Consider the following 144,179-nt stretch of genomic DNA (forward strand, 5'->3'; position numbering starts at 1 on the left):
TATTTGAGAAGGACTAAGGACTCATTCTTGATATATGGAGGTCAGGAAGAGTTGGTTGTAATTGGATACACCGATGCTAGCTTCCAGACAGATAAGGATGACTTTAGATCGCAATCTGGTTATGTGTTTTGCTTAAACGGTGGCGCTGTGAGCTGGAAAAGTTCAAAGCAAGATACAGTTGCTGATTCTACAACCGAGGCCGAGTATATTGCTGCCTCAAGTGCAGCAAAGGAAGCTGTTTGGATCAAAAAGTTCATTAGTGAACTTGGCATAGTTCCTAGCATTGTGGATCTCATTGGTCTCTATTGTGATAATAATGGTGTTATCGCACAAGCTAAGGAGCCTAGATCTCACCAACGATACAAACACATACTTAGGCGTTATCACCTCATTCGAGAGATAATAGATAGAGGAGATGTGAAAATATGCAGAGTACCTACACTTCACAATATTGTTGACCCACTGACAAAGCCTCTTGCGCAGCAGAAACATGATGGCCATACTAGATCTATGGGAATTAGGGGAATGCCTGATTGGCTCTAGTGCTAGTGGGAGATTGTTGGTGTAAGCCCTAGAGGCCAATACTTTTTGTACTTGTATCGAATTATTTATTAATAATAAAAGGCTTTTTCTTTATTATGTTTGTTTAATAAAGTCCCTAGAATAGCTAGTCTGTTTAATGTATCAAGTATGACTTAATCATGAGATCACATTAAACATAAGGACATTATTCTTAAAGTATCCGTAGTCGAGCTTTATTGTGAAGTGGGATAACATTAAAGCATAAAGACTATTATGTTTATAGACTGATGATTACATCTCATGGATCATGGATAAGGAGTTATCAAGTCTTAAACATAGGTATGAATATTAAGAGTAATATTTATACTGGATTGACCCGCTATGAGAATACTATATAGAATGTTATGCAAAGTGCCATAAGTTATTCTCATGGTGATAATGGTGTATACCACCCTTCGACCTGAAACCACTATGGACCCTAGATATAGAGTCGAGTGCCTTATTGCTGATCAAACGTTATCCGTAATTGGATGACCGTAAAGACAGTTGATGGGTACTCCACGAAGCATGCTAAGGGACATGAGTGACCTAGATGGAATTTGCCCATCCTGTGTAACAGGATAAATGTCTATGGGCCCAATATTGAACTAGACAAGGATGACACGGTCTATGCCTTGTGTTCAATATAGACATATGGGCAAAAGGGTAATTGTGCACATTAGTATTATCACAGAAGGATTTGTCAGATCACATGACATTTTCGTGTCTTGGGTAGCAGTGATGTGTTGCTAGATACCGCTCACTATTTATTATGTTAAATACGTGATTTAATATAATTGCCAATGCCGCGAAAACCTACAGGGTCACACACAAAGGACGGATTGATGAGAGATAGAGTAACTAAGGAACACGGTAAGGTACGGTGCACTTAAGTGAATTGTAGAACATCGTAAGGTACGGTGTACTTAAGTAGAATAAGAAATATTGTAAGGTACCACGCGCTTAAGTGAATTTGGTATATTATAAGATATGGGCCACATACACTTAAGTGGGCTTTTTAGCTTGAAGCCCACACAAGTGGTTATATAAATAGAACCCTTGTGTAGAAGCATTTAGCAGTTGGAATTTCGTTTCTCTCTCTCTCTCTCTCTCTCTCTCTCTCTCTCTCTCTCTCTCTCACTCAAAGCCTTCATTCGTAGCAACTAGCACTGATATTGAAGGAATCCGTTCGTGTGGACTGAGTAGAGGCGTTGTCATCGTTCAACGTTCGTGATCACCCCGTAGATCTGCATCAAAGGTTACAATCGCCACAAGAGGTAATGATTCTATCACTGATCATGCCCATTCGTAAGGATCACTAAAGGAGAAATTTTAAATTCCGTTGCGTTTTGGATCGCCTTTCTCCTTCATTAATATGGGGTGACACTCGTTTGATGCGTCATAAAAATGGTGCATGGTGCGTCCAAAGATGTATCTTCGAAAACTAAAGAGCATTTTCGGTTTTCCATAGGGTATTATTTCATCCCATAGGGTGGGATAAGAAATTCCCTAGTTGAATAAGATTGGTTTTCATTGGGCATGATATATTGACACACTAAATCAATCAAATAAGTGTATTTTGACAAACTTCTCTATTGTTTTTCTGCTTAACTTTTTAATTATACATTTATTAACTTGTAAAAAAAACTCAAAAACGTATATGATACTCCTTAGATGAGCTAATGAACTCATAACTAATGTACATTTTTTAGGGACGTTATAGTTTGAAGCACAAACAAAGTCATAATTAAAAGTTATTAACTGGCAACTCTCATATAATCGGGTAATGAGAGGGTCTAGAAACCATCACATTGGACATTAAACAATCACATAAAATAAGTTGGACACCACATCTTAATCCAAAATTTTAGGAAAATGCTCTTTTCATCCTTATGGGTGCGCCCCACACCTTTGAAAATCTGAAATTTCCCTTAACTCGTCCAGAGACGCACCTAAAATCACACAAATATTTGTCTTTTTGATATCCATCCAATTTTGAACAAAAATATGGTCTGAAGATGCATCTCCGTATGTTATTTGTGTGTATTCGGAGATGCATCTCCAAAATACCCTATGTACTCAATTATGGTGTTTTTATTCACTAAATTTAATATTTTTTGAGGCCAACATATTTTAGGTCATTTAAGGCCAATTTTAGGTCATGAATTTGAAGGAAAACACATACATTAATTGATTCAAGCATACTACACAATTCTAAAAAAAGTCATATAGTTATCAAAATATACCAGCCATATATAAGTTTTTCCAGAAATACTAAATAGTATAACCAAACAAAAACCTACTAGGTATGTCTAACCCCTCATTGCATTCTCATTCGTCTATACTGCAAGAAATTTTGTTCCTCTACAATCATGCCTTCTACGAGGGCCTATTGAGGTCTGCCTTCCTTAAAAAATCCCACCTCTATGCTCGATCTTCCCATTTCCACAATATGCTGAAAGATTGCCAACATGTCCTCAGTGTGGTCATCCCTAACCTCAAGTACCTCATGATTAGTTGACTTGGGTGGTATTCGAGGAGCGTCTGGTGTCATGATAGAGGGTGACACCCTATAGAACCATGTCATGTAGTCGTCTGCATAAGTCTAGTGTACAAGTGTTGGCACCCTACGATACTCCTCTAGTACCAAGTGAATCTCGAAATCATCAAGTATCACATCAAGATCTCTTCGGAGGATGTTGGGTGGAGCGGACTTTGAGGAGGGTCTCAGAATAATCTGCAAATAGCCAAACTAGTGCATCACTCGCTTGGGCAGATAAGGGTACACCAGAGCTGACCCACACATCAACCATTAGGAGTATAAGGAAATGACCACTACTACAAACAACGTGTCTCATGTCGGATGCGAAATGTCTTTTACCTTGGTTACACAGACGAGGTAACAAATAACGTCATGAAAAGTAACCACTTAGCACCTCGGTTATAAAAAACCGAGGGGTAAATATATTTGCACATGGGTTCGAACCCTAACATATGTACTTTTATTATTTACAAACAACGCCTCATAGCTCTCGGTTTATCCACAAAACCGAGAGGTAAGATATATTGTTTTTTTTTTAAATTAAAGTTCATTACATTATTTACATAGAATATTAATAAAATAATTTGTTTACAAACTAAAATGTTTACCCAAAATATTACATTGTTTACATAGGATATTAAAATAAAAATTATTTAGTCCATGAAGATCATATGTTTGATCTTCGAATCCTTGATATTTGAGCAAGACCAAATATTGGGTGCGACTATATTCTCAATGGCTTTAACTCGCATGGGTTTGTTTCTGATACAAAACAAAAAAGAGGTTGGTAAAAAAATGTTAGATAAATAAATGATTTCTGCTCAAATAATTTTTAAGAACACAATTCCAAATAGTTTTCTGCTCTTGCAATCCATCTTAACAATCTTTTCATGGTAAATAATCTTGAAAACCTTAAAGAGATGGATGTAGATAGTTTCAAACGCTTCATGATGCTTCACTTGCTTCTTCATATTCATAAATATGCTTTTATAATGGAAGTTTTTTTATATTTCACGCGGATCACTAATGATAGTGTCTTAAGCGTTAATGGTCATGAAATGAACGACAAATATTTGATCAACATAATCACTAATAGTTTTTTATGTATAGGTAAAATAATTTAACCATCGTTTTAATAGAAAACCAAGATAAATAACTTTTTTTTTTCATTTTATTGATTACAAAGAATATTAACAAAATTTGATTATTTGATAGTAAAATATGATTATTTTGTCTTTTGGTTATTAGGGCAACCAATGAGATAAATCATTTAGTTTACAAATAAAAAAATATAATAAAAAATAAAGGTTCCTGGATTGTTTGTAATATGTGGTTTTCCCCTCGGTTATATGAAAAAACCGAGGTAATATTTGGTTTTTATATTTAAAAAAAATAAAACATCGCGCCTTGGAATCATATCACTAGAATAATAATGATCATCCCTATTCAAAACGTAACGTATATTTTGGATTTTCAAGGAGCCTTTTGAGCTTCTCTGATTGTTTCACTTCCTTATTTCCAATTTATTTATACACTATTCAGGTCTCATTTCATTTCCATCTCTTTGTGTCTTCAAATCTAGCTTAAAAGTCTTTTCTATTTATTCAAAAAATGTCTACAAAAACCTTCAACAAAGATGAAAATATTTTGTTCGTTATCAATGAAAAGTTTATTGGTTTCGAAGAGTCGAAAGACAAATATTTTGATCTAATAAAAACTATTTCCAAAGAAAAGTTGAAAGGTTACGTTGACATGCTTCATGGATCCATCCATACTAATCTCGTAACTAAGTTCTGGTTAAATGCCTCCATCAAGCAATCTGATCAGACAATACAATCAAATATATATGGCTTTCCTATCACCATTACTCCATCACTTATTGCTCATACAATAGAGTATGAAGAGAAAGGTAGTTGTGTTGAACATTATAGATTCAACAATGTTTTAGGAATCCACCTTATTTTAATTTATGCCAACTACAATAGGCTCACCAGTCCCGCTAATATCATCCCAATTGCAAAAGTTTGACATCAACTTCTAGTGTCAAATCTCTGTCTAAGAGAGAAACAACTAGAAGTTCTTACTTCATATGCCAATCATCTTTTGTACTTCCTTATCCATAACGTGAAAAGTAATCTTCCTCTTACTATTTTTAACTTCTTAATAAAAATGGTTCTGACCTCTCGCGAGGAAATGAATTTCCTCACACCATATGAAAGAGTTATTTCTGAACTTTTATCTTAGTTAGGGATAGTTAAAAGGGTAACAAGAGCAAAATTAACTGTTGAAGTTAAGTGGAGTCAGAAGTTTGAATATGTGGAATAGGTATCTGTTGTCCTGTTTTTTTCTAATATGTAATTGATTATCAATGAAATTTTTTCTTTCCTTTTCAATTATATTATTGCCTAATATTTTTTATGATAACAAAGATTTTGAGTTTTACTAATTAACTTAGAAAAAAAATTTAACAAAGAAAAAATGGAATCTGGAAAGGCCCCAAGTGAGAAATACTAATTAAACCATTGAAAAAACACAAAAATGAAGTAATTAGGATTCAAAGCAACCTCCATAATATTTATATTCCCTCGGTTTTAAAAAAATATCGAGGTAATAGATTATATTAAAAATAAAATAGCGCTCCCTTATAGATATATTCCCTTGGTTTTATGAAAAATTGAGGTAATAAATTGTTAGATTGGCGCTTCCAGGAGCTATACTCTCGGTTTTTAGCATGTTCAAGGTGAAAGTTTCGTCATAAAAAATCTTTTTTGTAGTAGTAGACGTCCAGCTGACGCATCTCGCGGTGTCCCTGTACGGGCAAAAGGCAATGTCATCTGCTAGAACACCATAAATATACATCTGAAATGGATCAATCACATTATTTCCTTGTACGGTGCAAAGGCGGAAATACGTGGCCAATCCTCAGTGTAGGTAGGCAAAACTTTCCACCCGGTGATGCGAGGAAAATGGAAATGATCCACCCCTGAAATATGGCTAAGATAAAATATTAATAAGTGTAACAAAATAATAATGAAAATATTAGTAATATTAAATTACCATAAGCAACATGCAGCTTTCTGTCATCTGATTTGTCTTCCAAAGACAATCCTCGCCTAGCTTCAAGTACAGGTAGACCAAACAGGCAACCCCCAATTGTACTCATGAATTATTGTCAAGTCGATGAAGTACTTAAGATAGACCACATTGACATAGGTTGCACTTTTTTCCACAAAAATGGACATGCCAACTAGAAAGAAGAGCTAACACCTAAATTCACACTGCCAGTGGTACTAAACTTGCATATTATCACCATCGTCATACTCATCCCACTGCATGTGGTCTTTATAAAGTTGTTCCAAGAGTTTAAACCTAGCATGAGCATCTATGGTGTTAGCTACCTCATTTGAGGCCTCAGTTGGGTCAACTCTCAAATGGGTTACCATTATCTCGATGACTTCCTCTCTACCGAGCCTTTCGTGGCCTAGTAATTTTCCCCTGATTGGAAGATGCAGGAGGCATGATATGTCATCCAAGGTGATGGCCATCTTGCCTATATGAAGGTGGAAAGATGATGTATGTGAATGCCACCTCTCTGCAAATGATGTCTGCATGCCATGGTTTATGGTCATGTACGAAACAACACATAAACCGACAAGACCAGAATAACAGATAACATCCCCAAACCAATCAGCGACTGAATTTTCCAAATCTAATATCTTCCTATTGTGGTTTACCAATTTTAAACATGGAGACTCCTATAAAAATCACCATTAGTCACGATTTAATTAGTTTAAAACACATGTAATGCAAAAGTAAATAAATATATCTCTCCTTCTTAGACATGCCTAACAACATGGTCTTCCTAGAGATGAAGTAAGGAAGCGTCAAATGAGCCTCTTGGATAATTCTCTAAAGGGGCATTGGCAGTGGGTTCCTCCTGGACTTTAGGGGCTTCAAGTGCTGCTTCATCATATGGGGACCCGTGGCCCCATAAAGTAGAGACCTGAGACAGACGACTACGAGAAGTAGAACTAGGTGGTTGTGAACCTCGGTGTTATGAACCATCAAATGAGTTATCATCAACTCGTGGCCTCGTGGTCCTGGCTGCCTCCCTCTCACGTCGTACATACGCGGTTTGGGACACATGACCGATCCTAATTCTGCCAGGGTTTTTTTAGACAATTACATTACAAATTCGTCCAAAATTCAGCCAAACACAAATTCGGAGATACATCTCCAAAAATAGTTCAGACGAAACTCAGAGATGCATCTCTTGATAAAGTCGTTATTTTCTCTACAATAGAAAAACACAACTTTTGCCCTAACCCTCCAAACAAATGTTAATGCATATACATTTAGACTACCTATTTTGATTCCACTACTTCTAATATAGCTAAAATAACTTATATTATCTAAAACATAATCCAAAACAGAAATAAAGAATTTTGAAAGTTTTACCAAATCAAATGGACGAGAAAGAGAAGCTTGAATGGATGAGAAAAAGCTCTAATGGTAGAAGTTTGAATGAATGAGAAGCTTCAATGGATGTGAGAGCTCAATTGATTTTTTTTGCAGTATTTTTTAGAAAATAAGGAGAAAGAGGGAAAGGGAAAGGTCAAGTGCGACAATATGAAATAAAAGTGTCCGGAGATACATCTCCAAACCACGCACTGAATTTTGAATTAATGGTGTTTATGGAGATGTATCTACGAACTCACCTTTTACGCATACAAAGATGCATCTTCGAATTAAATTTTGACAAAAATAGGGTGCCTCATCAATTTGTGTTGAGGATCTAAAAAAAGGTGCGTTCGGAGATGCATCTCTGGACGCTAGAGGTAATTGTGACTTTTCATGGTGGTGGGGGAGCACCCCTAAAGGTGGAAAAATAACTCCCAAAATGTTAATGCATATTTCTATGAGTCCTCTCATTTATAAAGTGTTTAACATCCACTTTTTCTACCAATGTGAGAGTCATACTCATACTTGATATACAACCAATACTCGTAAACAGACAACCAACAAATCCAATTTCAAACTACAATATTAATCACATAAAAATTAAAGAACATATACCGAATTTTTAACATGCAAAACTTCTCTCAAAATGAAAGAATAAAAATCAATGAACTTAGTCTAATGAAACCTTCTACTACCTAAAATAATAGGTATACAAAAGTATTCCTAATAGCATTATAGAATAAGAACCTTCATCATTGGTGAAAAACTAAACAACAAACAACACTTAAATAAAATGGGTATATCAAAACAACATTAAATTATGGTAAAATTACTCAAAAAATACATAAAAATGAAAATTTACTACACTCACCTAAGATTTGAGCTCCATTTTTCTTCCTTCTCAAAGCTTATATTTGAGACTTTATTTTTCTTTTTGCCACTGATTTGTGTCTTTTCTTTTGTTAATTTGTTGTTGATACATGTGTTTTGATCTATAATGAAACATCGAGTTCTTACTAAAATAAATCGTATCCCGACTATCATAGAATAATATAAATTTCTCTTGTTAACACACAGATAAAACATTCCAATCTTAATTTACAACATGTTACCTTTGCAAAAGTCATAATATATCTAGAAGTAGATTTTTTAAAATCAATATTACCGACCATATATGTATACGTGTGCATCCATCTAAGAAAGGTTTACAACTTCTAAAACATATGCAAACTCTAAAAGTACTTCTAAAATATTTGAGAATATGTTTGCCAATAATCTTTACCATGAACACCACCATGAACAGATGTAACACTCCACATCATTCATTTTTTGATTAATTAAAAATATTTGTAAATCTCGGTTGTAGTATCTCCTAAGTTAAGATTTTGTTTTCTAGTAAGATAGATAATTTGGTTTAAATATAACCAAGCATTAGAATGAATTATTTGGATTATTTTGAGATGGTAGAAATAATATTAAGACATAAACACATCAATAATTATACCATTGACTAAGTCTTGTATAAGATATTGTGATATGAGTGAAATATATATTTTTAACAAGATGAAAGGCTTAAGAGTCCTTTCCTCTTATCCTACTTCTAGTAAGGTCAAAACAGCCCCAACTTCTCATAAGTAAATAAAATCACATGATGAAGCTAGGGAGAAGGAGAAAAAGGTCTTTAGAGTTGCATGCTAGATATCATTATTCGTCTCCATTTTACCACTATCAAAGAGCTAGAAGTTAAGAAAAAAAATCAGCATCATCGTAAGAATCAACTTCTTAAACTTTTGAGGTGGGTTTTTAGATTCGCATATTATACCTAATGGTTGTAGCATAAGTAGGGTGTTCAAAATTATATGTCGGTGATTAGAAGTCTTCTCCATCGCCGAGTCATTTTTTTCATTCTGTGGTACCAAGGCCAATGCCAAAGGTGTCTGAGTGACTTTAAGTGCCATATCAGAAAGAAAATTGTTTGAATCTCATTCAATCACTACAAAAATTGAAAGGACAAGTTCGTGAGGGTTAAGGGGAGAGATAGTGCCTCTATGGTTACCACCATGGCAGATGGTGCCCTTTGCTTCCCTTTATCGTGGACAGAAGATCCAAGGATAATCATTGTCTTTAACTTTGAGTACCCCACCCCTTTTGAGAGGGAGGTGACTCAAGTTTTGGGTGAATTTAAATTCACGAGTTCTCACACCAAGATAATCTTAGATAGAGGAGAAGATACTGAGATAGACAAATATATGGGGAAGTTTATTGTCATAGAGTCCTTTATTTTGAGATTGTTCACTCGTAAGACACTTATGTTTTTTTTCCTTATACTCTTTTTGAGAGAAAATGTTTTCCATTCAATCTTTCTTTCTTCTCATGTTTTCCCAACAACAATGAATAATGTAAAGGAAAGAACTGTATACATAACAAAGTCAGAAAATATATTGATTTTTGGGACAAATAGTGATATACAATCTATTTTGTCGTTATATGTCCAGATCCAGATGATGACTTGTTGAACGTCGACCGTTAAGATATTTGTGTAATCACTACAACAATTAACTCTTTTTATGATGAAGCTTTCACCAAGAACAATATAAAATCGAGGGTGTATGTAACGGGTGATGCCTTGTTTTTTTTAAAAATCATTCTGTTACCTCGATTTTTTGAAAAGCCGACATAAATATATGCTCAAGGTTTGAGATTAGATTCACAGCTCCTGCATTTTTATGTTTTATATGGAACCAAAAAGACGCCTTTAATTTTTATAGATTTTACGTCGGATATGTTACCTCGGTTTTCATAAAAACTGAGATAAATACTCTCTAATTTTTTATTCTTTTTGGAACCAAAAAGGCGCATTTATTTTTAAAGATTTTACGTCGGATATGTTACCCCATTTTTCAGTATAACTGCGATAAATATTCTTTATAATTTTTATTTTCTCAGTGTCTACCTCATTCACTTCTCGAGTCCTAGCGAAAGAACACTTCTTCTCCAGCCAACGAAAGAACACTTATTCTCCAAGGAGCCCTAGCGAACTAAAAAACTCTCTCACCGTTATTCTTATGTATGTTATTATTGTTTTTGTTGTTGTTGTTGTTGTTCTTGTTGCTGCTTTATTTGTTGTTGTTGTTGTTGAGAAGCTTTATTTTTGTTGGTTGTGTACCATGTTGTTCTGCACAATCAATGACTTTCCTGTATACAATAATTTATCTGGATACAACTTTAAGGGACGTAAATCGCATCCTATATGTAAAGTTGATACATGTCACCACCAATTATAAAATTGAAAAAAGACAGTTTATCTTGGGCATCCGAAATTTCTAAGACCTAATCATCCATATCGTAGATTGCAGAAGACTTTTAATGTAGAACAGAAGTTTGATATCGCTCGAAAGCCCTTAAATAGGAAGGAAGTTTATAAAAAACAACAACATATTAAAGTTGTCTTTGGAAAGAAACAAAAAAAGTCCGTGGAGAAAAGTATTTGGAGAAAGAGGTTGGTATTCTTTGATCTTTCATACTGGTCTAGTCTTGATGTAAGACATTGTCTTAATGTGATGCATGTGGAGAAAAATGTATGTGACAGTCTGATTGAAACACTTCTCAACATTAAAGGCAAGACAAAAGATACTAAAGAATCCCGCGAAGATATGGTTGTGATGGGTATACGGAAGGAGTTAGCCCCAAAAGAAGTAGGAAATATAATCTATTTGCCCCTAGCATGTCACACTCTTTCTAAAAAAGAAAAAAAAAATTTGCGATTGTTTGCAGGGTATCAAAGTTCCCAAATGGTACTCATCATATGTGAAGAAACTTGTGTCAGAGAATGATCACAAATTAGTTGGCTTGAAATCTCATAATTGTCATGTCTTGATGCAACAACTTCTACCAGTGACTATCCGTGGTATTTTACCAAGAAATGTAAGGGTAACTATAACCAGACTGTGCTTATTCTTCAATGTTATATGTAGTAAAGTTATTGATCCTAGAAATTTAGATGACTTGGAACACGAAGCTGCAATTATCTTGTGCCAATTAGAGATATATTTTCCTCCACCGCTCCTTGATATTATGGTTCACATAGTTGTTCATCTAGTAAGGGAGATTGGAATTTAGGGTTTAGTTTATTTACGGTGGATGTATCCGGTAGAGCGTTACATGAAGATTTTTAAAGGGTATTAAAAGAATCATCATTGTACAGAAGCTTCAATCGTGGAAATGTACATCACAGAAGAAGCTATTGAGTTTTGTACAAACTATTTGTCAGAAGCTTCCATTATAAGAATTTTTGAGTCTCGTCATGATGGATTTTATGATGGTAGATGTATTCAAGGTTTAAATGTTAAGACATTTTCCCGAGAAATAGTTATTCAAGCACATTTGCATATATTGAATAACCTTAGTGAAGTTCAACCTTACTTGACTTCTCAGTCTTTTAAAGGAAAAATTCCCCCAGATGAATGAAAAATGGTTGTTGACAGAGCATAACAAAACTTTCATAAATTGGTTTAATGAAAATATTTCTAAAGAGAGTAGTGCATTAGATATTTGGAAATGGTTGCCACTTATGCCTAAGTTTAATGTAATTACTTGGAGTGCATACGACATTTCTAAATATTCATTCTATACAAAATCAAAGGACGATTGTAGCACCATGCAAAATAGTGGGGTTATGGTTAAAGCTGAATCTATGTACTTTTCTAGTTCCAAAGATAACAATCATGTACTAGCATCTTGTAGCGGGAAATTCATGATCATCAAGCTATTGACAAGCTAGAGATCAATTAACAAGAGTCGCCACCGCGCTTTTATTGTTTCCAAGGGAAAAGGGAAAAAGTACAAACAAAACCCAAATAGTAAGAAGTTTTCAAATAAAAACTAATAAAAGTCATAGATCACAGGTAAGGGGGTTGGTTACACAGAGGGAAGGTGTTAGCACCCAAAGTGTCCTAGGTACTCCTAGGAAGCCCTTTTCGTGTGCATATGTATTTTGTACAAAATGATGTTTACAAACAAATAGAATGGGGGGATGAGAAAAGAATTCATTAATTATATTTTTGTGTTTGGCAAGACCTTCAGTCTTGTGCCTACGTACCAACATAAAAATGAGGGATCAAAACCTCGTATTCGTGCTACAAATTTCAAAATGAGTGCATTGATTTTAACAAAATTTAAGTTTGAAAGGCATAAAGGCATAATATGATTTGAATGGGTTAGTTCTTTTTGCCTTTTTGAAAGTTTAGGTCAAGTATAATTAAGTTCATTTACAAGTTTGATTTAAGAAAAGAAGTTTAAAAAGGCAATGGCATAAGGCCAAAGTTTCTATCTTTCTTGCAAAAGTGGTCAAAGTTTAAAACAAAAGTAGCTCACACAAAGAAGATTTAAAAAAATGGAGGGAGAGATTTTGAAATTAATGAAATGGGGAGAAGATGAAGAGACTATCCTATACACAAAATTTAAAAGTTCAGAGTTGAAAAGATCTGACCAAATTGGTAGCAATCCAATAGACAAGTATGTCAATAGAAACCCAGAATCCCCTTGTACTTTTAGAATCAAACAACATACAAATGCACAATTATATTATCTTGAAGAGCAAGGCATCAAATAAAGATGGCCTCATCCAAGCTTATCCACTTCATGATATTCTTCAAAATAGCCCATGCAACAGATGAATTCCACAAGTCACAGGTTCAAAATAACAGCTTCACAATGATCATGTTGCAGATGAATCTAGAGAGATCTTCAAAGATGTATCAGATGAATTTCAAATTGCAAGCACTTGGTTCTTCAACAAGTTGGCATTGGCCAAGTCCTTTAGCTTAGGGAGGATGCCTAGATTCTAAGTCCATTTGTCCAAGATCAAACCAACAGTCCACTCAAAAGTTTTTTTTAGGGTTCTTGTTTTTATTATGTACATTAATGGTCAAAGACCACACAAGCAAACAAAATATCACCAATCAAAATATATCACACAATATGGTCCAAATGGACAAAGTGAAAATTACATTAACATAAACAATAAGAATGACATGTACAATGGAAAATGATATAAAGTGCTAAAAGTAAATTGCATTAAAGTAAAAGCTTGAAATTAAAAGTTAGTAGTTAGTAGGTTAGATGTTAGTTTTGTTTTGCTTTTCATTTCAAGACATTCTTTGGAGAACACTCAACCCACTCACCACAAGCATGGATCCTTGAACCAAAATATCTTCCAAAGGAAGGAAAGAAGGCCAAGTTTCCACACAATACCATGAAAGATGGGAGACTTACAATCTCACTAACTAGAATGCTTATGCCTTTTGTGTCACAAATTTAGCGCTATGTTAAGCAATCGTAATTGGACTTATGTAGAAGTCACAACTATTTGAGGCCGGACAATAGACTTTTGGTGTTAATGCATGTTGGAGACATAGTATTATGACCTACGCTCATGAAACATACCACACACAAAAAATATGCAAAATGGACTTTGAGATGTCAAATGCCAAATAAACATCCATACTCATGTCATTTTTTCAATCAACTAGCATTAGGACTTTGAGATGTCAAATGCCAAATAAAAATGAATGGATGAAGAAGGGGAATTAGATGAAGAGGGAAGGGGATGAATGAGATCACAAATTGGTCAAAGGAGGACTTTTACCAAATTAATATCATTCATTCATTTTGGGAGATGGAATGTATATTCCATCAATCCCCTAAATCCAATGATATTAACTTGACAAAGTCAAATCAACCTTGACCAAGGCCCAACAACAAACAAGCAAACTCAATTAAGTCAATACAAATGGTCAACAAAATTTAAATGACATTTATTCAATTAAAAATAATAAAATAGTGCTTTAAAATCAAATATGTATTGTCCAATTCCTAAAATCTCATCAAAACACCAAAGAAATGGCCATGAGATTTATCGTAGGTCAAACAAGGTCAAAGCACCTTGGAGAAAAAATTTCATAATTTTTGGACACTTAAAAATATTTTTAAACAATTAAAAACAAATGAAAAATCAATTAATTCATGAAAAATATTAATAATGATCCAAAAAATAATTTTAATTTAGAATATGAAAGAGAAGAATATTTGAATTTTTTTGGTGAAAGTCCCATATTTTTTGGATCAATATTAAATTTAATATGAATTATTGAAGAAAATGCAATTAAATAAAAATTCAGAAATTCTAAATTACGTGGACCATCAGATCTCCCTCATTAATTGAGGTGGCAGATCTGATGATCCAAAACGCGTGTTCCACATGTAACTTAGTCAACAACGCTACACAATTGGTATTTAAAACAAACACCTAGGATTAAAACGTGATACATGGACCCTATGGTTCAAAGCCTTGCCAACTCATCGCCGGAGCCAGAACTCAGGTCATCTTTTTCGGCGGACCTCACCGGACTGGTCAAGATGAACCATCACCAAAAAGAAAAACAAGGACACGATCTTGAAGAAAAAATGGCACTGAGCTCGAATCTGACCTTCATTCATTCCAATTCCAAATATATTGAGAGATATGTGGAATTGAAATTTTAGGTACACGAACTGAGTTGCTTCGATTTGACCTCAAAGCAACTTAATCTTCTTGCCTACATTGGTAGGACTTCACACAACCAAAGAATCAATAGAATTGAGCAAGAATTTAAGAGAATTGAAGAGTTTAAAATTTATGCAAATTACCTTCAATGGAGGTCTGAACACGATGGATCTTGATCTAGCTTGTGCTTGGACTCACTTCAATTGCTTGCAAGAAGAGAATGGAAAGGTTTAGAAGCAATGGATTCCTGGATAATTGAATTCCAAAATAGTGGAGATTCAAGCTCAAATTTAAACGAATTTATCAGATTTATCCTTTTAGAGTGAAGGGTTTTCAATGGGGAATCAAAGTTGGTGCAAATGTGTTCTCAATTCTGAGCAATTGAAGCTCTATTTATAGCTGAATTGGGTGATATTTGCAAACTCACTTTCACTTTCCAAAATTGGAAAATGATGATGCAATGCTGCATGGGTGCGCATATGCCCATAAAATGATAGCTGAAGGTCCAAATTTGAAGATCAGATGCTTTGAAGTTAGCTTAGATTTTAAGGCACATGTACATTGATGCTTGAAGATTGATCCATGCCAAATGATATCAATCTGTTTAAGCCACACGCAGCCTATGCATTTCTCATCCAAAATGAATGAATTTGAGCTCTTTGGAAAGGTGAGATCAAGAGGAACAACTTTGATGTTCAACACCTTTTCATTTGGAACTTGGAACTTGGAGAAATTTGAGGTGGAAGTTTGGAAAAATTTGACATATCAAAATTTTTCTAAGTGTCAAGCCATATGTCTCAATATTCCACCTTGCTTAACTTTTTATATGAGATTCAAATGAGAAAAGTGTCTTCATAAAAGTTGTAGAAATCTTAAAGACAATCAAAATTATCACCAATTTCATTTCATTTGGATTTGAAATGATAGTGTTATGCATTTTTGAAGTTTGGAAAAATCACTTGATCAATGGTATAGGTCAAAAGTGACCTATAATGTAACCTCATATCACATGCTCAAAAGTGTTGAATTAGCTCCCACTCCAAACATAAAAGTTGAAGTAGACACATTGAATTTGATTGTGAAACTTGGAAATCTTTCATCTCATAAAAATTGAGCAAGTTATGGCCTTGGGAAGTTGACTTTCAAATTAGGGTTTAAACAAAATGACCTATAATGTTTCAACATAGAAAATGATTTTCCAAGCAAAACTAGCTCTAGGTATCAACATGAAAGTTGTTTTTAATGTAATTTAGAGTAAGGTTTATCTTGGAATAATTTTCATATGGTGAAAATTGTAGGAGATAGGGTCTAGGGAGACCCAGCTTTGATCAGATGAATTCATCTGGCCAACCACCATCAACCAACTTGCTAATTTCTAATCCTCTTGACTTTCTTGGCTCATGGTTGATTATATATGCATAAGATGAAGAAATTTAAAGTGTCCCTTGAGAAATTGGATCAATTGGTGAGATAGCTTGTTGGAGAAGTTACTCAAGATACCCAGTCAAACTAGGGTTTCCAAGGCAAATCACCCTCAAACTCTTGAAGCAAAATTGATCAATATAACATGTAGATATCAATAGGACTCATATATGATGTTTATAACCATTCTTTAATCAATTCTTGGTTGTGCTCTTTGTTCATGAGGGTCTCAAACCCTAAATGTGATCTTGATGAATCAATGAGATCATGCCCTACCTACAAAAGAGTTAGGCAAGTGCAAAGACATATTTTTGGTATTTGGGTTAGTAAAATGTTAATATACAAGTATGATATAATCACAAAGTGCTTGGTGATCCCTTCCCAAAACAAACCCAATGAAGGAGGGGTAAGGAGGATGCCAAGGTATGATCCCAATGCTAATGCTTATGATGAAATTGCATGAGGGATCTTAGGGTCAAAATTGGGGTCTTACAGCTGCCCCTATTTAAGGACATTCTGACTGAGGAGGTGAAAGGTTAAAATCTTCGGCTCGACTCAGTAGAGTGGGCTTAAATAACAACATAGAGAAACAAATTTTGGTCCCTAAGCGACCTCATGATGCATATGATATGAATGCAAAAGTTAATGCTTTGTGGGGAAATAGAGCCACAAAGGAAAAGAAATCAGAGAGACTGAAAGTCCGCAGGAGTATAATACATGCCATAAGGAAAACTCACTGGGAGACAGAGACTCTAAGGGGATAAAAGGAGTTATGCGTAGGCCAGACTATGAATCAAAACTACTGGGGGACTAGAGGGATTCCATGCAAACATGGAAAGACTCAATCGGGGAGATAACAACATTTGCAGGGGATACGAATAAGTCAGGATAAAACTAAAGTACTCGACTCATGCTGGAGAAAAAAACGATTTCACTAAGGAAATGCACACTCAACTCAACTGGGGAAGACAAACTTCAACACAAGAGGAGCGGAAATCTATTATCTACTATCTATTACTGGGTAAGGAGATAATAAAGATCTGACAGAGAGAACATCCGTCATCGATTAGGATGAATATATCAAGGATGACTCGCTGGGAACCGCCAGGAGGAAGTATTCATTACCGGTTACTGGGTAAGAATAACCTTGTTAGGGAAAACTGCAGAAAAGAATAGGATTTACAACTACCAGTTACTGGGCAGAAGACCAAGGGTGAGAGTATCCGTCATCGGTTAGGATGAACATATCAAGGATAAACTCGACAGGGAAGAAAATCCGTAATCGGTTAGGATGAACATATCAAGGATAGACTTGCCTGGAAATGTTAAGGAGGATACCCGTCATCAACTAGGATGAACATATCAAGGATATACCAACTGAACAAAAAAGATGAATTACTTCTATCAAAAACTGGATAGAAAACCGTCGGAGAGAAAATCCGTCACCGATTAGGATGAACATATCAAGGATTAACTCTGCGAGGGGACAAAATAGGATTTACAACTACCGGTTACTGGGTAGAAGACCAATCAAAGAGAAAATCCGTCACCGGTTAAAGTGAACATATCAAGGATAAACTTTGAAAAGGGGAGCGAAAATAGGGATTACATCTATCAGTTACTGGATAGAATACCATCGAAGAGAAAATCCGTCACTGGTCAAAGTGAACATATCAAGGATAAACTCTTGCGGGGGAAAGAAAGATACCCGCCACCGGCTAGGATGAACATATCAAGGATATACTTTCAGGGGACTCCACTGAGGAGAGCAAATTGTACTTTTACCTGGTATTAGGCAAGAAGTAACAAACTGCAAACTAAGAAGAATATTACCAATTACTGGGTAATAGACTCTTAGGGGACCAAAAGATCTATCTAGGTAAGAGCTAGAAAGAAAACGGTCAATCAAGACTCAACCCAATGAGGACATAACTCAAGGGGAGTAATTCCATCCAAAAAACTTACTGGAGAGGAAACTAAAAAAACAATCATCCACGAGGAGACAAACTCAGTGGGGAAACGGAGAAAGGTTAAAGTCTTTTTGCTTAAGGGGATGACACTCTACAATTGAAGGAGGACAGACACCAGATTTGATATGGGGATAAAGCACCACCATAACAGAGAATGAGAATCTCAAACAAATCAAATATGAAGATGTGGGATATGCAAATTATGAAATTATATCAATATATGTATATGTATATATGATGATTATGCTGACAAAACGATCACAAAGGATACAGAGGTGTCACAAAGAAATTGGACCACCGGTACAATCCTTGATCGATCCACACAAAAAAATGGAGACAAAAGCCAGAGAACAGAGAGATCAACATCTCAAGGGCTCAACCCTAGCTGAGGACGAAATCATCCAATCTGTGGGGAATTTTAAGTCAACACCATAAAAATGAGAGACAACCCTACAAAGAAAATAATCAACAAATACTGCTCAGAAACCAAGAGGAAACTCTGACTGGGAGCAAAGATAGATGGCGATTGGTGGAGACACCAAAGTGATCTACTGGGGAAGATCAAACATCCTGATGACGATCCACCTGCTAAGTAAACACGAAATCCGCTGAGGAAGGCCGAAATTCTGTTGGAGACAAGGACACACCGTAGGGTATCTGAATCAACCAACTCAGCTGGGGATAAAGATAGAATTTCTGTCGGGGATCGAACACTTCGCCGCGGAACCGAATCAACACTGATGTCTAGGGACACCCGAAGAGTTAAAGGCTTGAGGAACCACAGATGCTTCGCACTTAAGGACTTGCTATCCATTGAAATGCTGTTGATATTACTGTTACTTGCTTTGGAAAAAATTATTGCTTTTATATTTTAAAGGAAACTTGATTTTGATTTTAAAAATTTAATTTCAAAATGATCATAATAAAATTTAAAACTATTAGCTGAAGTAAATAAGAGTAGAAACAATTTGAATAAAAGCTCAACTTATATAATAGAATGGTAGTCTGTAAATGACAAGACTCCATAGATTTTACAAAGTTGAAAATGGTAATTTACATGGAAAAGTGTTACATTGAATACAAATGATCCTTAATCCCTCTACCAAATCTTGATATCCACTGTGCTCTTGACCGCTGCTGGAGATGAACTAGTGTCAACCCTTGTGCTCAATCAGGTCTTCAAAATCACTGAAGATCAGCAGAATGCAGTTACTTGCCATAATCCCTAATTTTTGCATAAGTTGCCCCAAGGCGGGGTACTTAACTTACCGGGAAATTCTTTCTGCTTTATGTCTCTAATTTTTGCCTGGATTGCCCTTTCGGGTTTTCAATCCACCGAGACACTCATTTTTGCCTAAGCCGCCCTTTCAGGTTTTCAGCTTAGCGAGTTGTTCTTTTCTTTTTTTAGGCGAAGTATTTCTTGATTGCATCTGCGTTCGCAGGACGAGTGAACTCTTCACCATTCATAGTTGTAAGAATCAATGCACCGCCTGAAAAGCTCTCTTAACAACATATGGGCCTTCATAATTGGGAGTCCATTTTCCTCTAGAATCTGGTTTGAACTTTAAAATATTCTTGAGCACAAGGTCACCTTCTCTGAACACTTGAGGTTTGACTTTCTTATCAAAAGCTTTCTTCATCCTTTGCTGATATAACTGACCATGACACATGGCAGTCAATCTCTTTTCTTCAATTAAATTCAACTGATCAAACCTAGTCTGACACCATTCATCTTCAGTCAACTTGGCTTCAATGATCACACACAATGAAGGAATCTCAACCTCTACGGAGAGCACTGCTTCCATACCATATACGAGAGAGAAAAGGGTTGCCCCTGTTGAAGTGCGGACGGATGTTCGATACCCATGTAAAGCAAATAGGAGTATCTCATGCCAATCCTTGTACATGACAACCATCTTCTGAATGATCTTCTTGATGTTCTTATTCGCAGCTTCAACAACCCCATTCATCTTGGGTATGTAGGGAGAAGATTTATGATGTGCAATCTTGAAGTCTTTGCAAAGAGCTTCCACCATATTGTTATTCAAGTTCGATCCATTGTCAGTAATGATCTTACTTGGCACACCATAATGGCATATAATCTGATTCTTGATAAACCTCACAACAACTTGCTTGGTTACATTTGCATACGATGCCGCTTCAACCTATTTTGTGAAGTAGTCAATTGCCACCAGAACGAAACGATGTATGTTCGAAGCTTTGGGCTCAATCATCCCAATCATATCAATTCCCCACATGGAGAAGGGCCATGGGGAGGAGATAACATTCAAAAGTGTCGGAGGAACATGAATCTTATCAGCATAAATTTGATACTTGTGGCACTTCTTCACAAATTTGCAACAGTCAGATTCCATTGTCAGCCAATAGTAACCTGCTCGCAACATCTTCTTCGCCATTGCATGTCCATTGGAATGAGTACCAAAGGGACCTTCATGCACTTCAGTCATCAACATGTCTGCTTCGTGTCTATCCACGCATCTGAGCAAAACCATGTCGAAGTTTATCTTGTACAATATATCACCATTCAAGTAGAAATTATCGGCTAATCTTCTCAAAGTGTTCTTGTCTTTCAAAGATGCCCCAGGTGGGTAAATCTGACTTTGGAGGAAACATTTAATGTCGTAATACCACGGCTTCTCGTCTTTGATCTCTTCAACAGCAAACAGATGAGCTGGCTTATCAAGACGCACACAGATAAATTGGGAACTTCATTCCAATATTTCACTACGATCATTGATGCCAACGTTGCAAGAGCATCTGCCATCCGGTTCTCATCTCGAGGGATATGATGAAACTCAATCTTTGTAAAAAAAGTTGAAATCCTCCTCGCAATATCTCTATATGGTATCAAACCGGGTTGATTTGTCTCCCATTATCCTTTGATTTGATTCACAACCAAAGCCGAATCACCGAAGACATCCAAATACTTGATTATGAGATTCATGGCCTCTTCAAGCCCCATAATGCAAGCTTCATATTCTGCCATGTTGTTTGTACATTTGAAAGTCAATCAAGCTGTAAATGATAGATGTGTGCCTTGAGGAGTGATAATCACTGCCCCAATGCCATTTCTATATTGATTAACAGCTCCATCAAATACCATGCCCCAATGGGAACCAGGCCTTGGCTCTTCTCCAAGCAATGGTTCATCACAATCCTTCATTTTCAAGTACAAAATCTTTTCATCAGGAAAATCATACTGCACTGACTGGTAATCTTCAATTGGTTGGTGAGCCAAATGGTCAGCCAAGATACTACCTTTGATCGCTTTCTGAGATCGGTATTCGATATCATACTCTGATAACAACATCTGCCAACGGGCAATCCTCCCAGTTAAAGCAGGCTTCTCAAATATATACTTGATTGGATCTATTTTGGATATCAACCAAGTGGTATGATTCAACATATACTGGCGCAGACGCTTAGCAGCCTAAGCCAATGCGCAACAAGTCTTCTTAAGCATTGAATGTCGAGTCTCACAATTGGTGAACTTCTTACTGAGGTAGTAAATTGAAAATTCTTTCCTTCTAGTCTCATCTTGCTGACCTAGAACACAACCCATACTATCTTCTAGCATAGCCAAATACATGATCAACGGTCTTCCTTCAAAAGGTGGAGACAAAATCGGAGGCTCAAGCAGGTATTCCTTGATACTATTAAATGCTTTCTGGAAATCTTCGGTCCAATCACAAGACTTATCTTTCCGAAGAAGCTTGAATATAGGCTCATATGTGGTAGTCATGTTGGAAATAAATCTGGAAATATAATTCAATCGGCCGAGAAAACCTCTGACTTGCTTCTCAATTTTGGGTGCAAACATCTCTTGTATTGCTTTGACCTTGGCAGGATCAACTTCAATACCCTTCTCGCTGACAATAAAGCCCAACAACTTACCATAACGAACACCAAAAGTACACTTATTGGGATTCAAGCGGAGTTTATACTTCCTCAAATGCTGGAATAGCTTCAATAAATGCTCAACATATTCCTCTTCATCAATTGATTTAGCAATCATGTCATCAAAATAAACTTCAATCTCTTTATGCATCATATCATGAAAAATAGTAGTCATTGCTCTCTGGTAAATGCACCAGCATTCGTTAGACCGAAGGGCATCACTCTATAACAGAATGTTCCCCATGGTGTAATGAATGTGGTCTTCTCCATATCTTCGGGTGCCATTTTAATCTGATTATATCTGGAAAATTTATCCATAAACAAAAAGACTTTGGATTTAGCAGTATTGTCTACCAACATATCAATGTGCGGGCAGAGGGAAATCATCTTTCAGACTGGCTTTATTCAAATCTCTATAGTCAACACACATGCGAACTTTTCCATCTTTCTTTGGCACTGGCACAATATTGGCCACCAGTTACGGATACTCAGCAGTCACGAGGAAACCTACATCAATTTGCTTTTGAACTTCCTCTTTGATCTTCACAGCCATATCAGGATGCGTTCTTCTCAACTTCTGCTTGACTGGCGGGCATTCTGGCTTCAACGATAATCTATGCTACACAATCTCAGAATCTAACCCAGGCATGTCTTGATAGGACCAAGAAAACACATTTGAATACTCTTGAAGAAGATCAATTAACCCCTTCTTAGCATCTGGACACAATCGAGATCCAATCTTGACTTCCTTCACATCATCTTCGGAACCCAAGTTGACTAGCTCAATCTGCTCTTCAAACGGCTGAATAATCTTTTCGTCTTGCTCAAGAAGACGAAACAATTCATAACTCACTTCTACATCACTTTCCTCCTCGACCTCAAACACAGGGAATTCAAAATTTGGAGAAGGAGAAGGATCATTGTATTCAATGGGGTTAGGAACCAACCTGCATAATGATTTGATATTTTGATTTTAGAGAAGTGAATTTGTGACAAATATTATGCAGATGGAAAATCATATTGTTTATTTATGTTTTTTGTGATTACCATTTTCAGAATAAAGCAAAAAGTAAAAACAAACATCAACGATGTGGATGAATAGAATTAATTTTATTAATGATCAATTTAAAATTCCCAAACAATGTTCACTTCTCCCTTAGGCATATGAGAAGGATTTTAAAATATAAAAGCAATTACTTAGATCGATGCAAAATAATAGGAATATCAACAACAGTCCAATTGTTGCATGTTTTTCCATGCGTAACAAAGTTGGTGCAGTCTTCCTCTTTGCTATCCTCTAGCACAATAACTAAGTGTTGTTCATTGCCATGAATGAACCCTCCACTACGGAAGCTAAGTTGCATATCTTCAGATCTAACAACTGACGAGCCTCTCTGGAACCCCAAACTGGTTCTGCCTTTGTTATCGGAGACCTCTACCACGCGCCCCCACTGATCAACAGGACCTTCTTCAACAATCTTCTAAGCATCTTTCAGTGAGGACATAGGTGCCCCAACTCTCTTCTCAGCAGCAATAGATAAGGCTTGGAACGGAGTTCCAACCTCATCCTCAACTTCTACATACGAGAAAGATGATAGATGGCTAACCAACAACGCCTTCTCTCCTCCCACAATCACTAGCTTTCCAGTCTTGACAAATTTGAGCTTCTGGTGTAGAGTGGAGGTAACATCCCCTGCCTCATGAACCCATGGCCTTCCCAATAAACAGCTATAGGCCGGGTGGATATCCATTACTTGAAAAGTAATATGAAAATCACTCGGACCTATCTTAACTAGAAGGTCTACTTCACCAATAACCGTTTTGCGCGAGCCATTGAAGGCTTTGACAATCACCCCACTCTATCTCATGGGAGCTCCTTGATAGGATAGCTTTGAAAAAGTTGACTTCGTAAGCACATTGAGTGATGAACCGGTGTCAACAAGCACATTTGACAAAGCATCTTCCTTAGAGTTCATTGAAATATGCAAAGCCAGATTATGATTTCTTCCCTCCTTAGGGAGTTCTTCGTTGCAAAAGCTCAAATTATTGCATGAAGTGATGTTAGCCACAATGCGATCAAATTGATCCAAATTAACATCCTGCTCTACGTACGTTTGTTCAAGAACTCTCTGCAGTGCTTCTCTTTGCACTTCTGAATTCAAAAGCAGAGACAACACAGAAATCTTCGAGGGAGTCTGGAGCAGTTGCTCAACCACATTAAATTCACTCCTTTTAATCAATCGGAGTACCTCATCATCATCATTGGATTTCAAGTTGCTGGATTCACTAGACTTATCCTTTGAGCAACCAACCGGATCTACATTAGGTATCTCCATCTTCTTACCAACCATTATTTCTTCTTTATTTTCCGGGAACACCGGTCCAAATACTCGACCACTGCGGGTCACCTTCGTAACATCAGCAATGCTCACTACTAAACTGGCCGTAGGTAACAAGACCTCTTGACCATTCTCTATCATTGTAGCATTATACTGGTACGGTACAACCTTATCAGATGAATACGGGATTGGGCCCGCTAACCGTATTACCAACGGCGAAACTGATCTTTGACTGACGTTCTTATTGTTGCTGCTACCATACTGGATTATCAACCGCTCTTGTTACTTGAAAAGGGCACTATGACATTGACATCGTCATCTACATGACGAGATTGAACAATTTGGATCATGCCTTCATCCATCAGACGTTGAATGTCCATTTTCACCACAACACACCCTCTTGGGTTTACGCTACAAGCAACACAACCATCATGGTCATGTTCACAGTCACTCACCAAACAGATATCTTTGTGCATCTGCACCAAAGATCTTCGGATAAACCGGACATCAAAAACCTTGAATCCACCGTGACAACCGTCCACCATATTCACTGAAGAGTTCCCATGAGCGGGAAAAGGGTTAGCTTTAACATTAAGCGCGCGGTCCTCAAAGGACACCATACCACTCTTAATGAGCTTGTGCACCTCATATTTCAACGGATAACAGTTTTCCATATCATGCCCAGGTGCACCCTGATGAAAAGCACAACGAAGCTCAGGTTTATACCACCAAGGAAGTGGTTCTGGGATCTGCGGTGGGTTCCTTAGTTGAATTAGGTTCTTGAGAACCAAGGATGGATATAATTTTGCGTATGACATAGGAATCGGGTCAAAAGATACCTTTTTCCTCTCAAAGTTCTGCTGATGCTGGTTGTTGATATTGTTGTTGTTGTAGGTGTTTGTTCTTTGTTGCGGTTGTTGTTGTTGATGTTGATGTTGTTGTTGTTGTTGAATTGGTGTTGTTTGTTGATTAGAAAATACTGGAATAACGGAAGATACTTGATGATGATGATGTTGACGGGGGGGTGGATTTCTTCTGATTTGAGGCCTCCTCTGCCTCCCATTGGAAATTGCATTTGCTTCACTGTCTTTCTTCTTGCTAAAGCCACTACCATACCTCTTGCTTGTTGACGCCTCATCTTTTGACAAACGTCCTTCACGGACCCCCTCTTCAAGTCTCATCCCCATATTTACCATTTCGGTAAAATCACTGGGGGCATTGGAGATCATGCGTTCATAATAAAGTGAACTCAAGATTTTCAGAAAGATCTTTGTCATCTCTTTCTCCTCCAAAGGAGGAGTAATCTGGGCAGCCAACTCCCTCTATCTCTGTGCATATTCTTTGAATGTCTCCTTATCTTTTTGAGACATAGACCTCAATTAGTCTCTATCTGGCGCCATGTCCACATTATACTTGTATTGCTTCACAAAAGCCTCTCCCAAGTCATTGAAAGTGCGGATGCTTGCACTATCCAACCCCATATACCAACGGAGTGCAGCACCTGTCAGACTATCCTGGAAGTAGTGAATGAGCAATTGGTCATTATCTGTCTGAGTTGACATCTTGCAGGTATACATTACAAGATGACTGAGCGGACAAGAATTCCCCTTATACTTCTAAAAGTCATGCACTTTGAATTTCACTAGGATTTTAACATTGGGTACCAAGCATAATTCAGCAGCACTCTTCCCAAACAGATCTTTACTTCTCAACGTCTTCAGTTCCTTGCGCAACTCAAGAAGTTGGTCTTTCATTTCATCCATCTTCTCGTAAACATCCGGACCCTCAGATGGCTTGAATGATAGATGGTGTCCTCTACGCGAGGTAAGATGTGCACAACGGGAGGTGGCACAGACATGACCGGGCTAGACGCCGACATGGAAGCAAAAGTAGGCGCAAAGCCTTCTGGAACAAAGTTGGGTGGAATTCCCCACGGGAATCCGGCAGGCAAGTTCGGTGCAAAGTGGGCGGTGGCAGTAGGCACAATAGAGGTAACCACTTATGTAGTAACAATCCTCGCGGGAGGAGTTGCAGGTGTTGGAGAAGCTTGGCTTTGAGCAGCAAGAACTGATTCCATCATGGCAGTCAGTCGGGCGATCTCGTCCTTCAGCTCTCGGTTCTCTTGCTCTAGATGTTCCATGATTTTCTGATGATTGGCCCTGGTGTTATACCGGTGAGTCAGATTGGCTAAAGCACAGAAGAACACCAATCAGACACTTGGCAAAAACCTGCTTATGCAAATGATGCATGAAATGCAATGCTTGATTATTTTTATTTTCAAGGAACTTACTATATCATTTGCAAATATATGGTAATTGCAATAGTTTGATATGACCAAAAATCTCTTTTTATTTATATAAACTGGAAGGATTACACTGAGTATAATTTCAGAAACCAAAATAAAAAGATACAAGAAAAAAGGAGACTAGTCATCCTAAGGATCCCTAATAACAATGTCAGAAGATCCGACTGAAGGCGCGTACTTCCTTCGAATGCGAAGGATCTCGGTCTCAAAAGAAGCCTTCATCTGAGTCTTCTCGAGGACAAGCTGGTCAACAATCTTCTTCCAAGCAACGGAAGGTTAAGGCATGCTAGAAGATGAAACCTCTGGCTCTCTCTGTCTCTTCGTTACTCGGTCTTCAAGTAGCTCAATCAGTGCATCTTTGTCCTTAGACTCCAACTGCAACTCTTCATGCTTCTTGCTTAAAGCATGGAAACACTCTTCCCACATATCCTTCTATTGCTTCATCTTGATGAGCGCGTCTTCCAACTCCTCTACATCTTGGTTAGGGAGAGTTAATGGCTCAACCACAACCATAGACATATGTCTTTCACAAGGATAAGGCATCTTCAACTCCATAGCTCTCTTCTTCACCCAAAGAGTGTAAGCTTCCAAAGCTACACAATTGCATGGACCAAGCTCGAATCTTCCTTTCCTATGCACATTATGCCAAGCATGCACAATCTTCTGCTTCAAATGTTGGGGATCTTTACCCTCTTGATAGAAAAAACCTTCTAATAAAGTGTTATTAGGTTTGCCTCTCAAGGGGAACCCAAGTTGACGGTGGGCCAAAGCAGGGTTGTAGTTAATTCCTATGTACCAATGAGAGGTACATTAGAGAATTCACCACAACTATCAATAATCTCCAAGCTGCTTAAAGATGGGTCATACCAAACTATATCATCATTAGTGAGAGACATAAGTCTCAGAGACCACCATAGACATTGTTTGTTCTCCACAGAAGCAAGCGTCTGAGGCAAGTGCAAAATAAACCACTTGTACAGAAGAGGAATGCAACAGACAATCGTTCCACCACCTTTAGAATTCCTTAGATGCAAAGAGAAATACATATCACCCAACAAAGTAGGCACTGGATTCCCAATTAAGAAAAGTCTAATGGCGTTAACATCAACAAAACCGTCAATGTTAGGGAACAAAGCTAATCCATAGATGAGCAACACAAAGATAGCTTCAAAAGCATCTGTCGCAACCTGAAAAAGGAGATGCGAAAAAACAACCGGCGAGAAAAGAAATGACAGAAGAGTCGCCACCGTGCGTTATTTATCCCAAAGGAGGGAAAGGAAACGCTCGAAGTAAACCTGGAAAAAGGAAAGGAAAAGACAAGGTCTCGCAACCAAATCTTGGGTTCGGGAGTCGATTATGCGAAGAGAAGGTATTAGCACCCCTACACATTCGTAGTACTCTACGGGATCCACTCTTGTTGTTCTTGTCTAAAGGGTGTGGGTTTATCTAATGTACTATTTACTAAAAGAGGGGTCAAAAGAAAATGACTCGCACGGATGTCGCATCCACTGCATACGTATCTCATATGAATATGAGAATCAGAGTCTTCGTAGCTCGGATGACCTATGGGTTAAAGAGGAGTGTGCTCGCTAAGACATCGCGTCTTATGCCTACGTATCTCATCTGGAATGAGAATCAGAGCAAGCCGTAGTTCGGCTACCTACGGGTTAAGGGTGAACGGCGTTACTGCGCAATCTACCGGATGCTCGACCGTTGGAGACTTACTCGCGGGAAAAATAAGGGGTCAAGAGATCTACCACACGGATAAAGATCCGAAGTAATAACAGCTAAAGAAATAAGAAACCCAGGGATCTCTCGAGCTAGCACCATCAAAGAAAGCAAATCAGTACAGGTAATCAGAATAAATCTCCAAATGGTACCCCACAAATAAAGTGGAATACCCCAGCAAGCTATCCTTTCAGAGTCATGTGAGCCCTCATAAAAAACTCAACAAACAGGTTAGAGTGACAAGATGGGGTGCAATCAAGAGTTGCCCCAAATCAAAATGTAACCACATGAATCATGCCATTAAAATTCACAAAAAGAGCTCACAAAAAGCAACCAAGGGTAGGAGGCCTAAACCTCTTGTCAAACACATGCATCAAAAGGGTATCAAAAATTTCAGGTTGAAAGTATAAAGTAGTGGAAATAGGGCAAACCTGATTGGAGAGATCGAATGAAATTGAATTTCCCGGTTGGGTTTGCAAAGCAATCTGAGGGTTTATATGAAATGGAATTGGCTCTTTGCAGACGAGTTCCTTTCAGTCTCAGGAGGTTGCTCTGAACTCTGTTAGCTCTTCTCTCACTATCTTTTTCCCAGGGTTTTTTGGGAGATGGAAGTCTAGAATTTATAACCTGATTTTTGTGACTTTGTGGGCTCAAAAGAGAGAGGTCCAAGTCCAAGATTTTTCTGTTATATTTTATTTTCGTTTTTTTTTTTTTTTCAAAACGCGTGGGCTTCGCCTAGCGAGCATGACAGTCAAGAAATTCCTCTGAGCGTAGGTGATTCTGGTGGCTTTTCTTGGGACTCGCTAGGCGACCCATTCTGCTCGCCTAGCGAGCATGACAGCTCATGAACAAACTTTTTCTCCTTCAAGATTAACGTTTTGACTGATGAATAGACCCCATTTGAACATGTTGGAAGTATCTCAAGCCATTCCCTTGTGTTGACTGATCACCCAGATAGGACCCACAAAGTGTCTTGGATGATATTCAAGTTTCTTGGATCTAATTCCGATTGACATGATGAAATGCAATATGAAATGTTAAATGACCTAAAAATGAATGCATGAATGAGGGGGGCAAATTTTGAGGTATTACAGCATCCATACTACAAGATTGAGAAAAAGTAGTAGCTTCCTTGATGAGGAAAACATATGGCAACCCAAATAACCCTCCTTTTTCACCCAATGAGCCTCTATCTCAGACTTCTTCAAGTCAAGAGCTTCAACAATAATACTAGATCGGGGAATCTCCTCCAATCCATTAAAAGGTACTCTACTAGAAACAGGTATCCCCAAAAGGTGAGAATACTCCTCCAAGGTAGGCACAAGCTGAAAATCTAGGAAAGTGAAACAATGGTAGAGAGGATCATAGAACTGCACAAATACACTCAAAATTCCTTCAACTACATCAGCAGACAAGATGGACAGAAGTTTCCCATGACGTTGTTTGAAGTCCAAGGGATCTAATGCAAAAGATGCTAGCTTCCTTAACTCTTTCAAATTGGGACATCTGAAACTGTACTTCTTAGTGATCCTTCGTCCACAATCCATGGTCTGAAAAATATTTGCAAATGATACCTTAGTTCCTTGGAATTTTCGTGTGATGAATGTTATGATGTGCATGAATGCATGAATGCAACAATCACAAATAAGGGATCACACACAAGGCAAACAAAGGTCAAGGGATGAATCAAGTCATTGTCAAGATCAATCATCCATTTTGGTGGATTATGGTTTACACCTTATCAACACCCAAGTTCCATTGATATTGACAAGACTTGATTGGATCAATCAAGAATCAAGGGTTTGTTGCAAGTCACGAGCATGGAGTCTAGGTAAGAACCATCCCAAAGGAGTGAACTAAGGATAAAACCTGTAGATCATGTTCTAAAAAGTTCCCAGAGTCTTAATTCCATCTATCGGATATTACGGGTTGAGATGACTGACTCATCGACCCATAATATTCTCAAGAGAAACTCGTCTGAGTGTAGTATCGTGTAACAACTGTTATCAAATCTACACCTGAACAGTTTCCGCACTACGTCCTAAATAGGCCAAGATGGGTTAAAATGTTCTAAGGTCCTCAGCTTCTCGGACCCAATTAGAGATAGTAATGCCTAACCACAAATACTTGTGTGACATTTCCAAATCCAAAGGATTCTCCATTGAGCAGATGGATCTCAAGCCAACTTGTTAAGGACTACTCCACACAAGTCGAACATGACTATACCATCCTCCTATCTTAATTGCACTCAAGTTCGGGTTAGAACTTATCTCACCACTCAGAGATCACCAAGCATAACAAGCAGATTATATCACACATACATATATACAAACATCACATATATACAAATATATTCACACAAAAAGTAGGTTAAACCCACTGGAGACTACTCCCCAGCAGAGTCGCCACTTAATTTCTGTAGCGGAAAATTCATGATCATCAAGCTATTGACAAGCTAGAGATCAATTAACAAGAGTCGCCACCACGCTTTTATTGTTTCCAAGGGAAAAGGGAAAAAGTACGAACAAAACCCAAATAGTGAGAAGTTTTTAAATAAAAACTAATAAAAGTCAGAGATCACAAGTAAGGGGGTTGGTTACACAGAGGGAAGGTGTTAGCACCCAAAGTGTCTTAGGTACTCCTACGGAGCCCTTTTTGTGTGCATATGTATTTTGTACAAAATGATGTTTACAAACAAATAGAATGGGGGGATGAGAAAAGAATTCATTAATTATATTTTTATGTTTGGAAAGACCTTCGGTCTTGTGCCTACATACCAACATAAAAATGAGGGATCAAAACCTCGTAGTTCGTGCTACAAATTTCAAAATGAGTGCATTGATTTTAACAAAATTTAAGTTTGAAAGGCATAAAGGCCTAAAATGATTTGAATGGGTTAGTTCTTTTTGGCTTTTTGAAAGTTTAAGTCAAGTATAATTAAGTTCATTTACAAGTTTGATTTAAGAAAAGAAGTTTAAAAAGGCAATGGCATAAGGCCAAAGTTTCTATCTTTCTTGCAAAAGTGGTCAAAGTTTAAAACAAAAGTAGCTCACACAAAGAAGATTTAAAAAAAATGGAGGGAGAGATTTTGAAATTAATGAAATGGGGAGAATATGAAGAGACTACCCTATGCACAAAATTTAAAAGTTTAGAGTTGAAAAGATCTGACCAAATGGGTAGCAATCCAATAGACAAGTATGTCAATAGAAACCCAAAATCCCCTTGGACTTTTAGAATCAAACAACATACAAATGCACAATTATATTATCTTGAAGAGCAAGGCATCAAATAAAGATGACCTCATCCAAGCTATCCACTTCATGATCTTCTTCAAAATAGCCCATGCAACAGATGAATTCCACAAGTCACAGGTTCAAAATAACAACTTCACAATGATCATGTTGCAGATGAATCTAGAGAGATCTTCAAAGATGTATCAGATGAATTTCAAATTGCAAGCACTTGGTTCTTCAACAAGTTGGCATTGGCCAAGTCCTTTAGCTTAGGGAGGTTGCCTAGATTCTAAGTCCATTTGTCCAATATCAAACCAACAGTCCACTCAAAAGTTTCTTTTAGGGTTCTTGTTTTTATTATGTACATTAATAGTCAAAGACCACACAAGCAAACAAAATATCAGCAATCAAAATATATCATACAATATGGTCCAAATGGACAAAGTGAAAATTACATTAACATAAACAATTAGAATGATATGTACAATGGCAAATGATATAAAGTGCTAAAAGTAAATTGCATTAAAGTAAAAGCTTGAAATTAAAAGTTAGTATTTAGTAGGTTAGAGGTTAGTTTTGTTTTGCTTTTCATTTCAAGACATTCTTTGGAGAACACTCAACCCACTCATCATAAGCATGGATCCTTGAACCAAAACATCTTCCAAAGAAAGGAAAGAAGGCCAAGTTTCCACACAATACCATGAAAGAGGGGAGACTTACAATCTCACTAACTAGAATGCTTATGCCTTTTGTGTCACAAATTTAGCGCTATGTTAAGCAATCGTAATTAGACTTATGTAGAAGTCACAACTATTTGAGGCCGGGCAATAGACTTTTGGTGTTAATGCATGTTGGAGACATAGTATTATGAACTATGCTCATGAAACATGTTAGTTCTATGTGTTGGCATCAATTCTGGTAAAACCTAGAGTTATCACAAGTTGTCACAAGTGTTATCTTGACATGAGATATCAGTTTCCTGCAGGGTGTTTAAATATGGTTATGCAGGATTTAGCTGAGATGTCAGACCCGATGTCAAGACATGTGTATACAGAATATTCAGTCTGAATGTTATGTATTTTGTGATTGCGCTTTTCATGCTAATTTGTGTGTGATTGATGAGGAGATTGAACGTGCCATTCAAGCAGTAATTAAAACCAGATTGATTTATTTTCCAATAAGATATGATCATGTGTTAAGAAGATACGAATGGAAAATAGTTTTAGGGTTTTATGATGTCCAAGCCCATTCAAAAGCTTCTATTTAAAGGGCATGGAAAACCTGGTTTTAACACACAAGAAAAAATGAACGAAATAGTGAGAGAGAATAAGGGTTTTAGTCTTGTGTGAGCTTGTTTATTGTGAGCCATTCATTCATCCTGTTGTTAATTGAATTGGACTGACTTTTGTGTTGTAATTTGTCCACTCTAAGCTTTAAAGCATGAGTGTGTGTTTACTTGGTTGAAGCTTTTAAGCAAGATCAAGTATGTGTTCTTGAAGAGTGTCTTCTTTCTTTGTAATATTTGTTTTTACATCACTGCTGTGATTGAGGGGGAGTGAGTAGGATCTCTTATCTAAGAGTTCTTAGATAGAAGTCACACGGGTAGAGATTAGGTGAAAAGACTGTAACTTGAAGTTGTTTACTGAGAGTCTTTGAACTAATTCTGTTTAGTGGATTTCCTTCCTGGCTTGGTAGCCCCAAGACGTAGGTGAGTTTGCACCGAACTGGGTTAACAATTGCTTGTGTCACTTATACTATTGTTCTTTATCTTTTATCTTGTTTATATTATTCAGATATTAGTGTCGTGACATTACCTTCGACATCTCATATCTGATACCAGAATTTCAATTGGTAGCAGAGCAGGCATCCTGCTCTGGTTTTGGGTGAGATCTTGGGACGTTACTTTCTGGTCTATGGATAGAGACGGAGGATTTGTTTGCAGACCACCAATTCTGGATGGATCTAACTATGACTACTGGAAACCTGGAAGGCTGTTCTAACAGGCTGGGAACATCCCGTTATTACTAAGGAAGGAGAAGTTACAATTGATAAGAAGGAAGAGGAACAATGGACCAAGGAGGAGGATGAACTAGCCCTTGGAAACTCTAAAGCATTGAATGCTATATTCAATGGGGTTGATAAGAACATCTCCAGACTGGTGAACAACTGTGAGGTGGCTAAAGATGCTTGGAATATTCTCAAAACCACTCATGAAGGTACCTCTAGAATAAAGATGTCTAGATTACAACATCAGTAGGTCCAATGATGCTGGAAGAAGAACAAAATCTGATGAAAAGTACAAACAAGGAAAAGGAGTTTAGTGCCATGAATATGATGGGTATGGACACATTAGAGCTGAATGTGGGACCTACCTTAAGAAACAGAAGAAGAGTCTTGCTGCTACTTAGTCTGATGAAAGTGAAACAGAAGGAGAGTTTGCCAATCTTGTGACTGCCTTGACTGGAAGATGGGGTTCTGATGAATACTCAAGTGATGATGAAGTAACCTTTGATGAGTTAGCCACTACCTACAGAAAGTTGTGTTACAGAAGTGAAGAAGTGTGTCAACAAGTGGAAAATCAGAAGAAATTGATAACACAACTAGAGGATAAGAATACAGAACACTTGGAAACCATCTCTAAGTTGAAGATTGAAGTCGTGTTCTTGAACTCCAAACTGGATGAGATGACAAAGTATGTCAAAATGCTAAACAGTGGATCTGACACCTTAGACAAAATCCTCCAGACTGGAAAAATGGCAGGAGACAAGTCTGACCTTGGGTTCAATGAATCCACTCCTGAGTGTAGTCACACTGGTAGCAAACCAAAGATGTCACATCATGTGTCACAACATCATAAGGAAACAACATAAAGGAAAACACCAAAGATGGAGATGTCATTACTGTGGAAAATTTGGCCACATAAGACCATTCTTCTTTAAGTTGTATGGCTATCCTAGTCCTTCTCATCATCAACCTAGACTTAAACACCACATCCCTGTCAACAGAAAACAGTGGGTTCCTAGGACTGGTGCTACTAACTTGATAGCTCACACTTCCATCAGAGTTTCAGTCAAAGAAGACTGGTATTTTGACAGTGGATGCTCCAGACACATGACTGGAAGCAAAAACCTGCTAATTGACCTTCATCCTCATGCCACTAGCTATGTAACCTTTGGTGATGGAGCAAAGGGTGAAATCAAGTGGATTGTAAAGCTAAACCGCTCTGGAGTCCCTAACCTTGATAATGTGCTACTTGTTAAAGGACTGACTGCAAACCTAATTAGCATCAGTCAACTGTGTGACCAAGGTCTAAATGTAAACTTCATAAAAACTGAATGTCTGATTACTAATAAAAAAAATGAAGTGATCATGAAAGGAGTCAGGTCTAAGGACAACTGCTATATGTGGAGTTCTCAAGAAACTGGTTATTCATCAATGTGCACTCTAGCCAAAGGAGAAGAAGTGAAACTATGGCATCAAAAACTGGGCCATCTGCATCTTAAAGGAATGAAGAGGATTATATCTATTGAAGTTATCAGAGGAATCCCAAAATTAGAGATTGATGAAGGAAGAGTTTGTGGGGAGTGTCAGATTGGAAAGCAGACAAAGATGTCACATCAGAAGATCAAACATGACACCACATCCAGAGTGCTGGAACTTCTCCATATGGACTTGATGGGACCTATGCATGTGGAAAGTCTTGTTGGGAAAAAGTATGCTTATGTGGTGGTGAATGACTTCTCCAGATACACCTGGGTAAATTTTATAAGGGAAAAATCTGATGTATTTGAGGTATTCAAAGATCTTTGCTTAAGACTTCAAAGAGAAAAAGAAAGTCAGGTTATCAGAATCATAAGTGATCATGGGAAAGAATTTGAGAATAGTAAATTTGCTGGATTCTTCTCATCTGAAGGAATTAGTCATGAGTTCTCATCTCCCATTACCCCTCAGCAAAATGGTGTGGTAGAAAGGAAAAATAGAACTCTCCAAGAATCTTCCAGAGCTATGATTCATGCTAAGAAGTTTCCCTACCACTTCTTGGCTGAAGCTATGAACACAACCTGCTATGTTCACAACAGAGTAACCTTGAAGAAAGGGACTCCAACTACTTTATATAAAGTCTGGAAAGGAAGAAGACCTACTGTCAAATACTTCTATGTGTTTGGTAGTAAATGTTATATCCTGACTGATTATGAACAAAGAAGGAAGATGGATCCCAAGAGTGATGAAGGAATATTTATGGGTTACTCAACAAACAACAGAGCATTTAGGGTCTTTAATTCCAGAACAAAAGTAATGATGGAATATATCAATGTTGTTGTTGATGATCAACAGACTGATGTCACAGACGATGTTGAGACATCTCTAAATGATGCCTCAACTAATCTCCTAGACAAAAGTAATGAGAGTGAACCCACTCAAGCTGAACCTGAAGCTGATAAACTTAATAAGGGACCCTTCATCAGAATTTAGAAGGATCATCCGAAAGATTTCATTATAGGAGACCCAGATAAAGGGGTAACCACTAGATCAAGGGAAGTGATCTCACACGGCTGTTTTGTGTCCAAGATTAAGCCCAAAAATGTCAAAGAAGCCTTAATTGATGAATTCTGGATCAATGCCTTGCAGGAAGAGTTAAGCCAATTAAAGAGAAATGAAGTATGGGAATTGGTTCCAAGACCTGAAGGAGTAAGTGCTATTGGAACAAAGTGGGTTTACAAGAATAAATCTGATGAACAAGGGGTAGTTACTAAAAATAAAGCAAGATTGGTAGCACAAGGATACAATCAAGTTGAAGGAGTTGACTTTGATGAAACATTTTCCCCTGTAGCTCGCCTGGAGTCCATTAGACTACTTCTCAGAGTAACATGTATTCTGAAGTTTAAACTGTTCCAAATGGATGTAAAAAGTGCCTTCTTGAATGATTACTTAAATGAGGAAGTGTATGTTGAACAACCTAAAGGGTTTACATACCCAAATCTTCCAAAGCATGTGTATAAGCTGAGGAAAGCCCTCTATGGTTTGAAACAAGCTCCTAGGGCTTGGTATGATAGACTCACAGTGTTTCTCATTAACAATGGATACAGGAAGGGAGGCATTGATAAGACTTTATTTGTCAAAAATGAAGGAGGAAAACTCATGGTGGCTCAGATATATGTGGATGATATTGTGTTTGGCGGGATGTCAAATAAGATGGTGGAACATTTTGTTAAACAAATGCAGTCTGAATTTGAAATGAGCCTTATTGGAGAACTAACCTATTTTCTTGCGCTACAAGTCAAGCAGATGGAAGATTCTATCTTTTTATCTCAAAGCAAATATGCCAAAAATATTGTCAAGAAGTTCGGCATGGAGAATGCAAGTCAAAAAAGGACACCTGCTCCTACTCATCTGAAAGTCTCTAAAGATGAAAATGGTGTTAGTATAGATCAAAGTCTCTACAGAAGCATGATAGGGAGTCTGCTATATCTCACAACAAGCAGACCTGACATTGCCTTTGTTGTAGGTGTATGTGCTAGATATCAAGATGAACCAAAAGTGAGTCACATAAACCAAGTGAAAATGATCCTGAAATATGTCAATGGCACTAGTGACTATATGATGCTGTACACTCATGGATTTGGATATGTGCTGACTGGATACTGTGATGCTGATTGGGCTGGAAGTGCTGATGATAGGAAAAGCACATCAGGAGGATGCTTCTTCTTGGGGAACAAATTAATATCATGGTTTAGTAAGAAACAAAATTGTGTGTCTCTGTCCACTGTTGAAGCTGAATACATAGCAGCTGGAAGTGGTTGTCCTCAACTGGTATGGATGAAACAGATGCTAACTGAATACAATGTCACGCAAGATGTCATGACATTATACTGTGACAACCTGAGTGCTATAAATATTTCTAAGAATCCTATTCAGCACAGCAGGACAAAACATATTGATATCCGTCATCATTTTATTAGAGAACTAGTGGAAGATAAAATTATAGCCCTAAAGCATGTTGCTACTGAGATGCAGTTAGCTGATATTTTTATAAAGGCCTTGGATGTAAATCAATTTGAATTCCTAAGAGGGAAATTAGGGATTTGTATTTATGAGAATTTGTAGCAATTAATTTGGAGTGGAAAAGGTAATCGAAAAATTGCCTGCTTACTAAAAATAAAGCGCCCCATTTATGGTAAATCATCACCTAGTATTGGAAATTCCATCTATTATCTTTTCACACGCAACCTCTACTCAAACATTTCCAACTCCCTGCGTCTTTCTCAAACTCCTCTGCTAGGGCAACTGAAACCTTTCCACAAAAACAACAAGATGTCACAACATCAAACACCATCTGGTTCAAAAACTCCTAAGCCTACTCACAAGGATAGAACACCTTCAATGGACTTTCTTGATGAAGATATTTTAGACGTGATTCCCCTGTCTGTTATTCCAGGCGAAGCTCCTGACTCAAATCATCCCATGGATGCATCTGCCACTGCATGCCCTACTCAAGGTAACAACTCTAGTATCCCTTCTCGCTCTACTCATGCCACTAGTTTTAAGGATGACATGCATCACACTGATCGTGTCATAAGAAACCTAGTCACTAGAATCCTCAATGAAGGACATTCTGTAAAGGGAGTTTCTACTCCTCTATCAAGAAGGGACCCCTCTCCTGAGGTTGAACCTTATAATGAGAAGGATGATGATTCCTCTAGGTATGAAAAGGATATGGCTGTTGAAGGTTTGTGCTCTTTAGGGCAAACTGTGTCTGGTAAGAAATCTGTGGCATCTACTACTGCCAATGCTTCACAATCTAAGAAGCATGATTCTGCAAACAAGGTGATTGACCTAGAGGATGATAGCTCGGATGATCAAGATGATAGCTTGCTTCATCACTTAAATCCTAGTGTGGCTAAGAGGATGAAGACTAGAAAAGATAGGTCTGTGACTGAAATGATGTCAGCCAAAACTGCTAAGAAGACTATTGGTGTAGGTCCCTCAAAATCTTGGAGCAAAGTTGATGTGAAGAAGAGGAAAGTGAGAGAAGTTTCTGAGTCTGATGAAGATGTTGAATAAGATGTCCTTGACATCTCCCCTATCAAGAGGACAACCGTTAGGAAGTCCCCTGTGAAAGTTGTTGTTGTACACTTGGACAATATCTCTTTCCATCTTGAAGATGGAGCAGCAAAATGGAAGTTTGTGATTCAAAGAAGGGTGGCTATGGAGAGAGAGTTAGGAAAGGATGCTATTGAGGTCAAAGAGGTCATGGACCTAATTAAAAATGCTGGGTTAATGAAGACTGTGACTGGGTTATCCCAGTGCTATGAAGGATTGGTTAAAGAATTCGTTGTCAACATTCCTACAGACATTGCTGATAAAAACAACAAGGAATTTTGTAAAGTGTTTGTAAGAGGGAAGTGTATCACATTTTCTCCCACTGTGATTAACAAGTTTCTAGGAAGAGGTACAGAAGGTGCATGTGAACTTGAAGCCACAGACAATGAGGTCTGTAGGGAAATTACAGCAAGACAGATGAAGGAGTGGCCTAGTAAAAAGCATCTCCCTGCTGGGAAGCTGACTGTGAAGTATGCCATATTGAATAAGATAGGGTCTGCAAATTGGTTACCTACCAACCACATTTCCATAATTTCAAATGCCCTTGGAAGATTCATCTTTTCTGTTGGAACCAAGCTGAAATTTGATTATGGTAGATTTATGTTTGAACAAATTGTCAAGCATGCTTCTACTAATGCAGTAAAGCTGCATATAGCTTTTCCCTCAATGATTTGTGGGATTATCCTGAGTCAGCACCCTGGAATTCTGAGTACAAATGACCTTCATAGTAGAAGAAAACCTCCTCTATCAGTTCACTATAAATTGTTTGAAGGCAGTCATGTCGAAGACATTGTCATGACATCTGTTGTGAAAAAGCCAGCCTCAAAAGGTGGTCTTATTGCTGAGCTGAAGGAAACTTGTAAAGAATTGGATACACGGATAAAGGTAGCAACTGCCGGGAAAGAAGCTTTGGAGGCTCTGATTGCAAGCTTGGAGCAAGCTGAAAGAGAGAATATTGGACATGCCAAGGAAGCAGAAGCCCAAACCTCTAGTGAGAGGTCTGAAACTAAAGATGAAACAAGTGGCAGTTCTGGTTCTGATGCTGATGAAGATACAAGCTCAAGCTCCTCTGACTAGCTTTTTGTTGAAGTTGTCCCCCACTCTTCTGATGGTGTGCTGTGATGGTTGTTCTTTTTTTTGGCAGTTATGTTCTGCTGATTTAATATGTATTTTTCTGGTTTGATGGATTTTATCTCAGCTTGTATAAAGCTGTGTATGTTCTTGGATCTGTAACACTTAACACTTTGCTTTGACATTCTGTTTGTTTGACTAAATAGACATTTATTTTGTCTCTTTGGTCTCTTTTGGCTAAAAAGGGGGAGAAGTAGCTAAAGTAGCTATGCTATACTATATGCTAGATGATGTTACAGATGATGTTGAAGATGATGTTACAGATGATGTTGGATACAGATGATGTTACAGATGTATGTTGGAGATAATCTGTTTATTATAGGTGATGTTGAAGGTGATGTTAGATGGGAAGTGTTGTCTATGTTGAGTAGACTAGTGTAGCTGGAGGGGGAGATGGTGTGTTCTGAGCACAAGCGCATGTGTGATTAATATGTGTTTACTAGTTGCTATTTGTGCTAGTAATGTATGTTTGTTTACTTCTGCTGCTGAACTGATACTGTGATTATTTTCTTGTGAAACGTATGATCTGATGTATGTTTTAGCCAAAATTTTCCAAAGGGGAGTTTGTTAGTTCTATGTGTTGGCATCAATTTCGGTAAAACCTAGAGTTATCACAAGTTGTCACAAGTGTTGTCTTGACATGAGATATCAGTTTCCTGCAGGGTGTTTAAATATGGTTGTGCAGGATTTAGCTGAGATGTCAGACCTGATGTCAAGACATGTGTATACAGAACATTCAGTCTGAATGTTATGTATTTTGTGATTGCGCTTTTCATGCTAATTTATGTGTGATCGATGTGGAGATTGAACACGCCATTCAAGCAGTAATTAAAACCAAATTGATTTATTTTCCAATAAGATATGATCAGCTGTTAAGAAGATACGAATAGAAAATAGTTTTAGGGTTTTATGATGTCCAAGCCCATTCAAAAACTTCTATTTAAAGGGCATGGAAAACCTGGTTTTAACACACAAGAAAAAATGAACGAAATAGTGAGAGAGAATAAGGGTTTTAGTCTTGTGTGAGCTTGTGTATTGTGAGTCATTCATTCATTCTGTTGATGATTGAATTGGACTGACTTTTGTGTTGTAATTTGTCCACTCTAAGCTTTGAAGCATGAGTGTGTGTTTACTTGGTTGAAGCTTTTAAGCAAGATCAAGTGTGTGTTCTTGAAGAGTGTCTTCTGTCTTTGTAATATTTGTTTTTACATCACTGCTGTGATTGAGGGGGAGTGAGTAGGATCTCTTATCTAAGAAGTCTTAGATAGAAGTCACACGGGTAGAGATTAGATGAAAAGACAGTAACTTGAAGTTGTTTACTGAGAGTCTTTGAACTAATTCTGTTTAGTGGATTTCCTTCCTGGCTTGGTAGCCTCCAGACGTAGGTGAGTTTGCACCGAACTGGGTTAACAATTGCTTGTGTCACTTGTGCTATTGTTCTTTATCTTTTATCCTGTTTATATTGTTCAGATATTAGTGTCATGACATTACCTTCGACATCTCATATTTGATACCAGAATTTCAAAACATACCACACACAAAAAATATACAAAAAGGTGTGGCCTAATCTCATCCATACTCATGTCAATTTTTCAATTAACTAGCATTAGGACTTTGAGATGTCATAGGGTAAATGGAAATGAATGGATGAAGAAGGGGAATTAGATGAAGAGGAAAGGGGATGAATGAGATCACAAATTCGTCAAAGGAGGACTTTTACCAAATTAATATCATTCGTTCATTTTGGGAGATGGAATGTACATTCCATCAATCCCCTAAATCCAATGATATTAACTTGACAAAGTCAAATCAACCTTGACCAAGGCCCAACAACAAACAAGCAAACTCAATTAAGTCAATACAAATGGTTAACAGAATTTAAATGACATATATTCAATTAAAAATAATAAAATAGTGCTTTAAAATCAAATATGCTTTGTCCAATTCCTAAAATCTCATCAAAACATCAAAGAAATGGCCAAGAGATTTATCATAGGTCAAACAAGGTCAAAGGACCTTGGAGAAAAAATTTCATAATTTTTGGACACTTAAAAATATTTTTAAACAGTTAAAAACAAATGCAAAATCAATTAATTCATGAAAAATATTAATAATGATCCAAAAAAGAATTTTAATTCAGAATATGAAAGAGAAAAATATTTGAATTTTTTTGGTGAAAGTCCCATATTTTTTGGATCAATATTAAATTTAATATGAATTATTGAAGAAAATGCAATTAAAACAAAAATTCAGAAATTCTAAATTACGTGGACCATCAGATCTCCCTCATTAATTAAGGTGGCAGATCTGATGATCCAAAACGCGCGTTCCACATGTACCTTAGTCAACATCGCTACACAATTGGTATTTAAAACAAACGCTCAGGATTAAAACGTGATACATGGATCCTATGGTTCACAGCCTTGCCAAGTCATCGCCAGAGCCAGAACTCCGGTCATCTTCTTCGGTGGACCTCACCAGACTGGTCAAGATGAACCATCACCAGAAAGAAAAACAAGGATATGATCTTGAAGAAAAAATGGCACTGAGCTCGAGTCTGACCTCCATTCAGTCAAATTCCAAATATATTGAGAGATATGTGGAATTGAAATTTAAGGAACACGAAATGAGTTGCTTCGATTTGACCTCAAAGCAACTCAATCTTCTTGCCTACATTGGTAGGACTTCAGACAACCAAAGAATCAATAGAATTAAGCAAGAAATTAAGAGAATTGAACAGTTTAAAATTTCTGCAAATTACCTTCAATGGACGTCTGAACACGATGGATCTTGATCTGGCTTGTGCTTGGACTCACTTCAATTACTTGCAGGAAGAGAATGGAAAGGTTTAGAAGCAATGGATTCCTGGAGAATTGAATTCCAAAATAGTGGAGATTCAAGCTCAAATTCAAACAAATTTATCAGGTTTATCCTTTAAGAGTGAAAGGTTTTCAATGGGGAATCAAAGTTGTCGCAATTGTGTTCTCAATTCTAAGCAATTGAAGCTCTATTTATAGCTGAATTGGGTGATATTTGCACACTCACTTTCACTTTCCAAAATTGGCAAATGATGATGCAATGTTGCATGAGCGTGCATAGGCCCATGAAATGATAACTGAAGGTCCCAATTTGAAGATCAGATGCTTTGAAGTTAGCTTAGATTCCAAGGCACATGTACATTGATGCTCGAAGATTGACCCATGCCAAATGATATCAGCCTATTTAAGCCACATGTAGCCTATGCATTTCTCATCCAAAATGAATGAATTTGAGCTCTTTGGAAAGGTGAGATCAAGAGGAACAACTTTGATGTTCAACACTTTTTCATATGGAACTTGGAACTTGGATAAATTTGAGGTGGAAGTTTGGAAAAAATTGACATATCAAAATTTTTCTAAGTGTTAAGCCATATGTCTCAATATTCCACCTTGCTTAACTTTTTATATGAGCTTAAAATGAGAAAAGTGTCTTCATAAAAGTTGTATCTCTCTCAAAGACCTTCAAAATTGTCACCAATTTCATGTCATTTGGATTTGAAATGATAGAGTTATGCATTTTTGAAGTTTGGAAAAATCACTTGATCAATGGTATAGGTCAAAAGTGACCTATAATGTAACCTCATATCACATGCTCAAAAAAGTTGAATTAGCTCCCACTCCAAACATCAAAGTTGAATTAGACACATTGAATTTGATTGTGAAACTTGGAAATATTTCATCTCATAAAAATTGAGCAAGTTATGGCCTTGAGAAATTGACTTTCAAATTAGGGTTTAAACAAAATGACCTATAATGTTTCAACATAGAAAATGATTCTCCAAGCAAAACTAGCTCTAGGTCTCAACATGAAAGTTGTTTGGAATGTCATTTAGAGTAAGTTTTATCTTGGAATCATTTTCATATGGTGAAAATTGTAGGAGATAGGGTCTAGGGAGACCCAACTTTGATCAGATGAATTCATCTGGCCAACCACCATCAACCAACTTGCTAATTTCCAATCCTCTTGAATTTCTTGGCTCATGGTAGATCATATATGCATAAGATGATGAAATTTGAAGTGTAACTTGAGAAATTTGATCAATTGGTGAGATAGCTTGTTGGAGAAGTTACTCAAGATACCCAGTCAAACTAGGGTTTCCAAGGCAAATCACCCTTAAACTCTTGAAGAAGTCTTGATCAATATAACATGTAGAGATCAATAGGACTCATATATGATGTTTATAACCATTCTTGAATCAATTCTTGGTTGTGCTCTTTGTTCATGAGGGTCTCAAACCCTAGATGTGATATTGATAAATCAATGAGATCATGCCCTACCTACAAAAGAGTTAGGCAAATGCAATGACATATTTTTGGTATTTGGGTTAGTAAAATGTTAATATAAAAGTATGATATAATCACAAAGTGCGTGGTGATCCCTTCCCAAAACAAACCCAATGAAGGAGGGGTAAGGAGGATGCCAAGGTATGATCCCAATGCTAATGCTTATGATGAAATTGCATGAGGGATCTTAGGGTCAAAATTGGGGTCTTACACATCTAAGGCGTATTTTGGGGTCATTGATGATATTTTGGAGATTGACTATGTTTCTTTTAAAGTTCCTTTATTTAAGTGCAAGTGGATTTACAATAACACTGGTGTAAAAACCGATGAATTGGGATTCACACGGGTTGATATTTGTAAGGAAAATTATAAGAACAAACATTTTATCATGGCAAGCCAAGTAAAACAAATTTTGTATGTCACTAATACTTCTAACACTAGATGGTCAATTGTTCTTCAAGGTAAACATCTTCCCGATAGTACTGATGAAAATCAAGATTTTAGCAATGAGACACCTTCTTTAGAAACACATGTACGTCAAACATATGAAGAAAATGATTAATATGATGTGAATGCTATTCTTCGTGATCATGAAGAGGGAATATGGGAAAACTAGTAAGTAAATGTTTTATATCCCTTTGAAATTTATAATTAATCAGTTTGCTCCTTTTTAATTATTGTACTATATATTTAAAGTTGTTGTTGATTGATCTAATTAGTTTCAAATGTTGTTCAAACTATAGGTGTTTAAGAACCAGTGACAAATCCTATTGGACAACCTACAAAACTTTCCATTTTGATTATTGCTTTTGTTTCATAATCCTTTGTTTTAGTTTTGAAAATGGTTTTGTAATACATGTTCCAAATAATATGGTCCTATATTCCTGTAATTGGTTATAAAAATATTATTTTATATTCAGGAATATGGTTATGTAATACAGGTGCAAACGACAATACAAAAAACAACTTTATTCCTCACTGTTTACATAAAATCGAGGTAATAACATTGGACGCGCTATCCAGTTCTGAATATAATAAAAATGCTGATGCTGAGGATTGAACACACGACCTTTTAATTTCTAACCTCAGTTTTAGAATCACTGAGGTGACAAGTGATTGCTTTTCATGCCGCCGTTCATTACCTCACATGTGTAGCCGAGATTAAATGCATTTTGCGACCGATTTTAGATGTTTTATTTGTAGTAGTGAATCTAAAAATTTATTGAGGTCCTTCATAATAATATTACCTTGATTATGACCATGCAAGTCAACGAGCTAGACAATATCAACTTTGTTTGTGTCTCAACATCAATATCCTTCACAATGTACTTTCAAACAACGTGTACTTGTAGAATCTTGATGGTTGATACAATTTGGCTTGATTAGGGAATAAATTTAAGCGACCTCGCAGTAGATGTCAATGTTCATGAGAAATCACTTGAGCAGGTAATGATATCTTTGTGTTATCAATCATATTGTTGTGATATCCTATTTTGCATCTAGCTCTACTTATTTTCTAGATGAGGGGGTTCTACCTGCAAAAGATATCCCAAACTCAATGTCTAAGTTAAATAATGTGCTAGAAGTAGTAGGTGAGTAAACCGATTATGTGGTGAAAATATTGTGATCATACATGGGGAAATACCCTTTATTATTGTGGTTGTAAAGTGATATGTTGTTGGTTGAAGTTAGAATTCATATCAAATAACTTTGTTTTAAAATGAAAACTAACTCTAAGATAAGTTGGAACTCGGATAAGATTTAGATATGTTATATGTTGATTATCTAGATTGTTTATGTGATACTCCTTTCGTTTTAAAATAACTGTTGTTTTAATAAATAAAATTTGTTTTAAAATAACTGTCATTTTTATTTTTCAATGTAAAAATGATTGTTACTTTTTCAATTATACTATTTAATTATTACTCTTTATACTATTTCAAACATATTAATAGGGTTAATTTAATAAAAATATAACATCTTATAATAATATCATTGCATTTCTTAATCTGTGTGCAAAAGCTTTAAACGACAATAATTTTAAAACTGAGGCAGTAGGAGATAATTGTATGGGGATGGAGTCAAGGGTAGAAATTCTCATTGTGCCATTCTTTTGACAAGGTGACAATCTTGTATGCCTCTGTTGAATAATCCATGAGATAACATGATTTTCCCTTTTAAACATATACCATTACTGAGAAAGATGAGAAAGATGAAAGTATAGTTAGTTCATAGAAATATATTTTGTTGGAGTTTTTCTTAGTTGGTAAAGATATATTTTGTTGGAGTTTGTTTCCTCAAATTATGAAATATTAAGTGGATTTGAGAAGACTTATGGTATAATCAAGTGAAAAAAAGTTTACTTAAATAGATATTGTAATTTGTGTTAGGTTCGCTACAAGAAAAAAGTCTTTCGTGACAATTTATTTTGAGTTTTGCGATGGTTTAAACCCGACGTTAACTTTGGGTTGCGAGAGTTTATCAATTGTTACAAAACCTTGTGTCACTGGCTTGTTTTGTGACGATTTGAAAAACTATCACCTTAACCGCCACAACATGTTGCAATGATTGTGAAGCAGCGACGTTTGAAACTATCATTAATTTTATTTGACATTTTGTTTTTAGGTTCTAGAGCAATGGTTGTTAACCGTCTCAAATGTGAAATTGTGATTGTTGAGACCGTCATTACTTTTTTTTTTTGGTATAAATATTTTATTTATGTTTTATAATGGTATAATGGCTTAAACTGATGTTAACTTTTAAATTTTAAACTGATGTCAATAAAAAGTTGGTCTTTTATTTTTCATTTCTTGTTATTCAATATTTTTTAAACTATCATCAATACTTTCATAAAATTATTATCATTCAAAATGTTATCTATTTAAAAAAAAAAATTCTTACGTTAAACTTATATAAAATTATTACTACATACTTAAAATGCAAAACTATATAATTATTCATGATAAAGTATATTTCATATTCATCTAATTCACACATTAAACTTAACTTTTAACCTAGATTCAGTAGCAAGTCTTTATTGCATTCCCTATTTTATTTCTTGAAAACCATAAATAGGTTTGTGGAATTCATTGATCTGGACTTGACTTTTCATTCTTGTTAATAAACCATCAGCTTCATCAAGCTTGTTAACACCAGGATTCTGTGTGATAGCTAGTGCTAGCACATGATCTAAACAAGAGGAATAAACAATATATACAAAAATCTAATGTTGATTTAAACTTGACTCTTCGGTTAGGGGAAATGGTTCCTACAATAGCAACAATAAGTTGAGATTGGATATTTTCTTGATTGATAATGTCATCAGTGTATTGGCTTTAGGGACACTCATTATATTACATGAGCAATAATAAGTTGAGATTGAATATTTTCTTGATTAATTACCATGTTTTATGCTTTAGGGTCTAACGAGCATCCAAGATAAAGAGGATAAAAAACAAGTAAAATTAGGTGAAAAGACAAAAGAAGGTTTTTCCTATAGTAGAATCAGGGGGCTGCTATGGTCACCCATAGCAGCAGAAGGCCTTAGGGTTCCCCCTTTGTTCCATCCTAGTACTAAAAACAGGGACCTACTACGGCGATCTACTACGGGCCGTAGCAGGAGGGCGAGGCAAATCCCTTTTGTTTCCTTATTTAGATTGATTCTCCTATGACTCTTAGGTATTATTTGATTTGATGTAAAGCTTGTGAGTGCATTCTTCCGTTTAGATATGTTTTGAATGATGTAAAAACTAGGAAATAACATTTATGTACATTGGACGGTATCATTCAAATCTAGTTGTGCATTTTAACGTTCTTGCATTAGGAAGCATGTCAACATTGTTGGAAGTGGCCTGGAAAATATTTATGCATCAAAATATTGTGTTGAACATGAGAAACTTAGTTTTAAGTGAAAAATCCCCATTATAGGTCGACACATACGACTACGGGTCGACCTATAAATGACTTTTTTAAACTTCAGGTCGACACATAGATGGTACAAGTCGACACGTACGCTGCAGTATTAAAGTCTACAACTTCTGTTTCATGTGCCAAGTCTTCAGGTCGACCTATAGGTAACACATAACCTTACAGGTTGACACGTGCTTCCATTATTTTCAAGACAGCCTGTCTGGCGCTGCCTTGAAGTGGTATATGGGTCTTGATTGTGGCTTTGTGCACACTTTCAATGACCTCGGTGAGGCTTTCGTAAGGCAGTACAAGTACAACATGGATATGGCTCCGGACAGAGATCAACTGAGGGCGATGTCCCAAAAAGATAAGGAAACCTTCAAGGAGTATGCCCAGAGATGGAGGGAATTGGCAGCTCAGATAGTGCCACCATTGGAGGAGAAGGAGATGACAAAGATCTTTTTGAAGACTTTGAGCTCTTTCTATTATGAGCGAATGATTGTTAGTGCTCCCTCGGACTTTACCGAAATGGTAAATATGGGGATGAGGCTAGAAGAGGGAGTCCGTGAAGGACGTCTGTCCCGTGATGATAATTCTTCGGCAAAGAAATATGGAGGATTTGCCAGAAAGAAGGAAGGGGAGACTAATGATATTTCTTCTCATAGTAAAAGAAGGCCCTCTGTGAGGAGGAAGGAAGTTCGACCAGTCGTCACTAACACCAGGTGGCTCAGATAACACCTGTTTTCAAAGAAGCTCAACAACCACAACAACAATCTCGTCAACAACAACAAGCTTACTAGCCTCGTAGCAACAATAACAACAACAACACCAACAATTATGAGAGGAAGAGGGTGACTTTTGACCCGATTCCTATGACCTACGCTAAACTGTACCCTTCCTTGATTGATATTGAAGTTGATAACTCCACGTGATCCTCCTGCTGTGCCAGCCAATCCTCAATGGTGGTACAAGCCTGAACTTCATTGTGTATATCATTCTGGCGCGCCCGAACATGATGTGGAGAACTGCTTTCTGTTGAAGACGAAGGTGCAAGACCTTGTGAGGAGTGGGATACTATCCTTTGAGGATACAAGCCCTAATGTTAAGAAGAACCCATTACCCGAGCATGGGAAGGCGGCTGTCAACATGGTCCAGGGTTGTCCTGACAAGTATAAGGTCCTTTATGTGAATGATATAAGGCAGTCCCTGGTGGAAATTCATAGGCGGTTGTGTGAGTACAGTCATTATAAGCACGATCACGATAGGTGCCATCTGTGCACTGTCAATGAAAGAGGATGCCGCGAGATAAGAAGGGACATCCAAGAGATGCTAGACCAAGGGATGATTGAGATACTTCAAAATCGTGATTAGGATGAAGTTGATGTTATTACCCCTGTGTTCAATATTCTTGATCATGTCGTCATCAAGTATGATGGCAGCAAAAGGAAGGTGGTGCCAACTCTTGTGATAAAGCCAGCGGGCCCTGTCCCGTATGTGTCAGATAAAGCGGTCCCGTACCGTTACAATGTTGTTATGCTGGAAGATGGGAAGGAGGTGTCGTTGCCCTCAACCTTTGTTGTAAGCGTATCCGATGTTAGTGGAGTGACCTGTAGTGGTCGTGTTTTCTCGGCTCTGCCGAAATCCCACGAAAATGTCGTGAAGAGGGATGTTGTTAGTTCTGCCGGTCCCGTGGGGACTTCTTCTTCAAATCATTCCATTCCTGCTATGAAGGGTGTTGACCCTGTTGTTGTTAAAATTGATAAAGCTCCTATCCCAGTTGGCCAGTCTGGCATATTGAGAGAGGATGGTGATGAGATGTTGAGGCTCATCAAGAGGAGCGAGTACAACGTTGTGGAGAAGTTGCTTCAAATTCCATCAAAGATATGTGTCATATCTTTGTTGATGAATTCAAAGCCACACCGCGAAGCGTTGCAAAGGGTGCTGGACGTGGCATACGTGGACCACAATGTCACAATTGAACAGTTTGATAGCATTGTTGCGAATATAACTTCCTGCAACAATTTGAGCTTCTACGATGATGATCTTCCCGAGGAGGGAAAAGACCACAATTTGGCCTTACATATCTATATGAACTACAAAGACGATGCCTTGTCCAATGTGTTGGTGGACACAGGGTCATCACTTAATGTATTGCCAAAGTCCACTCTCGCCAAACTTTCATATCAGGGGCCTCCCATGAGGCAGAGTGGAGTGGTAGTAAAAGCTTTTGATGGATCGCGCAAGACCGTGATCGGTGAATTAGACCTCCCGATCAAAATTGGACCTAGTGATTTCCAGATCACTTTCCATGTTATGGACATACATCCGTCGGACAACTGTTTACTTGGTAGACCATGGATTCACGAGGCAGGTGCCGTGACATCCACCCTACACCAAAAGTTGAAGTTCGTCAAGAACAAGAAGTTGGTGGTGATAGGAGGAAAGAGGGCTCTCTTGGTCAACCATTTACCTTCCTTTTCCTACATCGATGCTGAGGATGAGGTTGGAACTCCATTCCAAGCCTTATCTATTGACGAGCCTTCTAGGAAAGGACTTTCTTCATTTGTCTCCTACAATGATACGAAGTTAGCCATCGAGCGTGATGCAACTAATGGTTTGGGGAAAAGGATAAAGATGGAAGATAATAAATCCCGAGATGGTATAGGGTATTCTTCCGGTGTTTCTAATGATCTTGGGCTATTTCAGAGTGGAGGTTTCATCCACACAAATGGAGATTACGAAGTTGCTGCCATCATTGAAGAAGACGAAGAGGAAGACTTCGGCAACTTTGTCATACCTGGCGGGATCTGCAATAATTGGGTCGCTGTTGATGTTCCAACAATTATCCATAAGTCAACGTAATATGTTCGTTCCTGTTTAAAAATCCTTCTCCCATGCCAAAGGGAGAAGTGAAGACATTGTTGGCATAGTTTGTTAATACAATGATATTCATTCAATAATCGCATGTTAAATGGTTATTTTCCAAATTATTTTTCATTTTTTGGTTTTCGCATGAAATTGGTGATCACCATAAAACCCTAAAAAAAGAGAATAACATCAATTTTTCATCTGCATAAAGATTTGCCTTGTTTAAATTCTGAAATCTCTTTTATACCCAAAAATCATTATGCAGGTTGATCAAACCCATTGAACATAATGATTCAACACCATCTCCCAACTTTGAATTCCCTGTATTTGAGGCAGAAGAAGATGATGTTGAAGAGATTCCTGAGGAGATTACCCGTCTGCTTGAGTACGAGGAGAAGATCATTCAGCCACATCTTGAGAATCTGGAAACAGTCAACTTGGGGTCTGAGGACTGCATTCGTGAAGTGAAGATTGGGGCACTCCTTGAAGAGTCTGTTAAGAAGGGGTTGATTGAGTTGCTACGAGAATATGTCGACGTCTTTGCCTGGTCGTATGAAGACATGCCTGGTCTAGATACTGATATCGTGCAACATTTCTTGTCGTTGAAGCGTGAGTGTGTGCCTGTGAAGCAAAAGATCAGAAGAACTCATCCTGATATGGCAATGAAGATTAAAGAAGAAGTTCAGAAGCAAATTGATGCGGGGTTTCTGGTGACTTCTACATATCCTCAATGGGTGGCCAATATTGTGCCTGTACCCAAAAAAGACGGAAAAGTCCGAATGTGCGTGGATTAACGTGACTTAAATAAAGCTGGCCCAAAAGATGATTTTCCTCTACCACACATTGATATGTTGGTAGACAATACGGATAAATTCAATGTCTTTTTATTTATGGACGGATTTTTCGGTTATAATCAAATTAAAATGGCACCCGAAGATATGGAGAAGACAACATTCATCATACCTTGGGGAACATTCTGTTATCGAGTGATGCCCTTCGGTTTGAAGAACGCCGGAGCCACGTGTCAATGTGCTGTGACTACCTTGTTTCATGACATGATGCACAAAGAGATCGAGGTGTATGTCGATGATATGATTGCAAAGTCGAAAACAGAAGTTGAACATGTAGAACACTTGTTGAAGCTTTTCCAGCGTTTGAGGAAGTACAAACTCCGCTTGAATCCGAACAAGTGTACATTTGGAGTCCGTTCTGGCAAGTTATTGGGCTTTATTATCAGCGAGAGAGGTATTGAGGTTGATCCTGCCAAGTTCAAAGCAATACAAGAGATGCCTGCGCCCAAAACTGAGAAGCAAGTCTGAGGTTTTCTTGGCCGCTTGAATTACATTTCAAGATTTATATCCCACACGACTGCCACATGTGCGCCTATATTCAAGCTCCTCCGAAAAGATCAACGTCATGATTGGACCGAGGATTGCCAAAAGGCCTTTGACAGTATCAAAGAGTATCTGTCTGAGCCTTCGATTCTGTCTCCGCCTGTTTAAGGGAGACCATTGATTATGTACTTGACTGTGCTTGATGATTCCATGGGTTGTGTCCTTGGTCAGCAAGATGAATCAGGAAAGAAAGAATATGCAATATACTACTTGAGTAAGAAGTTCACCGACTGTGAGTCTCGGTACTCAACACTTGAGAAGACATGTTGTGCTTTGGCTTGGGCTGCTAAGCGTTTATGCCAGTATATGTTGAATCATACAACTTGGTTGATATCCAAAATGGATCCGATCAAGTATATCTTTGAGAAGCCTACTTTAACTAGGAGAATTGCACGTTGGCAGATGCTGTTATCTGGGTATGATGTTGAGTATCGAGCTCAAAAAGCTATCAAAGGTAGTATCTTGGTTGACCATTTGGCACATCAACCAATTGAAGATTATTAGTCTGTGCAATACGACTTCCCTGATGAGGAGATTCTGTATTTGAAAATGAAAGATCATGATGAGCCTACGCTCGATGAATGGCTGTTGAAAAGTATATTTTCGGCAAATATTTTAATATCGTATCCACAGAGATTGGTTGTTATTACCCCCGTTCTATAATCCAAATTGTTATAAGTTTAGAATGTAACCAAGTTGTTTTGTTTGAAAAGTTATATTTTGAATAAAATGTCGCTAAAACAATAAAATGGTTTTAATCAAATGTAAAAGGCTTGGCAAGATTGGAGTTCACTATTCAAATTGCTTATGATTCCTTATGACAACTATATAGATTTAAGATTATCGATGATGTTCAAGTATCCTCTCAATATCATTTATGTCTAAATGATATTGTGATAATCACTATATTAATCTTTAGACGATTTCTCCACCTAACTATCAATATAGCAATCTTTAATGGTTGATACAAAAGAAGAGTATTGAATAAATCTATTTCTACAACTTATTCACTACTTGAAAATATATTTTATATCAAGACTTAAATAATCTCTTTCAACAACTACTCAAATCTAATATTCAACTTAGGGCAAAAATATCATTCAATACATCAACAATCTTTTATCATATATAAGAGTCAAATGAAATACATAAACAAATAGGAATAGCTACTACCTCCAATCTTGACAAAATGGGGTTTAGCTCCTCATCATTATTTTGGAAAGTAAAAGGCAATGATAAGAACTCTCTTTTTCTCTTACAAAATATCAAACTATGAATGAATGAATGAACATTTTCCATTCTGTTTTCTTAAAGGGTTGATCTTTCCTAAAATGCTCATTTTCATCTAAAACTGAAAAGCACCCTAAAACAGATACAAAACTGTCATACACAGCTGGCATTGAAAACAGAACACTTGGCCAAAACAGCTTGCTGGATTCGCAAGGTTCGCGGTGCAAAGGGAGATCACGGCGCAAACTGAAGCTACTTCAGCTTCCTTGCCTTGCAAGCTTCATGCAATGATTCTTCCAAGTGTTAATCTTTAAAAATAGGCCTCCAAATTGAATTCAACACTTCTTCCAAATTATGATTATGCATTCCGAAGCTCTCATGTCCAAAAATTCTACAAAACTAACAAATACGTGAAATAACTACTCAAAACAACATCAATTAAACCTAATTGCATTTATACAAAATAGTGAGAATAAAAGTGTGTAATTACATAAAAAATTGGTAAAAGGGACCAATAAAATTATATAAAAAGTAGTACTAATTGGTCCCTAACAATGGCCAGAGCTGGTTCCCGATGGGGTATGGTGTTCGATGATGCTGTCAATCAGTATGGAAATGGCATTGGGGCAGTGATTATTACTCCTCAAGGCACATATTTTCCTTTTACAGCAAGGTTAACTTTCAAATGCACGAATAATATGGCGGGGTATGAGGCCTGTATTCTGGGTTTGGAAGAATGTGTTGATCTTAGGATCAAACATCTTGATGTTTATGGTGATTCGGCCCTTGTTGTTAATCAGATTAAGGGTGAATGGGAGACGAATCATCCTGGCCTCATCCCATATAGAGATTATGCGAGGAGGATTTCAACTTTCTTTACTAAAGTTGACTTCCATCATATTCCTCGAGATGAGAATCAAATGTCGGATGCTCTCGCTACACTTGCTTCAATGATTGTTGTTACTTATTGGAATGAAGTCCCAAAAATTACCGTGATGCGCTTGGATAAACCAACTCACGTGTTTGCAATTGAGGAGGTGAAAGATGGTAAGCCATGGTATTATGATATCAAGTTCTTTCTCCAAAGTCAGAGTTACCCTCCTGGCGCATCTGTTAAAGATAAGAAGACTTTGAGGAGATTATCTGGCAGTTTCTACCTTAATGGTGACGTGCTTTACAAGAAAAATGTCGACATGGTTCTGCTCAGATGCGTGGATAGACACGAAGCAGACCTGTTGATGACTGAAGTCCATGAGGGTTCATTTGGTACTCATTCCAATGGACATGCCATGGCAAAAAAGATGTTGAGAGCAGGCTACTATTGGCTGACAATGGAGTCTGACTGCTGCAAATACGTAAAGAAATGCCACAAGTTTCAGATTTATGCAGACAAGATTCATGTTCCCCCGACATTTCTGAATGTTATTTCCTCACCACGGCCTTTCTCCATGTGGGGAATTGACATGATTGGCATGATTGAGCCTAAAGCGTCAAACGGTCACCATTTTATTCTCGCAGCCATTGATTACTTCACTAAGTGGGTGTAAGTGGCATCGTATGCAAATGTGACCAGGCAGGTAGTTGTGAGGTTTATCAAGAACCAACTCATATGTCGATATGGTGTGCCAGACAAGATCATAACTGATAATGGATCTAACTTGAACAATAAGATGATGAAAGAACTGTGCAGCGAGTTCAAGACTGCACATCATAATTATTCTCCCTATAGACCCAAGATGAATGGGGTTGTTGAAGCTGCTAACAAGAACATCAAGAAGATTATTCAGAAGATGGTCGTTACGTACAAAGATTGGCATGAGATGCTGCGATTTGCTTTGCATGGCTATCGTACATCCGTCCGCACTTCAACAGGGGCAACCCCTTTCTCTCTTGTATATGGCATGGAGGTTGTGCTCCCCGTAGAGGTCGAGATCCCATCAATGAGAGTCTTGATGGAAGCCAAGTTGACTGAGGCTGAATGGATTTATAGTTGTTATGACCAACTGAATTTGATTGAAGAGAAGAGATTAACTGCCATGTGCCATGGTCAATTATATCAACAAAGGATGAAGAAAGCCTTTGATAAGAAGGTCAAGCCTCGTGTGTTCCGATAAGGTGACCTCGTGCTCAAGAAAGTCTTGTCTTTCGCGCCCGATTCCAGGGGCAAGTGGACTCCAAACTATGAAGGTCCATACGTTGTTAAGAGAGCCTTTTCAGGCGGCGCTTTGTTGCTCACAACTATGGATGGGGAGGATTTCACTCATCCTGTGAATTCAGATGCAGTCAAGAAATACTTCGCCTAAAAAAATAAAAACAGAATAGCTCGCTAAGTTGAAAACCTGAAAGGGCGGCTTAGGCAAAAATGAGCGTCTCGGTGGATTGAAAACCCGAAAGGGAGATCCAGGCAAAAGTTAGAGACATAAAAATGAATATGTATCACGCTAGATTGAGTACCTCACCCTGGGGAAATTTAGGCAAAATTAGGGATTTGGGAAGTAACTGCATCCTGACAAGACTTTGTTCTACAACTGTCATCTGTCAAAGATTCTCGCTCAGTCATCATCAACTGAAGTTTCGAATATAGTGAATTCAGAGTTGGTGGAGAAACGGTCATTATGTTCAATGTAGCCCTTTTCCATGTATATCACCAATTTCAAATTTGTAAAGATCCATGGAGTCTCTCCATTTGCGGACTACCATTCTCTTAAATAAATTTAAGCCTTCATCCAATTCTTTGCACTCTTATTTGTTTCTGTTTAACAAATGTTTGCATGTTTTAATTGATGGATATCAATGTTTTAAACAAATAAAGTTTTCATGAATAAACTGTTTTAAACAAAGTGAACATTCACAATGACGGAAAGGATAAGTGGAATGTCCTTAGTGCTTTCCCAAGGATAGTATGATTACTAAAGGGTAAGACATTTGTTCATACTCTGGCGTTCTTGCTTCTGGCATCCTCTTCATCAGCTTTCAAGTTGTCTCCTCAACCGAACGCAGAAAGAATAATACATCATCAGCTTCCCAGAGAGTCTGGTATGGGAAGTTCCCCTTTGATGGCAGTGGGTTGATCTGTCTTGTGGATTGCTTTCCCCTAGAAGGGTTTTTGGGTGTTCATCCAGTACATTCCCGGTAGTTTGTTTGTGTATACATACTTGTTTCTCCTGCGAAATTTTAGAAATCCATGATCAGTATATGATTGATCTGTGAATGATCCCTTCTTTTCCATTTTTGCCTCGATATTTTAGAGATGTGTATCCCTCTATATCAGGCACTAGCATTTGTGTTTTATCATTTGTATGGTTGTCATCCCTTGTGCGGACCGACCTAAAATCCCTTATAGATTGATAAAAGTTGATATGCTTTAAGTTAAGAATAATCCTTGTCTCACTATCCTGACTATCTACTCACGAGGAAGGTTTTCTTTCCCCAGCATGAGTAAGAATATCCAGCGGAGTAAGCATGTGTTCCCTACAGAGCTATCTTTCCAGATATTTGTCTCCTCAGCAGGAAGCTGCCTAGTGCAATTGATGAAGGGCTTATTTCCCTTTTCATTTATTTCCTTGAGAGCATTTACAACTTGTCCCCAGTAGGGTTGCCAGATCAGAGTTTGATGTTTGTATCTCCTCCGAGCCTGAAGATTTCTTCTAGCATTAAGAGTTGGTAGTGAAGATGTTTATTTCCTTCCCCAGTGGAACAAGATATTATTATTCCCATTTGCAGAGTTTACTCTCCGATAGATAGAAGGGAGTGTTTTGATTGATGTACATCTGATTGGTGGTTGTTCCCCACGAAGTTTCACACCATTCCTTGATAAGCTTCCTCAGTAGAGTTCTTCTCCGGTGGATCTTATTGTTTTTGAATCACCTGTCCCCAAGAGAGTTGATGGAAACTCCCCGATAGATCTTCTATAGGATTGTTTTCTCCTGGAAGACTTCTCCTGTGCAGAGTGTCATCTCCTGCAGTTGGAAGCTTTGACTTTGCCTATCCCCAACTATGGTTAAAGTCTTCCCTTGTTTACTCTTATTCCAGAGATAATCCCCATCAGAGTTGAGTTCTCTGTTCGATCATCTTCTTTCGCTGCTCCTGAATACACCTTCTTTGTAACCTCAGAGAATGTAGCTTTGGGATAGGGTTTGATATCCCCGATGATTTATTTTCATCCTTCTCGGGTTATTCCCAAGCTGAGATCTCCAGTAGGCTTCGCCCTTCTTGTCGAGACGTTTGCTGAGTGTCTATTCGTGATTCTTGGACTTGTTTGTGTTAGATATGTCTGTTTGTCAGCATTAATTATACACAAGCCATGCATATACATGCATAATCATAGCATTCAGATATTCATGATGCATTCTTTGCCATATATCTTTGCTTGTTATCTCCTGCTATTGGTGAAATGTTCTTCCCCAAGTAGATGTTTGTGTCTGATCTCTCCATATAGAGTCAGCCCCGTAGGCAGAAAGTGTCTATCTTTCCTTCTTTCTTCCCCACTGAGTTATGTCCTCGTGGATGAATATTGTTTCAGTTTCCTCCCCAGTTGTGTATCGGGATGGAATTACTCCCCTGAGTTATATCCTCATCGGGTTGAGTCTTGTTTGATTGTGCCTTTCTAGTTTGTTCCTAGATTGATTCCTTTCTTGTTATCCCCTGCAGTTCCCTGTGGTTCAGTTGTTCAATTACTCAGTAACTAGTAAATGTTCATCTGTTCCCCAGCGGATTTCTGTGGCCTTCTACCCAGTAACTGGTAGTTGTAATTCCTATTTCTGTGGTTTTCTACCCAGTAACCGATGGATGTAATCCCCTCTTTGTTGGTTATCTTTACCCAGTAATCGGTATCGATATTCCTTCGCTTTTGAGTATACCACCCAGTAGTCGGTGATATATCCCTTGGATAATTGCTTTTGTCAGGCAATTTATCCCTAGCGATTCATTTTTCATTTACCCTTGTTTGGGGATGATTGTTTCTCCTTCTGATTGGCCATCATTTTATACCCAGTAACCGGTATCCCTATGTCTTTTCTTTTCGGTCGATTTATCCTTTATTAACCCAGTAACCGATTGCGGATAATTTTCCATGCGAGTATGTTATCTATGTTTTTACCCATATAACGGTAGTAAATAATATATCTCATGCGGTCTTCAGTCGAAGTCTCTTTCTTCCCCAGTCGAGTAAGATTCGTATTTCCTTATGGAATCGAATGTCCATCCTGTAAGTCGAGTTTGCTTTTTCAGCCCTCCTTTCGGATGATGAGTGTCTTGGATATGTTCCCAATTCACGCCTGGTCGGTCACCTATTATATACCCAGTAACCGGTATCGCTGGTGTTCCTTTCTTCTGCTCCCTATTATGACTTTTTGTCCTCTGTGGAGTCAGATTTTCCTGAGTTGAGATGTGCCTTTTGGGTCCTCCTCAGATGTTTCAGATGATTGATATCTTTCACCCTTATACCGGTCTTAGATATTCTTTCCCCCTGAGTGTGTTGTTCTCTCACCTAGTAACCGATGTTTTGATAACATGTCTTTCTTTGAGTTTATTACCCACTAACCGATAATATCTCGCTGTTTCTTCCTCAGCTGAGTCCTTTGTGGACATCCCCGTCTGGGTCCGGATTATTTTTTCCGATGTATCCTTTGTGGATAGCTTTGTTGTATTGGCATATTCCCCAATACATGCATCTTTGCGTTAACTCGAGTCTTTCCATCGATTTATTTTCATGGAATCCATTCGTGTCTCACAACAAGTTTTCAAGTCGTGACCTGCTCACGCATTTTTACCTTAAATCCCCCAGAGTCTCTGTCTCCCTATTGAGTGTGTTACTCTTAATGATCTTCTGTTTCTCCCGATTTCTTTTGCTTTGTGGCAATTATTCACCATGAAGATTTTATTTTGCATACATACATTTGCATCATGAGGTCTCTCAGGGATCAAAATTCGTCTCTTTGCTATTATTTAAGCTTATTCTATCTCGTCGAGACGAAGATTTTAACCTTCATATCTCTGGCTAGAATGACCTTAAATAGGGGCATCTATAAAACCCTAGTTTTGACCCTAAGATCCCTCATGGCACCATGTTATTGCACAAGTGTATTGCCTCAAAGATCACAGCATGTTTGGCTCCTTAACCCTAGGGTTGGGACTTGTTTGAGTGATTTGAGATCTCCAAGCATGCTTGTATTGTATGTTATTACTTTTCATATTTGATTACTAACCAAAAGCACAAAACTATGTCACTAAATCTTTTGTTTTGAAGCTCAAGTGATCATGTGCTCCACAATGCTCCTACAAGGCTCCTAAGCCTAGTGCAATGGCTAGATGAAGATGAGAAAAAACATGGAAATGATCCACAAAGTTCCTAATCATCATATATGTCTCCCAAGTATCTCAATTTTCCAATTTGATCAAGATAACCCAAAGGGCTTGAAGGTTGTTTCCCAAGGAAACCCTAATTTCATTGTGCTTTGGCTGTGCCTTGCCCAATAAGCAATATCAACCTCTGATCAAATTTAATTAAGGGAAGTTCTTTAATTTATCATTTTATGCATATATGAGCCTATTTTAGGCCCCTCAATCATTTATTCATAAATATTGGAAGTTTGACTTTGAAAAGTTGACCAGTCAAGTCATCTGACTAAGCTGAGGTTCAATGAGCTATAACTTTTGATGTGTTTGTCAAATGAAGATGACCCCAAATGCACAAATGTTCCTAAGAACCATATGAATAACTTTCATGTTCATCAAAAATCCATTTGAAGCTAATAAGGTCATCATTAATTTCAAAACATTATAGGTCATTTTGACGGAAACCCTAATTTTGGATCAACTTGCCAAGGGCATAACTTTCTCAATTTTTATGATTTTGAGGTGGGACCAAAGGTATTGGAACACTTTATATGTACACTTAAAATGTTATGTTGGACAAAATTTCATAATCCTAAAGTAAATAGATGTTCCATTGCAAAACATTATAGGTCATCTTTGACCTAATTCATTGAAATTGAAAAAGTATCCAACTTCAAATGCCCATAACTTTGTCATAGAAAATCCAAATGATTTAAAATTTACATCTAAATTGGCTATCTTAAAAAGGTATACAACTTTGATGTTGGAGATATTTTCCTTTGAAGCTTTTATCATGAAGACAAAGGGGTTTTATCAAGCTTACTTTTGGCTAACTTTTTCAAAATGATTTGAACATGTTTTACACTTGAACTTTCCAAGCCAGTTTTGATCAATTTTCACATGTCAAATGGTTTTTTTGCCCAACATGACTTTTATTCCTTATTTCAAGAGCTTTCCAACCATTACTCACAACAGTCATTTGGATCCACCATCTGAGAGATTCTAATTTTTCTTCATTTATGTGTATTGTTGACATTTTATGTTAAACCTTGAGATACAAGCCTTTTCCATTCCATGTGCACAACCATATGCTTTCCATATGATCTCAGTAAGCTCCTTCAGCCATTCATGGGCCTCTCACACGTCCACAAAGGCCCATACATTCAAAATTGCAATTCCCATGAACATGAGCAAAGTGTGAATTCAGACGCATTTACCTATAAATAAGGGCCTCCTCTCCTTCATTTCATAACCTTTTGGAGATCCCACATGCTGCTGAACTGAAACCACACCCTCACTAAAGGAATCATTCGCCATTTTTTCATTATTTTCGAGCTTGAAATTTAGCAACATTAGTTGAGTTTCAAAGCTAGATTCCTTAGCCAATCATCTTCCCTACATTCAGAGATCAAAAAGGAGCAAAGAGCTTGAGGAATTCGTGGCAAGAAACTCACCATTTGAAGGTATAAGCTCAAACTGTTTGGATCTGAAACTCACAATTCAATGTAGTATTCTTGTATTTTTGTGGTTCTCTGAAGTCCTCATACTTGAGACAAGCTTTTGGTGCATTGAATTTTCCATTTCAAGAGCAATCTGTGTAGACACCATGATTTTCTCCTTCATCTTTCTCTCAATATAGGAAGAATGAAAGGAATCTAATGGTACAGTGATGATCTACATCACATGAGCTTCATTTCCATGCCCTTATTTTTCATTTTTGATGAGATTTATTTTCCTGCAAATCTGGTCGGATTCTATTTGGCTGACTGGAGAAGATGGTGGTTTCCACCGCCACCACCATGTGTACTGGTCCCAGCCTTTGGATCTCTCTCTCACGATCTAATCTCGTGCGTCCAATCTAATTAATTGTTTCAATGTATTATGTTGCGCTGTTGAATTGAGTCCACCATGCATCTTCAAATCCAGACCGTGTACTATTGCCACGTAAATTAATGAAATGGATCCGGTGGCTCAGCTTTTTTCGTTTATTTCATTTTTCTCTTTATTTTCTTTTAATTCATTCTATTTTCAATAATTCATAAAAAAATCATATGAGGTCAGAAAAATATGAGACCAACTTTAAAAATTTTCTTGAAAAATCTAGTTTCATATTATGATTTTTAATTATTTTTGTGACCTCATTTGATATTTTTCATGAATTATTTTTTTCTATGATTTTAATTCATTTTAAAATACTTTCTGACTTTAGAAAAATACAAAAATATTTTCATAGCATCTATGGATCATGATAAGTCAATGAAAAATAGTCTCAACAATTTCTTGTTTGTTTTGAGATTATTTGAGATTTTAATTCATATTATGCTATTTTTGGTTGTTTTTAATTGACTTTAATTGCTTTCTAGTTTTAAAAATTTGTGAGAAAATTAGTCAAAGTTTATTTGACTATGTTGCACCTATGAAAATTTAATTGGACTTATTAAAGTTGTTTTGAATTGAATTTAAGGTTCAACTTGGTTTGTTTATTTTTTATTTGTATTTTCTTTTAATTCAAAATTACCAAAAAAAGATTATTGACTTCTTGGCTTGTTATATTCATTCCTCTTCTGTTTGGTGTTGATCAAGGTTGAATTGATCCAACTTTGATCAAATTCATTGGATCTTGTGGTTTGAGAATCCTTAAGGATCATCACCTAGAGAGATGAATGAATTTGATCAAGGATGAGTTATCCCTTGATCAATTGGGATTGGTTGTTGTCTTCTTACCCCATCCCTTTCATCTTCATCCTTTTCTTTCCCTCAATGGCCAATGAGTTAAAGTCTTGAGGTTGGTCTTGACAAAATAGGAGTTTAATCTTCTTTGATCCAAACCAAACTCAACTTGATCCATGATCAAGTGAGTTATTTTGTGTCAAAGATAGGTTACTTATTGGTCAAGCGAATAACCAAAAGTCAATACAAGGCTCTTCCCCTTTTGTTTGGCATGGCAAGTTTATGGAGCTTGGCTTACTAGTCATGACCTCTAACTTGTGTTCTTTGCCTATATTCTTATTGACCGGCCTCAGATAGGTGTGGCTACTACATTAGTCCACTTACGGTTGCTTAACATAGCGCTACATTGTCTTATGACAAGCTAACATAACTCTATTAACAACTAAGTTTAATTTGAGCTTTTAAATTCTAGTCATTTACTTTTAATGTCATTTATTTCTTGCTCATTATTCATCTTGATTTCCACTTTGCTCACTTGAGCACATATTTTATGTTTATGTCATTTTTCTTTTGCTCATTTGAGCCCATTATTGTATATAAATATATTGCTATTTTGTGTTGTTTTTGTGTTTGTTTTGATGTGAACCAAGATACAAAAAGAGAAAGGACTTAGAATTAGGATTCACCCATGCTTAAAGGAGTTCAAGAGCAACTAGGCCTCATGCCTTTAGAATGCTAAAATTCAAAGTTGACCCCAAAGGACTTCTTCTCAACTTATTCTATGTCCATTCCCTTTATTATGTTGTGAGCTTTTTGATGTGTGTTTTTGTGTGATAGGAATCCCATCTTAAGATTGGAAAAAGAGGACCATTGCCATGAGTAGCCAAGTTAAGATCCGAGCAAAATGGAGATCCTAGGAGCTTGAATTCAGATTATTAATTGCTTGCTTTGTGTGCTAAATCCAAAGGAAATGAGCATCTTGAGTCATCTCTATGACTCCAAGAAAGGGAACTCCAAGGGTTATATCTCCCTTATTATCTTTGTATGCTTTAGGAATAGCCCTTCTCTCCTCTCTCCCTCTCTAACCAAGCCAAAAATCATTTTCAAAACTTTGACTTTATTTCAAATTAGAAACCTAGGCCTTATGCCTTTGACTTTTCAAAACCATTTTCATAAATACTCATTGTAAATAAACTTTAATCCAACTTTGACCTCATTTTTGTAAATAAATTTAACTTGTAAATATAACACATTTCAAGTTGTTTTGTGGTTCCAATGGCCACTTGTTAAACTCTTTTCAAAAACATTAGTCATATGTTTGAGTTATCATAGTGGTTAATGTAAATCTCACCTCATCCTTAGTGTTGGATTATAAGCCTTCCATGCTTATTATAGGGTTAACCCCTCACTAGCATGTTAAAGCCTTCCTCACATGGTGGATTGTTGGTTTAGGTTGAGTTTTCTCCCTTTGATAACAAAAGACCTTAAGGCTTTTGATTAAAATCAATTCACTAATCTTTGAAATTTTTATCACGAACTACGAGGTTTTGATCCTCCTTTGTGATGGTACGTAGGCAATGGGTTCATCTATTCAAAAAAAAATTTGTAAATATAATCTATTCTCTTCTCATCCCTCCAATCTTTTGCACCGATCTTTTCAAAAATACCAACCTACAACACATATATGCAAAAAGGGTTCCCTTAGATTACTAAGGATGTTTTGGGTGCGTAAAACCTTCCCATTTCATAACCAACCCCCTTACCTAGATCTCTGACATTTTTATTAGTTTTTGATTTGAAAAACTTCTTACTTGGCTTTTGTTCGCTTTTTAGCCTTTCCTTTGGATAAATAAAAGTGCGGTGGCGACTCGAATTGTATGTTGACTTTTGGTTTTGTCAATAAACCTAAAGGTAACGAAAACCGCGCTACACGGTTAAGATGAACATATCAAGGATAGACTCTGCAAGGAGAAATAGGAATTACATCTATCAGTTACTGGATAGACTACCATCAAAGAGAAAACCCGTCACCGGTTAGGATGAACATATCAAGGATTAACTCTCTGGGGAACAACATAGGGATTACAACTACCTTTTTACTGGGTAGAATACCAAAGGTGAAAGTATCCGTCATCGGTTAAGATGTACATATCAAGGATAAACTCAGACAGGGGTAGAAAATATATGTCATCGATTAGGATGAACATATCAAGGATATACTTCCGGGGAAACATAGAAATGAATCCACTGGGGACTCTACCAAGGAGAAAAACAAGGATACTTTTGTCGGGTATTGGGAAAAAAGTAACAAACTGCAAACTAAGAAGCATATTACCAATTACTGGGTAATAAACTCTTAGGGGACCCAAAACATATATCTAGGTAAGATCTAGAAAGAAACGGTCAATCAAGACTCAAACCAATGAGGATATAACTCAAGGGGAGTGATTCCATCCAGATAATCAATTAGGGATGAAACTAAAATAATAATAATCCACGAGGAGTTAACTCAGTGGGGAAGGGAGAAAGGTTAAAGACTTTATGCTTAAGGGGCTGACATTCTACAATTGAGGGAGGACAGACACCAAATTTGTATGGGGATAAAGTACCGCCATAACAGAGAATGAGAATCTCAAATGATGAATCAATGATGATGCAATTATGCAATTATGAGATTATATGAGTGTATATGTATATATGATCGTTATGCTGACAAAACGATCGCAAAGGATACAAAGGTGTCGAAAAAATGAATCATCGATACAATCCTCGGTCAATCCACAAAAGAGGGAGACAAATGCTGGAGAAAAGAGAGATCAACATCCCACAGGCTCAACCCTAGTCGGGGAAGGAGGAGATTTACTGAGGAAAGGAGAAATTATCGAATATGCGGGGAATTTTAAGTCAACACCATATTGAATGGGAGGCAACCGTACAGAGGATAAACGCAAATAGCTGATCAGAAACCAGGAGGAAACTCTGATTGGGAGTGAGCCGGATGGCAACTAGTGGGGAAACCAAAGTTCTACTGCCATTACGCAAACTACTGAGGAAAACCCTCCTCACTCTGCTAGAGATCAAAACTGGCTGGGTAATCATCAATTCTGTTGAGAACTTATGCACAAACTCTGCTGGGGACAAACACTCCGCAGGGGATCTGAATCGACCAACTCGGCTGGGGATAAATGAGGGTTAACTGCTCGGGGAAACCATAAATGCTCCACACTTAGGGCTTGCTGTTTTTGAATTGCTATTGACATTTTTTTTCACTTGCTCTTAAAATTCATGCTTTTATATGTTAAAGAAAAATTATTTTGATTTAAAATTTTAATTTCAAAGATGATCATAATAAAATTTAAAACCATTTGGCTGAAGTAAATAAGAGTGGAAACAATTGGATAAAAGTTCAACTTTATTTAATAGAATGGTAGTCTTTAAATGACAAGACTCCATAGATTTTTACAAAGTTGAAAATGGTAATTTACATGGAAAAGGGTTACATTGAATACAAATGATCACTAATCTTTCTGCCAACTCTTGATATCCACTGTGCTTTTGGCTGCTACTGGGGATGATGAATCGACGTCAACCCTTGTGCTCAACAAAGTTTCTCCAAGACTGGATGATCAGCAGAATGCAGTTACTTGCCAAAAATCCCTAATTTTTGCATAAGTTGCCCCAGGGTGGGGTACTCCACTTATCGGGAAAATTCTTTTCTATTTTATTTCTCTAATTTTTGCCTGGATCGCCCTTTAGGGTTTTAAATCCACCGAGACGCTCATTTTTGCCTAAGCCTCCCTTTCGGGTTTTCAACTTAGCGAGTTGTTCCTTTATTTTTAGGCGAAGTATTTCTTGACTGCATTTGCATTCACATGACGAGTGAACTTTTCACCATCCAAAGTTGTAAGAATCAAAGCACCGCCTGAAAAGACTCTCTTAACAACATATGGGCCTTCATAATTAGAAGTCTATTTGCCCCTAGAATCTGGTTTAAACGATAAAATCTTCTTGAGCACAAGGTCACCTTCCCTGAATACCCAAGGTCTGACCTTCTTATCAAAAGCTTTCTCAATCCTTTGCTGATATAACTGACCATGACACATGGCAGTCAATCTCTTCTCTTCAATTAAATTCAACTGATCAAATCTGGTCTGACACCATTCAACCTCAGTCAACTTGGCTTCCACGAGCATACGTATTGATGGAATCTCAACCTCTACGGGGAGCACTACTTCCATACCATATACAATAGAGAAAGGGGTTGCCCCTATTGAAGTGCGGATGGATGTACGATACCCGTGCAAAGAAAATGGGAGCATCTCAGGCCAATCCTTATACGTTATAACCATCTTCTGAATAATCTTCTTGATGTTCTTATTTGCAGCTTCAACAACCCCATTCATCTTGGGTCTGTAGGGAGAAGAATTATGATGTGCAATCTTGAAGTCTTTACAAAGAGCTTCCACCATATTATTATTCAAGTTCGATCCATTATCAGTAATGATCTTACTTGGCACACCATAACGGCATATAATTTGATTCTTGATAAACCTTACAACAACTTTCTTGGTCACATTCGCATACGATGCCGCTTCAACCCATTTTGGGAAGTAGTCAATTGCCACCAAGATGAAACGATGTCCATTCGAAGCTTTGGGCTCAATCATGCCAATCATATCAATTCCCCACATGGAAAATGGCCATGGGGAGGAAATAACATTCAACAGTGTCGGAGGAACATGAATCTTATCTGCATATATTTGACACTTGTGGCATTTCTTCACAAACTTGCAACTATCAGATTCCATTGTCAGCCAATAGTAACCTGCTCGCAACATCTTTTTCGTCATTGCATGTCCATTGGAATGAGTACCAAAGGAACCTTCATGGACTTCAGTCATCAACAGGTCTGCTTCATGTCTATCCACGCATCTGAGCAAAACCATATCGAAGTTTCTTTTGTACAATACATCACCATTCAGGTAGAAATTGTTGGCTAATCTTCTCAAAGTCTTCTTATCTTTCAAAGATACCCAGATGGGTAAATCTGACTTATCAAGACGCAAACACATGAGTTGGCCTATCAAGACGCATCACAGTCAAAATGGGAACCTCATTCTAATACTTCACAATAATCATTGATGCCAATATTGCAAGAGCATCTGCCATCGTGTTTTCATCTCGAGGGATATGATGAAACTCAACTTTTGTAAAGAAAGTTGAAATCCTCATTGCATATTCTTTATATGGTATTAAACCGGGTTGACTCATCTCCCATTTACCTTTGATCTGATTCACAACCAAAGATGAATCTCCAAAGACATCTAAATGCTTGATTCTGAGATCAATGGCCTCTTCGAGCCCCATAATGCAAGCTTCGTACTCTGCCATGTTGTTTGTACACTTGAAAGTCAATCTGGCTATAAAGGGAAAATGTGTGCCTTGAGGAGTAATAATCACTGCCCCAATGCCATTACCATATTGATTAACAACTCCATCAAATACCATGCCCCAATGGGAACCAGGTTCTGGCCCTTCTTCAAGCAATGGTTCATCACAATCTTTCATTTTAAAGTACAAGATCTCTTTATCAGGGAAGTCATACTGCACTGATTGATAATCTTCAACTGGTTAGTGAGCCAAATGGTCAGCCAAGATACTACCTTTGATCGCTTTCTAAGATCGGTATTCGATATCATACTCTGATAATAACATCTGCCAACAGGCAATTCTCCTAGTTAAAGCAGGCTTCTCAAATATATACTTGATTGGATCCATTTTGGATATCAACCAAGTGGTATGATTCAACATATACTGACGCAGACGCTTAGCAGCCCAAGCCAATGCGCAACAAGTCTTCTCTAACATAGAATATCGAGTCTCATAGACGGTGAACTTTTTACTGAGGTAGTAAATTGCAAATGCTTTCTTTCCAGTTTCATCTTGCTGACCTAGAACACAACCCATACTATCTTCAAGCACAATCAAATACATGATCAACGGTCTTCCTTCAACATGTGGAGACAAGATCGGAGGTTCAAGCAGATACTCTTTGATACTATCAAAAGCTTTCTGGCAGTCTTCGGTCCAATCACAAGACTGATCTTTCCGAAGAAGCTTGAATATAGGCGCACATGTGGCAGTCATGTGTGAAATGAATCTTGAGATATAATTCAAGCGGCCAAGAAAACCTCTGACTTGCTTCTCAGTTTTGGGCGCAGGCATCTCTTGTATAGCTTTTACCTTGGCAGGATCAACTTCAATACCCTTCTCGCTGACAATAAAGCCCAACAACTTACCAGAACGAACACCAAAGGTACACTTATTGGGATTCAAGCGGAGTTTATACTTCCTCAAACGCTAGAATAGCTTCAACAAATCCTCAACCTGTTCTTCTTCATCAATCGATTTGGAAATCATATCATCGACATAAACTTCAATCTCTTTATGCATCATATCATGAAAAAGAGTAGTCATTGCTCTTTGGTAAGTTGCACCCGCATTCTTCAAACCGAAAGGCATTATTCTATAACAGAATGTTCCCCAAGCTGTAATGAATGTGGTCTTCTCCATATCTTTGGGTGCCATCTTGATCTGATTATATCCGAAAAATCCATCCATAAACGAAAAGACTTTGAATTTAGCAGTATTGTCTACCAACATATCAATATGTGGCAGAGGGAAATCATCTTTCAGACTGGACTTACTCAAATCTCTGTAATCAACACACATGCGGACTTTTCCATCTTTCTTCGGCACATGCACAATATTGGCCACCCATTACGGATACTCAGCGGTAACAAGGAAACTGACATCAATCTGCTTCTCCACTTCTTCCTTGATCTTCACTGCCATATCAGGATGCGTTCTTCTCAACTTATGCTTGACTGGCGGGCATTCTGGCTTCAACGACAATCTATGCTCCACAATCTCAGAATCCAAACGAGGCATGTCTTGATAGGACCAAGCAAACACATCTGAATACTCTCGAAGAAGATCAACCAACCCCTTCTTCGCATCTGGACACAGTCGAGACCCAATCTTGACTTCCTTCACATCATCTTCAGAACCCAAGTTGACTAACTCAATCTGCTCTTCGAATGGATGAATGGCTTTTCCTTCATGCTCAAGAAGACGAGACAATTCATCACTCACTTCTTCATCACTTTCCTCCTCAGCCTCAAACACAGGGAATTCAAAATTTGGAGAAGGAGAAGGATCATTGTATTCAATGGGGTTAGGAACCAACATGCATAGTGATTTGATATTTTGATTTTAGAGAAGTGAATTTGTGACCAAATATTATGCAGATGGACAATTATATTATTTATTTATGTTTTTTTGTGATTACCATTTTCAGAATGAAGCAAAAAAGTAAAAATAAAACATCATAGATGTGGATGAATAGAATTAATTTTATTGATGATCAAATTTGAAATGCCTAACAATGTTCACTTCCCCCTTAGGCATAAGAGAATGATTTTTTTTAAAACAAATAAAAGCAATTACTTAGATCGATGCAAAATAACAGGAATATCAACAACAGTCCAATTGTTGCAAGCCTTTCCATGTGTCACAAAATTGGTGCAGTTTTCTTCTTCGTCATCCTCTAGCACAGTAGCTAAGTGTTGTTCATTGCCATTAATGAACCCTCCTCTATGGAAGCTAAGTTGCATATCCTATGATCTAGCAGTTGATGAACCTTACTGAAAACTCAGACCGGCTTTGCCCTTGTTGTCGGAGACCTCTACCATGCGTCCCCACTGATCCACACTAGCTTCTTCAACAATCTTCCTTGCATCTTTTGATAAGGACATAGGTGCCCCAACCCTCTTTTCAATAGCAATAGATAAAGCCTGTAACGGAGTTCCAACCTGATCCGCAGCTTCAACGTAAGAGAAAGATGACAAGTGGCTAACCAACAACGCCTTTTCCCCGCCAACGATTACAAGCTTCCCATTCTTGACAAATTTGAGCTTCTGATGTAGTGTGGAGGTAACAGCTCCCGCCTCATGGATCCATGGCCTTCCCAACAGACAACTGTAGGTCGGGTGGATATCCATTACCTTAAAAGTAATCTGGAAGTCACTCGGACCTATCTTCACTGGAAGGTTCATTTCTCTTATCACTATTTTGCATGAACCGTCAAAAGCTTTGACGATTACACCACTATACCTCACAGGCACTCCTTGATATGACAACTTTGAAAGAGTTGACTTTGGCAGCATGTTGAACGAATACCCGGTGTCAACCAGTACATTGGATAAAGCATCGCCTTTACAATTCATCGAGATATGCAAAGCCAAATTATGATTCCTACCCTCCTCGGGGAGTTCTTCATCACAAAAATTGAGATTGTTGCAGGAAGTGATGCTAGCCACAATAAGATCAAACTGGTCCACCGTAACATCATGTCCTACAAATGCTTTCTCTAGAACTCTCTGTAGTGCTTCTCTGTGCGCTTCTGAATTCATAAGCAGAGACAGTACTGAAATTTTTGAGGGGGTTTAGAGCAGCTGCTCCACCATATTAAACACACTCTTCTTTATCAACCAAAGCACCTCATCATTATCATTAGTATTCAAATTGATGGATTCAATAGACTGACGCTTTGAAGCACTAACTGGATCTACTGCAGGCACTTCCATCTTCTTACCAACTGTTGAATCTTCTATAACTTTTGGGAACACCGACCCGAACACTCGACTGCTATGGGTCACCTTAGTAACATCAGCAATGCTCACGACAGAACTGGTCGTAGGCAATGGAACCTCTTGACCATTCTTCACCATAGTTGCATTATACTGATACAGAACAACCTTATCGGACGAATACGAGACTGGGCCCGCTAACCGCATGACCAACGACGATACCGATCTTTGACTGATGATGTTACTGCTGCTGTTGTCGTACTGAATTACTATTCTTTCTGGATTCTTGAAAATGGGCACTATGACGTTCACATCGTCATCTACGTGATGGGATTGAACAATTTGAATCACACCCTCATCCATCAACCGTTGGATGTCTCTTTTCACAATCATATAACCCCTCGGGTTGACACTACATATAGCACAACCATCATGGTCATGCTCACAATCGCTCACCATACAAATGTCCTTATGCATCATCACCAAAGACCTTCTGATGAAACGGACATCAAACACTTTGAACTCCCCAGGACAGCCGTCTACCATATTAACAGATGAATTTCCATGGGCTGACAGTGGGTTTTCTTTCACATTAGGCGTGCGGTCTTCAAAGGACACCATTCCACTCTTCACTAGCTTCTGAACTTCGTATATGAGTGGAAAGCAGTTCTCAATGTCGTATCCGGGTGCTCCTTGATGAAAAGCATAACGGAGGTCAGGCTTGTACCACCATGGAAGTGGTTCGGGAATTTGTGGAGGATTCCTCGGTTGGAGTAGGTTCTTGAGAACCAACGATGGATAAAGCTCTGCATAGTTCATAGGAATTGGGTAAAAAGAGACCTTTTTCCTCTCGAAAGTTTGTTGATGATTATTATTGGTATTGTTGTTGTAGGTGTTTGTTCGTTGTTGTGGTTGTTGCTGTTGACGCTGTTGTTGTTGAATTGGTGTTGATTGACTTGCGGAAAATACAAGAATTACGGAGGATACTTGATGATGGTGCTGAAGGGGTGGTTGATTCTTTCTGGTATGAGGCCTCATTTTCCTCCCACTAGTTATTGCATTGGCTTCACTGTCTTTTTTCTTCCCAAAACTACTGTCGTATCTCTTGCTTGACGATACCTCCTCTTTTGACAACCGTCCCTCTCGGACACCTTCTTCAAGCCTCATCCCCATGTTTACCATTTTAGTAAAATCACTGGGGGCACTGGCAATCATGCGCTCATAGTAAAATAAACTCAGGGTCTTCAAAAAGATCTTGGTCATCTCCTTCTCCTCTAAAGGAGGGGTGATCTGAGCAGTTAATTCTCTCCACCTCTACACATACTCTTTGAATGTCTCCTTATCCTTCTGAGACATAGACCTCAATTGGTCTCTATCAGGCGCCATATCCACATTATACTTATACTGTTTGACAAAAGCTTCTCCCAAATCGTTGAAAGTGCGGATGCTTGCACTGTCCAACCCCATATACCATCTGAGCGCAACACCAGTCATACTGTCTTGGATGTAGTGGATTAACATCTGATCATTATCTGTTTGGGTAGACCTTTTTTGGGCATACATCACCAAATGACTGAGCGGACATGAGTTCCCTCTGTATTTTTCAAAGTCAGGCACTTTGAACTTCATCGGAATCTTCACATTCGGCACCAGACATACTTCAGCAACAGTCTTTCCAAACAGGTCCTTACCTCTCAATGTTTTCAACTCCTTGCGCAACTCAAGAAATTGATCCTTCATCTCATCCATTTTCTCATAAACGTTTGGGCCCTCAGATGGCTCGGAATGATAAATGGTGTCTTCCACACGAGGTAAGGTGTGCACTACGGGAGGTGGCACAGACATGATAGTGCTAGATGCCGACATGGAAGCAAATGTAGGCGCAAAGCCTTCAGGCACGAAGTTTAGCGGTATTCCCCACAGGAATCTGACAGGCATGGTAGGCGCGAAATGAGCGGTAGCAGCAGGCATGGTAGAGGTAGCCACCTCTGAAATAACGGTCCTCTGAGGGGGAGGAGTTGCGGGCGTTGGAGAAGACTGGCTCTGTGCAGCTAGAATTGAATCCATCATGGCAGTCAGGCAGGCGATCTTGTCCTTTAGCTCTCTATTCTCTTGCTCAAGATGTTCCCTGATTCTGGAGTGATTGGCACGAGTGTTTTACCGATAAGTCATCTTGGCTAAAGCATAGAAGAAACACCAATGAGACATCTGGCAAAAGAGAAACCTGCTTATGCAAATGATGCATGAAATGCAATGCTTGTTTATTTATTTTTTTGTTTTCAAATAACTTACTATATTATTTGCAAATATACATATTTAACAACAATTGTAACAATTTTATATGACCAAAAATCTCTTTTCATTTATAATTGGAAGGATTACACTGAGTAAAATTTCAGAAACCAAATGGAAAGTACAAGAGTAAAGGATACTAGTCATCCTAAGGATACCTAACAACAATGTCAGAAGATCTGGCTATAGGCGCGTACTTCCTTCGAATGCGTCGAATCTCGGTCTCGAAAGAAGCCTTCATTTGAGTCTTCTCGAGGACAAGCTGATCAACAATCTTCTTCCAAGCAACGGAAGGCTGAGGCATGCTAGAGGAAGATGAGACCTCCGGATCTCTCTGTCTCTTTGTCACTCGGTCTTCAAGTAGCTCAATGAGTGCATCTTGTCCTTAGACTCCAACTGCAACTCTTCATGCTTTTTGCTCAAAGCACGAAAATGCTCTTCCCACATATCCTTCTCTTGCTTCATCTTGGCGAGTGCGTCTTCCAACTCCTCTACATCTTGGTTAGGGAGAGTTAATGGCTCAACCACAACCACAAACATAGGTCTCTCACAAAGATAAGGCATCTTCAACTCCAAAGCTCTCTTCTTCACCCAAAGAGTGTAAGCTTCCAAAGCTACATAATTGCACGGACCAAGCTCGGACCTTCCCTTCCTATGCACATTATGCCAAGAATGCACAATTTCTACTTCAAATGTTGGGGATATTTACCCTCTTGATAGAAAAGACCTTCTAACAAAGTGTTATTAGGTTTGTCTCTCAAGGGGAACCGAAGTTGACGACGAGCCAAAGCAGGGTTGTAGTTAATTCCTCCCTGTGTACCAATGAGAGGCACATTAGAGAATTCACCACAACTATCAATAATCTCCAAACTCCTCAAAGAAGGATCATACCAAACTATATCATCATTAGTGAGAGACATAAGTCTCTAAGACCACTGTAGACATTGTTTCTTCTCCATAAAAGCAGGTGTCTGAGGCAAGTGAGAAATAAACCACTTGTACAAAAGAGGAATGCAACAGACAATAGTTATACCACCTTTAGAGTTCCTTAGATGCAAAGAGAAATACATATCACCCAACAATGTAGGCACAGGATTCCCAATCAAGAAAATTCTAATGGCGTAAACATCAACAAAACTGTCAATGTTAGGGAACAAAGCTAATCCATAAATGAGCAACACAAAGATAGCCTCAAAAGCGTCCACATTACCGGCTTGAGCAAAGGCAGTAGCTTCCTTGATGAGAAAATCAGATGGCAACCCAAACAATCCTCCTTTCTTCACCTAATGAGCCTCTATCTCAGACTTCTTCAAGTGAAGAGCTTCGGCAATAAAATGAGATCTGGGAATCTCTTCCAACCCACTAAAAGGTACCTTGATAAAAATAGGAATTCCCAAGAGATGGGCATACTCCTACAACATAGGCACAAGCTGATAATCCGGAAAAGTGAAGCAACGGTAGAGAGGATCATAGAACTGCACTAACACACTCAAAAGTCCTTCAACTACATCAGTAGAAAAGATAGACAGAAGCTTCCCATGGTGTTGTTTGAAGTCCAAGGGATCTAATACAAAGGATGCTAGCTTCCTTAACTCTTTCAAGTCGGGACATCTGAAACTGTACTTCTTAGTGTTCCTTCGCCCATAATCCATGGTCTGAAAATATTTGCAAATAATACCTCAGTTCCTATAAATTTTTGTGTGATGAATGTTATGACGCGTATGAATGCATGAACGCAACAATCACAAATAAGGGATCAAACACATGGCAAATAAACAAAGGTCAAGGAATGAATCAAGTCATTGTCAAGATCAATCATCCATTTTGGTGGATTATGGTTTTTGTAACACCCTTCTAAAATACCCCAAATATTTAATAAAAACAACAAATATATATCAGAGTAATAATGCACCAAGGGTGTCACACAACTACTTCACACCATAATAACTGTCATGCTCTTTATTTAATCAAAATAACATTTTCTTGCATAATTCGCAGCGGATAGAAATCTCATCAATCATGTAAAACATTACATGTAAAATTATTCAACAAAATAAAAACATCCCGTCCCGATGTTACATCTATCAGAGCACGACCCACTAAAGCGACTACATTAGACTCCAAGCATTAGCTTCTACTCAACTCATTGCTCGTTACCTGAAAAATAGTTGTAAGGGTGAGTTCCTCAATCGGTATAAAAAGCATTATAAATCATTATGTAATGCTAAGTAATTTAACACGTTTCATCACCCAAATCAGATTACACATTCAGTAACAGCACATCAACTCCAATATCATACTCAATAACAACATAAAATGCAACTCAAATGAGACTCGACTCGTCATGCATGTGGTACCAATCGGAGTAAAACTCCCAACTTAAAATCATTGCCATTTTATTGGGCATCAAGGCATAAGCCTTCAACTTTCAACTTAAAATTTGCCAATCCAGGCCAACGTGGTGTGAGCAAAGCTCCGACTTAATGCATATGAAATGTACATGGCATACACGACTTTACAATTCCGACAACATAATAATAATATCAACACAACAAGGTTTTCAACATAATCAACTTATAATCAACTTTGGCTCATCAAGCCTACAACTCAGTATTTTCAACAACTTTAACACAACTTATCAACATAATTGTATCAACACTTCACAACATAAATCCAACAAAATTACTCATCACAATTAACTATAATAAGCCAATCACCAATTAGGTTCACAACATTAAAATATCAATTTTTCTAATTTCCAACAGTGTTAACCGGTTAACGCCCTGGGTTAACCGGTTAACGCAGGACAAAACACACTTTCTGGCAAAACGCAACAGTGTTAACCGGTTAACGCCCTGGGTTAACCGGTTAACGCAGGCAAAACAGCACATTTCCACAAAATATAACAGTGTTAACCGGTTAACGCCCTGGGTTAACCGGTTAACGCAGACAAAACAGCAGTTCCTGCGCTAACACAAGGCAGAATGCAGAGTTCTCCGCATTTTCCGCCGTTGGAGGACTTCCGGACCTCCGATTCAACTTCCGTAAAAAGCTACATTATCGGAAAATCACGACACATACAATTATCGATTCAATTTCAGTTTTCCTACAACTTATTCATCAAAATTTTCTCAGCATTCTAAATCCCAATTAGGGTCAATTCAACGGCTATCACTACCCATGACATGTTAATCTATAATACCCATTAAACGACGATAAACCCCCCTTACCTGAGTTAATCCGGCAAATCTTTGAGCTTCAAGCCTTTCCGTTCTTCAACCTCTGCTCTTGCTCTTCCCCTTTGCCCTTTTCCACTTTTCTATCGCTTCTCTGCTTTTTCACGTAAAACTCTTTACCAACAATGAAAACCCTTTTTCTTATTCCAACTTATATATTTTCCAAAATAATAATAATAATCCAATAATATTTCCAATTAATTAATTAAATTAATAAATATTATATTAATTCAAATTAAATAATTAGCCTTATTTTATCGGGGTGTTACAACTCTCCCCCACTAAAAGAGTTTTCGTCCTCGAAAACATACCTCAAGCGAACAACTCTGGGTAAGACTCCTTCATCTTACTCTCCAGTTCCCAAGTCACATTGCCACCTGCTGGTCCTCCCCAAGCTACCTTCACTAAGGCAATCTCTTTACCCCGCAACTGCTTTAACTCTCGATCCTCAATCCTCATAGGCGATATTTCAACAGTCAGGTTATCTCTCACCTGTACATTATCTACTTGGATCACATGCGACGGATCATGAATGTACCTCCTCAACTGAGACACATGAAAAACCTCATGCAAATTCGCAAGTGACGGCGGTAAAGCGATACGATAGGCTACCTCTCCTATCCTCTCCAAAATCTGAGTAACACGGAGAAACACATGATCTCCCTCTTGAAACTCAAGTGACTTCCTTCTCTTGTCATGATAACTCTTCTGACGACTCTGAGCAATTCTCATCTTCTCCTGAATCATCTTAATCTTTTCTGTAGTCTGTTGAACAATCTCCGGTCCAACCACAGCACTCTCACCGGACTCATACCAACATAAAGGTGTCCGACATCTCCTACCATACAAAGCTTCAAACGGTGCCATACCAATACTCGAATGAAAACTATTGTTGTAGGTAAACTCAACCAAAGGTAAATAACAATCCCAAGCACCTCCCTTCTCCAAAACACAAGCTCTCAAAAGATCTTCCAATGACTGAATCGTCCTCTCAGTCTGACCATCAGTCTGCGGATGATATGCAGAACTCAATCTCAGCTTAGTTCCCAAAGCCCTCTGCAAACCTTCCCAGAACTTCGATGTAAATCTAGGATCTCTGTCCGAAACAATACTCGACGGAATACCATGTAAACTTACAATTTTCTCAATATACAACTCGGCTAATCTCTCTAACGGATAATCCATTCTGATCGGAATGAAATGAGCCGACTTCGTCAATCTATCCATAATCACCCAAATAGCTTCAAAATTCTTAATTGTTCTCGGTAACCCAGAAACAAAATCCATACTGATACTATCCCACTTCCACTCTGGAATAGCCAACGGTTGCATTAGCCCAGACGGCTTCTGATGCTCAATCTTTGACTTCTGACAAGTCAAACAAGAATAAACAAAACTCGCAATTTCTCTTTTCATTCCCGGCCACCAAAATAACTTTTTCAAATCGTGATACATCTTCGTAGCTCCAGGATGAATACTCAGGCCACTACGATGTCCTTCTTCAAGAATACTCTTCTTAAGTTCGATAACATCCGGAATACACACCCGATTACCAAATTTCAAAACACCATTCACATCAACTCTGAACTCGCCACCTTGACCTTGATTCACTAGAGTCAACTTATCAACCAAAAGCACATCGGATTTCTGACCCTCTCTGATCTCATCCAGAATACCACTTGTTAACTTCAACATTCCCAATTTAACACTATTGTGAGTACTCTCACACACCAAACTCAAGTCTCTAAACTGCTCAATTAAATCCAATTCCTTAACCATTAGCATAGACATATGTAATGATTTCCGACTCAATGCATCAGCCACTACGTTTGCTTTACCCGGATGGTAATTCAAACCAAAGTCATAATCCTTCAGAAACTCTAACCATCTTCTCTGTCTCATATTCAGCTCTTTCTGATCAAACAAATACTTTAAACTTTTATGGTCACTGAAAACCTCAAATCTTGACCCGTACAAGTAATGCCTCCATAACTTCAGAACAAACACCACAGCCGCCAACTCTAAATCGTGCGTCGGATAGTTCCTCTCATGAACCCTCAGCTGTCTTGAAGCATAAGCTATAACCTGCTTATTCTGCATCAACACGCCACCCAAACCCAACAATGAAGCATCACAGTAAACTTCAAATGATTCCGACGAACTCGGTAATATCAGAATAGGAGCAGTAGTTAACCTTCTCTTTAACTCTTGGAAACCTTCTTCACATTTAGAGTCCCAAACAAACGCTTGCCCCTTCCTAGTCAACATCGTCAATGGTAACAGCAACTTAGAAAATCCCTCAATGAACTTCCTATAATAACCAGCCAAACCAAGGAAACTTCGAATCTCAGCAACAGACTTCGGAGCTTCCCACTTAGACACCGCTTCTATCTTAGAAGGATCAACAGCAACACCACCTCTTGAAATCACATGACCAAGAAAACTCACTTCTTCTAACCAAAATTCACACTTGGATAGTTTAGCAAATAACTTCTTTTCTCGTAGAATTTCTAAAACCACTCTCAAATGTTCAGCATGCTCTTCTTCAGATTTCGAATACACCAAAATATCATCAATAAACACCACAACAAACTTGTCTAGGTACGGATGGAAAATCCTATTCATATACTCCATAAATACTCCAGGCGCATTAGTCACACCAAAAGGCATTACAGAATACTCATAATGTCCATACCTTGTTCTGAAAGCAGTCTTCTGAATATCCTCGGTTTTCACACGGATCTGATGATACCCAGATCTCAAATCTATTTTGCTGAACACACTTGCACCAACCAACTGATCCATCAAATCATCAATCCTCGGCAAAGGATACCGATTCTTGATCGTCGCTTTATTCAGTTGCCTGTAGTCCACACACAACCTCATAGTACCTTCTTTCTTCTTAACCAATAGCACTGGTGCACCCCACGGTGACACACTCGGACGGATAAATTTCTTATCCAACAGATCTTCCAACTGACTCTTCAATTCAGTTAACTCAACAGCAGACATACGGTACGGAGCCATCGATATCGGTCTAGTACCAGGTACCAGATTAATCGAGAACTCAACTTCACGCTCTGGCGGCAATTCATTCACCTCTTCCGGAAACACATCAGGAAAATCACACACCACGGCTAGATCGCCAATCACCAGTTTATCTTTAGCCTCCAAAGTCGCTAACAGCATAAACAACTCTGCCCCATCAGCTACTTCCTCATTCACTTGCCTTGCTGATAGAAACAAACTCCTTCCTTCCTCAATCTCAGGAAAGATCACCGTCTTATCAAAACAATTGATAGAAACTCGGTTAAACACCAACCAGTTCATACCCAGAATAACATCAATCTGCGCTAGTGGAAGACACACTAGGTCCATCCCAAAGTCTCTACCAAAAATACTCAAAGGACAATTTAAACAAACCGAAGTAGTAGTCACTGAACCCTTCGTAGGAGTATCAATTACCATACTACCAAACATCTCAGATATCTCTAACTTAAGTTTCACAGCACAATCCAAAGATATAAAGGAATGAGTCGCACCTGTGTCAATAATAGCTACAAGAGGAAAGCCATTAATATAACACGTACCTCGGATAAGTCTGTCCTCACTGGAGGTTTGAGTTCCGGTCAATGCGAACACCTTCCCCGTCTGAGATTTCTTTGGCTTCTGACACTGACTTCCAATATGCCCTTCTTCACCACAATTAAAACAAATCATTTCCTTGTGCTTGCAATCAGCTATTGCATGACCAGTCTTACCACAACGAAAACATCTCTTTACTTCAGCAGTGCATACATTACTCTTATGACCAGCCTGACCACATTTGAAGCAAACTATACCAGCAGGGGCACCTCCCCCACTAGCTCTCTGAACCGGAGCAGCTCTTTGCTTCCCTTTTCCAGCTGGAGCATCATACGGCTTGCCACGGTTTTGATGTTGCTTGCCTCTGCGATCACTGACAACCTTGTAATGAGCATTATTGTCTTCTTCAAATATCCTGCAGCTATCAACCAATTCAGTAAAAATGCGTATCTTCTGATACCCAACAGCCTTCTTAATTTCAGAGCGCAGTCCGTTTTCAAACTTGATGCACTTTGAAAATTCAGCACCAGCACCAGTGTAATGAGGATAAAATTTGGACAGCTCCACAAATTTTGCAGCATAATCCGTGACAGACATGTTTCCTTGCTTCAGCTCAAGGAACTCAATTTCCTTCTTACCACGGACATCTTCCGGATAATACTTTCTCATGAATTCCCTACGGAATATATCCCAAGTAACGACTTCACCTGCCACGGTCAACCTCTCGTGAGTCTCTAGCCACCAGTCATCAGCTTCGACTGCTAGCATGTGAGTACCATACCGAACCTTCTGAGCTGGAGTGCAATCCATAACACGGAAGATTCTCTCAATCTCTTTCAACCATCCCAAGGCTGCATCTGGATCATGCTTCCCTTTAAACACCGGCGGATTCTCTCTCTGAAAAGTCGCCAAGCTACGTGATCCAGCATCTCCACCAGCATTTGGCAAGTTCTGCACAGCTTGTGCCATCGCTTGCATTGCGGCAGCCATTGCAGCGTCATTCCTTCCAGCCATTTCAACTTATCACTACAACACAACTTAAAGTTAGATTAGTAACAATTACACAATTGTTAGACAGTAACGACACGACAACTGGCCGGACAGACCGACCTGCTCTGATACCACTAATGTAACACCCTTCTAAAATACCCCAAATATTTAATAAAAACAACAAATATATATCAGAGTAATAATGCACCAAGGGTGTCACACAACTACTTCACACCATAATAACTGTCATGCTCTTTATTTAATCAAAATAACATTTTCTTGCATAATTCGCAACGGATAGAAATCTCATCAATCATGTAAAACATTACATGTAAAATTATTCAACAAAATAAAAACATCCCGTCCCGATGTTACATCTATCAGAGCACGACCCACTAAAGCGACTACATTAGACTCCAAGCATTAGCTTCTACTCAACTCATTGCTCGTTACCTGAAAAATAGTTGTAAGGGTGAGTTCCTCAATCGGTATAAAAAGCATTATAAATCATTATGTAATGCTAAGTAATTTAACACGTTTCATCACCCAAATCAGATTACACATTCAGTAACAGCACATCAACTCCAATATCATACTCAATAACAACATAAAATGCAACTCAAATGAGACTCGACTCGTCATGCATGTGGTACCAATCGGAGTAAAACTCCCAACTTAAAATCATTGCCATTTTATTGGGCATCAAGGCATAAGCCTTCAACTTTCAACTTAAAATTTGCCAATCCAGGCCAACGTGGTGTGAGCAAAGCTCCGACTTAATGCATATGAAATGTACATGGCATACACGACTTTACAATTCCGACAACATAATAATAATATCAACACAACAAGGTTTTCAACATAATCAACTTATAATCAACTTTGGCTCATCAAGCCTACAACTCAGTATTTTCAACAACTTTAACACAACTTATCAACATAATTGTATCAACACTTCACAACATAAATCCAACAAAATTACTCATCACAATTAACTATAATAAGCCAATCACCAATTAGGTTCACAACATTAAAATATCAATTTTTCTAATTTCCAACAGTGTTAACCGGTTAACGCCCTGGGTTAACCGGTTAACGCAGGACAAAACACACTTTCTGGCAAAACGCAACAGTGTTAACCGGTTAACGCAGGCAAAACAGCACATTTCCACAAAATATAACAGTGTTAACCGGTTAACGCCCTGGGTTAACCGGTTAACGCAGACAAAACAGCAGTTCCTGCGCTAACACAAGGCAGAATGCAGAGTTCTCCGCATTTTCCGCCGTTGGAGGACTTCCGGACCTCCGATTCAACTTCCGTAAAAAGCTACATTATCGGAAAATCACGACACATACAATTATCGATTCAATTTCAGTTTTCCTACAACTTATTCATCAAAATTTTCTCAGCATTCTAAATCCCAATTAGGGTCAATTCAACGGCTATCACTACCCATGACATGTTAATCTATAATACCCATTAAACGACGATAAACCCCCCTTACCTGAGTTAATCCGGCAAATCTTTGAGCTTCAAGCCTTTCCGTTCTTCAACCTCTGCTCTTGCTCTTCCCCTTTGCCCTTTTCCACTTTTCTATCGCTTCTCTGCTTTTTCACGTAAAACTCTTTACCAACAATGAAAACCCTTTTTCTTATTCCAACTTATATATTTTCCAAAATAATAATAATAATCCAATAATATTTCCAATTAATTAATTAAATTAATAAATATTATATTAATTCAAATTAAATAATTAGCTTTATTTTATCGGGGTGTTACAGTTTTCACCTTATCAACACCCAAGTTCCATTGATATTGACAAGACTTTATTGGACCAACCAAGAATCAAGGGTTTGTTGTGAGTCACGAGCATGGAGTCTGGGTAAGAACCATCCCAAAGGAGTGGACTAAGGATAAAAACCTGTAGATCATGTTCTAAAAAGTTCCCAGAGTCTTAATTCCATCTATCGAATATTACAGGTTAAGATGACTGACTCATCAACCCATAATATTCTCAAGAGAAACTCGTCTGAGCGTAGTATCATGTAACAACTGTTATCAAGTCTACACTTGAACAGTCTCCGCACTACATCCTAAAATAGGCCAAGGGGGGTTAAATGTTCTACGGTCCTCAGCTTCTCGGACCCAAATTAGAGATAGTAATGCCTAACCATAAATACTTGTGTGACATTTCCAAATCCAAAAGGGTCTCCACTGAGCAGATGGATCTCAAGACAACTTGTTAAGGACTACTCCACACAAGTCGAACATGACTATACCATCCTCCTATCTTAATTGCACTCAAGTTCGGGTTAGAACTTATTTCACCACTCAGAGATCACCAAGCACAACAAGCAGATTATATCACACAAATATACATACATTACATATATACAATTATATACACACAAAAAAGTAGGCAAAACCCACTGGAGACTACTCCCCAAAAGAGTTTCCACTTAATTTCTATAGCGGTAAATTCATGATAATCAAGCTATGGATAAGCAAGACATCAAATAACAAGAGTCGCCACCGCGCTTTTATTGTTTCCAAGGGAAAAGGGAAAAGCACGAACAAAACCCAAGAATAAGAAGTTTTCAAATCAAAACTAATAAAATTCCAGAGATTACAGGTAAGGGGGTTGGTTACACAGAGGGAAGGTGTTAGCACCCAAAGTATCCTAGGTACTCCTAGGGAGCCCTTTCTTGTGTGCATATTTATTTTGTACAAAGTGATGTTTACAAACAAATAGAATGGGGGATGAGAAAATAATTTATTAATTATATTTTTGTGTTTGACAAGACCTTCGGACTTGTGCCTACGTACCAACATAAGAATGAGGGATCAAAACCTCGTAGTCCGTGATACAAATTTCAAAGTGGGTGCATTGCTTTTAGCAAAAGTTAGGTTTAAAAGGCACAAAGGCCTAAAAATGGTTTGAATGAGTTAATTCTTTTTGGATTTTTAAAATTTTAAGTCAAGTATAGTTAAGTATATTTACAAGTTTGATTTAATAAAAGAAGTTTTGAAATGCAATGGCATAAGGCCAAAGTTTCTAATTTGCAAAGAATATAAGTTAAAAAAGACAAGCACAAGCAAAGAAGTTTTTAAAAGGAGGGAGAGATTTTGAAATTAAAGAGATGGGGAGGATATGAAGAGACTAATCCTAAGCATAAATTTAAAAGTTAAGAGTTAAAAAGATCTGACTAATGGGCTGCAATCCAATAGGCAAGAATGCCATATAGAAACCCAAATTCCCATGGATATTAGAATCAAGCAACAAACGATGCATAACATATTAACTTGAAGAGCAAGGCATCAAATAAAGATAGCCATATCCAAGCTTTAGCCACTCCATAATCTTCTTCAAATTGCCTATGTAGCAGATGAATTCCAAAAGTCACAGGTTCAAAATAACAACTTCGCAATGATCATGTTGCAGATGAACGCAGATGGATCTTCAATGATGTATCAGATGAAGTTTCAAATTGCAAGCACTTGGTTACATGAAAGTTGGCATTGGCCAATTCCTTTTGCATAGGGATGTTGCCTAAATTCTAAGTCCAATTGTCCAAGATTAAACCAACAGTTCACACAATAGTTTTTTAGGGTTTTTGTTCTTATTATGTACATTAATGGTCAAAGACCACACAAGCAAACAAAATATGCACAAACAAGATATATCACACAATATGGTCCAAGTGGACAAAGTGAAAATGGCATTAATGTAAACAATTAAAATGGTATGAATAATGGCAAATGAATATAGCTTAATATTAAAGGGCATTAAAAGTAAATGGCTTGAAATTAAATTTTAGTTGTTAATGAAATATAAGTTAGCATGGATCCTTCAACCAAGACATCTTCCAAAGGAAGGAAAAAAGGCCAAGTTTCCACACAATACCATGAAAGAGGGGAGACTTACAATCTCACTAACTAGAATGCTATGCCTTTTTGTGTCAAAAATTTAGCGCTATGTTAAGCAATCGTAATTGAACTTATGTATAAGTCACAACTATTTGTGTAGCGGGGTATTAGTTACCATTAGAGAAATTGACTAAATCCAAGGTAAATCATACAAGTCGAGTCGCCACCGCACTTCTATTTATCCAAAGGAATGGTTAGAAAGCGAACAAAAACCTAATAGTTTTAACAAAAACTAGTAAAAGAGAACAGAGATCTGGGTAAGGGGGTTGGTTATGTAATGGGAAGGTGTTAGGCACCAAAAACATCCTAGGTACTCCTAGGGAGCCCTTTTCATACTTGTTGTGAAGGTTGTTGTTTTTGTGAAAGACGGTTTGTGCAAACATGATTGAAGAGATGAGAGGAGAGTGTACAAGTTATTTACATTTTGTGTTTGGATGGATAAACCCATTGCCTACGTACCATCTTATAAAAAGATTAGGATCAAAACCTCGTAGTTCGGGGTAAAAATCTCAAAATGAGTGGGTGAATTGATTGGTCCAAAAGCCATAAGGTCTTTTGTTATCCAAGGGAGAAAACTCAACCTAAAACCACAAATCCACCATGTGAGGATAACTTCAACATGCTAGTGAGGGGTTAACCCTATAATAAGCATGGAAGACTCATTGTCCATCACTAAGGATATAGGTGAGCATTATATCTACCACAAGGATAACTCAAACCTAATAGCTAAAGGTTATGAAAAAAGTTTGATTAAGAAAGTGGCCATTGAAACCACAAAGGCACTTGAATGAGTTATATTTACCAATTAGAAGTATACACAAAATGGTCAAAGTTGACTTAAAGATTCAATTCAAAATAAGTATTATGAAAATAAAGTTTGAAAATCAAAAGCATAAGGCTTAGGTTTCTACTGTTTGAAAACAAATGTTAAATGTTTGCACAAAAGTTTTGGCTTGGGTTAGAGTGGAGAGAAGAAGAAGAATGGCTAAGTCCTAAGTAAAGCAAAAAGATGAGGGATGAAGAAACAAAACCACAATGGAGTTCCTCTCTTGAGATCATATAGATGATCCAAGTAGCTCCCATCCTTTGGGATAAGCAATCACACAAAGCATAAGCAATCATCAAATAAGCCTCTTAAGAGATCCTCAATGTATCTTGTATCTTTCACTTTGGATGAACATGGCAATGGTCCTTCAACTTAGCTCAAGTGGGAACCCCTTAGCACAAGAACACACACATCAAAAGTTCCATGAAGTAAATCAAGAATGGACAAGAGTGAGTTTTGAGATTTGGTCCTTCTAATCCATCTTCACATTAGGACCCTTTTACTCCAATTTTGCACAAGGAAAGTCCTAAGATCTAAGTCCATTTCTCCATTCTTTGCATAGGGAAGGTCCTAGAGACTAAGTCCATTTCTTTGCATTTGGTTCACAACAATCAAAACAAAACACAAGCATAATAATATATACAAAAATATGTGCTCAAGTGAGCAAAAGGCAAATGGCATTAACATAAACATGTGCTCAAGTGAGCAAAGAGAAAAGAAAATGGATAATGTGTGCAAGAATAGTAAATTGCAATAAAGGTAAAGTGCATAAAGTAAATGTTAATTGTTAGTGGTTAGTGTAGGTGTGCCATAAGGCAAATTTAGCGCTATGTTAAGCAATCGTAATTGGACTTATGTAGAAGTCACAACTATCTGAGGCCGGTCAATAATAATGTAGGCAACAAACACAAGTTAGGAGTCTTGATTAGTGAACCAAGTCCCAACAACTTGCCATGCCAAAAAGAAGAAGAAAATTGATCTTGTATTGGTTTAAGCCTTTTGCATGATTTAGGAAACAACCTATCCTTAATGCAAATCCATTCACTTGATCAATTGATCAAGATGAATTAGATTTGGATCAAGGAAGATTAAGTCTCCCTAATCAATGCTAACTTATCAACCTTCAACTCATTGATCCAAACGAAAGAGAAGAAGAAGAAGAAGAAGAAGAAGAAGAAGAGGAATAAGAGAAATGGAAATGGCAAAAATAAAGTGCATTAAATGAAGTAACATGTACCAATCCTCATATGTTGACCAATGACATTGAAAGTCAAGGTCAAACAATCAAAAACAGAAGTGAGATGAAGATTGGAAGTCAAGAAATGAACAAAATATTTTTGGCATTTTTAATATTTAATATTAAACTTGAATTAAAAAATAAAAGAAAGGTCAAACTTCAAAATCACTTCAAATCAACCTTGAAAGGTCCAAGTAATTTATCCCAAGTTCAACAAGGTCAAACAAAGTTTGACAAAAAATTTCAGCATTTTTAAAAGTCAGAAACTATTTTTAATCAATTAAAAATGAATAAAAATAACCTAATTGAACTAAAATCTCAAATAAATCTCAAATCAATTTAAAAATTGATGAAAATATTTTTCATAGATCCATCATCATTCAAATAGGTTAAGAAAATATTTTTGTATTTTTTGAATATCAAAAACTATTTAAAATGAATTAAAAACAACCAGAAAAGAGAAAATTCATAAAAAATATCAAATGATAAAATAAAAAATATTAAGAATCATAAATAGAAACTAGAATTTATTTGGAGACTAATGCAATTGGTCCCATAATTTTTGGATTAAAAATAAAAGAGATATGGATTTTAGAAAATGAAATGTAATTAAAAATGAAATAGAAAATAAAATCAGAATTAAAAAAAAGGGAAAAAACACGAGCCCTTGGATCTGAGCTCATTAATTGAGCTGGCAGATCCAAGGATCCACAAGGTGAATTCTCGTGTGCATGCATGAAGATGGCCTCCATGCATGGGCCTGTACAGGCGCATGGAGGGCCCAAATCTTATTGGAATAGCAAGCTGAAGTCAATTTGATCTGAAATGGACGTGTAGATATGAGGTAATTGGAATGTGCAATGAGTTTGAATCAAGTTTCCATAAATGCACCAAAATATTCCCTTCTTCGGAAGTGCCATTTGCCAAATCCAAACATGATCATGTAAGTAATGGTTGGAAAGGTCTTGTTGTAAGGAACAATTGTTATGTTGGGAAAAAATCTATTTGAAGTGTAGAAATTTATGAAATTTGAGTTTAAAGTGCAAGGTGCATGACATGTCAAGGCAAGGTTTCCAAATTTGGCCAATTTTCAAGCCCCTCTGCTTTGATTATGCAAACCTCAAATGAAACAACCTTCAACATCTAAGTTGTAGATCTTTTCAAGACAATCAAAATGGACTTAAATTTTGCATCATTTGGATTTTTGATGAAAGAGTTATGGGCACTTGAAGTTGGACTTTTTTGACTTTTAATGCCTTTGGTTAAAAAGGACCTATAATGTCTTGCATTATCACATGTATTTCCTTTGAGATTTTGAAATTTTGTTCAACATAAAATTTGAAGTAGACATCTTAATCTTTCCAATTCATTTGATCCCACCTCAAAATCATAAAAAATGAACGAGTTATGTCCTTGGGAAGTTGACCCAAAATTAGGGTTTTAGTCAAAATGACCTATAATGTTTTGGAATGGATGATGACCTTCCAAGCGTCACATAAATTTTTGATGAACATGAAAGTTGTTCATATTGTCCTTAAGAATATTTTTTCTTTTGGAATCATCTCCATTTGACCAACACATCAAAAGTTAGGTCTCAGTGCATTTCAAAATAGTCAGATGAATTGACTGATCAACTTCTCAAGTCCACAACCCATATCTTGATGAATTGATGATTGAGGACACTCAAATAAGTTCAAATATGCATGAAATGGTAAATTAAAGAACTTCCCTTGATTTCATTTGATCATGGGCTGAGGTTGCTTCAAGAGCAAGGCATTGTGGTGCACAGATGAATTAGGGTTTCTTTGGGGAACCAACCTCAGAACCTTTGACTTGCTTTGATCAAAATGATGAATTGAGGTGCTAGGGAGGCATATTTGATGGATGAGAGCTTTAGGAGCCATTACCATTCTTGCATTCATCTTCTCTTGACCATATCTTTTCACAAAGGATCTCCTTGAAGCTCTTGACCTTGTGATTGCTCAGGCTACAAACAAGAAATGTTAGTGACATATTTTTGTGCTTTTGGTTAGTGAACAAAATAAGAAAAGCAATGATATACAATTCAAGCATGTTTGGTGATCTCAAACCACTCACAAGGAGTCCCACCCAAAGGCAAAGGGAACCAAGATGCTAATGATCCTTGAGGCAATGCCAAATGCAATGTTATGATGCCATGAGGGATCTTAGGGACAAAATTGGGGTCTTACAGATGCCCATGTTTAAGGTCATTCTAACCGGAGAAGTGAAGGTTAAAATCTTCGTCTCGACGGGGTAGAATGGGCTTAAATAATAACAAAGAGATGAATTTTGGTCCCTACGCGACCTCATGATGCAAATGTATGTATGCAAAATGGTAACACCTTGTGGGGATATGCGTCCACAAAGGCTAAGATTAGGGGAAAAAAACAATTCCTATGAATAATTCATCATATGCCCGTATTGGGGAACATGCCAATACAACAAAAACTATCCACAACGGATACTTCGGTTAAAAATCCGGACAAAGACAATCCACTAAGGGACTTCGCTGGGGATGTCCAAAAGGACTCTCCTGGGGGAGCAGCGGGATGAGGTATTACCGGTTACTGGGTAATAAGCTCAACAAGACACCTGATCTGAACACCGTCATAAGGGCGAGAGATACAACATGCTCGGGAAGAATGAATATCTAAGATCAGTATAAGGGTGACAGATATCAAAACTCCAAAACATATGAGGAAGACCTAAAAGGTATATTTCAACTCAGGGGTTCTGACTCCACAGGGGACTAAAATGTCATAATAGGGAGCAGAGAGGAAGGGACACCAGAGATACCGGTTACTGGGCATATAATACGTGACCAACCAAGGCGTGAATTGGGGAATATTTCCAAAACACTCATCATCCAAAAGAGGGCTAAAAGCAAACTCGATTATAGGATGGATATTCGATTCCGCAAAGGGGGTACGAATCTTACTCGACTGGGGAAGAACAAAAGGCTTCAACCAAAGAGCGCATGAAATATGTTATCTATTACCGTCAAAACGTAGATAATACACTCACATGGACGATTATCCACAATCGGTTACTGGGTTAATAAAGGATAAATCGACCGAAAAGAAAAGGCATCAGGATACTGAAACTAAGTACATAATGATGACCAATTCAGGAGAGAAACAATCGTTACCAACAGCAACAGGGTAGACGAGAGATGACTCGTTGGGGATAAATTGCGTAATCAGAGCAATTATCCAAGCAAATGGGGGGATATCAACACCGAATATTGGATGAAGATAACCGTCAAGGAGGGGATTACACCTACCGGATACTGGGTAGGAAACCACAGAAAAGTAACCGTCATCGATTACGATGAACAAAGGTTAACTCTGCAAGAGAAAGAAAAATAGGGTTTACAACTACCGGTATAAGGGTAGAAAACCACAAACTTCACCGGGGATAAATATGAATGATTACTAATTACTGAGCAATTATTCATTTATACCACGGGGAAGCAAAGGAAACAGTCACAAGACGCCAATTTAGGATCAAACCAAAGAGGCACACTGAACCAAGATTTGTCCTAATGAGGATATAACTCAATAGGGCAACCCATCCCAATATATGTATTGGGAGGAAGTAAAAACAAACGTTGTCCACGAGGATACAACTCGGTGGGGAATGCGGAAGGAAAGATAAACACTTTCTGCTTAATGGGCTGACTCTACATTGAGGGATCAGACGCCAACATCTGCTTGGGGAAAGTATTACCGACTAGCAGAGGAATAACAAACAAAGATATATGGCACAAAATGTAATATGAATATCTGAATGTTTGAAAATTATATGCACGCATGCATGATTTATGTATGATGAATGCTGACAGACAGACATTTCTAACACAAACAATTTCAAAGGATAAGCACACAAACATCCGGTACTACATCTCAAGAGAGAAAGCCAGGTCCACCGAAGAGTATCCAATCTGCCGGGGATCAGAGATACCGGGAAGCAACAAAATCTCCGCAGGGGATGAATCACCGGTCAATCCGGCTGGGGACCGGAGTTCATTGCACAGATAAAATCTGCCGCATAAGCAACTCCATTGGGGAATCTATCCAAGGGATAAAGGGATTATGGGGATCAACCACCAAATACCGTACCCACCAAGGAGATCACATCTGCTGAGGAGAAAATATTGCTGCTCCGTTGAAGAGGAGAGTGGCGAATATCTCAACAAGCATTCCACTCAGCAGGATAAACCACAAAAGGCTCCGGAGGAAGAAGATACAGTCATGCCAGGAATATGAACAACTGTCTTAACCTGTTGGAGATCATATCATCCTTGGGAGAGCACTGAGGATCTCCTAAGTATCTTTTCGTCGTTGTGAATGTTCACTTTGTTTAAAAACAGGTTATGAAAATTTTGTTTATTCAAAACAATGATATTTTCTCAATTAAAACATGCAAAACATTTGTCGAATAGAAACGAATAAGAGTGCAAACAATTGGATAAAAGGCTCAAATTTATTTGATGGAATGGTAGTCTGCAAATGGCAAGACTCCATAGATCTATACAAGTTTGAAATTGGTGATATATATTGGAAAAGGGCTACATTGAACATAATGACCATTTCTCCACCAATTCTGAATCCGATGTATTCGAAGCTTCGGTTGATGACGAATGAGCAAGAATCTCCGACGGATGAAAGTTGTAGAACAAAGCCTTGTCAGGATGCAGTTACTTGCCAAATCCCTAATTTTTGCCTAGATTGCCCCAAGATGAGGTACTCAATCTAGCGGGATACAAATATTCATTTTTTATGTCTCTAACTTTTGCCTGGATCGCCCTTTTGGGTTTTCAATCCACCGAGACGCTCATTTTTGCCTAAGCCGCCCTTTCGGGTTTTCAACTTAGCGAGTTATTCTGTTTTTATTTTTAGGCGAGGTATTTCTTGACTGCATCTGAATTCACAGGACGAGTGAAATCCTCCCCATCCATAGTTGTAAGTATCAAAGCACCGCCTGAAAAGGCTCTCTTAACAACATACAAACCTTCATAGTTTGGAGTCCACTTGCCCCTGGAATCGGGCGCGAAAGATAAGACTTTCTTGAGCACAAGGTCACCTTCTCGGAACACACGAGGCTTGACCTTCTTATCAAAAGCTTTCTTCATTCTTTGTTGATATAACTGACCATGGCACATGGCATTCAATCTCTTCTCTTCAATCAAATTCAGCTGGTCATAACGACTCTGAACCCATTCAGCATCAGTCAACTTGGCCTCCATCAAGACTCTCATTGACGGGATCTCCACCTCTACTGGGAGTACAACCTTCATGCCATAAACAAGAGAGAAAGGGGTTGCCCCTGTTGAAGTGCGAACAGACGTACGATATCCATGTAAAGCAAATGGCAGCATCTCATGCCAATCCTTATACGTGACAACCATCTTCTGGATAATCTTCTTGATATTCTTATTAGCCGCTTCAACAGCCCCATTCATCTTGGGTCTATAAGGAGAAGAATTATGATGGGCGATCTTGAACTCACTACACAGCTCTTTCATCATTTTGTTGTTCAAGTTAGATCCATTATCAGTAATGATCTTATCTGGCACACCATATCGGCATATGAGTTAATTCTTGATAAACTTCACGACCACCTGCCTGGTCACATTTGCATATGATGCCGCTTCAACCCACTTGGTGAAGTAATCAATTGCTACGAGAATAAATCTGTGTCCGTTAGACGCTTTCGGCTCTATCATGCCAATCATGTCAATTCCCCACATGGAGAAAGGCCAAGGTGATGAGATCACATTCAAAAGTGTAGGGGGAATATGGATCTTATCCGCATAAATCTAACACTTGTGGCATTTCTTCACATATTTGCAGCAGTCAGACTCCATTGTCAGTCAATAGTAGCCTGCTCTCAACATCTTTCTAGCCATGGGATGTCCATTGGAATGAGTTCCAAATGAACCCTCATGGACCTCAGTCATTAACAGGTCTGCTTCGTGTCTATCCACGCATCTGAGCAGCACCATGTCAAAATTTCTTTTGTAGAGTACCTCACTATTGAGGTAAAAACTTCCTGATAATCTCTTCAAAATCTTCCTATCTTTCACAGATGCCCCTGGCGGGTAAACCTGGTTCTGAAGGAAACACTTGATATCATAATACCATGGCTTATCATCTTTCACTTCTTCTACTGCGAACACATGAGTTGGTCTGTCTAAGCGCATTACAGTGATATTGGGGACTTCATTCCAAAGTTTAACCATAATCATCGAAGCAAGTGTAGCAAGAGCATCTGCCATCCGATTCTGATCTCGAGGAATATAATGGAAGTCAACCTTAGTAAAGAATGTTGAAATCCTTCTCACATAATCCCTATATGGAATGAGACCTGGCTGATTCGTTTCCCATTCGCCCTTAATCTGATTGACAACGAGGGCCGAATCACCATAAACATCAAGATACTTGATCATTAGATCAATGCATTCCTCCAATCCCATAATGCAGGCCTCATACTCAGCCATATTATTCGTGCATTTGAAAGTTAGCCTTGCTGTGAAAGGAATATGTGTTCCCTGAGGAGTAATAATCACTGCCCCAATACCATTTCGATACTGGTTTGCAACGCCATCAAACACCATACTCCATCTGGAACCAGGCTCTGGCCCTTCATCGAGTGTAGGATCATCACATTCTTTCATTTTCAAATACAGAATCTCCTCATCTGGGAAATCATACTGAACTGACTGATAATCCTCGATCGGCTGATGTGCTAAGTGGTCAGCCAAGATACTACCTTTAATAGCCTTTTGAGCTCGATACTCAATATCATACTCAGATAACAACATCTGCCAACAGGAAATCCTCCCTGTTAAAGCAGGCTTCTCGAAGATGTACTTGATTGGATCCATTCTGGATATTAACCAAGTCGTATGATTTATCATATACTGGCGTAAGCGCTTAGCAGCCCAAGCCAAAGCACATCATGTCTTCTCAAGCATCGAGTATCGAGACTCACAATCAGTGAATTTCTTGCTCAGATAGTAGATGGCATATTCTTTCTTCCCTGATTCGTCTTGATGACCAAGGACACAACCCATTGAGTCTTCAAGAACTGTTAAGTACATAATCAAAGGTCTCCCTTCCACAGGCGGGGACAGGATTGGAGGTTCGGACAGATACTCCTTAATAATGTCAAAAGCTTTCTGGCAATCCTCGGTCCAATCATGGGACTGATCTTTCCGGAGGAGCTTGAATATCGGCGCACATGTGGTAGTCATGTGGGATATGAATATGGAAATATAATTCAAGTGGCCAAGAAAATCTCGGACTTGCTTCTCAGTTTTGGGCGCAGGCATCTCTTGTATTGCTTTGACCTTTGCATGATCAACTTCAATACCTCTCTCACTGACAATAAAGCCCAATAACTTGCCAGAACGGACTCCAAATGTACACTTGTTGGGATTCAGACGAAGTTTATACTTCCTCAAGCGCTGAAAAAGCTTCTACAAGTGCTCTACATGTTCAACTTTTGTTCTTGACTTGGAAATCATATCATCAACATATACCTCAATCTCCTTGTGCATCATATCATGAAATAAGGTGGTCATAGCTCGCGTTCTTCAAATCGAAGGGCATCACTCGATAACAGAATGTTCCCCAAGGTGTGATGAATGTTGTCTTCTCCATATCCTCGGGTGCCATCTTGATCTGGTTATATCCGGAAAATCCATCCATAAATGAGAAGACATTGAATTTAGCTGTATTGTTTACCAACATATCAATATGTGGTAGCAGGAAATCATCTTTCGGACTAACTTTATTCAAGTCTCTATAGTCCACACACATTCGGACTTTTCCATCTTTCTTAGGAACGGGCACAATATTGGCCACCCATTGAGGATATGTAGAAGTCACCAGAAACCCTGCATCAATTTGCTTCTGAACCTCCTCTTTGATCTTCACTGCCATATCAGGATGAGTTCTTTTGAGCTTCTGCTTCACAGGCACGCACTCAGGCTTCAAGGGTAGGAAATGTTGCACAATATCAGTATCTAGACCGGGCATATCTTCATACGACCAAGCAAAGACGTCGACATATTCTTGTAGCAATTCAATCAACCCCTTCTTAACAGACTCTTCCAGGAGTGCCCCAATCATCACTACTCGCACACAATCCTCAGACCCCAAGTTAACTGTTTCCAGATTCTCAAGATGCGGCTGAATGATCTTCTCTTCATGCTCAAGTAAACGGGTAATCTCGTCAGGAATCTCTTCAACATCATCTTCTTCTGCCTCAAATACAGGGAACTCAAAATTGTGAGATGGTGTTGGACCATTATGTTTAATGGGTTTGATCAACCTGCATAATGATTTTGGATATGAAAAGCTTTAGAATTCAAACAAGGCAATCATTATGCAGATGAAAAGATTGATTTTATTTTAAGGTTTTATGTGATCACCAATTTCATGCAAAAAAGCAAAAAGCAAAATAATTGGAAAAACAAACATTTAACATGAATTTATTGAATGAAAATATCATTGTATTTATGTGCCAACAACGTCATCACTCCTCCTTTTGGCATGGGAGGAGGGTTTTTAAACACAATGAACATTACTTTGACTTATGGATTACTGTTGGAAAATCCACAGCGATCCAATTATTGCAGATCCCCCCAGGGATGACAAAGTTGCCAGAATCCTCTTCGTCCTCTTCCAAGATGGCAGCAGCCTCTTCGTCTTGACCGGTGTGGATGAATCCTCCACTCTTAAACAAACCTTTCACGTTGAACACCCCAGAAGAAAAGCCTATGCCAGCCCGAGACTTGTTGTCTTCTAGCTCAATCATCTTTCCTAAACCAGCAGTTGCATCACACTCAATGACCAACTTTGCATCTTTATAGGAAGCAAATGAAGGAGTTCTCTTCTCAATAGGCTCAGCAATAGACAAAGCTTGGAAAGGAGTTCCAACTTCATCCTCAGCATCTATGTATGAGAAGGAAGACAAGTGGCTAACCAGGAGAGCCTTTTCTCCCCCTACCACCACCAGTTTCTTATTCTTCACGAATTTCAGTTTCTGGTGTAAGGTGGATGTCACGGCGCCTGCCTCGTGAATCCATGGTCTGCCTAAGAGACAACTGTACGATGGGTGAATATCCATAACCTGGAAAGTGATCTAGAAATCACTCGGTCCGATCTTAATTGGGAGATCAACTTCCCCAATCACAGGTTTGCGAGACCCATCGAAAGCCTTCACAACTATTCCACTTTGCCTCATGGGAGGCCCTTGATATGACAGTTTTGAAAGAGTGGATTTTGGCAATACGTTCAGTGATGACCCGGTGTCCACCAGCACATTGGACATGGCGTCGTCTTTGCAATTCATAGATATATGTAATGCCAAGTTGTGGTCTCTTCCCTCCTCGGGGAGATCAGAGTCACAGAAACTCAGGATGTTATAGGCGGTAATGTTTGCAACAATGCTATCGAATTGTTCTATCGTGACATCATGATCTACATATGCCACATCCAAAACCTTTTGCAGAGCCTCTCGGTGTGGTTCTGAATTCAAAAGCAAGGATAACACCGATATTTTGGATGGCGTTTGTAGAAGCTGGTCTACAACATTGTACTCGCTTCTCTTGATGAGCCTCAGCATCTCATCACAGCCTTCTTTCATATTGCCGCTTGGGCCAACCGAAGTAGGAGTTCCTAATGTAGAGGAGGGCTTGACAACAGGTGCCGGATTCGGAGTGCTCACAGCATTCCCAATCGGGCGTTCAACAGAATCAGTACTAGCTCAGGGCTTTAGAGGTGCTGAAAACACAAGACCACTGTGGGTCAACCCACTAACATCTGCAATGTTAACAACAGAGGAAGATGGTAAGGACACTTCTTTCCCATTTTCCACCGCAACAGCATTGTAGCGATAGGGAATCGCTTTTTCGGAAGAGTAAGGTACTGGTCCGGCTGGCTTGATGGTCAAGGCAGGAGAAACCTTCTGCTTGCTACCATCATACTTGATGATAACAGCCCCGGGGATCCGAAACACTGGAGAAATCACATTGACTTCGGGCTCATCCTCATCAACATTTCTATTTTGAAGGATCTCAATAACTCCTTCATCCAGCATTTCCTGAACATCTTTGCGCACCTGGCGACAACCTCTTTGATTGACAGAACAAACTCGGCATCTATCGTGGTCATGCTCGGAGTGACTATACTCACACAGCAAACGATGCATTTCGACCAGAGATTGTCGAATATGGCTGACATATTTGACTTTGTATTTGCCAGGGCAGCCCTGGACCATGTTGACAGATTTCCCATGCTCGGGCAATGGGTTCTTCTTTACGTTAGGACCTACGTCCTCAAAACACAGAATGCCACACCTCACAAGGTCTTGAACCTTGGTCTTCAAAGGGTAACAATTCTCCATTTCGTGGCCGGGAGCACCAGAATGGTAAACACAGTGTAATTCGGGCTTATACCACCACTGGGGGTTAGCAGGTATAACCGGTGGGTCTCTCAGAGTAATCAACTTCCTCTCTATCAAAGAGGGATATAACTCTACATACGTCATTGGAATAGGATCGAAGGTGACCCTTTTCCTTTCGTAACTCGTGCTGGTTTGATTACTGTTTCGAGGCTGGTAGGCCTGCTGTTGCGGTCGTTGCTGCTGATGTTGATATTGCGGAGGTGGTTGCTGATTGCTATTATGTTGCTGGTACTATTGATTGTCTCTAAACATAGGTGCTATGTGAGCCACCTGGTGCTGGTTACTGGCAGGACGCATAGTCTTCCTCCTCACAGAGGGTCTTCTTGGTTTCACATGGGAGGTTACAACATGTGCCTCTCCATCTTTCTTCTTCGCAAACGCCCCATATCGTTTGGCAGAAGAGCCTTCTTCTCTGGTTAGACGTCCTTCTCGAACCCCTTCTTCTAGACGCATCCCCATATTCACCATCTCGGTGAAGTCAGAAGGAGCGCTAGCAATCATCCGCTCATAATAAAAAGAACTTAAGGTCTTAAAAAAGATCTTAGTCATCTCTTTCTCTTCTAACGGAGGCACGATCTGTGCTGCCACCTCTCGTCACCTCTAGGCGTACTCTTTAAACGTTTCCTTATCCTTTTGGGACATGACCCTCAATTGATCCCTATCGGGAGCCATATCCATATTGTACTTGTATTGCTTGATGAAGGCTTCGCCAAGATCATTGAAGGATCGGATGTTCGCACTGTCTAAACCCATGTACCAACGCAGAGCGGCACCGGACAGACTATCCTGAAAGTAGTGGATGAGCAACTGGTCGTTGTCGGTCTGAGTTGACATCTTCCTAGCATACATGACCAGGTGGCTGAGAGGAAAAGTATTTCCCTTGTATTTTTCAAAGTCAGGGACCTTGAATTTTACAGGGATCTTCACATTGGGAACCAAGCAGAGTTCGGCAGCAGACTTGCCGAAAAGATCCTTTCCTTTGAGAGTTTTCAATTTCTTGCGAAGCTCAAGAAATTGATTGTTCATAGCGTCCATCTTCTCATAGACATCTGGGCCTTCAGATGGCTCAGAATGATAGATGGTGTCGTCTATCCTGGGCATAGTATGCACCACAGGAGGAGGAACAGCAAGGACCGGGCTAGATGCTGGCATAGTTTAGCGGTGTATTCGTCGCCATATGATTTATCAATTAAACCATAAGCAAAGCATACAATGAAGTTTCGAGTCGCCACCGCACTTTTATTTATCCAAAGGACTGGCTAAAAAGCGAACAAAAGCCTAAGAAGTTTTACACGTAGAAAACTAATAAAAGATCAGAGATTCCAGGTAAGGGGTAAGTTACCCAATGGGAAGGTGTTAGGCACCCACTACGTCCTAGGTACTCCTAGGGAGCCCTTTTCACACTTGTTATGCTAAATTGTTATTTGTTACGACATATGCATTGTGCAAACATGAGTGAGATGATGAGGAAAGAATGTACAAGTTTTATTGGGTTTGAGCGGATGAACCCGCTGCCTACGTACCTTCCATCAAAGGTAAGGATCAAAACGTCGTAGTTCGGCTAAAAGATTTCCAAAAGTGAGTTGGATTCAATTTTAAACAATAGCACTGAGGCTTTTCATTATCAATGGGAGAACACTCGACCAAAACCAACATCCACCATGCGAGGATAGCTTCGACGTACGAGAGGGGTTAACCCTATTTTCAGTACGGAAGTCTTACTGTCGACTCACTAAAGATAAGGTGAGGTTTACATCAACCACAATGATAATTGAAACCTACGGCTAATGCATGAAAAGATTAATGGACATGGCCAAAACAAGTGAATGAGTGAAGTTAATTGATTATGATTATGAAAATGGAGTCAGAGTATGATTAGGATTGATTCAGAGAAGTATTATGAAATGAAGTTTGAAAAAAAATCAAGGACTTGAGTCCAGGTTTTTAGTTTGAAAACATGAAGAAGTTTGCACAATGTCTATGTCAAGTTTAAGATCAAAGTGTGAAGAGGTTCTAGGACACAATGAGGATGAATGAGTGAGGATGGGTTGTAAAACTTCTCAGGAGGTTCACTTCTTGAGATCATATAGAGGATGATTCAAGGGTGTCCTTTGGAATGGAAAGTAAGTAATGATGAAATAAACAAACAAATGATACCGGATGCCACTCAATGGTCTTACTCCAATCTCACAAACAAAAGCGGATATCGGATACCAATAGCTGGATTTACACCAATCTCCTAAAACAGACATGGATATCAGAGGCCACTCAATGGTCTTACACTAATCTCCCCCAAAAGAAACAGAAACAAGAATGGAATATGGAAATCAACTGCCAACTTGTGGGACTTAGGTTAACTCCACACATGATCATAGGAAAGCAAATGCCAACTCGTGGGTCTTACAATTGCATCCTCTCATAAGCCAGTAAAATAAAACAATAGATGTCAGATGCCAATCTGTCTGGGCTTACTCTAACATACACAGTATGATCCTAGGAAAACAAAAGCCAACTCGTGGGTCTTACAGTTGCATCCTCACATACAAACAATACAACAAGCAAAGATAAGATGAGTGGCCAATGTGATGGTCTTATACTCACTTCCATGTCATAGGAACAAATGCCAAAGCAATGGACTTACAGTTGTCCTCAATGGGTAAACAGCAATAATAAATGTCACACAAACCAATGATATGATCATGCACTAGTGGCAATTGATGATGGTAAGTGCATAACATACAAGCAAGCAAGTGCATATGAAGCAATCAATCAATCAATGAGAATCAGACAGCACACTCTATAGCCAAACAAGGGGGGCTCACACAAGAGGGTTTGACTATGAAAGTCCACTGTAATGGGTAAATGTCGCTCTTAACCTTGCCATTGAGAGGCTAAGGTGAAGCAGATGAAAAGGAGATGAGGGGTGTGCCTCATTGCTTCTATCCCTGATCAGGGAGAGCATGTAAGAAAGTGTGGGAGCTCAGAAAGATGGAGCTCTTTCCACATTATTGACTCGATAGATCTTGGGCTTTTATCTCAGTGCTTCAACCATGTAATGGGAGCAATGAGATGACTCACTGAATAGTGGGGGATAGGCTACTTATCCCTACCTTCCACCAATTGCCTTACTTGAAGGACTTTTCCTGCTTGGGACAATTTTTAACACACACAGGCATTGCCTCTTAAGGAGGACTTCAGACAGTTTGCCCGGTCAAATAATAGACCGGGTCTCTAGACTACATGAAGAGAGAGTAATTATACCTCAAAAGCAATTGCTAAATAGCAAAGCAAGCAACTAAAGCAACTAAAGGGTACCTGAGAAAAACCAAACAAATCAGTATGCAATTAAACAGTTAAAAGCAAAGGAACGGGTAAACAGTCAATCACAGAAGGTCAACTGTGCAAAGCAAGACTCGAACACATGAGTCAAACCACCTACAAAACAAAGGTTAGTTCATATGTAAACAAATCCAATCACATTTGTATGATCTCAATGGCAATGGTGCTTAACCTGAAACAGGAACTCAATAGTAAGCACAAAAGACCGCTAGGACTAGCCTAGGGTCAAGGATGAAAGAAAAAGTCAACACAGCAAGGAAAAGTCAACCAAAACCAAAGTCAAACATTTAAGAAGCTATCACAATTGGGCCCACACTCAAATCATGCATTATGATCATTTCATGAGCTTTTGAAGTCAAAGTAAGGCAAAGGAAGGCACACAAAAGTCAACAGAATGACTTGCATCAAAAGTCAACCCAAGCATTTTCAAAAATCACCAAATAAATCACATTCAATCCTAACATCTAACATGGTAGACATGTAAAATTTCATGGCATTTGGATGAGATGAAGGCAGTCAATTAAAATCATGAAGTCAACACAATTTCAAGTAAGCACAATGAAAGTCAATAAGCATGGGTCAACTTCAAAAAATCATATCAAATTGAAAACAGAAAAGAAATGAATGAGATTAACACCAATGCAAAGCTTGAGGTGTCTAGTTATCACATATGAAATTTCAAGATCATACAATATGGCATGAGAATTTCCCAAAAGGAATGGCAAGGCACAGCACAAAAAGTCAACAAATGACTAAGCATGGAAGAAAATTCTCAAATAAATTGGAAACAGAACAATTAATTCTAGGAAAATTCATACATCAACTAGACATATAAAGGATCAATCATGCAAAATTTGGGGTCATTTGGATGTAGGGAAGCATGTCAACAAAATTAGGGAAAATGCACATCATTCATGTAGCAACAAGTGTAACACATAACTTCAGAAAATCATAACTCTCAATCCACACATGATAAATGCACAAACTTTATATGGAAATGAAGGTTAGCATGTCTAGTTTTACCACAAAAAATTTCAGGGGCAATGGATATGTCATGACAATTTCACAAAAGAAATGGCACAATGTATCATTTGAGCATGCATGTTAGAAAACCAATTATCAATAAAAATCCAACCAATGAAAAATTTATTAAAATTCATAATCAAATACTAGACTCAATCATGAACATGATGGAAAAATTTTCAGGATTTTTGGATGAAAATTGAGAAAGAAATGAATTTATGAACTTGAGTGAATATTGGTGCAAACATGAACAAATTAACATAGCAAATGGTCAAACAAGGAAGTCAACAGTGGCATAGTGGTAATTCCGCGCATCACTAATCCAAACGACACAGTTTAAGCAAGGGAAACGAAATGTTCCCATTGGTCCTAACCCAATGGAACAGTAAACCCACCAACCAGCTTTCACGTTTCTGGGTTCAACATAAACCCTTAGGGTTTTAGCATGGCATTCAATCCAACTTCACGGTTCAAAATCGACATGAACAAATGAAAATCAAACCAACAAATCACACCACAGCATGGCAGGGGAATACATCATGCAACATCAAATAGTCATAACCAAACACAACAAACACCATTCGAAAGGATTTTCTGGGCAGGGTTGAGGTTGCAAAACAGCAGGGCATTCATCATCATCATGCAAAATCAACATGAACAAAGGTGCCCAGAAATTGACAGCATGCACATCAATAGCTTCAGCCAACTAAATACAAGCATTATACAGCAATGGTTTTCATGAAATCACACAAACAATCATGAATCGAACAACAATCATCATGCATCCATAAACTTTAAAACATCATATCTTGGTGAATACTTGATCATTTTTAATAATCTAAAGCTTAATGGACTCAGCAAGATGTATACTATCTGAAGCATGGTATCATTTGGAAAAATAAATGAATCGAAATCTTACCAAAAATGAAACTCAGTTGAGCAGCAGTGATTATTTGGCCTTCAAAACTCGAAACAGGTGTACTTTAGGTTTTAGAATGATGGATGATGAAGGTCTTTCAACTCAAGAGTGCTTGGAAATGAACAGATCAACTTCTGCCATTAGAAGGGTTTGAAGAAAACAGAACTCGAGGATGGGGTTCCAGCTGTGATTTGGTGGTGAAAATGTGCTCAATATGTTGTCCAGGTGAAGAAATAATCAAGGATTACTTGTGTGCTTTGAAGCTTTGAGCAAAGAAAATCAAATCGAGTCAAATGCCAAATGGGAGAAAAGTGTTTTTCTGTATGAGCAAAGGCTGCTATTCTTAGTCTCTAGGGTTGCTTTGTGGCAGAAAATGAGTTTTATATGTGACTGTTTAAGGTTGGCTTAAGGAATGGTAATCTTGATTAGCTTAAAATGACAAAATGCCAATTTGCTAAGTTCTTGCACTAGTGAAAAAAGGAGGTGTATTGCTGCACGTTTGGGCCTTGGAAACAGGCTGCTTATGACCACTCTTCTTGCTGTTTGTAGTCTGCACATGACTTACTTACTTTGTTTGGTTCAAATGAAGCTTTTTGCCAAAATTACTAACTTTGCATAAGTGAAAGTGGAGGTGTAAGCTTGCACGATTTTGGGCCTTAAACCAGCTGCTTATGACTTAAACAAATGCTGTTTTACATTGGTTCATGAATTGCTAACCAAACCTTACTTATTTGAACCAATTTGCCATATTTGCACATTTTGCACTTTGGTCTAAAATGGTGGCATGATGATGAAATGAACATGAAATTATGCTTGGAGCAAGTTTCAAATACCATATAAAGTGAATCCCAATTGGCCAATTGTGTAAAAAGTCAAAGAATCAAAAAGTCAAAGTTTGGTCAAACTTTGATTTTTAATGGAATAGGTCAAAAAATGCCATTTTGATTGGCAAGGTTTTGGAGGGTGAAATTTATATTTTTGGAAAGAGGATGAAAAATGTGGTTTGTAGGAAAAAACCCCACCAAATTTGGCCTTATGGTTTGAGAGATATGCCCCTTTGAAGTTCACAAATTTCTGAAATTGAATTGATCATATCTTGACAACCATGCATGGAATTTAAGAGTTCTTGGACTTTTTGAAAATGGGAGAACAAGATCTTCAACTTTCATGTTGGGCAAAAATCCATTTGGAGCTTGTATCATGATGCAAGTTGAGGATCAAGAAGTTTCTATTTTTGGCAGTTGAAATTACAGGTCCAGTTTCTATTTTTGGAAATTTTCTGATTGGCTCCAAATTCTTCCATGATGTTGATTGCCATGACACGTGAGGCCTATTAGGACATGAATAAGCTATCTCAAACCATTTCCATCCATCAAATCCATAGAATCAACCACAGTTGACCAACTTTGACTTTTCTAGGGTTTTGGACTGACTGTGCACTTCTGATGAATTCCAAACCCTAATTCCTTGAGACCTTGACTTCAAATGATGCCCCAAGACATATGAACTCTTGATTATTGATCATGGTGCCCAAATTCCACAAGAATGGCCACCATCCACTGCTTTGACTGATTGTTGACTGATTAGGGTTTTTGCCTGGCTGTGCATTGACTGATGACCTCTGAGCCTTCAACCCTTGACTTGAACACTTCAAATGGACCTCCAAGTCATGTGAACTTTTTGGACTAACCCTAGGGCCTTTGCTCCTTGAGAAACATCCTTGCTTGATTGATGGACTGACCTCCTGACCAGTTTAACCTAATTCTTGCTTTGCTTGCTCTTGAGGCAACTGGGGGCAATGCAAATGTTATGCAATGAACCATGATATGCTATGACTTAATATGAAATGGTATGTACAAAGATAGGTGCAAATTTGAGGTGCTACAGCTGCCCCTATTCAATCAGCTGGGAACCCGAACGGATGATAGCAATGGCTGTCAGACTTTCAGGGTAAACAGGGATTGAATACAAAAGAAACGTAGAAATTTGCACCGACTGGGTATAATACAAAGAAAACCACGTCATTTACCGATGACAACTGCATGACAGCTTCAGAACAACAAGACCATTTACCGATGGTTGAAGAACTGGAAACTTGATATTTACCGATATCAACTTCAGCACGACCATTTACCGATGGCGGCTGGGGAAAACCAACTTCAGAAAAACAAAACCATTTACCGATGGTTAAAACTTGATATTTACCGATATCAACTTCAGCCGGACCATTTACCGATGGCTGCTGGGAAATAATGAGAAAAACAGAACCATTTACCGATGGTTAAAAACTTGATATTTACCGATATCAACTTCAGCACGAACATTTACCGATGGCTGCTGGGACTGGGAATTCGATATTTACCGATATCGAAGAAAACTGGGCCATTTACCGATGGCATCTCCGCTTGGGGAGGAACAAAATCTTTGTGGTGATACCAGACAAGACGTTTACCGACGACTTCTGAGGATTTTGATTTTATTAACAAGAGAACAAGGAATGACCAGACATTTACTGATGACTGGGATGAGACACGATGTTTACCGACATCGAAAGATGATGTTTACCGATATCAAAAAGAATGACCAGACATTTACCGATGACTGGGATGAGAAATTTATTGGTGAGAGACAAACAAGTATTTGTAATTGGAAATCAGGTAGGACATTTACAGATGACTCTACTGGGGATTTCTAGCTGGGGATTTATCAGACATTTACCGATGACTGAAAGAAAGACTCGATGTTTACCGACACCGAAACAATGGCGTTTACCGACACCAAAAAATAAAACGCACGCGGGTGCTGACATGACACTTACCGGTATCACAAGAACGATATCTTAGATATGTTAAGGCAAGACTGATCACTTGCTAGGGGTCTCACTGGGGAGAAACAAGCTATCTGTCACCATCGGGTGAGGAAATAAATCTCTGTCACCATCGGGTGAGGAAATAAACCTCTGTGGGGATAAACAATTCTGAATGCTGTCGAAGCAACTGTAGCAGACTTGGTGCTGATGTCGAACAAAAATGATCCGCCTCTGCCGGGGATGTGGTCTGATGTGGTTTCGAACACATGAATGCATATGTTTGAATTTTTCTATGGCGTAATGCTCCATATGGAATGGAAATGCTACGCAGTTTTGAGGATGCAATGATTACTACATGCAATGCAAAAATGGTGAGAACTCTGCGGGGAGAGATACACAGGACGACTGTGCTGAGGAATCTTCAAGATGAATCCACTGGGGGAAACAACACGACTGCTGGGGAGCCGTCAATACAAATCCACTAGGGGAGGACAAGGCAACTCGCTGGGGAGTAAGAAAACAACTCTGCTAGGGGAAACAGCTGTAAACTGCTGGAGATAGCCCAATCAAACCACAAAAACTCCGCTTGGGGAAATAATCGCTCTGCTGAGGAAATCACTATTCCGCTGGGGAAGATAAACCAAGAAACTCTCTGGGGATAAGGCTCACACAATCCTCAGATATGATGAACTCTGCTTCGGGGGATATCTGTTACTCCGCCGGGGACGACCCATACCATACAAGCAGAAACAACTCAGCTGGGGATGTAGGTATCCGTCTGCTATGAAAACTAGTCCAATCCACTGGTGGGATGAACTCTGCTGGAGGGATAATTACTTCGCTGGGGAAGGCTTAAACAAACCATAGTTAGGAGAATGATTCCGTCCGGGGAAAGCACTGCTGGAGAATGCTCACAGGTGACGACCTTACTGGGGAAAATATTCACAGGTGACGACCTGCAAACCGGAACAACAGATGTCCCAGGGAGTACATGGACAAGATACGGTCAAGTGTCCTTAACATTCAAAATGATTTTCAAATGTTTTAATCTTTCTACACGTCATTGTTTAGCCTTCATGTTTTTTATATGCAATGTTTATCAAAAATTCGGACGTTTTTGCAAACAAAACAGTAAAAGTAAAAAAAACAAGAGAGCAATTTATCTGAATAACGACTTTTATTAATTGAAAGTGTGCCTGAAAAGGCAAATACATTGGGAAGCAATTCCTAGGAAGAGGTAATTGCGCACAAAAGGAAAAATAAACTACCCTAATGGCAATGTGAACACGGCATCCACTGTTTCCCAACTCTGTTATAACTCATAGATCATCAGTTTCCTCCCAATTCCTTGCTTTCTGAGAAGAACGACTGGACCGATCACATCTGTCGAGATGGTAGCTGAAGAAGCATGATAAAGTACAGATAACTCAGACCGTAGTCTTCGCTTGAATCCCTCTTTTGGCTGGATCGCCCTTTCGGGTTTTCAATCCACCGGGATACCCATTTTTGCCTAAGCCGCCCTTGCGGGTTTTCAACTTACCGGGTGTACAATTTTTCATTTTTATCCCTAACTTTTGCCCGAACCTTTCCTTTCTGTTTTTTGGTTCGCCGGGATGCCCATTTTTGCCTGGACTCTTTTATTCTTTTTGTCCAGCGGGTCAATTTTATGCGAAGTATTTTTTGACTACGTCTGAGTTGACAGGGGAAGGAAAATCTTCACCGTCCATAGTTGTAAGCATCAAGGCTCCACCGGAGAAAACCTTCTTCACAACATATGGACCTTCGTAATTAGGGGTCCACTTGCCCCTGTTATCTGTACCGGGAGGAAGGATCCTCTTCAAAACCAGATCGCCAGTTTGAAATGTCCGAGGACGCATTTTCTGATCAAAGGCTCGCTTCATCCTTCTCTGATACAACTGCCCATGGCAAACAGCTGCTAACCGTCTTTCTTCGATAAGGCTTAACTCATTAAACCTTGTACGAATCCACTCGGCTTCATCCAGCTTGACATCCAATAATACCCTCAGAGAAGGGATCTCCACTTCAACAGGTAGGACTGCCTCCATACCATACACGAGGGAGTAGGGGGTTGCCCCGGTCGACGTACGTACTGAGGTACGGTATCCATGCAAAGCGAAAGGCAACATCTCATGCCAATCCTTGTACGTAACGACCATCTTCTGCACAATCTTCTTGATGTTCTTGTTAGCCGCCTCAACAGCACCATTCATCTTTGGTCTGTAAGGAGAAGAATTGTGATGTTCAATCTTGAAATCTCTGCATAAGTCTTTCATCATTTTGTTGTTGAGATTCGAACCATTGTCAGTGATGATTCTCTCAGGGACCCCATAACGACAGATGATTTCTTTCTTGATGAACCGGGCAACCACTTGTTTGGTGACGTTGGCATAGGAAGCTGCTTCCACCCATTTGGTGAAGTAATCGATCGCAACCAAAATGAAGCGATGTCCATTAGAAGCAGTTGGCTCTATCCTCCCAATCATGTCAATGCCCCACATGGCGAACGGCCAAGGCGAGTTCATGACATTCAACGGGCTTGGTGGTACATGCACCTTATCAGCATAGATTTGACACTTATGGCATTTCCGAGCATATTTGAAGCAATCGGATTCCATAGTCATCCAATAATATCCGGCTCTCAGCAATTTCTTCGACATTGCATGACCACCAGCGTGGGTACCAAACGAACCCTCGTGCACTTCTTGCATTAACAGGTCTGCTTCGTGTCTATCCACGCATCTGAGCAAGACCATGTCAAAGTTCCGTTTGTACAGCACATCATCCTGATTCAAGTAAAAGCTTCCAGCAAGCCTTCTCAGGGTCTTCTTATCATTCTTCGACGCACCCTCAGGATACTCTTGAGTCTTGAGGAAGTTCTTGATGTCATAATACCACGGCTTATCATCAATAGCATTAACAGCCTCGGCTGCAAACACATACGCAGGCCTCTCGAGTCGATTCACAGCAACATGTGGCACCTAGTTCCACCAATGAACCTTTATCATGGAAGATAAAGTAGCCAATGCATCAGCCATCTGATTCTCATCCCGAGGGACATGATACAATTTCACCTTCTTGAAGAACGTCAGTATTCTTCTGGTGTAATCTCTATACGGAATCAGATGCGGCTGATTTGTATTCCAATCTCCATTGACCTGATTGATCACTAGAGCAGAATCTCCAAAAATGTCGAGTGTTTTGATCCTCAGGTCAATGGCTTCTTCTATCCCCATGATACAAGCCTCATACTCAGCTTCATTGTTGGTGACGTCGAATGTCAATCTGGCAGAAAAAGGTATATGAGCACCTTTGGGATTGATCAACACTGCCCCAACACCATTACCGTTCATATTCACAGCCCCATCGAACATCAGTGTCCACTTGTCATCAGGATCCGGTCCTTCCTCAACAAGCGGCTCTTCACAGTCTTTCGTCTTTAGGTACATGATGTCTTCATCAGGGAACTCAAACATCATAGGCTGATAGTCGTCGATCGGTTGTTCGGCAAGATAGTCTGACAGAATACTACCTTTGATGGCCTTCTGCGACGTGTACTGAATGTCATACTCTGTTAAGATCATCTGCCAACGGGCAACACGTCCGGTGAGAGCCGGCTTCTCAAAGATGTATTTGACTGGATCCATTCTAGAAATCAACAGAGTAGTATGGTTCAACATATACTGCCTTAGTCGGCGAGCAGCCCAGGCCAAAGCACAGCAAGTTTTCTCGAGCAGTGAATATCTTGTTTCACAGTCGGTAAACTTTTTGCTTAGGTAGTATATGGCATGCTCTTTTCGACCAGACTCGTCATGCTGCCCCAATACACACCCCATCGAAGTCTCGGTGACTGAAAGGTACATGATCAGTGGTCTCCCTGGAACTGGAGGAATCAGGATTGGAGGTTTCTGTAAGTACTCCTTGATTTTGTCAAATGCCTTCTGACAGTCATCATTCCATTCGATCGCCTGATTCTTTCTGAGTAGTTTGAAAATTGGTTCACATGTAGCAGTTAGATGAGATATGAACCTTGCAATGTAGTTCAATCTCCCTAAAAACCCACGGACTTGCTTTTCCGTCTTCGGTTCAGGCATCTCTTGAATAGCTTTGACTTTAGCTGGATCAACCTCAATCCCTTTCTCACTGACAATGAAGCCTAAGAGCTTCCCGGATCTTACTCCAAACGTACATTTGTTCGGATTCAGCCTTAGCTTGAACTTGACCAGTCTGTCAAACAACTTCTGCAAATTTACCAGGTGCTCCTCCTCTGTCTGCGACTTCGCAATCATATCATCCACGTACACTTCGATTTCGTTGTGCATCATGTCATGAAAGAGAGTCGTCATTGCCCTCTGATAGGTAGCACCGGCATTCTTCAACCCAAATGGCATTACTTTGTAGCAAAACGTGCCCCAAGGTGTAATGAATGTCGTTTTTTCCATGTCCTCTGGCGCCATCTTGATCTGATTGTAGCCTGAGAAACCGTCCATGAAAGAGAATACCGAGGATTGAGCCGTATTATCCACCAATACATCAATGTGAGGTAATGGGAAATCGTCTTTCGGACTCGCCCTGTTCAGATCTCGGTAGTCGACACACATTCTGACTTTGCCATCCTTCTTCGGCACGGGAACAATGTTGGCAACCCACGGCGGGTAACTGGTGACAGCTAGGAAACCTGCGTCCCACTGCTTCTGAACCTCTTCCTTGATCTTGACAGCCATATCAGGACTAGTTCTGCGAAGCTTCTGCTTGACCGACGGGCACTCTTCTCGGAGAGGTAACCGATGCACCACAATGTCTGTATCCAGCCCAGGCATATCTTGGTATGACCAGGCGAATATTTCCACATATTCTTTCAGCATCTCGATTAGCCTCCTTTTGACAGAGTCTTCTAAGGCAGCCCCAATCTTGATCTCTCTTCTGGCGTCCTCAGTACCCAAATTGACAATCTCCAACTCCTCCTGATGAGGTTGGATGACCCTTTCCTCTTGCTTCAGTAGTCTGACCAATTCTGCAGGGAGTTCACAGTCTTCCTCACTCTCCTCTTCAGCTTGGTAGATGGGATTGTTGAAATCATACTGAGCCATAACAGAGTCGTTCACAGTGGATGCCAAAAGATCATCTCTGCATGTTTAATGTTTTGTTTTTAGAAAAAGATTTCAATAAAGTCACAAAAAACAAAAACATTGCCATTTTTATTGTTTTGAAAAAGTGGAAAACAGAAAATAGAAAGACAAAGATCTCAAAATTTGATTGAAAAAACGTCCTTCATTTATAAACATTGTGAACATGATGTGGCCCTACAATGAACCACTACGCCCTGGGCAGAACGTAGGGTTTTCATGCAAAAATGAAAAACAAAAGAAAATTACTCTGTCAGTAGAGTAACTTGGACCACTTCTTCAGCCGTCCAATTGTTGATGACCTCGCCTGGTGCACAAGGGCGGACCCAGACATCCAAATCGCAAACACTATCTTCACCATCAGTAGCAAAGACGTCTCCATGGTTCATCAGCCCAGCGCTGGTGAAGGTACTCGGACCTGCTTGCTGCTCTGCCTGAAAAGGCTCATACCCGATGCCGAATTTGTCTTCTTTGATAGGCAAGTCAACCATCTTGCCCCAGCCCTCAGCTTTTCCGGAGTCAACCACTTCTTTGGCTTGCTTGTATGATGAAATCGAAGCACCTGGCTTCCTCTGCTCAGCACAAGCAACCCCTTCAAGCGCCACAGTCTCAAATGCCTGGCACAGGGTTTCGTGGATCTCGCCATCCACCTCAACATATTTGAATGAGGAGAGATGACTCACCAGAATCTCCTCTTCACCACAGACGGTCACGATCTGACCGTTCCAGACATATTTGAGCTTCTGATGGAGAGTCGACGAGACCGCTCCAGCTGCATGAATCCACGGACGCCCCAACAGACAGCTATAAGCAGGCTGAATGTCCATCACGTAGAAAACAATGTCGAACACTTCCGGACCTATCTTCACCGGCAATGTGACTTCACCAAAGACAGAACGCTTGGATCCATCAAATGCACGAACTATCAGGTCACTGGGAGTGAGTACGACTCCCTCGACATCGATCTTTTTTAGAATCTGCTTCGGCAGGACATTCAGGGACGACCCGGTGTCCACTAGCACATGAGATAACACTGCACCTTTGCACTCCATAGTGATGTGCAAGGCTTTGTTGTGATTGCGACCCTCAGGCGTTAAGTCCAGGTCAGTGAAACCCACACCGTGCCTGGTGCTCACGTTGGCTAGTACCCCTTCCAGCTGGTTGACTGATATCTCTTGCGGGACGTATGCCATGTTCAGCATCTTTAGCAAGGCGTCCCGATGTGCCTCAGAACACATCAGCAAAGAGAGTATCGAGATCTTTGAAGGAGTTTGATTGAGCTGATCTACAATCTTGTAGTCGCTCTTCTTAATAATTTTCATAAACTCCTCAACATCTTTCTGGAAAGAACCCTCAGCCTCCTTCTGAGCCGGTTCCTCGTCAACCATTGCTTGTTTGCCCTTAGCTCTTGCGGATGCCTCAGCATTAACATCCCTCAGAGGCTGAGGAGCAAACAGTCGTCCGCTCCTAGTGAAACCTCCTGGCCCTCCAACATTGTCCACCACAGGACTTGCAACAGCCGGGATCCTCACAGGAGCACTGATAGTAACTGGTGCTTGCACAGCTGGTCTTGTCTGGTTACCAGCCCTTCTATCTCGGCGATAGGCGTTGTCGTATCTCCAAGGCACAGCTCTACTATTTTCAACTTGTCCTCTGCCGGACGCCACAATAGTAAGTGGTGCACGGATGGTTACCGGAGCAGGGATGGTAACCGGAGTATTGCTGGTGGTGGGTGCACTGACAGCCCCACGCCCTCTTCCTTCAGACGGCTTGTAAAATATGGTGACAGTAGACACTGCCCCATTATCTTTAGTAGCCCGACTGAACTGCAAACAGCCTTCGCCCATTAACCTCTGAATACCAGTCTTCAACTGGTCACAACCGTTGACAGCCTCTGAACAGCCCAAACAGCCCTCTTCGCAACCTGGGTCAACACCCCCCTTCAATAATCGGCCCTTGACGACCAACAGAGACGTCTGAACATCTTCAACATTTACAATCAGGTCTTCAGCTTCCCCATCCTCGACATTGTTAACCCTATGCCCGCCATGCTGAGGCATAGGATTGTTCACCACATTCGGAACTGGAGAGAAGTTGATCGCCTTAGCATCAATCAGATCCTGAACCTTGTGCTGAAAAGCCCGACATCTTTCAGTATGGTGGCCTGGTGCCCCAGAATGAAAGTCACATCTAACATTGGCGTCATAGCCTGGAGGCAGCACAGTAGGAGTAGCCATCGTACGCAACTCTACAAACCCTAACCGGAGTAGTTCGGGTAACAATTCGGCGTACGTCATAGGCAAAGGGTCAAATCTTCTATCCGGATTCAACCTTTGTCTCTGCTGAAAAGGACGTTGCTGCTGTTGTTGTTGTTGTTGTTGCTGTTGTTGCGGTTGTTGTTGAACTCTCTGTTGTTGTGGACGAGGTTGAGGTGCAGGAATGGTCACTGCAGCTACTGGACGATACTGATCTCTGGTAGCATTTGCTCTGTACACACCCCCTCTGTGCTGTACAACATTGGTCTCTCCTTCTCTACGGCGAGGTGCCCCAGAGAAGGGTTTCTTGGAAGAAGACGAGGAACCAGCATCATGGATCCTTCCAGCTTTGATTAGACTCTCTGTTCTTTCGCCGCAGATAACGACGTCAGAAAAACTTCCGAATGGGCAGCTTCCCATCCGGTCCATGTAAACACCTTGAAGAGTACTGATGAACATATCAGTCAACTCCCTTTCCAGCATAGGGGGTTGAACTCTTGCAGCTAGTTCACGCCACCTCTGGGCGTACTCTTTGAAACTTTCATTGTTTTTCTGACATAAGCTCTGCAACTGAGTTCTGGTCGGAGCCATGTCCATATTATGCTTATACTGCCTGAGGAACGCCTCACCCAGGTCTCTCCAGCATCTGATGGAATCCCGCTTCAACTCCATATACCAGTCCAAGGACGCCCCAGATAGGCTGTCTTGGAAGAAATACATCCACATTTTTTCATCGTCAGTGTATGCGGATATTTTTCTGTAGTATGCCTGCACATGGGTGCGAGGGCAGGAGGTACCGTTGTATTTATCAAATGACGGCGCCTTGAATTTGTGCGGGATTCTGAGTCCTTCAACCAATCCCATGTTGGTAACATCAAAACCAATGGAGTTTTGACATTCCATTGCCCGGATTTTCTCAGCAAGGGCCTCTACTTTGCGATCTCTAGCATCATTCCTACCCAAGATGTCGTCATCTTCACTGAGCATAGTAAACAAATCCTCTTGTCTGTCAACAATCGGAATTCTATTACGGGTTGGAACATGAATGGCTCTGGCACTAACAGCATCTGGAGCAATCGGTTGACCGTCAACTCGGATACCCCTCAACTCTTCACCCACAGCGTAATTGTTGACGGGAATAGCAGCAGCAGGGACTTCAGGAACTGGGTTTCCTTCTTGCAGAGGCTGGTTGGGCGGTGGCAATGTAGCTTCTTGCCTCTGGACCATTGCTCGGAGTTCTTCCTGGCCTTGTGCGACCCCTTGCATCATATGAATGAACTGGGCCATGCTAGCCCTCATCTCAGCTAACTCGGCTTGAACCTGATCCATGTTGCGTTGATGGTTGAGCCTCGTTGAGTAGCGGTGCGGCCTTTGATCAGCTATCCTGTCTGGACACAGGAATCAAAGTGAGAAGACGGCCTGAGAACACCTGTTTATGCAAATGAGATGAGTATGATGCATGCAATGCTTGTGCAAATGTTTTGTTTTCAAGGAACCCTTAGGGTATTATTTGCAATATTTTGAATATTTACACATTTTAATTGCTCATGGAAATGTTTCATTCAAATATATTGAGACAAAGGAGTACAGCATTTTTGATTCATTACAAAGAGAAAAGGTAAATGACATCCTATGGATCCCTAGAAGCTCGGGATGCTGGAAGACGGGAAGTGCACAACTTCTTGATCTCCCTCTCATAGGCAGCCTCCATGTCAGCTTTCTCTTTTGCAAGTCGATCGTACTTCCTCTTCCAGAATTTGGATGACTGAGGAAGCAGAGAAGTCCAAGTGTCATTCGGATCGTCGATCACTCGGTGCTCGAGAAACTCAATCATAGCATCCTTCTCCTTGAGCTGCTGCAGCAATTCCTCCCTCTCACGGATCCAGGCACGCGAAAGGTCCTCCTCTCTCAACTCCTCTACACGTTGGGTAGGGAGGGTTGAAGGCCCAGCCACATCCAACGGTGTAGGTCCTGGATGATCGTACGGCATCAGGTAGGTGGCAGCTCTCTGTCTGACCCAAGAAGTATAGGGCTCCAAAGCAATGCAGTTCTTCGGACCCAACTCATTCCTACTCTTCTTACGGATACTGCGCCATGCACGGACAAATCTGGCTTTCAGGCCTTGGGGATCTTTACCCTCCTGGAAAAACGCACCTTCTAACAGAATGTTATTAGGTTTATCTTTCAGGGGGAACCCAAGCTGACGTCGTGCAAGAATAGGATTGTAAGTAATCCCACCACATGTGCCAAGGAGAGGCACATTAGGGAATTCCCCACAATAGTCGATGATCTGAACGGTATCGTACACGCGATCATACCAGGTGATATCATCATTGGTGAGAGACATGAGTCTCTGAGACCACCGTAGACATCCCTTGTTCTCCTTGAAAGCGACTGTCTGCGGCAAGTGCGAAATAAACCACTTGTACAGCAGGGGTAGACAGCAGACAATGACTCCTCCATTCTTCATATTCCTCAAGTGCATGGAGAAATAAGCATCACCCAACAAAGTCGGAACTGGATTAAGGACTGAAAAGATCCTAATGGCGTTCATGTCCACGAACTTGTCGAAGTTGGGAAACAGCACCAATCCATAGATAAGCAGTACGAATAGAGCCTCAAAGGCATCCTCACTCATGGCCTTCCCATAAAAGGTAGCTTGGGCAATGAGGAACTCGGAAGGAAAACCCTGAATTCCGCCTTTGGTAGTTAGATTAGCTCCAATCAGATCTTCATCTATGTGCAACAGACTAGCAATCTCTCGAGCAGATGGAATACTCTCTAGGCCACTGAACGGCACTTGATCCAGAATAGGAATCCCAATGAGGTGAGAGTATTCTTCCAAAGTTGGCAACAACTGGAAGTCCGGAAATAAGAAGCAATGGTGCAACGGATCGTAGAACTGAGCCAGAATACTCATCAATCCCTCATCAACCTGAGTGGTGAGCAGCGGCAGAAGCTTCCCATAGCGAGCTTTGAAACCCAAGGGATCTAATACATATGATGTCAGATTCCTTAACTCTTTTACGTCGGGCTGCTTAAAGCTGTACTTCTTTGTATGTCTCTTTGGTCTTTCCATTGTCTGAAAATTTTGCAAAATAACCCTTTAAGTTCCTTGAAAATTTTCTTTTTCTGATGATGACATGTATGCGGATGAATGCATGAATGCATGAATGCAACAAACACACTCAAGGATCAAGCAAAGCACACCAAGCAAAGGTCGTGGGAAAGCTCTATGTATCCCTAATATCAATCATCCGTTTTGGTGGATTTAGGTTTTCACCTTATCGACACCCAGGTTCCATTGATATTAACGGTACATGAACCGGTTCAAACATCCCTAATATCAACCAGCCGCTTTGGTGGATTTTAGGTTTTGCACCTGATCCGGGATCCATTGATATTAACGATGTTTGAACGACTCAACCACGAATCACGGGTTTGTTGAGAGTCACGAGCATGGAGTCTCGGTTAAGAACCACCCAAAAGGAGTGTACTAGGGTTTAAACCTGCCAGACATGTTCTATCAGAGGTTCCCATAATCATCGTTCCATCTTTCGAATATTATCGGAGGAACGAATACTCGTATTCCAAGAATATTCTCAAGAGAGACTCTTATGAGTGTAGTATCGCGTAACAATCGTATCAGAACTGACATCTGAACGATCTCCGCACTACGGTCCTAAAAATAGGCCAAGATGGGTTTGGTAAACTAAGGTCCTTGGCTTCTGCGGCACATGATTGAAAGAATAATGCCTAACCACAAATAACTTGTGTGACATTATTAGTTCAACATGACCTCCACCAAGTGAATGGGCTCGCAAGTCAACTGGCTAAGGACTACTCCACACCAGTCAACGAGACTATGCCATTCTCCTATCCTAGAGTGCACTCGAGTTCGGGTACAGAACTCATCTCACAGATCACCAAAACAAACAGCATTTGTATATCAAGCAATTCACGCATTACAATAAATACAGTGATCCCAAATTGTACAAGAATAAGTCGAATAACAAATAACAATATAGCACAACAAAGATGAAAAGTAGGCACTACCGCCAAGGATCTTGTGGTCCCCAGCAGAGTCGCCACTTTTCTGTAGCGGTGTATTCGTCGCCATATGATTTATCAATTAAACCATAAGCAAAGCATACAATGAAGTTTCGAGTCGCCACCGCACTTTTATTTATCCAAAGGACTGGCTAAAAAGCGAACAAAAGCCTAAGAAGTTTTACACGTAGAAAACTAATAAAAGATCAGAGATTCCAGGTAAGGGGTAAGTTACGCAATGGGAAGGTGTTAGGCACCCACTACGTCCTAGGTACTCCTAGGGAGCCCTTTTCACACTTGTTATGCTAAATTGTTATTTGTTACGACATATGCATTGTGCAAACATGAGTGAGATGATGAGGAAAGAATGTACAAGTTTTATTGGGTTTGAGCGGATGAACCCGCTGCCTACGTACCTTCCATCAAAGGTAAGGATCAAAACGCCGTAGTTCGGCTAAAAGATTTCCAAAAGTGAGTTGGATTCAATTTTAAACAATAGCACTGAGGCTTTTCATTATCAATGGGAGAACACTCGACCAAAACCAACATCCACCATGCGAGGATAGCTTCGACGTACGAGAGGGGTTAACCCTATTTTCAGTACGGAAGTCTTACTGTCGACTCACTAAAGATAAGGTGAGGTTTACATCAACCACAATGATAATTGAAACCTACGGCTAATGCATGAAAAGATTAATGGACATGGCCAAAACAAGTGAATGAGTGAAGTTAATTGATTATGATTATGAAAATGGAGTCAGAGTATGATTAGGATTGATTCAGAGAAGTATTATGAAATGAAGTTTGAAAAAAAATCAAGGACTTGAGTCCAGGTTTTTAGTTTGAAAACATGAAGAAGTTTGCACAATGTCTATGTCAAGTTTAAGATCAAAGTGTGAAGAGGTTCTAGGACACAATGAGGATGAATGAGTGAGGATGGGTTGTAAAACTTCTCAGGAGGTTCACTTCTTGAGATCATATAGAGGATGATTCAAGGGTGTCCTTTGGAATGGAAAGTAAGTAATGATGAAATAAACAAACAAATGATACCGGATGCCACTCAATGGTCTTACTCCAATCTCACAAACAAAAGCGGATATCGGATACCAATAGCTGGATTTACACCAATCTCCTAAAACAGACATGGATATCAGAGGCCACTCAATGGTCTTACACTAATCTCCCCCAAAAGAAACAGAAACAAGAATGGAATATGGAAATCAACTGCCAACTTGTGGGACTTAGGTTAACTCCACACATGATCATAGGAAAGCAAATGCCAACTCGTGGGTCTTACAATTGCATCCTCTCATAAGCCAGTAAAATAAAACAATAGATGTCAGATGCCAATCTGTCTGGGCTTACTCTAACATACACAGTATGATCCTAGGAAAACAAAAGCCAACTCGTGGGTCTTACAGTTGCATCCTCACATACAAACAATACAACAAGCAAAGATAAGATGAGTGGCCAATGTGATGGTCTTATACTCACTTCCATGTCATAGGAACAAATGCCAAAGCAATGGACTTACAGTTGTCCTCAATGGGTAAACAGCAATAATAAATGTCACACAAACCAATGATATGATCATGCACTAGTGGCAATTGATGATGGTAAGTGCATAACATACAAGCAAGCAAGTGCATATGAAGCAATCAATCAATCAATGAGAATCAGACAGCACACTCTATAGCCAAACAAGGGGGGCTCACACAAGAGGGTTTGACTATGAAAGTCCACTGTAATGGGTAAATGTCGCTCTTAACCTTGCCATTGAGAGGCTAAGGTGAAGCAGATGAAAAGGAGATGAGGGGTGTGCCTCATTGCTTCTATCCCTGATCAGGGAGAGCATGTAAGAAAGTGTGGGAGCTCAGAAAGATGGAGCTCTTTCCACATTATTGACTCGATAGATCTTGGGCTTTTATCTCAGTGCTTCAACCATGTAATGGGAGCAATGAGATGACTCACTGAATAGTGGGGGATAGGCTACTTATCCCTACCTTCCACCAATTGCCTTACTTGAAGGACTTTTCCTGCTTGGGACAATTTTAAACACACACAGGCATTGCCTCTTAAGGAGGACTTCAGACAGTTTGCCCGGTCAAATAATAGACCGGGTCTCTAGACTACATGAAGAGAGAGTAATTATACCTCAAAAGCAATTGCTAAATAGCAAAGCAAGCAACTAAAGCAACTAAAGGGTACCTGAGAAAAACCAAACAAATCAGTATGCAATTAAACAGTTAAAAGCAAAGGAACGGGTAAACAGTCAATCACAAAAGGTCAACTGTGCAAAGCAAGACTCGAACACATGAGTCAAACCACCTACAAAACAAAGGTTAGTTCATATGTAAACAAATCCAATCACATTTGTATGATCTCAATGGCAATGGTGCTTAACCTGAAACAGGAACTCAATAGTAAGCACAAAAGACCGCTAGGACTAGCCTAGGGTCAAGGATGAAAGAAAAAGTCAACACAGCAAGGAAAAGTCAACCAAAACCAAAGTCAAACATTTAAGAAGCTATCACAATTGGGCCCACACTCAAATCATGCATTATGATCATTTCATGAGCTTTTGAAGTCAAAGTAAGGCAAAGGAAGGCACACAAAAGTCAACAGAATGACTTGCATCAAAAGTCAACCCAAGCATTTTCAAAAATCACCAAATAAATCACATTCAATCCTAACATCTAACATGGTAGACATGTAAAATTTCATGGCATTTGGATGAGAGGAAGGCAGTCAATTAAAATCATGAAGTCAACACAATTTCAAGTAAGCACAATGAAAGTCAATAAGCATGGGTCAACTTCAAAAAATCATATCAAATTGAAAACAGAAAAGAAATGAATGAGATTAACACCAATGCAAAGCTTGAGGTGTCTAGTTATCACATATGAAATTTCAAGATCATACAATATGGCATGAGAATTTCCCAAAAGGAATGGCAAGGCACAGCACAAAAAGTCAACAAATGACTAAGCATGGAAGAAAATTCTCAAATAAATTGGAAACAGAACAATTAATTCTAGGAAAATTCATACATCAACTAGACATATAAAGGATCAATCATGCAAAATTTGGGGTCATTTGGATGTAGGGAAGCATGTCAACAAAATTAGGGAAAATGCACATCATTCATGTAGCAACAAGTGTAACACATAACTTCAGAAAATCATAACTCTCAATCCACACATGATAAATGCACAAACTTTATATGGAAATGAAGGTTAGCATGTCTAGTTTTACCACAAAAAATTTCAGGGGCAATGGATATGTCATGACAATTTCACAAAAGAAATGGCACAATGTATCATTTGAGCATGCATGTTAGAAAACCAATTATCAATAAAAATCCAACCAATGAAAAATTTATTAAAATTCATAATCAAATACTAGACTCAATCATGAACATGATGGAAAAATTTTCAGGATTTTTGGATGAAAATTGAGAAAGAAATGAATTTATGAACTTGAGTGAATATTGGTGCAAACATGAACAAATTAACATAGCAAATGGTCAAACAAGGAAGTCAACAGTGGCATAGTGGTAATTCCGCGCATCACTAATCCAAACGACACAGTTTAAGCAAGGGAAACGAAATGTTCCCATTGGTCCTAACCCAATGGAACAGTAAACCCACCAACCAGCTTTCACGTTTCTGGGTTCAACATAAACCCTTAGGGTTTTAGCATGGCATTCAATCCAACTTCACGGTTCAAAATCGACATGAACAAATGAAAATCAAACCAACAAATCACACCACAGCATGGCAGGGGAATACATCATGCAACATCAAATAGTCATAACCAAACACAACAAACACCATTCGAAAGGATTTTCTGGGAAGGGTTGAGGTTGCAAAACAGCAGGGCATTCATCATCATCATGCAAAATCAACATGAACAAAGGTGCCCAGAAATTGACAGCATGCACATCAATAGCTTCAGCCAACTAAATACAAGCATTATACAACAATGGTTTTCATGAAATCACACAAACAATCATGAATCGAACAACAATCATCATGCATCCATAAACTTTAAAACATCATATCTTGGTGAATACTTGATCATTTTTAATAATCTAAAGCTTAATGGACTCAGCAAGATGTATACTATCTGAAGCATGGTATCATTTGGAAAAATAAATGAATCGAAATCTTACCAAAAATGAAACTCAGTTGAGCAGCAGTGATTATTTGGCCTTCAAAACTCGAAACAGGCGTACTTTAGGTTTTAGAATGATGGATGATGAAGGTCTTTCAACTCAAGAGTGCTTGGAAATGAACAGATCAACTTCTGCCATTAGAAGGGTTTGAAGAAAACAGAACTCGAGGATGGGGTTCCAGCTGTGATTTGGTGGTGAAAATGTGCTCAATATGTTGTCCAGGTGAAGAAATAATCAAGGATTACTTGTGTGCTTTGAAGCTTTGAGCAAAGAAAATCAAATCGAGTCAAATGCCAAATGGGAGAAAAGTGTTTTTCTGTATGAGCAAAGGCTGCTATTCTTAGTCTCTAGGGTTGCTTTGTGGCAGAAAATGAGTTTTATATGTGACTGTTTAAGGTTGGCTTAAGGAATGGTAATCTTGATTAGCTTAAAATGACAAAATGCCAATTTGCTAAGTTCTTGCACTAGTGAAAAAAGGAGGTGTATTGCTGCACGTTTGGGCCTTGGAAACAGGCTGCTTATGACCACTCTTCTTGCTGTTTGTAGTCTGCACATGACTTACTTACTTTGTTTGGTTCAAATGAAGCTTTTTGCCAAAATTACTAACTTTGCATAAGTGAAAGTGGAGGTGTAAGCTTGCACGATTTTGGGCCTTAAACCAGCTGCTTATGACTTAAACAAATGCTGTTTTACATTGGTTCATGAATTGCTAACCAAACCTTACTTATTTGAACCAATTTGCCATATTTGCACATTTTGCACTTTGGTCTAAAATGGTGGCATGATGATGAAATGAACATGAAATTATGCTTGGAGCAAGTTTCAAATACCATATAAAGTGAATCCCAATTGGCCAATTGTGTAAAAAGTCAAAGAATCAAAAAGTCAAAGTTTGGTCAAACTTTGATTTTTAATGGAATAGGTCAAAAAATGCCATTTTGATTGGCAAGGTTTTGGAGGGTGAAATTTATATTTTTGGAAAGAGGATGAAAAATGTGGTTTGTAGGAAAAAACCCCACCAAATTTGGCCTTATGGTTTGAGAGATATGCCCCTTTGAAGTTCACAAATTTCTGAAATTGAATTGATCATATCTTGACAACCATGCATGGGATTTAAGAGCTCTTGGACTTTTTGAAAATGGGAGAACAAGATATTCAACTTTCATGTTGGGCAAAAATCCATTTGGAGCTTGTATCATGATGCAAGTTGAGGATCAAGAAGTTTCTATTTTTGGCAGTTGAAATTACAGGTCCAGTTTCTATTTTTGGAAATTTTCTGATTGGCTCCAAATTCTTCAATGATGTTGATTGCCATGACACGTGAGGCCTATTAGGACATGAATAAGCTATCTCAAACCATTTCCATCCATCAAATCCATAGAATCAACCACAGTTGACCAACTTTGACTTTTCTAGGGTTTTGGACTGACTGTGCACTTCTGATGAATTCCAAACCCTAATTCCTTGAGACCTTGACTTCAAATGATGCCCCAAGACATATGAACTCTTGATTATTGATCATGGTGCCCAAATTCCACAAGAATGGCCACCATCCACTGCTTTGACTGATTGTTGACTGATTAGGGTTTTTGCCTGGCTGTGCATTGACTGATGACCTCTGAGCCTTCAACCCTTGACTTGAACACTTCAAATGGACCTCCAAGTCATGTGAACTTGTTGGACTAACCCTAGGGCCTTTGCTCCTTGAGAAACATCCTTGCTTGATTGATGGACTGACCTCCTGACCAGTTTAACCTAATTCTTGCTTTGCTTGCTCTTGAGGCAACTGGGGGCAATGCAAATGTTATGCAATGAACCATGATATGCTATGACTTAATATGAAATGGTATGTACAAAGATAGGTGCAAATTTGAGGTGCTACACATAGAAGCAAAGGTGGGAGCAGGACCCTCAGGCATGAAATTGGGAGGCATCCCCCATGAAAATCCGGTTGGCATAGATGCTGGAGCAAAGTGCGCACTGGCTGCAGGCACAGTCGAGGAGACAATCTCAGAGATGACTGTCCTCTGGGGAGGAGTTGAACGTGTCGGAGAAGACTGACTCTGGGCAGCCAAGAATGATTCCATCAAGGCACTCAATCTGGCCACTTCCTCTTTCAGCTCACGGTTCTCTTGTTCTAGATGATCCATCAGTATTCAAATGTTGGCTCTGGTGTAGTACCGGTGAGTCAGCTTGTCTTCAAAATAAATCAAGAACACAGGACAAGAAGCCGGGAACAAAACCTGCTTATGCACATGATGCATGCAATGCTCGTGCATATGATTTTTTCTTTTATTTTCAAAGGAACTTTTAGGGTTCTATTTGCAAATTTTGGAAATATTAAATATTTATCACATGTGGAAATATTTCATCAAATAATATCGGGAAAAGAAGTACAACATTGTCAATCATATACAAGAGAAAAGGAAAATAATCATCCTATGGATCCCTAGAAACAATCATCTAAAGCTCGGGACACAGGAAGATAGGATGCACGAAGCCTCTTCACCTCTCTCTCGTAGGCTGCCTCCATATCTGCCTTCTCTTTGGCGAGTCGGTCATACTTCCTCTTCCAAAACCTAGAAGACTGAGGAAGTAGAGAAGTCCATGCATCATCAGGATCATCAATAACCTGATGTTCGAGGAACTCTATCAAAGCATCCTTCTCCTTGATCTGCTGAAGCAACTCTTCCCTTTCACGGATCCAAGCACGTGATCGGTCTTCGTCTCCCAACTCCTCTACTCCTTGGTCAGGGAGGGTTGAAGGCCCAGCCATAACCAAAGGTGTAGGTCTCGGATACTCGTAAGGCATGAGATACTCAGACGCTCTCTTCCTAACCCAAGCAGTGTAAGGTTCCATAACAACACAATTCTTAGGACCCAACTCTTTCCTTCCTTTCCTATGAATCTTGCGCCAAGCACGGACCATTCTGACCTTCAAGCCTTGGGGATCTTTACCCTCCTGAAAGAATACACCCTCTAACAGAATGTTATTAGGTTTATCCTTTAGGGGGAACCCAAGCTGACGACGTGCCAAAACAGGGTTGTAGTTAATCCCACCACATATACCAAGAAGAGGTACATTGAAGAATTCACCACAAGAGTCGATAATCTGCACACCATCATACACACGGTTGTACCAAGAGATATCATCATTAGTGAGAGACATGAGTCTCGTGGACCACCGTAGACATCCCTTGTTCTCCTTGAAGGCGATCGTTTGCGGTAAGTGAGAAATAAACCACTTATACAACAGAGGCAAACAGCATACAATGGCACCACCACCCTTTGCATTCCTCATATGCAAAGAGAAATAGGTATCACCCAACAGAGTCGGAACGGGATTAAGAGTAGAGAAAATCCTAATAGCGTTCACATCCACAAACTTGTCGATGTTGGGGAACAACACTAACCCATAGATGAGAAGTACAAATATGGCCTCAAAGGCATCCTCACTCATGGCCTTCCCATACACAGTAGCTTGAGCAATGAGGAACTCAGAAGGGAGACCTTGAATTCCACCTTTGGTAGTCATATGAGCACCAACCAGAGATTCATCTATGTGTAACATGTCTGCTATCTCTTGAGAAGTAGGAACACTCTCTAAGCCATTGAACGACAACTGATCCAGAATAGGTATACCTACAAGATAGGCATACTCCTCAAGGGTAGGTAAAAGCTGGAAATCCGAAAACGTGAAACAACGGTACAAGGGATCATAAAACTGCACCAATACGCTCATCAACCCTTCATCCACCTGAGTAGTCAGAAGAGGAAGAAGCTTCCCAAAGCGAGCCTTGAAACCCAAAGGATCTAATACATAGGATGTCAGATTCCTTAACTCTTTCAAATCTGGTTGTCTGAAACTGTACTTCTTTGTATTTCTTCTTTGTCTTTCCATGTCTGAAAATTTTGCAAATAAACCCCTTAAGTTCCTTGATAATTTTCTTCATTATTGATGATATGGATGCAAATGAATGCATGAATGCAACAATCACACTCAAGGATCAAGCAAAGCACACCAAACAAAGGTCATGGGATGGATCATATTATCTCTAATGTCAATCATCCATTTTGGTGGATTAGGGTTTACACCTCATCTACACCCAAGTTCCATTGATATTAAGGATACATGAATAGATCAACCATGAATCAAGGGTTTGTTGCAAGTCACGAGCATGGAGTCTCGGTTAAGAATAGGCCAAGATGGGCTTGGTAAACTAAGGTCAAGATGGGCTTGGTAAACTAAGGTCCTTGGCTTCTAAGGTCTATATTGGAAAGAGTAATGTATAACCACAACTTACTTGTGTGACATTATTGATCCCAACATGACCTCCACCAAGCGAATGGACTTGCAAGTCAACTTGCTAAGGAATAACTCCACACAAGTCAACAATACTATGCCATTCTCCTATCCTAAGTGCACTCGAGTTCGGGTATAGAACTCATTTCACAAAGATCACCAAGCATACAAGGAATTAATATCAAGCAATTCAATCATTACATACAATACAGTAATCCCAAATTGCACAAAAATATGTTACAAAACAATACAATACAACAAGCATGAAAAGTTGGCAAAACCCACTAGGCAAAAGATCCCCAGCAGAGTCGCCACTTTTCTGTAGCGGGGTATTCATTGCCATTAGAGATAATGACTAAATCCAAGGTAAATCATACAAGTCGAGTCGCCATCGCACTTCTATTTATCCAAAGGAATGGTTAGAAAGCGAACAAAAACCTAATAGTTTTAACAAAAACTAGTAAAAGAGAACAGAGATCTGGGTAAGGGGGTTGGTTATGTAATGGGAAGGTGTTAGGCACCCAAAACATCCTAGGTACTCCTAGGGAGCCCTTTTCATACTTGTTGTGAAGGTTGTTGTTTTTGTGAAAGACGGTTTGTGCAAACATGATTGAAGAGATGAGAGGAGAATGTACAAGTTATTTACATTTTGTGTTTGGATGGATAAACCCATTGCCTACGTACCATCTTATAAAAAGATTAGGATCAAAACCTCGTAGTTCGGGGTAAAAATCTCAAAATGAGTTGGTGAATTGATTGGTCCAAAAGCCTTAAGGTCTTTTGTTATCCAAGGGAGAAAACTCAACCTAAAACCACAAATCCACCATGTGAGGATAACTTCAACATGCTAGTGAGGGGTTAACCCTGTAATAAGCATGGAAGACTCATTGTCCATCACTAAGGATATAGGTGAGCATTATATATACCACAAGGATAACTCAAACCTAAAAGCTAAAGGTTATGAAAAAAGTTTGATTAAGAAAGTGGCCATTGAAACCACAAAGGCATTTGAATGAGTTATATTTACCAATTAGAAGTATACACAAAATGGTCAAAGTTGACTTAAAGATTCAATTAAAAATAAGTATTATGAAAAGAAAGTTTGAAAATCAAAAGCATAAGGCTTAGGTTTCTACTGTTTGAAAACAAATGTTAAATGTTTGCACAAAAGTTTTGGCTTGGGTTAGAATGGAGAGAAAAAGAAGAATGGCTAAGTCCTAAGTAAAGCAAAAATATGAGGGATGAAGAAACAAAACCACAATGGAGTTCCTCTCTTGAGATCATATAGATGATCCAAGTAGCTCCCATCCTTTGGAATAAGCAATCACACAAAGCATAAGCAATCATCAAACAAGCCTCTTAAGAGATCCTCAATGTATCTTGTATCTTTCACTTTGGATGAACATGGCAATGGTCCTTCAACTTAGCTCAAGTGGGAACCCCCTAGCACAAGAACACACACATCAAAAGTTCCATGAAGTAAATCAAGAATGGACAAGAGTGAGTTTTGAGATTTGGTCCTTCTAATCCATCTTCACATTAGGACCCTTTTACTCCAATTTTGCACAAGGAAAGTCCTAAGATCTAAGTCCATTTCTCCATTCTTTGCATAGGGAAGGTCCTAGAGACTAAGTCAATTTCTTTGCATTTGGTTCACAACAATCAAAATAAAACACAAGCATAATAATATATACACAATTATATGCTCAAGTGAGCAAAAGGCAAATGGCATTAACATAAACATGTGCTCAAGTGAGCAAATAGAAAAGCAAATGGATAATGTGTGCAAGAATAGTAAATTGCAATAAAGGTAAAGTGCATAAAGTAAATGTTAATTGTTAGTGGTTAGTGTAGGTGTGCCATAAGGCAAATTTAGCGCTATGTTAAGCAATCGTAATTGGACTTATGTAGAAGTCACAACTATCTGAGACCGGTCAATAATAATGTAGGCAACAAACACAAGTTAGGAGTCTTGATTAGTGAACCAAGTCCCAACAACTTGCCACGCCAAAAAGAAGAAGAAAATTGATCTTGTATTGGTTTAAGCCTTTTGCATGATTTAGGAAACAACCTATCCATAATGCAAAGCCATTCACTTGATCAATTGATCAAGATGAATTAGATTTGGATCAAGGAAGATTAAGTCTCCCTAATCAATGCTAACTTATTAACCTTCAACTCATTGATCCAAAAGAAAGAAAAGAAGAAGAAGAAGAAGGAGAGGAATAAGAGAAATGGAAATGGCAAAATTAAAGTGCATTAAATGAAGTAACATGTACCAATCCTCATATGTTGACCAATGACATTGAAAGTCAAGGTCAAACAATCAAAAACAGAAGTGAGATGAAGATTGGAAGTGAAGAAATGAACAAAATATTTTTGGCATTTTTAATATTTAATATTAAACTTGAATTAAAAATAAAAGAAAGGTCAAACTTCAAAATCACTTCAAATCAATCTTGAAAGGTCAAAGTAATTTATCCCAAGTTCAACAAGGTCAAACAAAGTTTGACAAAAAATTTCAGCATTTTTAAAAGTCGGAAACTATTTTTAATCAATTAAAAATGAATAAAAATAACCTAATTGAACTAAAATCTCAAATTAATTTAAAAATTGATGAGAATATTTTTCATAGATCCATCATCATTCAAATAAGTTAAGAAAATATTTTTGTATTTTTTGAATATCAAAAACTATTTAAAATGAATTAAAAACAACCAGAAAAGAGAAAATTCATAAAAAATATCAAATAACAAAATAAAAAATATTAAAAACCAGAAATAGAAACTAGAATTTATTTGGAGACTAATGCAATTGGTCCCATAATTTTTGGATTAAAAATAAAAGAGATATGGATTTTAGAAAATGAAATGTAATTAAAAATGAAATAGAAAATAAAATCAGATTTAAAAAAAAGGGAAAAAACACGAGCCCTTGGATCTGAGCTCATTAATTGAGCTGGCAGATCCAAGGATCCACAAGCGCGCGCCTAGTGTAGTCCACAGTCAATGCAACCACATGGAGCCATTAATTAGGTCATAACATTGAACGAATCAGATCAAATCTGGAAATGGAAATGCACGGTTGTGATTGGATCTGGAGTTGGGATGGCCACCGGAGCCACCGTCTTCTCCGGTGAGACCTCCAGTTCCGGTGAGAATTGCAGACATGGCAAACTCAGCCAAATGGAGCGATCTACACATCATTCGAAAGCGGAAGTGATGTACATCACTCCTATACCATGCACTTCCACTCTAGATCCCTATAAATGGAGAAATCAGAGCTGGAAGTATGATGGTGTTCATCATGAACTTCATGTTTTTGCAAAATTGAAAGCACAAATCAAATGCCTCTATTGAGAGGACTTCAGCCAGACCAAGGAACTCAAGAAATAAGCAAAGATTAAAGAGTTTCGAAGAGAAAAAAGTTATGTTATCCACCTTTGGAATGCAGGTATGGAGAGCACGATTCTTCACAACCAAGGCTTGTAATGAGATCTAGTGATGAAGAGGAAGCAAGGCTGAGGAATTATAGGTCTGAAAATCAACCAAGGAAGTTGAAATTCAGATCTGAATTTTTTGGAAGAAAATTGAAATTCCTTTAGTGATGGCTATGGAGAGAATTCGACAGCATTTCAGGTTGAATCAGGGTGAAGAATAGTGGAGCTGAGCACACTTATTTATAGCAAATGGCAAGGCAAACAAGGTGAATTCTCGTGTGCATGCATGAAGAGGGCCTCCATGCATGGACCTGTACAGGGGCATGGAGGGCCCAAGGGGCATGAAGTCAATTTGATCTGAAATGGACGTGTAGATATGAGGTAGTTGGAATGTGCAATGAGTTTGAATCAAGTTTCCATAAATGCACCAAAATATTCCCTTCTTCGAAAGTGCCATTTGCCAAATCCAAACATGATCATGTGAGTAATGGTTGGAAAGGTCTTGATGTAAGGAAAGATTGTTATGTTGGGCAAAAATCTATTTGAAGTGTGGAAATTTATGAAATTTGAGTTTAAAGTGCAAGGTGCATGACATGTCAAGGCAAGGTTTCCAAATTTGGCCAATTTTCAAGCCCCTCTATTTTGATGATGCAAGCCTCAAATGAAAACACCTTCAATATAAACGTTGTAGATCTTTTCAATACAATCAAAATGGACTTAAATTTTGCATCATTTGGATTTTTGATGAAAGAGTTATGAGCACTTGAAGTTGGAATTTTTTGACTTTTAATGCCTTTGGTCAAAAAGGACCTATAATGTCTTGCATTATCACATGTATTTCCTTTGCGATTTTGAAATTTTGTTCAACATAACATTTTAAGTAGACATCTTAAGCTTTCCAATTCATTTGATACCACCTCAAAATCATAAAAAATGAATGAGTTATGTCCTTGGGAAGTTGACTCAAAATTAGGGTTTTAGTCAAAATGACCTATAATGTTTTGGAATGGATGATGACCTTCCAAGCGTCACATAAATTTTTGATGAACATGAAAGTTGTTCATATTGTCCTTAAGAATATTTTTTCTTTTGGAATCATCTCCATTTTACCATCACATCAAAAGTTAGGTCTCGGTGCATTTCAAAATAGTCAGATGAATTGTGTGATCAACTTCTCAAGTCCACAACCCATATATTGATGAATTGATGATTGAGGACACTCAAATAAGTTCAAATATGCATGAAATGGTAAATTAAAGAACTTCCCTTGATTTCATTTGATCATGGGCTGAGGTTGCTTCAAGAGCAAGGCATTGTGGTGCACAGATGAATTAGGATTTCTTTGGGGAACCAACCTCAGAACCTTTGACTTGCTTTGATCAAAATGATGAATTGAGGTGCTAGGGAGGCATATTTGATGGATGAGAGCTTTCGGAGCCATTACCATGCTTGCATTCATCTTCTCTTGACCATATCTTTTCACAAAGGATCTCCTTGAAGCTCTTGACCTTGTGATTGCTCAGGCTACAAACAAGAAATGTTAGTGACATATTTTTGTGCTTTTGGTTAGTGAACAAAATAATAAAAGCAATGATATACAATTCAAGCATGTTTGGTGATCTCAAACCACTCACAAGGAGTCCCACCCAAAGGCAAAGGGAACCAAGATGCTAATGATCCTTGAGGAAATGCCAAATGCAATGTTATGATGCCATGAGAGATCTTAGGGACAAAATTGGGGTCTTACAATTTGAGGTCGGGCAATAGAATTTTGGTGTTAATGCATGTTAGAGACATAGTATAATGGACTATGCTCATGAAACATACCACACAAAAAAATATATGCAAAAGAGGTGGCCTAATCTCATCCATACTTATGTTGATTTTTCAATCAACTAGCCTTAGGACCTTGAGATATCATAGGCCAAAATGAAATGGATACACAAAGAAGAGGAATTAGATGAAGAGGGAGGGGAATAGATCAAAACTCAAATTGGACAAAGGAGGACTTTTACCAAATTAAGATCATTCATTCATTTTGGGAGATGGAATGTACATTCCATCAATCCCCTAAATCCAATGATCTTAACCTTACAAAGTCAAATCAACCTTGACCAAGGCTCAACAACACAAGTGAAACTTATACAAACAATTAAAATGGCTCAACACAATTATTTAACATTTATTCAATTTTAAAAATACTAAAAATAATGCATTAAATTAAATATGGTTTGTCAAGTTCCTAAAATCTCATCAAAACACCAAAGAAATGACCATGAGATTTATCATACGTCAAACAAGGTCAAAGGACCTTGGAGAAAAAATTTCAGAATTTTTGGTAACTTAAAAGTATTTTTAAACAATTAAAAATATTCACAAAATCAATTAAATCATGAAAAATAGTAATAATGATCCAAAAAGTAATTTTAATTCAAAATATGAAAGAGAATTTTATTTAAATTTTTTTGGTGAAACTCTCATATTTTTGGATCGATATTAAAATTAATATGAATTAATAAAAATAAAAAAAATTAAATGAAATTCAAATAATCAGAAAAAACATGGACCACTTGATCTCCCTCATTAATTGAGGTGGCATATCAAGTTGATGAAAATGTTGTTCCATGGTACACTTGAGTCAGTGCGCCACACCAATGGTAATCAGAACCAACGTGCAAGATTAAAATATTTCAAATGAGATAAATGGCTCAAAACCTGTCCAGCACACCATCGACGCTGGAACTCCGGTCACCTTCTCAGGCGAGGCTCACCGGACTGGTTCAATCATCACTATCAAAAAAATGAAAAAGGAGGACATGATCTGAAAGAAAAAATGGCGCATAGCACGAATCTGACCTTAATTTCAACTAACTCCAAATATATAGAAAGATATGAGGAGTTGAATTTTGAGGTGTGTCAACTGAGTTCCTTCGATTTGACCTCAAAGCAACTCAATCTTCTTGCCTACATTGGTAGGACTTCAGACAACCAAAGATCCAAGAGAATTGATGAGAATTGAGTGAGAATCAAAGAGAAGAAGATTTCTGAAAATTACCTTCAATGCTGTTCAGAACTGGATCTTGCTTGCTTCAAACTTGACTTGATCACACTCGAGGAGCTTGCTGAAGTGGTTTGGCAATGAAACAAAGTTTTGGATCCTGGAGTTTTTGAATCTCCAAATAGTGAGATTCAAACTCAATTTTCAAGTTAAAAATTGTCAAGTTTTCCTTTGAATTGTGAGGGTTTCAATTGAGGGGCAAAGCTGGTGTGCAAGGTGTGTTTGAAATGAGCTCAGAGGCCTTGTATTTATAGCATTTGGGATTGATAATTGCATACTTGAAAATTTGCTAAATTTGGCAATGTGATGCACAAGCTTGCATGGGCGTGTACATGCCCATGAAGCAATCCATTTTGATCCAATTGCAACTGTACTGAATTTCAAATGATGCTTGAATGGCAAGGCAATGTGAAATGGAGTTTTGGACATTTGATTTTTCCACTTGATGCAGACCTGTTATGACCATGCGCAACCCTAGCAACCCTCATCCAAAATGCATGAAATACGACTCTTTGGAAAGCTTAGATCAAGGTAAAAACTTTGATGTTGGACAATTTTCCATTTGGTACTTGGATCATGGTGAATTTTGAGGTGGAAGTTTGGAAATTTCAACATGTTGAAATTTTTTCTAAGTGTTAAGTCATATATCTCAATATTCCACCTTGCTTAACTTTTTATGTGAGCTCCAAATGAGAAATGTGTCTTCATCATAGTTTTAGCTCATTCAAAGACCTTAAAAATGGTCACCAATTTCATGTCATTTGGATTTAGAATGATAGAGTTATCCATTTTTGAAGTTGAGGAAAATCACTTGTTCAATGGTATAGGGGAAAAATGACCTATAATGTATCCTCATATCACATGCTCATAAAAGTTGATTTAGCTCTCACTACAAACATAAAAGTTGAAGTAGACATCTTGAATTTGATTTTGCAACTTGTAAATATTTTATCTCATGAAAATTGAGCAAGTTATGGTCTTGGGAAGTTGACTTTTAAATTAGGGTTTAGACAAAATGACCTATAATGTTTCAACATGTAAAATGACTTTATAAGCAAAATTAGATCTAGATGTTAACATGAAAGTTGTTTGTAATGTCATTTAGAGTAACTTTGATCTTGGAATAATTTTCATATGGTGAAAATTGTAGGAGATAGGGTCTAGGGAGATCCAGATTTGATAAGATGAATTCATCTGGCCAACCACCATCAACCAACTTGCTAACTTCCAATTCTCTTGACTTTTTAGGCTCATGGTAGATCATATATGCATAAGATGATGAATTTTGAAATGTCCCTTAATAAATTTGATCAATTGGTGAGATAGCTTGTTGGAGAAGTTACTTAAGATACCCAGTCAAACTAGGGTTTCCAAGGCAAATCACCTCCAAAATCTTGAAGAATGCTTGATCAATATAACATGTAGAGATCATTGGGACTCATATATGATGCTTTGAGACATTGTGAATCAATCCTTGGTTGTGCTCTTAGCTATGAGGGTCTTAAACCCTAGGTATAAACTTGATAGATCAATGATGATCATGCCCTACCTACAAAAGAGTTAGGCAAATGCAAAGACATATTTTTGGTATGTTGGTTAGTAAAATGATAATATACAAGTATGATACAATCACATGGTGCTTGGCGACCTCTCCTAAAACAAACCCAATGAAGAAGGGGTAAGGAGGATGCCAAGGTATGATCCCAATGCTAATGCATATGATGAAATTGCATGGGGGATCTTAGGGTCAAAATTGGGGTCTTACAACGGTGAATCAAATCAAAGGTGAATGGGAGATGAATAAACCCGGTTTAATACCGTATAGAGATTATGCGAGGAGGATTTCAACTTTCTTTACAAAGGTTGAGTTTAATCATATCCCTCGAGATGAAAACCGGATGGCAGATGCTCTTGCAACGTTGGTATCAATGATTATAGTGAAGTATTGGAATGAGGTTCCCAATTTGACTTTGATGCGTCTTGATAGGCTAGCTCATGTGTTTGCTGTTGAAGAGGTCAAAGATGAGAAGCCGTGGTATTACGACATCAAATGTTTCCTCCAAAGTCAGATTTACCCGTCCGAGGAATCTTTGAAAGATAAGAAGACTTTGAGAAGATTAGCCATAAATTTCTACCTGAATGGTGATGTATTACATAAAAGAAACTTCGATATGGTTTTTCTTAGATGCGTGGATAGACACGAAGAAGGCCTATTGATGATTGAAGTCCACGAAGGTTCCTTTGGTACTCATTCCAATGGACATGCAATGGCGAAGAAGATGTTGCGAGCAGGTTACTATTGGATGACAATGGAATATGGCTGTTGCAAGTTCGTGAAGAAATGCCACAAATGTAAAATATATGCGGATAAGATTCATATTCCTCCGACACTGTTGAACATCATTTCCTCTCCATGGCCCTTCTCCATGTGGGGAATTGATATGATTGGCATGATTGATCCCAAAGCTTCGAATGGGCATCGTTTCATTTTAGTGGCAATTGATTACTTCACAAAATGGGTTGAAGCGACATCGTATGCAAATGTAACCAAGCAAGTTGTTGTAAGGTTTATCAAGAATCAGATTATATGTCATTATGGTGTGCCAAGTAAGATCATTACTGATAATGGATTGAACTTGAATAACAATATGGTGGAAGCTCTTTGCAAAGACTTTAAGATTGCACATCATAATTCTTCTCCCTACAGACCCAAGATGAATGGGGATGTTGAAGCTGCAAACAAGAACATCAATAAGATTATTCAGAAGATGGTCGTAACATATAAGGATTGGCATGAGATGCTCCCATTTGCTTTGCACGATTATCGTATATCCATCCGCACTTCAACAGGGGCAACCCCTTTCTCTCTGGTATATGGTATGGAAGCAGTTCTTCCAATAGAGGTGGAGATCCCCTCATTGCGTGTGCTCATGGAAGCCAAGTTGACTGAGGCTGAATGGTGCCAAACCATGTATGATCAGTTAAATTTGATAGAGGATAAGAGATTGACTGCCATGTGTCATAGTCAGTTGCATCAGTAGAGAATGAAGAAAGCTTTTGATAAGAAGGTCAGACCTCGTGTATTCAGAGAAGGTGACCTTGTGCTCAAGAAGATCTTATCTTTTAAGCAAGATTCTAAGGGCAAATAGACTCCTAATTACGAAGGCTCATATGTTGTTAAGAGAGCCTTTTTAGGCGATGCTTTGATTCTTACAACTATGGATGGTGAAGAGTTCACTCGTCATGTGAACGCATATGCAGTCAAGAAGTACTTCGCCTAAAAAAGAAAAGAACGGCTCGCTAAGTTGAAAACCCGAAAGGGCGGCTCAGGCAAAAATGAGCGTCTCGGTGGATTGAAAATATGAAAGGGCGGTCCAGGAAAAAGTTAGAGACATAAAACAGAAAAGAATTATCCCGATAAATTGAGTACCCCATCTTGGGGAAATTTATGCAAAAATTAGGGATTATGGAAAGTAACTGCATCCTATTGATCTTCAGATTTGAAGACTTTGTTGAACACAACGGTCGATGATGATCCATCATCCCCAGTAGCGGCCAAGAGCACAATAGATATCAAGAGTGGGTGGAAGGATTAGTGGTCATTTGTATTCAATGTAGCCCTTTTCCATAAAAATTACCATTTTCAACTTTGTAAAGATCTATGGAGTCTTGTCATTCACAGACTACCATTCTATTAAATAAAGTTGAGCTTTTATCCAATTGTTTCTACTCTTATTTATTTCAGCCAAATAGTTTTAAATTTTATTATGATCATTTTTTAAAATCAAAGTTTTAATCAAAACATGTTTTCTTAAACATATAAAAGCAATAATTTTAAATAACCAATTTCATTTAAAAGGAATATCAACAATGGTTCGAAAGCAGTAAGCCCTAAATGTGGAGCAGTATTGGTTCTCCCCAAGCAATAGGCGCAATTTCTCTTTCATCCCCGACAACATTATTCAGCTCTCGATGTTTGTTGATTTCTTCAAGGCGATTGATTGTTCGCTATTCCCCAATAAGGTAGCCAACCGAGTTGGTTGATTAGCCCCTTGCAGAGTGTTTCTTCCCCAGCCGAGTTTATGATTATTCCCAACTGAGTGCGGACATTACGTTATGGCAATTTGTGTGGTTTCGGCAGAATGATGGTTTCCTCATCAGTCGCCATCGGATTTGCTCCCAGTCAAAGTTTCCTCCTGGTTCCTGAGCAGCTATCTGTGTTTGTCCCCCTGCAGGGTTATCTCCCATTTGATATGGTGTTGACCTAAAATTCCCTACAGAATTGATAACGGTTTTCCTCAGCAGATCGCCTCTTTCCCCGCATAGGTTTGAGCCTTTGGGATGTTGATCTCTCTTTTCTCCAGCAGTTGTTTCCCTCTTTTGTGGGTTGACCGAGAATTGTATCAATGATTCAATTCTGCGACACCCTTGTATCCTTTATGATCATTTTGTCAGTATAATCATCATATATACATATACATATACATATACACTCATATAATTTCATGGTTGCATCATCACATTTGTTGACTCATTCTTGTGATTCTTATTCTCTGTTATAGCAGTCCCTTATCCCCATACAAGTTTGATGTCTGTCCTCCCTCAATTGTAGAGTGTCGACCCCTTAAGCAGAAAGACTTTAACCTTTCTCCTTTCCCGACTGAGTTATTTCCTCATGGACGATTATTATTTCAGTTTCCTCCGCAGTTGATTATCTGGATGGAACCACTCCCCTTGAGTTATATCCTCATGGGGTTGAGTCTTGATTTACTGTTTCTCTCTAGATCTTACCTAGATAGATGCTTTGGGTCCCCTGAGAGTTTATTACCCAGTAATTGGTAATATTCCTCAGTTTGCAGCTTGTTACTTCTTGCCCAATACCCGGCAAAAGTACCCCTGTTTTCTTCCCAGTGGAGTCCCCAACGGACTCATTTTTATGTTTCCCCAAGAAGTATATCCTTGATATGTTCATCTTAATCGATGACGGATATTTTCTTCCCCTGTTTGAGTTTATCCTTGATATGTTCATCTTAACCGATGACGGATACTCTCATGTTTGGTATTCTACCCAGTAAAAAGGTAGTTGTAATCCCTATTTTGTTCCCCAGAGAGTTAATCCTTGATATGTTCATCCTAACCGATGACGGTTTTCCTTCTCTTTGCGGTCTTCTGCCCAGTAACCGGTAGTTGTAAATCCTACTTTTCTTTCCCCTTGCAGAGTTTATCCTTGAAATGTTCACTTTAACCAGTGACAGATATTCTCTCCTTCGGTATTTTATCCAGTAACTGATAGAGGTCATTCCTATTTCTCTCCTCCCAGAGTCTATCCTTGATATGTTCATCCTAACCGATGACGGATTTTCTCTTTGATGGTATTCTATCCAGCGTTCGATAGATGTAATTCCTACTGTTTGTTCAGTTGGTTTATCCTTGATATGTTCATCCTAACCGATGAAGGATATCCTCCTTGGCATCCCCAGGCAAGTCTATCCTTGATATGTTCATCTTAACCAATGAAGGATTTTCTTTCCTTTGAGTCTATCCTTGATATGTTCACCTTAACAAGTGACGGATATTCTCATCTTTGGTCTTCTGCCCAGTAACTGGTAGTTATAAATCCTATTTCTACAGTTTTCCCCAGCAAGGCTATTCTTAACCAGTAACCGATAATGAATACTCCCTCCTAATGGTTCCCACTGGGTCATCCTTGATATGTTCATCTTAGCCGATGACGGGTGTCCTCTTTGTCATATCTTTATTATCTCCTTACCCAGTAACCGGTAGTTGATAATAAATTTTTGCTTCTCCTGTGCTGAAATCTATTTCTTCCCCAGTTGAGTTGAGTGTGCATTTCCTCAGTGAAATCACTTTTCCTGCATGATTCAAGTACTTCAGTTTTATCCTGATTTACTCGTTTCCCTTGCAAGATATTTTGTTTCCCTGACTGGAATTCCTCTGGTTCCCCAACAGTTTTTAAGTCGTAGCCTGGCCTACGCATAATCCTCTTATCCCCTCAGAGTCTTTGTCTCCCTAGTGAGCTTTCCTTACAGAATGCATTATGCTCCTGTGGACCTTTGGTGTCTCTGATTTCTTTTCCTTTGTGGCAACATTTCCCCACATAGAATTTGCTTTTACATTCATATCATATGCATCATGAGGTCTCTTATGGACCAAAATTTGTTCCTATATGTTTTTATTTAAGCCCATTCTACTGAGTCGGTATGAAGATCTTAACCTTCGTCTCCTCAGTTAGGATGCCTTTAAATAGGGGCAGCTGTAAGACCCTAATTTTGACCCTAAGATCCCTCATATGCATTAGCATTGGGATTATACCTTGTCATCCTCCTTACCCCTCTTTCATTGGGTTTTGTTTTGGGAGAAAACACCAAGCACCATGTGATTGTATCATACTTGTATATTATCATTTCACTAACCAAAATACCAAAAACATGTTTTTCTTATTTGCCTAACTCTTTTGTAGGAAGGGCATGATCACCATTGATCTATCAAGTTCACATCTAGGGTTTGAGACCCTCATAGCTAAGAGCACAACCAAGAAATGATCCACAATGTCTCTAAGCATCATATATGAGTCTCAATGATCTTTTCATGTTATTTTGATCAAGATTTCTTCAAGAGTTTGGAGTTGGTTTTCCTTGGAAACCCTAGTTTGTCTGGGTATCTTGAGTAACTTCTTCAACAAGCTTCCTCATCAATTGATCAAATTTCTCAAGGGTCACTTAAAAATTCATCATCTTATGCATATATTATTTACCATGAGCCTAAAAAGTCAAGATAATTTCAAGTTAGCAAGTTGGTTGAGAGTGGTTGGCCAGATGGATTCATCTGATCAAAACTGGGTCTTCCTAGACCTTATCTCCTACAATTTTAATCATATTAAAATGATTCCAAGATAAAATTTACTCTAAATGACATTCCAAACAACTTTCATGTTGAGGTCTAGAGCTAATTTTGCTTGGAAAGTCATTTTCCATGTTGAAACATTATAGATCATTTTGTCTAAACCCTAATTTGAAAGTCAACTTCCCAAGGCCATAACTTGCTTAATTTTTATGAGATGAAATATTTTCAAGTTTCATAATCAAATTCAAGATGTCTACTTCAACGTTGATGTTTGGAGTGAGAGCTAAATTAACTTTTATGAGTATGTGATATGAGGATACATTATAGGTCATTTTGGACCAATACCATTCAACAAGTGATTTTCCTCAACTTCAAAAATGCATAACTCTTTCATTCTAAATCCAAATTATTTCAAATTGGTGACCATTTTGAAGGTACTTGAAATAGATACAACTTTTATGAAGGAACTTTTCTCATTTGGAGCTCACATAAAAAGTTTAGTAAGGTGGAACATTGAAGTATATGCCTTGACACTTCGAAAATTTTCCAACATGTTGAAATTTCCAAACTTCCACCTCAAAATTAACCATGATACAAGTTTCTAATGGAAAAGTGTTCAACATAAGAGTTGTTCCTCTTGCTCTAAGATTTCCAAAGAGTCTTAATTCATTCATTTTGGATCAAGTTTACTAGGGTTGCGCATAGTGTTCACAGGCCTGCATCAATTGGCAAAATCAAAACTTCAAATGATCATTTCACATTGCCTTGCCAATCAAGCATGATTCAGACCTCATTTCAATTGGTTTTGTACCTTAGTGCATTGCTTCATGGGTCTGTACATGCCCATGCAAGCTTGAACATGACATTGCCAAATTTGGAAGAAATTGCAAGTGTGCAAATAACACTTGAATTTGCTATAAATAGAGACCCTCTGAGCTCATTTGAGAGGATCCTTGCGCGCCAGTTTTGCCTCCCCTCTTCAAACCCTCATAATTCAAAGGAAAACCTGATAATTTTCACTTGAAAATTGAGTTTGAATCTCACTGTTTGGAGATTCAAAAACTCCAAGATCCAAAGCTTCTTACCATTCCTAATCCACTTCTGCAAGCTATTGGAGCAAGATCAAACAAGAACTGAAGCAAGAAAGATCAAGTTCTGCATAACATTGAAGGTATTTTCCAGATTTTTTCTTCTCTTCGATTCTCACTCAATTCTCATCAATTCTCTTGGATCTTTGGTTGTCTGAAGTCCTACCAATGTAGGCAAGAAGATTGAGTTACTTTGAGGTCAAATTGAAGCAACTCAGTTGACACACCTCAAAATTCAACTCCTCATATCTTTCTATATATTTGGAGTTAGTTAAAATTGAGGTCAGATTCATGCTCTATGCCATTTTTTCTTTCAGATCATGTCCTCCTTTTTCATTTATGTCATGGTAATGATTGGACCAGTCCTGCCAAGGTCGCCTGAGAAGATGACCGGCGCTTTGCTCCGAAAATGATGTGGCGCGGTCTTGAATCATTGATCCAGTTTAAAATGTTTTAATCACAATCGTTGGTTTGGATGGCCTGTTGTGTGACGCGCTGACTACGTTCCATCATGGAACGCGCGTTTGTGTCCACTTGATTTGCACCTCAATTAATGAGGGATATCAAGAGGTCCGGCTTTTTTTGTATTTTCTGATTTTTATTTCATTCCTTTGATTTTCATTAATTCATATTATTTTTAATATTGATCCAAAAAATATGAGAGTTTCACCAAAAAAATTTAAATAAAATCCTCTTTCGTATTTTGAATTAAAATTATTTTTTGGATCATTATTAATATTTTTCATGATTTAATTGATTTTTGATTATTTTTAATTGTTTAAAAATACTTTTAAGTTTCCAAAAATTATGAATTTTTTTTCTCCAAGGTCCTTTGACCTTGTTTGACCTATGATAAATCTCATGGCCATTTCTTTGGTGTTTTGATGAGGTTTTAGGAAATTGACCAACCATATTTAATTTAATGCATTATTTTTAGTATTTTTAAATTGAATAAATGTCAAATAATTGTGTTGAGCCATTTTGATTGACTTTGGAAGTTTGACTTGTGTTGTTAGGCCTTGGTCAAGGTTGATTTAACTTTACTAGGTTAAGATCATTGGATTTAGGGGATTGATGGAATGTACATTCCATCTCCCAAAATGAATGAATGACCTTAATTTGGAAAAAGTCCTCCTTTGTCCAATTCGAGTTTGATCTATCTTCCCTCCCTCTTTATCTCATTCTCCTTCTTTATGAATTCATGTCATGGACCTATGATATCTCTACATCCTAAGGCTAGTTGATTGCAAAATTAACATAAGTATGGATGAGATTAGGCCACCATTTTTGCATATTCTTTTTGTGTTTGGTATGTTTCATGAGCATAGTCCATTATACTATGTCTCTAACATGCATTAACACCAAAATTCTATTGCTCGGCCTTAAATAGTTGTGACTTCTACATAAGTCCAATTACGATTGCTTAACATAGTGCTAAATTTTGGCACAAAAAGGCATATGATTCTAGTTAGTGGGATTGTAAGTATCCCCTCTTTCATGGTATTGTGTGGAAACTTGGCCATTTTTCCTTCCTTTGGAAGATGTCTTGGTTCAAGGATCCATGCTTGTGATAAGTGGGTTTAGTGTTCTCCAAAGAATGACTTAAAAAAAAGCAAAAGCAATACTAACTTCTAACTCATTAACAACTAACATTTAATGTCAAGTCATTTACTTTAATGCACTTTATTTTTTAAGCCTTATTCATTTGCCATTATTCATACCATTCTAATTGTTTATGTTAATGTCATTTTTACTTTGTCCACTTGGACCATATTTGTGTGATATATCTTGTTTGTGTATATTGTGTTTGGTTGTTTGGTCTTTGACCATTAATGTACATAATAAGAACAAAAACCCTAAAAAACATCTTGTGTGGACTGTTGGTTTGATCTGAGACAGTTGGATTTAGAATTTAGGCAACACTCCCTATGCAAAGGACTTGGCCAATGCCAACTTTCACGTAACCAAGTTCTTGTAATTTGAAACTTCATCTGATACATCATTGAAGATCCATTAGAGTTCATCTGTAACATGATCATTGTGAAGCTGTTATTTTGAACCTGTGACTTGTGGCATTGAGGAATTCATCTATTACACGGGCAAATTTGAAGAAGATCATGGAGTTGCTAGGCTTGGATGTGGCTATCTTTATTTGATGCCTTGCTCTTCAAGTTGATATATTATGCATTATTTGTTGCTTGATTCTAATGTCCAAGGGAATTTGGGTTTCTATATGACACTCTTGTCTATTGGATTGCAGCCCATTGGTCAGATCTTTTTCAACTCTCAACTTTTAAATTTATGCTTAGGATTAGTCCATTCATCTCCTTCCCATTTCTTTAATTTCAAAATCTCCCCCTCTTGTTTTTAAAATCTTCTTTGCTTTTGCTTGTTTTTTTTTCTAAACTTAGACCCTTTGCAAATTAGAAACTTTGGCCTTATGCCATTGCATTTTCAAACTTATTTTCTTAAATCAAACTTGTAAATAGACTTAACTATACTTGACTTAAAAATTTCAAAAGCCAAAAAAAGAACTAACCCATTCAAACCATTTTTAGGCCTCTGTGCCATTCAAACTTAATTTTTTGTTAAAAAGCAATACATCAACTTTGAAGTTTATACCACGAACTACGAGGTTTTGATCCCTCATTTTTATGCTGGTACGTAGGCACAAACCCGAAGGTCTTGTCAAACACAAAAATATAATTAATGAATTCTTTTCTCATCCCCTCATTCTATTTACTTGCAAACATCGTTTGTACAAAATACATATGCACACAAAAAAGGGCTCCCTAGGACACTTTGGGTGCTAACACCTTCCCTCTGTGTAACCAACCCCCTTACCTGTAATCTCTGGCATTTTATTGGTTTTGATTTGAAAACTTCTTATTTTTGGGTTTCCTTCGTACTTTTCTCTTTTCCCTTGAAAACAATAAAAGCGCGGTGGTGACTCTTGTTATTTGATGTCTAGCTTATCCATAGCATGATGGTCATGAATTTACCACTACAGGGATCTCAACCTCTACTGGGAGCATATCTTCCATGCCATAAACAAGTGAGAAAGGGGTTGCCCCTGTTGAAGTGCGTACGGATGTACGGTACCCATGCAACACAAACGGGAGCATTTCATGCCAATCTTTTTATGTTACAACCATCTTCTTAATGATCTTCTTGATGTTCTTATTTGTAGCTTCAACAACCCCATTCATCTTGGGTCTGTAGGGAGAAGAATTATGATGTGCAATCTTGAAGTCTTTGTAAAGAGCTTCCACCATATTATTATTCAAGTTCGATCCATTATCAGTAATGATCATACTTTCACACCATAACGGCATATAATCTGACTCTTATTAAACCTCACAACAACTTGCTTAGTTACATTTGCATACGATGCCGCTTCAACCCACTTGGTGAAGTAATCAATGGCCACTAGAATGAAACAATGTACGTTTGAAGCTTTGGGCTCCATCATGTCAATCATATTAA

At 38.7% G+C, this 144,179-nt stretch overlaps 1 protein-coding gene across 1 annotated transcript; it reads right to left on the minus strand.

Moving 5' to 3' along the window:
* Positions 1-6,393: 6,393 nt before the first annotated feature.
* On the minus strand, positions 6,394-113,306 carry LOC127095166 (uncharacterized). The gene is made up of 4 exons (XM_051033896.1): positions 112,992-113,306; positions 8,090-8,141; positions 7,457-7,515; positions 6,394-6,858 (listed from the first exon to the last, which is right to left on the minus strand). The coding sequence occupies exons 1-4, from the start codon at positions 113,304-113,306 to the stop codon at positions 6,394-6,396; spliced, it is 891 nt and encodes a 296-aa protein (XP_050889853.1).
* Positions 113,307-144,179: the final 30,873 nt, after the last annotated feature.

This window comes from Lathyrus oleraceus, chromosome 6 (genome assembly GCF_024323335.1).
Source record: "Lathyrus oleraceus cultivar Zhongwan6 chromosome 6, CAAS_Psat_ZW6_1.0, whole genome shotgun sequence".
Lineage (NCBI taxonomy): Eukaryota > Viridiplantae > Streptophyta > Magnoliopsida > Fabales > Fabaceae > Lathyrus > Lathyrus oleraceus.

Bases quoted from the DNA above. Each gene is read 5' to 3' on its own strand.
- LOC127095166 (XM_051033896.1), bottom strand. From the start codon at position 113,306: ATGGGCGAAGGCTGTTTGCAGTTCAGTCGGGCTACTAAAGATAATGGG. The intron at 8,142-112,991 runs GTGAGGATCCCG...TTAATATTGTAG, and splicing joins CAGTTACTATCAGTGCTCCT to TTTGAAATTGGATTTGTTGG. The intron at 6,859-7,456 runs GTATATGCATTA...TGATTTTTATAG, and splicing joins TCAAAATAGGTAGTCTAAAT to GAGTCTCCATGTTTAAAATT.